A 144,179-nucleotide genomic window follows, 5' to 3' on the forward strand; every position below is an offset into this window, starting at 1 on the left:
CACAATAAATCCAAATGTACATGATAGTGCCTAAACTTTTTTTGTGAAAGTAGTAGCATGATATAATTCTAAGTGAAAGACAAGAAAAAATATCATATACAATTTGATTCTATTTACATAAGATTTTATATATATTTAAATGGACTTTCCCAGGTGGCTCAGCGGTAAAAGAATCTGCTTGCCAAGACAAGAGACTCAGGTTTGATCCCTGGGTTGGGAAGATCCCTTGGTGTAGGAAATGGCAACTCACTCCAGTATTCTTGCCTGGAAAATTCCACGGATGGAGGAGTCTGGGCTACATTAGGAGTGGGCTACAGTCAGTCCATGGGTCACAAAGAGTCGAACATGACTGAGCAACTGAGCCCACACAAGATGGGATTTTAGGCTGTATATTATTCTCTATATTTTCTGTATTATTTGACTTTTTGAAATGACAATATTATTTTTTACAATCATAACAAAATTGTTTTTATGTTCAACTATTAAAAATGACAGGCTAGATGTATAGTGAAAATCTCCATAGATTTGTATTATATATTAAGAACAGATTCATGCTACAAACTACTTATTTGCTGTGAAGACTATTAGGAATTAGTTAGCAAAGTCTGAGATAATAGTTAATGTTCAAATAAACTGACTGTCAAGTATATTTGAATTTCTTTTAGTCTAGTAAGAAGAACAGGCAACTGACTGATTGAACTAAGATTATGAATTTTGGAAACTAGACCTCTGTCCAATGCCAAAGAATCACTTGTTGCTTGAGTTTTAAAAATGGATTATGGTAATCCTTTCTTAAATGGTTATTTAAATGAATTGATATGATAAAGAATACAAAATACCTATCTAATGAGTAGCTCCCCAAAATGATAGCTATTATTCTTAAAAAATGGGTAAGTACTAAGGTAAAATAAGAGTTTGAGAATCAAGCCACATATACTTAATCCATTACTCAATTTGTTCTGCTTAATATGATGAACTGTGTCAAGTACTGGCATAAAAATGTAACATCAAGAGCCTGCTCTTTCTCTAAGGCATGACCAATAAGGTGTTTAATAAGGTGTTACAGATGCTATGACTCAAGTTCCTACAGAGCAGAAAATTTAAACCAGGCTACCTCCCCAGTGAAAGTTCAGCGTATAAAGCCATGTGCTTTCGTGTGCCCCGAGGCTTTTCACTGAAAATATATGTAAAAACACTTCTATTTGGAAGCTGTTCTTTTATTCATTGATTCATTCAACAGTTACATGTACAGCATCTTCCATTTTCATATATTCTTCTTGGAGCTGGGTCTATATAAACAAAGACAAACAAGATTTCTTCTCCTGTAAAGTTTCAATCCAATGAAGGCAGAAAAATAAACTAGGAAAAAAATAAATAGACACAACAAACTCAGTTAATACTAGAAAGAAAATCAAACATAGTGGTATGATGGACTAGGGTAATTTAGCTTAGATGATTGAGAAAGGCTTCTCTGAGCAAGGGGTATCTGACCTGAGACTTGAAAGATGAAGCTTCCATCACGTAGAGAGAAAATATTTGGGAGAAGGGAATTGTAGGTTCAGGAAATGGCTAGTACAAATCTCATGAGGCAGGAGGAATTTTAGCCAGTTTTTTAAACAGGAGTGTTTAAAAACTATGGTTGAAGAAACAGGGGAAGGAGGAGGAAGCTGTGAAGTCAAAGAAGTGATCTCTTCATCACTTGAATATGAGCTTCTCTATGTAGGAGAAAGGGCTTTCCAGGTGGCCCTAGTGGTAAAGAACCTGCCTGCCAACCCAGGAGATATGGGTTTGATCCCTGGGTCAGAGATACCCAGGAGAAGGGAATGGCAATCCACTCCAGTATTCTTGCCTGGAGAATTCCATGAACAAGGAAGCCTGGTGGGCTACAGTCCATAGGGTCCCAAAGAGTTGGACACGACTGAAGAGACTTAGTACGCATGCATGCATGTAGCAGAAAGTTACAGAGAATGCTGATGTCTTGAAATGCAAGGATTTAATTCAATATTCCAGAAGACGAGATCATCGACTCTACCTTACTATGTAAATCATTTATTCAATCAACTAATATTTGACTGTGTGGATCACAATAAACTATGGAAAATTCTTAAAGAGATGGAAATACCAGACCACCTGACCTGCCTCCTGAGAAATCTGTATGCAGGTCAAGAAGCACTAGTTAGAACTGGACATGGAACAACAGACTGGTTCCAAATCGGGAAATGAGTATGTCAAGGCTGTATATTGTCACCCTGCTTATTTAACTTATATGCAGAGTACATTATGAGAAACGCTGGGCTGGATGAAGCATAAGCTGGAATCAAGATTGCCAGGAGAAATATCAATAACCTCAGATACACAGATGACACCACCCTTATGGCAGAAAGTGAAGAAGAACTAAAGAGCCTTTTGATGAAATTGAAAGAGGAGAGTAAAAAAGTTGGCTTAAAACTCAGCATTCAGAAAACTAAGATCATGGCATCTAGTCCCATCACTTTATTGCAAATAGATGGGAAAACAATGGAAACAGTGAGAGACTTTATTTTGGGGGCCTCCAAAATCACTGCAGATGGTGACTGCACCCATCAAATTAAAAGACACTTGCTCCTTGGAAGAAAAGCTATGACCAACCTAGACAGCATATTAAAAAGCAGAGACATTATTTTACCAACAAAGGTCCGTCTAGTCAAGGCTATGGTTTTTCCAGTAGTCACGTACGGATGTGAGAGTTGGTCTATAAAGAAAGCTGAGCACCGAAGAATTGATGCTTTTGAACTGTAGTGTTGGAGAAGACTCTTGAGAGTCCCTTGGACTGCAAGGAGAACCAACCTGTCAATCCTAAAGGAAATGAGTCCTGCATATTCATTGGAAGGATTGGTGCTAAAGCTGAAACTCCAATAATTTGGCCACCTGATGTGAAGAACCAATTCATTGGAAAAGACCCTGATGCTGGGAAAGATTGAAGGTGGGAGGAGAAGGGAACGGCAGAGGATGAGATGGTTGGATGGCATCACTGACACAATGGGAGGTGGTGATGGACAGGGAAGCCTGGCATGATGCAGTCCATGGGGTCGCAAAGAGTCGGACACTACTGAGCAACTGAACTGAACTGAACCAAATACAAAGCCTTCAAGAAATTTAACCCATAGAAAAGCTCAGGTGTATGTACTTTCTGTCAGAAGTTAATGTCTCCTGCAGATAGGGAGGGATCATTTCTTGCTGGGTGAATCTGGAATTTTTATGGTTGGCATTTGAGTGAGGTTAGGAGGGCAGGATTTATACATAAAATACAATGGTGCTGAGGGACCCCAGAAGGCATTCTAGGAAACAACATGGTTAAAAGCATAGAGATTTGTTTAGATAATAATAGCATGCTATTTAAATTCCTCTTATAAAACACCTTGAGTTCTAAAATTCAACAGATCATTGTGAAACCTTAACTTGACATTGTCACATTTGTCTCCCACTTTTCTCTGCAAGAAATTATGTGTGTGTGTCAATAGGAATTCTGTGAGCTACACCACAGGTCTTCTACATGCATTGAGCAGTAAGGAGAGATGAGGTGGAAGGGCCATTCCTCCTGACTTCACTGTATAGTCATGCCGGGTCTTGTAATAAACAGTAAAATTAAACTCATGACTGATTCATGTCAATGTATGGCAAAAACTATTACAATATTGTAAAGTAATTAGCCCCCAACTAAAATAAATAAATTTATTTAAAAAAAAAATAAACAGTAAAATGAAGGAGGAAAGGCCAGAAGGTGACGCTCACCAGCTATGCCGTTCCACAAGGACGGGGTGATCGCCAAGGCTATGAGTCATTTGGGCAGCCCAGTGCCCACCAGGTCTGGTATAGTGATGTGAAGGATGTAAAGCATGTAAAGTGATGTAAAGGAAATGGAAATTGGCTGATTTTTTTGAATTTGTTTAATCTGCTTTCAACTGGTAATATGATTTACGTCAGATGATGTGTTTTTGGATTCAGAAAGGAAGTCATTAGGTTATGAATGTCATCATTTCCTTTTCAGAAAAACTGACCTCACCCATTAGCCCATCTAGGAAGTAGTCTTCCTAAAGTTTATCAACTATCTCCATAATGCCTCCTCGACTACTCACAAATGTTATTTCACAACCTATGCTTCTTCTCTAATATGTCAAGTTGGCAGGGGTTTTATTGCAACATTTCAGGTGGAGTAACATAAGGACAAATAAATAAGGACTTAAATTATTGATCCTACAAAGACAGGTGGGGCTGAAGATGGCTTCCGTAGATAAAATAGTTGACGGTACAACAAGGTCATATTTTTAATAAAGACACTTCAGTTCAGTTGCTCAGTCGTGTCCGACTCTTTGCAACCCCATGAACTGCAGCATGCCAGGCCTCCCTGTCCAACACTAACTCCCGGAGCCCACCCAAACTCATGTCCATTGAGTCAGGGATGCCATCCAACCATCTCATCCTCTGTCATCCTCTTCTCCTCCTGCCCTCAATCTTTCCCAGCATTGGGGTCTTTTCAAATGAGTCAGTTCTTCACATCAGGTGGCCAAAGTATTGGAGTTTCAGCTTCAACATCAGACCTTCCAATGAACACCCAGGACTGATCTCCTTTAGGATGGACTGGTTGGATCTTCTTGCAATACAAAGGACTCTCAAGAGTCTTCTCCAACACCACAGTTCAAAAGCATCAATTCTTTGACGCTCAGCTTTCTTTATAGTCCAACTCTCACATCCATACATGACCACTGGAAAAACAATAGCCTTGACTAGACGGACCTTTGTTGGCCAAGTAATGTCTCTGCATTTTAATATGCTGTCTAGGTTGGTCATAACCTTCCTTCCAAGGAGTAAGCGTCTTTTAATTTCATGGCTGCAATCACCATCTGCGGTGATTTTGGAGCCCCCCAAAATAAAGTCTCTCACTGTTTTCACTGTTTGCCCATCTATTTGCCATGAAGTGATGGGACCAGATGCCATGATCTTAGTTTTCTGAATGTTGAGCTTTAAGCCAACTTTTTCACTCTCCTCTTTCACTTTCATCAAGAGGCTCTTTAGTTCTTCTTCACTTTCTGCCATAAGGGTGGTGTCATCTGCGTATCTGAGGTTATTGATATTTCTCCCGGCAATCTTGATTCTAGCTTGTGCTTCCTCCAGCTCAGGATTTCTCATGATGTATTCTGCATATAAGTTAAATAAGCAGAGTGACAATATACAGCCTCGACATACTCCTTTTCCTATTTGGAACCAGTCTGTTGTGCCATGTCCAGTTCTAACTGTTGCTTCCTGACCTGCATACACTTACGTCTTAAGTAATAACTCTTTCAGATCTACCTATTTCTACAGCTTGAAATCTTCTACCCTCCTGCAATTGTCAGGCACTTGTCATATATTAAACAATTAATACAAATAGGGTTGGTGTTTGGGTAAATTGGACAAGAGAAAGATTTTAAGATTTAATACTAGGGGGCAGTGGTAAAAGGCAGAAATTTCATGAACACTAGTTTCCTAGAATTTCTCCAACTCTGTCATTTGCAGTAATACTTCCACTTATTGATGCAGGCAAAGTTTATTAAGGGTTTATCTGTAACAACCACTGTGCTAGAAGTTAAAGATCCAGTGTGACAAAAAACAGAGAGCCCTTGCATCACTGAATTATAGGAAAGGAAACAACAAGGACAATACAAATGAGAAAACTGCAAAGGATGGAGAAGTAGCAAACCTAGGTTTTGAGTCTCAAAGCTGTCTTCTGGGAAGAAGTACCATGTAGGCTGAGACACAGATGAGCAGGTGTTAGTGGACTGATAGGTAAGAAGGTCACATAGATGTGAAAACAGCTCTTTCAGGAAAGCTGTGGCTGGAACATCAGGATTCGGGTCCCTGGGTAACTAATATAAATTATGTTATGTGCAAATACTCTTTCAATTTTCCCTTTTCTTTTCCTACATAGTACTTAACACTATGTAAACTTCTATATTTATATGATTTTTTAAATGTCTATTATTCCTCTTCTTATTTTGTTATCTCACTTTTTGGCACACAGTAGGCACTCAATATTTTTTTCTTTGGAGTATAATTGCTTTATATTATTGTGTTTCTGCTGTACAACTGTACGTATACACATATCCCTCCAATCTTGAACCTGCCTCCCACCTGCACCATCCTACCCTTCTTGGGCATCACAGAACACCAGGCTGAGGTTCCTGTGTTATACAATGGCTTCCCACCAGCTATCTGTCTTACACATGGTGTGTATATATATCAATGCTACTCTCTCAAGTTGTCCCCAGTCTTTTTTCCCTTCCCCATGTCCACATGTCCATCCTCTACATCTGCATATCTATTCCTGCCATGCACACAGGCTCAAATGTACCATCTTTCTAGATTCCACACATGTGCATTAATAAATGATATTTGTTTTACTGTATTTGATTTACTTCACTCTGTATGACAGAATCTAGGTCCATTCACATTACTACACATGACCCAATTTCCTACCTTTTTCATGGCTGGGTATTATTCCATTGTATGTAGGTATGTACCACATGTTTTCTATCCATTCTTCTGTTGATGGGCATTTAGATTGCTTCTGTGTCCTGGCTATTGTACTCAGTATTTGTTGAATGAACAAATGGCTGAGAGGTGAAGGAAGAATTAACAGAAAAGGTAGCCAGGAGAAAAATTAAACAGGGCTTTCTTGACCAAATTAAGTTCTTAACTTTCTTTCTGGGGTTTCTCTAGTGGCTCAGCTGGTAAAGAATCCACCTGCGATGCAGGAGTTGCAAGAGATGCAGGTTCAATACCTGGGTTGGGAAGTTCCCCTGGAGGAGGGCATGGCAACCCACTGTTAAGTATTCTTACCTGGAGAATTCCATGGACAGAGGAGCCTGGCAGGCTATAGTCCATAGGGTCACAAAAAGTCGGACATGACTGAAGTGACTGAGCAAGAATGGCACCTTCATTCTAAGGAGGAGATAGTAGGAGATAAAGAGCTTTAAGTCACTGTTTGCATTTCAGAAAGATCACTTAGACTACAATGGAAAAAAAGAGATTGGAAAAGAGTAGGCTCAGTCTGTTAGTTACCTGAGCCTACTAAAATTATAATTCTGGGAGTGGACATAAAAGAGAGTTTGGAAGAGAAATTGATAAAGCTTGGTGATTGGTTAGATAAGAATGGGGATTAGAGTGGAGTCCTCCAAGATGACACATAGGTTTCTGATGCTATGTGAATCATGAAGTAAAGCAATATTTTGTCTTTTTCTTTGGTGATGAAGAGAGAAATGAGATTCAGTTTTGAGCATATTAAGTTTAAAATGCCTATAGCATCATCTGTGGAGAAGGCAATGGCACCCCACTCCAGTACTCTTGCCTAGAAAATCCCATGGACGGAGGAGCCTGGTGGGCTGCAGTCCATGGGGTCACTAAGAGTCAGACACGAATGAGTGACTTCACTTCCACTTTTCACTTTCATGCATTGGAGAAGGAAATGGCAACCCAATCCAGTGTTCTTGCCTGGAGAGTCCCAGGGACAGGGGAGCCTGGTGGGCTGCCGTCTATGGGGTCGCACAGAGTTGGACACGACTGAAGCGACTTAGCAGCAGAAGCAGCAGCATCTAAGAAATATTTGAGAAGAGGTTGGATCCCTATCTTTGAAGTTCATATGAGAAATTTTGGTTGGAGATAGACATTTGTGAGTTATCAGAAGATAAATTTGTCTTTTGCTGATGTGGCTAAAAGATTCTTGCAAGACCGGCTTCCCTAGACATTCTCCTAAAGGTCTCTCTTCTAGGCTGACTCCAACCAATCCACACACTGAGAAATAAATCACAGAGGATGCTTTATAACTTTGGGAGAAAATGCATGGTCTTTTTCAGACATTGTAAAGGCCTATATGACAGGAGAGCCAACAAAGTGTCATCTGGACTCCATAGGTTTTTACACTGCAGTTCAAAGGTTACTCTTTTATCTCCTTGCTGAGTAGTGATTCTGTATGACTAGTTTTCTTTGCACCTCTTTGAGTAAGAGACACACACAACAGGAAATCTGTTGGGGCATTGTTATCCTAAAATGCCACAGTGAATTAATCATGTCACTGTATTCACATATGTAATTTCCTTCCACCTGAAACTGAAATTGCTTTTATTTGCTGTTTCTCAATACAGACTTCTCATTTCGTAACTGCTATGACCTGTGTAGCAAAAGACTATGTCTTTGGATGTGTTTTGCTTGCTTGGTTATACCAACAATGTTTAAAAGAGCAGTTGCATAATATCAGGGTGCTACTACCAATAAAATGGCAAAAAAAAGAAAAAAAAAAAGAGCAGTTTAACTTGTAGGTGTTATACTTAGTTACAAGTACCTTAGCATGAAGTATCTTTCATCCTGTCTATTTCTGGCATTTATGTTGAATGCACACCTTCTGCAGGTGTTTGGTTTGTAACCCTTACCCTAATTTTAAGATCAACAACAAAAGCACATACACGGTACAAAGGTAGGCTAGCAAAGGAAAAGATGAGCTGTGTGTGTTGGGTACTCTCTTCCCCCACTGTGTGCATAAGTCTATTTTCTATATTGATGTCTCCGTTCCTTCCCTGCAAATATGACCTAGAGGGGTGGGGTGGGGGCGGAGAGCAGGGAGGCTCAGGAGAGAGGTGATAAATGTATAATTATGGCTGAATTGCCTTGTTGTATGGCAGAAACCAACACAATGTTGTAAAGCAATTTCCCTCCAATTAAAGAATAAATTAAAAAAAAAAAGCACAGCATTAAGTGTTGCATGGTAGATGAGAGGAGACAGGTAGGTTGCCCTAATTTGGTTCCTGGCCCCATCACTTAATAGCTATGGGATCTCTGTTTCCTCATACTTGATAAATTAATTTTCCCTAGGTATAAAACAGGAACAGTGTTAACATCTAGGAACTGTTGTGAGAAGTGAATTCAATACTGAGGTTAACTGCTTATCATAGAAGCACAGATGAGTATGTGATAAATGTTAGTTATTATAAATTTTATTTGTATTATACAGCAAGATATATAATGGTATATTCCAAGTAAAAAATTCTGACTTGCACTACAGATCAGTGGTTTTCAATGGTTTATGAGTCTTCAATACCTGGGAAGGCTTGTGTTTGTAGTAACATACCTGGAAATTGGGCTTCCCTTGAAGCTCAGCAGTAAACAATCTGCTTGCGATGCAGGAGATACAGGAGATGCAGGTTCTTTCCTTGAGTTGGGAAGATCCCCTGGAGGAGGGTATCGCAACCCACTCCAGTATCCTTGCCAGGAGAATCCCATGGACAGAGGAGCCTGGCATACTACAGTCCATGGGGTTGCAAAGAGTTGGACACAACTAAAGTGACTGAGCATGTATGCACCTGGAAATTAATATGCATATTTCAAGAAGTAAGATTCTGAATGTGTATCTACCATCATTCATTAATTTGTAACCTTACCATTATGTGCCATGTCCCCATCATTGTGGAATTTACAGTTTAGCAGACGACATAGACAGCTGAACAATTACAATAAAGTAGCATAAAAGCCAGGAGAGAGGAAGTATAGGGATATGACAGAGATGGATAACGAACCTCAATAAAGTCTCAGAGGATGTTCTCTAAGGAAGAGAAACCTGAGGCCCGAGTAGGCTAGCTAGGCAAAGTTTGCAGGGAATAGAGGCACTCTACATACTTTATAAAGTTAAAAATAAAGAACTTACAAGCAAAAGATTTCACAGCAATGGAAAAACTACCATTTGGAACATAATGAGATCTTCAGATTGCACAGTGAAAATGTTTATTCCTGTATCTTGAAAGGTTTAAGCAATGCCATATATTTTCTTCAGTCTTTCTAGAGAATTTAGTGCAGTGCTGAGTAAATAAAGCTCAATATATATTTGTCAGAAAGTACAGTTCTATGGTTTTGTACTGTTATGGCTCAGGTCTGTCTGGTGAGATTAGTATCCACCCTGATAGCTCAGCTGGTAAATCCGCCTGCAATGCAGGAGATCCTGGTTCAGGGTTGGGAAGATCCACTGGAGAAGAGATAGGCTACCCACTCCAGTATTCTTAGGTTTCCCTGGTGGTTCAGCTAGTAAAGAATCTGCCTGCAATGCAGGAGACATGGGTTCGATCCCTGGGTTGGGAAGATCCTGGGGAGAAGGGAAAGGCTCCAGTACTCTAGCCTTGAGAATTCCATGGACTGTACAGTCCATGGGGTTGCAAAGAGTCAGACATGACTGAGTGACTTTCACTTTAACTTTTCCATTGGGGCCTCGAATTATTAACTGAGTATCTTGACATACTAGAATAGAATTACAAACTGGGGAAGGAAGTGGATTGTATTCTGTTAATCCATCTAATAATAATCCAGTTTATATCTCTATATATGCATACATTATTCTTTCAGAATTCTGTTATATATGAGAAAGTGAAAGTGTTAGTTGCTCAGTTGTGTCTGACTCTTTGCGATTGCATGGACTGTAGCCTGCCAGGCTCCTCCATCCATGGAATTCTCCAGGCAAGAATACTGGAATGTGTTGCCTTACCCTTCTCCAGGAGATCTTCCTAACCCAGGGATGGAACCCAGGTCTCTTGCATTGCAGGCAGATTCTTTACTGTCTGAGCCATCTATGTATGGATAGCTCTGTATTTCTACACACAACTGTGATACAGTGATGCAGCCAAGGCTGTTGCATCACATTTTTTTGCTTGTTGGCCCCTGGTTTTGATTGTACATCCATTGTGTGACAGAGATTAAAGAACTATTGCTATGAACATCTTGGTGGAGTTACTGTTTCAATGTGAAATGACCCTAAATATCCTGACTTCTTTCTTTTAACAGTCGAAACAACACCTTGATTATAAAAGATAATTTTTTGTTTTTAGTTTTCATATATGATGTTATTTGTTGTACAATATCATTAGCCAGAAAACATAGATCTCTTAGTTCCCTTGCAGATATGCCTTTAATGATCTCTTCTTCTCTGAGCTAATGTCATACCTTGTGCTAGACCGTTATTTCTTTACAAAATACATGTGATGTTTATCATCAACTACTTCTAAGAATTCTACAAATGATTAGTGAAACAATGATTTCAAAGCTGTTTATTGTTTTCTGGGGGAAGAGTACCTTGCATGAAATTAGCATTAAATAGAAGAATGCATCCATTTACAAATGAGAAATAATGGTAATCCTTACATTTTGTGTACTCAAACTTTATTTAGAGTCATCAGACTATTTTTATAATATACTCTATCAATAAGGAAAGGATAATGAAACATAAATGTCTCTATATATGTGTGTATGTGTGTTTTGAGGAGAAACTCACTCTAGGGAGAATAATTGGAAAACACAGAGATTCTTGATGCCTTAATTTCAGTAGGGAGTACACACAGGCAAAATGACCCTGATTATAGGATACACAGAATAACCATACATTGTTCAATAATCAAATGAGAAAAAAAGACTCAGAAAGGGAAAGTTATTTTTACGAAGTCACACAAATAGATGGCCAAGAGAACATACTTTTCTCTCCTGCAGATTAAATCAATAAATAATAAGCATGTGCCAAGCATTCTTTTTGAGAAATGTAGGAGTAAAGAACAGTTCCTCAGAAATATACAATTTAGTATGGTTTCCAGCTCTTCATACATTTATATGGTATTAAATGTATTGTGTTAAGCAATTTGAAGAAAGACATGAACTGGGGGGGGGGGTCCTTGTGATAAAAATACATCACTTTGACATATTCAGAGTGATGTGTTTTATATATATGTACATAGTGTGGATCACAATAAACTGTGGAAAATTCTGAAAGAGATGGGAATACCAGACCATCTGACCTGTCTCTTGAGAAACCTGTATGCAGGTCAGGAAGCAACAGTTAGAACTGGACATGGAACAACAGACTGGTTCCAAATAGGAAAAGGAGTACGTCAAGGCTGTATATTGTCACCCTGCTTATTTAACTTACATGCAGATTACATCATGAGAAACGCTGGGCTGGAAGAAACACAAGCTGGAATCAAGATTGCTTGCAGAAATATCAATAACCTCAGATATGCAGATGACACCACCCTTATGGCAGAAAGTGAAGAAGAACTAAAGAGCCTCTTGATGAAAGTGAAAGAGGAGAGTGAAAAAGTTGGCTTAAAGCTCAACGTTCAGAAAACTAAGATCATGGCATCTGGTCCCATCACTTCATGGCAAATAGATGGGGAAACAGTGGAAACAGTGTCAGACTTTATTTTTTTGGGCTCCAAAATCACTGCTGATGGTGACTGCAGCTGTGAAATTAAAAGACGCTTACTCCTTGGAAGGAAGGTTATGGCCAACCTAGATAGCATATTGAAAAGCAGAGACATTACTTTGCCAACAAAAGTCCGTCTAGTCAAGGCTATGGTTTTTCCAGTGGTCATGTATGGATGTGAGAGTTGGACGGTGAAGAAAGCTGAGCACCGCAGAATTGATGCTTTTGAACTGTGGTGTTAGAGAAGACTCTTGAGAGTCCCTTGGACTGCAAGGAGATCCAACCAGTCCATCCTAAAGGAGATCAATCCTGGGTGTTCATTGGAAGGATTGATGTTGAAGCTGAAACTCCAATACTTTGGCCACCTCATGCGAAGAGTTGACTCACTGGAAAAGACCCTAATGCTGGGTAGGATTGGGGGCAGGAGGAGAAGGGGACGACAGAGTATGAGATGGTTGGATGGCATCACTGACTCGATGGACATGGGTTTGGGTAGACTCCGGGAGTTGGTGATGGACGTAGAGGCCTGGCGTGCTGCAATTCATGGGGTTGCAAAGAGTCGGACATGACTGAGCAACTGAACTGAACTGATATATATATATTTATATACACACACATATGTATTCCTGCAGATGATACCACTCTAATGGTAGAAATTGAAGAGAAATTGAAGAGCTTCTTGATGAAGGTGAAAGAGGAGAGTGAAAAAGTTGGCTTAAAACTCAACATTCAGAGAACTAAGATCATGGCATCCGGTCCCATCACTTCATGGGAAATAGGGAAAAAGTGAAAGAAGTGACAGATTTTATTTTCTGGGCTCTAAAATCACTGAGGACAGTGATTGCAGCCATGAAATTAAAAGACACTTATCCTTGGAAGAAAAGCTATGACAAACCTAGACAGTGTATTAAAAGCAGCAATATCACTTTGCAGACAAAGTCTGTATAGTCAAAGCTATGGTGTTTCCAGTAGTCATGTACAGATGTGAGAGCTGGACCATAAAGAAGGCTGAGCACCAAAGAATTAATGCTTTTGGACTGTGGTGCTGGAGAAGACTCTTGTAGAATCCTTTGGACAGCAAGGAGATCAAACCAGTCAATCCTAAAGGGCATAAATTCAGTTTTATACATACGATTAAGTTTTGCCTGGTGGCTCAGCGGTGAAAGAAGCTGCCTGCAATGCAGGACATGCAGGTCTGCAGGTTTGATCCCTCAGTTGAGAAGATCCCCTGGAGAAGGAAATGGCACCCTACTCCAGTATTCTTGCCTGGGAAATCCCATGGACAGAGGAGCTGGAGGGCTACAGTACATGGGGTTGTAAAGAGTTGGCCATGACATCAACTAAACCACCATCACAACATATGATTAAAATGAACATCAGCACAACTTTGTGCAATACACTTAAAGGTTATTAGTTTTCACATATGGATATTCTCCTATGTCCATTCTTTCAGATGGACTTTAGAATAATTTTCTTGAGGGCGAACATTCCTAAAAAAGGATAATATGCATCTGTTGTAATTAGCTGCAATTATTATATTGTTACTGTTTCATTTTAACTACAGAATTCAAATCAAGGTTAATTCTAAGATGTTTCATAGAAACTTGTAATCACAATTTACAATAATTTTAAAACTTCTATTATCTCTAAAATTACTAGAACTATACAAATGCCTATAATCAAATTGCCTCAGTTTTCTCATCTGTACTATAAAACAATGAAATAATTGATTAATTCTGAATCTAGCTGGTGATCAAAATAAAATTGGAGGAACTTCTTTGATGGTCCAATGGTTAAGACTTCACCTTCCAATGAAGCGGGTACAGGTTTGATCCCTGGTCAGCTGGGATCCCACATGCCTTGTGGCCAAAAAACCAAAACGTTAAACAGAAACAGTATTGTAAAAAATTCAATAGAGTCTTTAAAAATGATTCACATCAAAATTAATCTTTAAAATAATACAATTGGAATCTTTTTAAATTTTCTTAATTTTTATCTAATGTCCTTTTTCTGTTTCAGGACTCCATCCAGCATACATTACATTTAATCATCATATTTCCGTAGGCTCCTCTCTTCTATAGTAGTTTCTTAGGTTATTTTTTCCAAGACCTTTACAGTTTTGAGAAATGCCAAGTGTTTTGTAGAATGTCCCTCTATTGGAGGTTACTTCATGATGCTTACTAATGTGTTACTCCTGATTAAACTAGGGTTATAAGCTTTGAAAATAAGACTGAAGATTTTCTAAAATATACATTTCTGTATTTATTTATAATTTTGTGGATCATACACGAGAATTTTCCAAAACCTCTTTAGGATTCAATCACTGCTTAAGTTGTTTTTTCTGTCAGGTGCTATTTGCTCAACAATCAGACACCAATTAAGGATTAAGATCTGAGAATCTATTTTCTTCAGTTTTTGGAAGAATCTTAGCTATATTATTTCTTATTTCCTTTTATAGTTCCTCCTTTCTTTTCTTCTGAAACTCTAGTTACGTGTAAAATTGAGTTACTACAGTCTCCCGGCCCCTTAATGTTGGCATGCATGCTATACGTGTCTGTTTGTCTCTCCTCCACCCTGAATTCCTCAGAACAATCTTCAGATTTACTAATTTCTCTTCACAAATGTGTAGAATTTATTCCTCACAATGAACTTTCAAGATTTCTTTTCCTTTTTCATGTTCAAACTTTTCTTGAGATATTTTTGCCTTATAAATTCAAAATGAATTTATAATTTTGATTTTAAAAGCTTTGTCAAGTAATGCCATAAAATTAATATTATAATATAATGTAATTAATATAATCTACAAAGAATCCATGCTTGGAGCACTGAGGTTTTTGTTTGTTTGCTTTTCTTAACTTTAGAGTTCTTCCTGTGACTTTAGTATACATTTTATCTTGACTGGAGAAGGACAGCTTTTTCCCTTGGTCTGGCGTTTCTTGTCTAAGTTTTCAGGTGCCTGTGATTGCCTTCACCTGGCACTCTTGAACCACCAATCCAGAATCAAGTTTAATAATAGCACTTTAAGGTTCTTGCTCTGGGGAGATATTGGAGGTACAAAATTTATGCAACTAGAGTCAGTGAGCAACTTGATTTGATTCCTAGTTTGGAGTCCTCACACCCGCTTTAGCTATTGTTTTCTACGTAGCCAGGTTTTTAGCCTTTCATTCAGATTCCATCCACATCTGCGGGAGTCCTGGCCTAGCCCTTAATTTCTCTTCCCGTATGGAGTACTGTATTAGTTATCTATTGCTGGATCACACATTACCACAAACTCGGCAGACTGAAACAAGACACATTTATTATCTAACAGTCGTGGGTCAGGAATGTGAGGACTGATTACCTGGGTCTTATGACCAGGGATTCTCAAGGCTACACTCCAGGTGTTAGCCAGGTAGCCTTTTGGCTGGGGAAGAAGACTTTAAAGTGCATTCAAAAGCAACTATACTCCAATTAAAATAATCTAAAATAAATAAATAGGTAAAATCAGTTTCTTTAGACTGTGTTAAAAGGGGGGGGGGGCATTAGGTTGTTTGCAGGATTCATTCCCCCACAGCCATATGACTGAGGACCCTAGCTTCTTGCTGGCTGTTGGCTGGAAGCCACCCTTAGGTCCTTGAAGCTGCTCTCAGTTGTTTGCCACAAGGATTTCCTCCACATGGCTGGTTATTTCATCAAGCTTGCAGGGAGGGTCTCTCCTCTCAAGAAGGACCTTCTACTTCTTTTAAGAGTTTTCCCCTGATACCCTTAAAGTCATACACACAGAGAATAATCTCCCTTTTGATTAATTCAACATCACCAGATTTGGGACCTTAACTACATTTTAAAAATCCCTTTACCTTTGCCATTTATGGGCTTGCCTTGTGGCTCAGCTGATAAAGAATCTGCCCGCAATGCAGGAGACCTGGGTTCAATCCCTGGGTTTGGAAGATCCCCTGGAGAAGGGAAAGGCTACCCACTCCAGTATCCTGGCCGGGAGAATTCCATGGACTGTACAGTCCTTGGGGTCACAAAGAGTTGGACATGACTGAGCAACTTTCACTTTCTTTGCCATATTATAGTGACCAGAAGCAAGTCAAGGTCCCACCCATACACAAAGGGAAAGAATTACAGACAGCATGATGTCAGGAGGTGAGAATCATGGGGTCACCCTGGAGTCTATTTACTACAAGCACCTTCAGCTCCTAAACCACCATTTATGTCCAGTCCCAGACAACACAACTCTTGGCCCCAGCTTGGCTCTCTGCTTTGCATTTCTGTTCTTTCACTAGCTCAGGAAGATGTTTACCTTGTTCCTTACTTCCTCTATGTCTATCAAGTATTTTATCCTTTTATATTCTATCAGGTGTAAGTTTTTGTTTGTAACAGAGAGGTTTTGCAAAAGCATAAACATACAAAGCCAACTTACCGCATCAAAAATGTCTACATTATCAGGGTTAGGACAGGTTTTTGAAACCTTGGTGTGTTTTAATGGTAAGGGAGATAAATACTTATTTAGTTAAATAAATGGCTTGGGGAAGATGGTTTGATGGAGAGGATTATTTTTAGTGTGAAAGGATAGGGAATTAGTCAATACAACTGGGGGCATTTAAAATTTGCCATCACATTTTAAAAACGATTTTAAAAGTAGTCTATATCTGCTTTACAGCAACAACCTCAATTTCTAATTATACCCTGGAAAGACCCACACAATCTTGATATCTTCACACTATAGAAATAGCACTGTCAATGACTAGGTTTTTTCCTACCTGGCTTTGTAAGGGATACTTCATCAGACAATTTATTACACTATGGTTCTTCATGACACAAAAGTAAGGGAAGCAATGAATGAAAAATAAGACAAGAAAAGAGATACTCAGAACAAGATTCCAACCATAAAATAAAATACACACTATAATGGAATGATCTGAACACTAGGGGCAAAGTCCTTAGTGTTTCTTGTTTTTCATTGATACAGAAACCCTCTTTCTTTGCAGACCTTGGGAGAGTTATACTTAGGGTTGACACTTATGAGCAAAAGCATACTTAATAGTTTCACCTGGGAGTTAAAGTCTGACCTGAGAAAGTGACAATTTAAACACCACGATTTTAAGATAACCGTATGAAATAAGGGTCACAAAATATTGCTTATACCAATCTGCCAGGGCAAGTCCCTTATTTCTTTTCTGAAAATAATTTGTTCTTTATGTTAAAAGGCAGAGGATATAATCCTAAAAAAAAAAAAAATGTTGATTCTGGGGTTCTTTAACTCTCTCAATAAATGCAAGTTGACTAGGCAGATAAATCAATGTTTACTTTGGGAAGTTCACAGACCATAGTACCAGGGGGATATATTTTAGACATATTCAGAATGGCTGTAAAAATTAATGCCTGTAAGATGAATGGGGAAGGAAGCTGCTGTGGCACAGGCTTAGCTTTGCTGTCATGTAGTACCACCTGATTCTCTCTTTAAATCTTGGTTGGCATAACTGACAGAGACTCAATACAGGGCTCCATAGGAATACAGAATAGCAAACTTGCCAGTTTTGAAAGGCCAAAGGCCTTAAAAGAGATATTCTGTCTCCATACATTTTTCACAACTAACTTTGAACAACGGAAAAGGCAATGGCACCCCACTCCAGTACTCTTGCCTGGAAAATCCCATGGATGAAGGAGCCTGGTGGGCGGCAGTCCATGGGGTGGTTAGGAGTTGGAGACGACTGAGCGACTTCATTTTCACTTTTCACCTTCATGCACTGGAGAAGGAACTGGCAACCCACTCCAGTGTTCTTGCCTGGAGAATCCCAGGGACGGGGGAGCCTGGTGGGCTGCTGTCTATGGGGTCGCATAGAGTCAGACATGACTGAAGCGACTTAGCAGCAACAGCAGCAACTTTGAACAGAGTTTATCATGAAGTGCTAGAAATTATTTTAAAAGATTTTAACTGACTGGTATAGATTAGAGAGGGCTTCCCTGGTGGCTCAGTAGTAAAGAACCCACCTGCCAATGCAGGAGATGTGGGTTCTATCCCTGGGTCAGGAGGATCCCCTGGAGAAGGCAATGGCAACCCACTCCAGTATTCTTGCCTGGGGAATCCTATGGACACAGTTCATGGGATGAGGAAAGAGTCAGATACAACTGAACGACTAAAACAACAATAAACATAGATGAGAAAGCAAAGTTTTACTGAGGGCATTTTCTAATCATGAAAATAAATATTGCTTTAGAAAGACACAGAATAAACAATAAATAAATAAGGACATAGAGAATAAGTTACATGATGTTTTTCATGTAACCAAAATTACTAAAAGTATAAGCTTTTTTTTTACTTGCCTTTTATATCATATATTCCTTTAGACAATTTAAAGATATATTTTTTTATGAGAATAGAAGTTCTCCATCACTTCCACAGTTCTAGAAATCTCTCTTTGTTCCTCCAATCATTCTTTGTTACAATTTGACCCACAGAGCAGCATTTTTTAAAGAAGCCTATAATGCATAATAAAACAGAAGATGAAAATTGCATGTATTAAGCTTATAAAAAATGAAAAAAATGTACATATTTTAAAAATGGGATATGACACTAAGTAGAGTGTATAGTTAAACCTGAAAGCAGGAAGCAGTTGTTTGCAAGAAAATAAGAGATGATGAGAAAGGAAAAAGGAAAGAGCCAAAAGGAGAAGGTGAAGATGTGATAGTGTGCCTGTTTCTATCATATGGACTCTGCATGATCTTCATTCTGTTTGCCCTCAGGTTTATTGTTTTTACAGCAAGTCAGAGTCGATAGGAAATAGGAATTAAACAAAATAATGGCCACAATTTTAAAGTAGATACACAGAAAATTAAGCCTCTCTCATCACTAGGTATGTTTGTAGTGTGATTGCCTATTAGCAACTGTGCTGGGGTAAAAGAGGAGATGCAGCAAGACAGACTGGGTTTACGTGTTTCTTGAATTCCAAGATTTCCCCAAATGGCCAGGCTGCCTTTATGTACTTCAATACTTTCTCTGACCAAGTCTTAAAACTGCATTATGAGATCGTCTGAGTAGACATAGTGACTCAGGGCATGATCTTTGATTCAGAATTCAGTTCCCAGTTTTGTCAATTTCCCTCTGTGAGCTTGCATGTTTGACATCCCAACGTTCTGCTACTCTACCTTCCACAGGGAAAATGATATTATCTACCTCCAGGATTTTTATGAGGATTACATGAGATCACTCTTGTTAACTTAGCATTGTGCCTGAAATTACACTTTAGAAACTCAAGTAGAAACCATAATAATCATTATTATTATTAATATTATGGAGTGCAGGATCAAATTAGGCCTAAAAAGTTCTTATGTACCTTCGGACTCTCTTGAGTTCCTCAGAGCTCTAAAATAGATAGTCACATTTCTCAGGAACTCAGCAGAGCTCAAGCATCTAATTTGCAAAGTCAGTGATGTTTTCACTCATATGATACCCCACTGTGATATATTCAGATATTTGGGACAATTAGCAAGGAGGTGTTGGAATGTACAGCCATCATATTTCTCCCCATGATTAAACTTAATCCCACTCTTTTATAGTCTATATTATATGGTCTACATTACAAGGACAAATGATATGAAACTGTACCAGTCATAACTAATTAAAATTCCATAGTTCATGGTTAATAATCACCAGGCTAAGCTAGCATCCCTTATAAGTTATTTTTTTGCAATCTCCCAATAAAATCATAAGGACCCAACTGGTTGAAGAATCATGAACATTAAAAAAAAAAATTAACAACTGATATACTGATACACTTGGTCTACTGAAATAATGAGGGAATTTTAATATCATACTTTAGGGCAGCTGGAACTTCCTTACTACAGATGTGCTATTCAACATTCTATAAACTAAAGCTAATGGGCGGAGTTTCATGTGAATCTGGATGGGAACTTGGAAAATGGATGAAACATGAGAAATATGCATTCATCCTTCAAGAGAAGTAGCAAATGCTTTCATCATTTACTTTATCCAGACATTCAGTCAATAATATTAAGTGTTAAATGCCGGTAGATCCTTAAAAAGGAGAGAAAGAGACTCACCAATTTTTTTGAATAATTTCAAGCTCCAAAAATGCAATTCAAGTATTTACACAATGACTGACTTAACATATTTTAAGTTATGGGATGTCCTTTGTGTGCAGAGATATGAGAAACTCAATAATCATTATATAAAGAGTGTGGTAGGCAACAGAGAAAACAAAGAAACAACAAACATGGATATATCCCCATATACTAGAGCAACACATTTTCTTTCCAAAAGTCTGACAAAAATGTCACTTGACGGTCAGTTTACATGACTTTATTAAGCAAAGGACTGTGACACAAATTTTTAAAAATTTTTCATAAAATAAAATTGAGTATTTTTGCTTAATTTCTAGTAATCTTTTTTTAACCAAGAATTTACAAATGCATTATCCAAAAAGTAGCTTGCAACTGCTTGAACGATTACTTAAAGCTTGACAGTTGACACAGCAGAGCTTTTAAAGTAAATGCTTAAATTCTCTTATGTCAGATTGTTATCCGTGTTTACATTTTAGGTTTTTCTACTGATATTAAATGGAAAATGATTATAGAGGTCAGTGATCTCCTTTGGTCAGGTACAAAGGCTGAAAAAATATCCCCTGTGTTTTCACAATATTCCAAATTTCTAATCTGCAAAGAAGGTAAACACATTCTTTTTTGAAATCCACGTTTAGAAGTCTATCAGTGAACATGCTTTAGTAAATGGACTTTGGACCCTGGTACTTAAACATAGAAACATAAATAAAATGCTAATAGCAGTGTGTGTTCGTTTTTTTTTTTTTCCTCCTTTTAATGTTAAGTAATACTATGCACAATAAAACATAATTTCCGTTTTCTTTTCTAAGGGCACAAAGTCCCAACCTATTTCTGAAATTCGGCTTGGAGCAAGCAAAGAACGGCTTGACTTGGCATTTTTTTAAATTCCCGTGTTTGGTGTTTAAACGTATAACGTTTACGTGCAGGAGCGGCATCTTAGCTTCTGCAGCTTACACCCCACATGATTTTTAGCTTTTCTGAAAGCTCTGTCGTATATATACACATTGAATACATAGCCAATCATGCTCAGAGGAAAAGCGAACAACTATTAGATTTTCCCGGTTCCCAGGAAGACAGCACTCTAAGACCCGACTCTTAAAGGTCTTGGCCTCTGACTGGGGAAGAGCGGAGGGAAGGTGAGTTACCACAGCAGGCCTGGGTATGAAAAGCTGCTTCCTGGCTTTCTGGCCTGGACGCCAACTTGGCAAAGATCTGCTGCTGGCAAACACAGATCAGTCAGGATAAAGTCGCCACAGACTCAACCAAACAAAGCATAAATGGCTCTTTTCAGCACGAGTCTGCGAGGAGGGATGTTCCTGAGCCCAGCAACCCAATTCCCTTTCTCCAAGATTACCAAACTCGCGTTTTCTAAACCCTTTCTGACTTACAAGGCAGGTGGCTGATCACCTAAGCACCCCCCGTCCCCCGCTTCCCGCCCCCCGCCCCTTTCCTGCACTTATCTCCTTCACCTCCTAGCCCAAGTTCAACTTTTTAGTGAGTTCGGGAAGAAGGAGGCAGACTAGCAGGCTGGGAAGTTAGGGAAGGCGCGCTCCCACCACACCACGCAGATTCGAGCGGCGCTGGCGTGACGGAAAAAGGCGGGCACGGGGACCAGTCGGGAGGTGGCAGCGAGGGCACAGGGCACGCCTCGCGGGGGGACGGAGGCGTGGCCACGTGCCAGTCCCAGGGTTCCCAGCTCCAGCACCCGAGGACTCCAGCGTCCCAGCCCGCCCGCCGCCCGCCGCGCCGCCCGCGAGCATCCCGGTCCCAGGACTCAGCGTTTCGCTCAGCCCGCGAGCGCGCCTCACCAAGGCGCGTCGGCATCCATGCCCCGGCCGCGGGAGCAGGAGGCGCTCGCAGCCCCAGGAGTGTAATGTGAGGCTGAGCGCGTGGCGGCCCGCGTCGTGCCCTGCGGAGCCAGGCGCGGGAGGTGAGGGGCGCACTCCAGCTCAGCTCGCAGCACGCGGGGCGGGGCGCGGCTGTGGGGGCCCCGCCGCCTGTGGAGAGCCGCGGAGGAGCAGGCGCGCTGCGGACCCGCGGGAGGGCACGGTTAAAGCTTTGCCATCAAGTTCGACTCCAGAAAGTGCGTCCTAAGCTAACACGCTGACTCTGCAGCCTCCCTCACGACCCCAAGCCACCGAAGGCGGCGACACCTGATCCAGCACACAAACACGGGTCCCTTCTGTTCCCGGATACAATTACGCGGCGGAGACACACTCAAACTCACGCGCAGCAGCCAAGAGCCGAGGTAAGCGGAGGGACCACGCGGTTCCAGCGGGCTGAAGGGGGGCGGGTTGGCAAGAGGAGAGGGGCGTTGTTTGATCCCGGAGGTGAGTGTTGGGCGAATGGCTGCAATCCCGGGGTGGGGGTTAGGGATCCGAAAGTGCAGTTGCGGTTGGGCTGAGGGAGTTAAGGGTTGGGGGTGGGTGGGAAGGAAGACCGCGAGCTGGGGCGGAGGGGTGTGGAGATCTTTCCAAGCTGCCCCAATCGCGCCCGTGCGCCATTCCCTCCCATATGGCTCTCGATTGAGGGTCCTCTCGCCTTCGCGCGTGCAGGCTGAGAGGGCATAACCCGGCGCGGATCTGGCCAAGGACTTTGCACTTGACCCTGGAGGGATGGGCACCGCGGAACCCCACGGCCGTAGCCCGCTGCCAGCCAGGGATGGGGGCCCCGGGAGGTGCTTCTTCGGAAACTCTCCAACTCTACTCCGTCCTCTCCTTGAGGGGGAGCTAGACCTGGGTGTGTTGGGGGTAGGGCGTGGCTGGGGGCTGCACGCGCACCGACACAGGGTCCTTTCAGTGCCCGCAAGCCTGTGCGACCCCGGGGAATGGACAGTAGTGGCAGGGTCTCCGCGCGGATGCGGGGACCATATGGAGTGCCCTTGCTTTAGGGAAGCGTGAGCGGTTGAGAGAGGAGTCGAGAGAAAGGACGCGCTGCAGGAAGTAGGGCGCCTTCCATGGACCGGAGGAGCGGCGAGGGGGCCTCGGACATGCGGTTCGGAGTTGTACCGGGCAAACCGCATAAGGGGGCGCAAGATTAAGCCGTGCGACCCGGCAGAAGGACGGTCACGGGTGGCGAGGGGGTTATTCAGGCTGTATGTGGAAATTCACTGGTTTAATTGAGGGTACGTGCCACTCTGCAGCACGTCCTTAAGAAAGGACCACCTCTGTACCTGCACCTCTGGTTCCCAGCACCTAAAAGCAACTCTGAGGGCGAGGAGGGAAGAAAGTGAGAGAACTTCTGAAAGTCTGCAGACTAACTCAGTAGGTTGGGTTGTGTTAACTAGTCATCCTCAAGGGGAAGAGGGCGTTATCACAAGAGTGAGGAGTGGGTAGCATTTTCATTTTCAACTAGGCATGACCCAAGAGTCACCTCTATTATGAGTCAGTGTTAGTGATAGAGGCTGCCTTTTATTTCAGGTGGATTCTATCCAGAAAAGGTAGAAAAAACGCTACTCTAAATCTTCCGTTTTCCTCAGGCTGTCATCTTGTATAATGAGTTTTTCAAGATTAATGACATGAAGATGTGGTAGTTTGGCTAGATGCCCAGTGTGCTGTTGTTTCTATATCTGATAATTTCATGTTCAAAGAAAAACGTCTCCACTCAGAATTGGTGTAATTGGTGTGCTTTATTTCCACTTATTCCCAGAAAAAAAAATGCCACTTAAAGAAAGGAGGGAAAGTGCTTTTTAAATGGCATTTTAATAGTATTAGAAGTAATCCATTTTATTCCCTGGAGATTTTTAAATTAATTGTAGAGTCATGCACATCAATATTGTATAGTGAGGGAATCCGCACTTTGCATTCATTGAATCAGATCATAAATCAGTCTATGTTTTTTTCTGTCTCAGAGAAACTGAGTTTTCTCCTATAGAAACTTATCTCCAGGCAGTTTGAAGTTTGCTTTTGGAATGTCTCTGTTCAACTATTCTAGATAATTCCAGAAAAAAACACTGGAGTATTATTTGTTTTGCCTGCCACCCACAAGGTAAAATTGTGTTTTGTGATTTACTGATATAGGAGTGTTTAAAAACTACAATGAAGCATAGTGCCCTGACATTTAGTAATAGCTTGATAGTATTTTAGTAGCTTGGGTGTAATTGAGTAAAAACTGTACTTGTGACTTTCTCTTGATGATACTACTATAGAGATCAAACTCTTATATCTAAAGTTTCCAGAGCCTTATGCTTATGGTGTTAATGCCTGGTGCACGTATTAGAATAAGTAAACCAATGCAGTAAGTAAAAATACTTATAAGAGAATTTGTCTTTTGTGAAGTCTTTTTTTTGTGTGTAAAGAGTTTGATAGTTCACATTTGATTTAAATTACTTAAAACATTTCATGGTATCTTATAAATAACCATCAGCTTAATTACTATGTAAATATTGATGGCAAAGGAACAAAATAACCACACTCAATTCTTAGACTCCTTTTCAAGGTTACTATGTACCTGTTTATCAGATAATATTGACTTGATGCTGTTTAATTCACATTAAGTTTCCAAAGTACACCGAGAGTAAGACACTTTGGATTATTTTTGCATATGTAATGAAGCCTCATTTATTTGACACCATCTGGGTTGTTGCATATTTACATAAGCACATTTTCTAAATAGCTGACCCCTCACACCATTCATTACTGAAACTTTAAAAATTCAGCCATTAAAACAAGCAATGTCTAAATGTTCCCCTCTTAGTTGGTCCCCAGGATGTAAGCTAAATTTTTTGTTGGATTGTCTTTATGAACATGAATTCATAAAGAATTGAATAGTGCTATTCCTTGAGGTGTATAGAGCTGTTTTTATTTATGGTAAATGGTCTCAGCCTGCACGGTTGAAATACTAGAATGGAGACATAAGTACTATTCTCTTTCTCTTTCTCTCTCTCTCTTTTTTTTTTTGTGATTTTTCTGGGTCCTCTTTCTGTTATCAGCTATCACTTTCTACTGCTGTCATACTGTAAGCGGGCCCTGCTGCTGTGTTATCTGTTGTCTTTTTTTTCCTCCTGAAATGATGTGGGCTATTGCTCTAGTATAAAGCCTGTGTAATTTGTGACAGATACATGCTGTTCTCATCCTTTGTTTCTGGGCTATATAGTGAGCTTAGTTGCTGAGATTCCTAGACTGGTAGCTTCTATATAAGTGGCTTTAAAGTATTTTTTTAATAGAAAATTTGTATATAAGATCTTTAGAAGGGTGTCTTAATTTCAGACATTCAGTCTTCTGGAAGATCTTTGCTTTTCTGAGAAATCAAAGCAACCCTTTAATAAAAGAGTTTACTTTTTTTATGGTGGCCCCAGGTTATCTTTGTGTAAGGATACATCTAGGATGATATTTTACATCCTACTTCCTGCCACTGAAATTGACTAGCTGTTCACAATGTTGACAATATTTCTCTTCTCTGAAAGCCAAGAATAAAAAGTGTGATTTGATAATCCTGGTTCCCATACTTTAAGCTAGGTAAATCATTTCAATACTGTTTTGCATACCCATGTATGGAGGGGCTACATAATCAAATGAATTTGAATAAAGTTGTTTTAGTTAGTCTTGAAAACAGTGGTAATCATATCTTCCTAATCTAAAGCATTTAATAAACGTCCTTCTTTTTTTCAATAAAGACAAGACTTTCAATAAATGCTTATTAAGTACATACTATGCATTGGGCACTCTGGTCTTGTACACTGGGGATATGCAGACCCAAAGACCATGGGAGGACTCTTGGTTTGAGAGAATTAGATAGACAGAAAACAAGTTAGTTTCAATATAGTTTTAATATAGTGCTGTATGTTCTGAGAGTGCTGTGACAGAGATACCCAGAGCCCTGAATAGGCATTTGGATGTGGCCAGTTCTACATGGGGACAGAACACTTGAGAGGCTTCATAGGGAAGGTAACAGCAGAGGTTAACCAGGCAAGGTAATCAGAAGGTAACCAGTTAAGGGCAAGATCATGGAAGACGGTTTGTCATCCTAAGATGCATAGACCATTTTCTCTTCAATGTTGTTTTAAACTAAAGTGTGATGAGAAGACAGCTCTCACAGCTGTCTAGCAGGATTGATCCGAGGTGGGAGACAGGAATAACAAGTCAGATGGTATTGAGGTGATCTTGTTAAGAGGAGTTGAGGACCTTACACCAATATGGTGGCAGTGAGATGAAGAAAAGGGTTTGGTCACACAGATGTTAAGGTGGTAGAATCTCTTGGATTAGATGACTGATCCGATGGTCGGTGGTATGGGAGGACAGGATAGGGGCTTTAAAGGAGAAGCAGGTTGGAGGACCAAGGATGGTAGAGTTCAGTTTTGGAAATGTAGACTAAGAAGTGCTTATAGAAAATCCAGCTGGAAATGAATGTCCAATGGATCATTGCACACAAGTTCTGAGCTGAGAGATCTGGGCTGCATTTGTTGTTGTTCAGTCACTCAGCCATGTCCGACTCTTTGGGACACCATGGACTGTAGCACACCAGGCTTCCCTGTCCTTCACTATCTCCCGGAGCTTGCTCAAACTCATGTCCATTGAGTCAGTGATGCCATGCAACCATCTCATCCTCTGTCGTCCCCTTCTCCTCCAGCCTTCAATCTTTCCCAGGATCAAGGTCTTTTCTAATGAGTCAGTTCTTCTTATCAGGTGGCCAAAGTATTGGAGCTTCAGCTTCAGCATAAGTCCTTCTAGTGAATATTCAGGATTGATTTCCTTTAGGATTGACTGGTTTGATCTCCTTGCAGTCCAAGGGACTCTCAAGAGTCTTCTGGCTGGATAGGTAGGTATGTAAATGAGTGGATGAATGGGTGGACTACTTTAGCCATTTTCAACATACAGGTTGTTGCCCAAAAAAGGAAGTCAATAGATCTTCTAGGGTAGATTCAGAGAGTAAGAGGGAATTAGAGGCCTGGGGAGATCCTAAAATCTAAGAGTTGGTAAAGATATAGGGAGTAGTAAAGAAAGAGAAAATAAAATGCAAGTTGGGAGGAAAATTAAGGGAGAGTTGTTTTTAGCAACTGAAGGAAGGAAGAATTTCAAGATATCAGAAGCTGAGTACTAAGATGGGGGGGGTATTAGACAGTCCTGGTTCTGCCCCTGACTATCTCTGTGACCTTGAATTCAGAGCTTAGTTCCCATTCCTCATTTACATAATGAGGATCAAAGTGTGACTTCCCAGGGCTACTGTGAGGATCAAATGAGGGAAATCAAGCTCAGTGACTGGAAGGTTACTGGTTTGTGTCCAATAAGTGCTAGCTGATTTTATGGAAAGCTCAGTCATGTCGGACTCTTTGTGATCCCATGGACTGTGACCCACCAGATTCCTTTGTCCATGAAATTTTCCAGGCAAGAATACTGGAGAGGGCTGCCATTCCCTTCTCCAGGAAATCTTTCCGACCCAGGAATTGAACCCAGGTCTCCTGCATTGCAGGCAGGTTGTTTACCCGCTGAGCCACTAGGAAAGCCCTTTATGGAAGCAGAACTTAGATTTGGTGATTGAGCGGTTTGTAGATACTATTGCTTTTAGCAGTACTCCTTTTCAGGGTTTAGGGAGGTTGATTAAAAGATCTATTTAAAGGGCCTTCTCTGGTGGCTCAAATGGTAAAGAATCTGCCTGTGATGCCGGAAACCAGGGTTCAGTCCCTGGGTTGAGAGATCCGCTGGAGAAGGGCATGGCAACCCAGTCCAGTATTCGTGCCTGGAGAATCCCCATGGACAGAGGAGCCTGGGGGGCTACCGTACTGGCGTCACAAAGAGTCGGACATGGCTGAGTGAATACTTTTTCACTTTAAGATGGAAACTTGATTATATTTATAACCTTTGGGGAAGAAGCCAGGACAATAGGGGCAATTGAAAATTTTGAAGGGAGAAGAGAGAACTTTGGAACCTGTTCCTGAAGGGGTGTGGTTGGGGTTGGGTCAGGAGCTCTGGAGAGAAGTTAGCATTCTCAGGGAAGGCCATGCTCCCACCAACCTGGAGGGTCCATAGCAACTTTGCTGCTTTTTAAAAGCATCTGGTAATCAAATCATAAACATTTTTAATGTTTTCTTTAAAGTTTCTTGATATTTAAGTGAATTTAAGTGAGTTCTAATTTCTCAGGTAATCCAGTAAGGCCAAAGGTTATTCATTTTAAAAGACTCTGAAAACAAAAACAAACAAACAAAAAAGATAGGTGATATTAAAGGAACAAAATATAATTTAACGTTTGATTCAGATGGCACTTCCATGTCAAACGGTGTCTTAAAAATCAACATTGTGGAAAGCAGGTATTAACCTGTGTAGTAGAGGAAGGGCTGATTCATAGATTTCTTAAAAAATTGAACTGACCATAGTAATATTTTAAAATATCTACTTTTTTCCTTAGGATTTTCTCTGTTTGGATGAAATAGTGCTCTATATTAGAAACATCTGAAATTAGATTTCTATTTTAATATGTATATGGATTTCTTTGCCATGTATTTAGTGGGTATTTTGAAAAAAATATTTACATATATGAACTGGTTTGGGAACCAATCAACAATAACATAGTGCATACTGTTTACTAAGTGGTTGTTAGGCATATTGGTGGTTAATTAATTAATTATTATTCTTTTTTAGTTCAAATTAAGAAGTCTGTTTCCAAACATACTTATCAATATTTACTCCTTATCATTTGTTTATATAGCAATGTAGAATAGTACATAGTTTTGGGGACACCGAATAAATTTTTTTTGAGTAAAATGAAATTAAATGTTCAGTATTTTTAAGTCCATTATGTATGTAGTTTTTAACCTGTGATGACCTTCTTTCCCTGAAATTCTTTACCTACATTTTTATCAGGACCTCTGTGTTTTAGAGTTGAGTTTTGGTCTGTTGTGCTAACTCCCTCTCAGTGTATCGTCCCACTCTTGCAAACCATAGTGGCCTATGCAGGTGATTTTCAAAGACTTCTGAAAGTTCCGTATTGTATATTCACAAACTCAGCTTTGGACTCTATACTGTCCCGTTCAGGACTCCTTTACAGAGATGACAGATGCCACATTGAAATTGACTTAGACGTGAGGTCAGCATTTAGGGGTTCAGAGCCCAGATGAAAATGGAGCTTTTGGGTTTGTGAATGGCAGGGTGTATAGCACAGCCGGATCAGTTCTCAGTCTCTGGCCATAAGTAGTAAAATATTTGGATTAGGTAGAAAGAACATGTAGTTAGGAACATTTCAGAGATACTGTGTATTTTGCTAATAACTCTCTTCTGTTTGTCTGAATTATTAATAATGGAAACAATCACTATATTGGAGGTATAGTTTCCCTTGACTTGATTGAGATAACAGAAATGCAACTAGAGGTATTCCCTTTCACTAAATAAATTTATATTGTAACTGCTTTGGTAAATATTTGCCTGATTTGAGAATAATATGAATACAAACGTGTAAAATCACTTCACACTTTTCAGTTAGATTTTAAAGAAATTTAATACTTGAAACGTTTTCAAAATACCAAGTTATACTTTTTTAGCTGTATATTGGCCATAACTTGTTTTAATAATAACCATGGAGCTGATTTTACTCCACGTGAGGTGTTTTAGCTTAAACAAAATGTTCTCATGGATTAAGAAAAATTTTAAGCAATAGAATCAAGTGTGCAGATATGCGTTGATTTTTATAATATGTTCCTGAAAAGTTATATAAAATTTTTTTATAAATTGAATCATATTTATAGAATTTAAAAATTTCAAAACATTTTAAGGCAGAATTTAAACTCTTAAAATATAGGTGATGGGTATACAGATTTTTTATATTAATCTTTATACCTTTCCATATGTTTGAAATAGTTGACAGTCCAAAAAAATATGGACAATGATTTTAAAGCATATCATATTTAAAATGTACCCATTTAAAACAATCTCAGATTCCCTGATGGTTCAGTGGTAAAGAATCTGCCTGCCAGTGTGGGAGATGCAGGGTTTATGGGTTCGATCCCTGGGTCGGGAAGATCCCCTGGAATAGGAAATACAATCCACTCCAGTATTCTTGCCATGAAAATCCCATGGAGAGAGGAGCCTGGCAGGTTATAGTCTGTGGAGTCGCAAAGAGTCGGACACAACTGAGCGACTAACTCACACACACACACCAAGCAATCTCAAAGTACATCTCTCTCTAAAAAAAATAAATAAATAAATCTCATTCTGATTAATCTGTTTTGCAAACTCAAACTTTCCTAATGGACTTAAGCGAACACACACAATAGCAACAAAACTAGAGGACACCTCTGTACCACACTGTAAATAATGTAGTCATATCCACCATCTTAAACTTGTAAGACAAAGGCTTAATCTGATTCTCAATCTTAACCACATCATAATATCCCTTGTTCAGAAGGGAATGTATAGACAGAATTTTTTTTTTTTTTTTTACTAGCAATAGAGTGAGCCCTTCAGTGATGTTGCCTTCCTGCTTTGAGACAGCTGCCCTGAGACTGGGTGGATGATGGCACAGATCCTTAGCTGTGGCTTCTCCTTCTGAAGGCCATGTGCTTTACATAGCCTTTGCATTTGTGCTGCTGTACCTGTGGTTCATTTGTACTGTCATCCAATTGGGAGAGCTGGACTTAGAAGAAAACTAGTCCGACAGGTTTGCCTGTCTATTTAGAAAGGGGGGTGGGGGTGGGGTGGGTTGGGGGCAGCTGGGGGTGGCAGCGAAATTTGTGCATAAAGTCAAGGGTGAAGCTATTGTAAGGGATATTAATGCTAATCAATGATTGTTTTTTCCTGGTTTTGAAAATACTTCAGTGGCATTTGTGAGAATATATTAATACCTTAATGGAGCTAAAGTGATCAGAAGAGAAACTGGAAGGAGAAGTAGATAAGAAACGGGGAATTAAAGCCAGGTGGAGGATGGGAAAGGAGACTATACTGGAGGGGAAGAAGGAAAAAAAACAGAAGAGAATGAGTGCTTCAGCGGCCTATGTGGGCTTTGTGTGAACCTGGAGCATCGTAGTAGGAAACCATAGTATTGATCTGAGCATGAGTTTAATTAAAACCAATGCCTGTGATCCTCCACATTCAAAAGAAGGAACACTGCTGGCTCAGGGCTGAGGTTTACTAGGAACGTTGGTGGGCAAATGTAGCTACCATCTCGAACACTACCTTTATGTTGTAAAAACTCAGTTCCTTTGAGCCGTAGTAAAATCTTACATTCATACAGCTTTTTTATACCTTGCAAATTGCTTGCTCGTACATTCTATCATTTTATCCGCATTCTGTCCCTGAGCATTGCCTGTCCAGTAGTGTTAGTCACTCAGTCGTGTATGACTCTTTGCGACCCCATGGACTGTAGCCCACCAGGCTCATCTGTCCAGGGAATTTTCCAGGCAAGAATACTGGAGTGGATTGCCATTCCCTTCTCTGGGGGATCCCTACCCAGTGGTTGAACCTGGGTCTCTGGCATTGCAGGCAGATTCTTTACCACTGTGCCATGTGGGGAAGCCTGTCTAGTAGGTCGTCACATCTTCCAAACCATGGACACACAGTGCTCTGAGGCCACCAGGACAGGCTTAATGTTGGAACCCGGTTCCTGGCCCTTCGTTTTCACCTGGGAATGCTGGCTCTCAGAGCTCTCTGTCATCAGGCTCCCTTCTGATCCCCCTTGTCTACTTCCTCCTGTCCCCACAGTTCTGTTGACTGGGTTCCATTTATCTCTCTAGGCGTTTGCTTCAAGATATCCCCTACCTGAACTGCTCTGCTTTTTTCCCTCTGTGCTTGCAAACTGTCATCCTTCATGGTTTTGATACTCAAGTCCCAACTCAGACTGTTGTGTCCCAGTTTGTTTTACTTTTCTTTGACTTTCATTTCTGTATTTGGCTGTGATAATTGAACACTTGGTTATGTTAATTCTCCCTCTGAGAAGAGTATGTGCAGTTAGAGGGTGGACTTTCACTCTTAGTTTCCCCATAAGGCCTTGGACAAACATACTAATCAGAGATAAGATATTTAAACATGGTTGAATGATACCTTCTGTGACTCAGAGCAGGAAAGGAGGTAAATTCCCTAAAATGCTGTGTGTATATTTATACTTTTTTCCTGTTTTTTAATAAAACCACATCATTCAAACTAGAAACATTCTTTTTCTTTGTAAATGAAACGTTCTGTATAGATTGCTGTATCATTTAGTTATGACAGAAAAAAAAAAAGGTTTGGTTTGTAGAAAGATCATATTATAGGTCTTTGAACTCTTTATTATAAAATATATAATGGTTTGGTAGATTTTTTTTTTTTTTTTAATTTACCCGGGGCTTCTAATGGATGGAAGTACATTCACACCTAATTTTAGGGAAGACTAATAAGAGGAAATAATGACATAGATAATTAAGTGTATTTAGCTTTTAATTTGTATTTATATTTGAATATGGACTTCCCTGGTGGCTCAGACAGTAAAGAATCTGTCTGCAATGCAGGAGACCCAGGTTCAATCCTTGGGTCTGGAAGATCCTCTGGAGGTGGAAATGGCAACCCACTCCAGTCTTCTTTCCTGGGAAATCCCATAGACAGAGGAGCCTGGTGGGCTACACTCCATGGGTCACAAAGAGCCAGACGCGACCGAGTCAGACATTTCTGATGTCAAAAAACAGTAGTTGGAGAAAATGATTACACATATTAGGAAACTCTGACTTGAAGCAATCAAATTGTTTCCTCTCTCCCTGACTCCCTGATAAGACCTTTTATATCAATTAACCAGAAGCACAGGCTGAGTTCTTTTCCCTCATACCAAAGTTTTCTGGTTCAAAGTGTCTGCTCTTCCATGTCATTATGGGCAGGGCATTAGGAGTAACAATAGGAATAAGACTAGATCTTAAGAAATCTTCTCAGCAACAACAAAAAAGGAAATTGACAGGTTAAGTAAGACTGTTAATAAGAACTGATGCCTGACTCTGTTATTTGCCAGTTTTAAATAATTCACGTGAGCTTTAAGAAGTAATTTTGTTTTGATCAGTTAGACTTTATCTGAGCATATAGGCTTCCTTTGTGGCTCAGCTGGTAAAGAATCAGCCTGCAATGCGGGAGACCTCGGTTCGATCCCTGGGTTGGGAAGATCCCCTGGAGAAGGGAAAGGCTACCCACTCCAGTATTTTGGGCTGGAGAATTTCATGGACTGTGGTCGCAAAGAGTTGGACACGACTGAGTGACTTTCACTTTCACTGAGCATATGCCTGAGAATAGAATGTACTTTTTGTTCAAATTTCTAAATAATGAAAAACATGCAGAAACAAGGTCCTCTGGCCGTCCTGCATCTTCTTTTTGCTCTCCCACTCTTTCTTTCTGTCCACTTACATTGTCTTCCTTTCTGAAGATGATGTCCCTGCCTTTGTGGTGATCTCAGAAGAGTGATCCCAGTGATCGGCTTACAAATTGTCAGGTAAGGATGTGGATAGAGGTGTGTGTGGAGAGGGGAGGGCAGTGGAGTATGCCTATTTCTAGAGTAGGATCTGGTCATTTTATTCAAATCATCCTGTTTAGCAGTTGCCCAGCCTCTGTATAAGCCCAGATGCTTTATGCTTTCTCATCAGTATTTTTACCAGTAAAGATCACTCAGCTTGCCGTTTTGATACTATGCAAATACAGCCCTATTCCTATATCCCTACTCTGCTCACAAGGGCATTGAAGGGGAGAGACATTTTGAACCAGACATATTGAATTCCAGGAGGTTTGTGAGATGAGCGTCTTTAACAGAGAAGAATTGATCCAACCATTCATTCACAAGCAGCCTATTATGTGTTACATGTCTTCTGCCTTAGAGCCAAAATATACAGTGGTTTTTTAAAATCTAGTATAACATTGAAAGACTCTTTGAAGATTGCTGATTTGCTTTGTGTACCCCAGAATTTAAAAAAAAAGCCTATTATCTGACATGTGGCAGTGGCAACTTCGGAGAGTCTTTTTATGGTACAGGTAAGAGATACAGAATTAGGACCCAGGAAACCTGAGTGCTAGTTCCGACTCTGCCAATGAGTAACTAGGAACTAGCCAAGTGATGCTTGGCAACCACCGCCTGAGACCTTGTTCCTTTCCCTACAAATGAAAGGGTTTGGACTCAGTTATCTTTAGTTTTAAAATTGGGACTTTGATTTATTTTATAAAATATGAAATACATATTTAAAAAACACATTTGACATCATTTCATAACAAATGTATTAAGTACCAATGTTTAAGCATATTTATATTATGTTTGCAAGACTGTTAACAATGGCAGTGATATACAAAAGCCTTCTCTGGCCTTGCTTCATTCTGTTGAACATCAGGTCTAATCCTAGATGCTTATAAGCCACAGAACTACATTTTTACTTGTTAACAAGGGAGTCTCAGAGAATTCATTCTGTCTTTCTGTAGAACCTATCAAAATCTTCCTCTTCTGGGGACTAATACAACTTTGTAGTTTTATCTGATACTCCATAACAAACTTCTCTTTGTGACTTCACTAGCATTTTTTGAGACTACAGTTGGGAAATGTGTTATTTTCTCATTCTGCAGGACTTTCAAGGAATTTAATAGGGAAATATTCAGAGTTATTTTAAATTTGTTTTTTGGTTATATTTGGTCAGACATTTTTTATTTGAAAACATGTTAAAAATATTACATGGGGATTTATCTTTTGACTCTTAATGATGTTAATGTAGATAATGTTTACAATTTACTTAAACTAGTGGTATTAAAGAAAGGATATTATTAATAAGTAGGAGAAAAAAATCCCATGATCTTTTGTGAACCTAGTACATTTCTGAAACTTTAAGATTCTCTAGGTGATGGTGTATTGAAAAGCTATCTTCCCCCACATGTGATTTTGTCCCATTGTGGCAGGAGATGAAAACTTGATCTGAATTTCCTCCATATTGACTGTGGTATTCTGCTAATTAAAATCTCAATGAATGAGAGTTAATGAAAGCCCTAATGAGACATTTTAAAACATGAATCAAACGTCAGTTTTTTTAAGAAAGCAAATACCTATCAGAACTTAAAGCCTCACACAGAACCAGTTGTATGTTATATGAAACTTTTCTCATTTGTTTAAGGATGAGATCAGCGTCAAAACAGAGGGTTTCCTTATTGTTGGCTGAATGTTGAGCACATGATACAGGAGCATGGAGATAACTGTGCCAATCTAGTGCAAAAGAAACCCACGCTGTATCTATGTATATGTGTAAAATTGCAAACTTTTTTCTCTATTATTGATTCTCAAAATGATCTTTGGACCAGTGGAAACATCACCTGAAAATTTGTTAGATGTTCGTCCCAGATCTCTAGAAATAGAAACTGTGGACAGGCCTGTAAGTCTGTTACAAATAGCTCTTCAAATGATTCTGCTGCTTGCTAAAGTTTGAGAACCACTGATCTATGATAATAAATATAACTGTTTCCAATTTTCTCATGTAATGAAAAATTTCTAGTCATTTTAGGGACAAAAGAAAAATCCAATATGAACTTCAAAATGTTTTCCTGCTAATACTTCCTGGCTAGTTTTTATAACCTGAATTCATCTTATTGTATTTTATATACTAACTGGTTATTTAGGAATATTCAAGTACTCTTAGTTCTGCCAACACACACATATACATACACATAGACACACACACACACACGCTCCTCAGTTTATTAAAAGACAACAACAGAAAGTGGGTTGGTGGGAATGTAAACTGATACAGCTGCTATGGAGGACTGTGTGGAGATTCCTTAAAAAAACTAGGAAGAGAGCTACCACATGACACACCAATCCCTCTACTGGGCATATACCCTGAGGAAACCATAACTGAAAAAGACACGTGTACTCCAGTGTTAACTGCAGCACTATTTACAATAGCTAGAACATGGAAGCAACCTAGATGTCCATCGACAGATGAATGGATAAAGAAGTTAGGGAACATATACACGATGGAACATTACTCAGCCATAAAAAGGAACACCTTTGAGTCAGTTCTGATGAGGTGGATGAACCTAGAACCTGTTATACAGAGTGAAGTAAGTCAGAAAGAGAAAAGTATCGTATACTAATGCATATATATGGACTCTGGAAAGACGGTACTTGATGAACCTATTTGCAGGGCAACGATGGAGATGCAGACATAGAGCGCACACTTGTGGACACAGTAGGTGAAAGAGAGGGTGGGACAAATTGAGAGAGTATCACTGAAACATATATATTGCCATATTTAAAATAGATAGCTGGTGGGAATTTGCTATATGATACAGGGAGCTCAAAGCTGGTGCTCTGTGCTAATGTAGAGGGGTGGGATGGGGTGTGAGGTTGCAGGGAGGATCAGGAGGGAGGAGACATGTATATATCCATGACTGACTCATCCTGATACATGACAGAAACCAACACAATATTATAAAGCAATTATTTTCCAATTAAAAATTAATTTAAAAAAAGAAAGTGGGTTGGATTAGTTTACTTTTGTGTATTTTACTGTAACTTTGTGTAAATGTAACCCAGTGGTTCTCAATAGCATAATCCCCTGGGGAGCATTAAAAAGAAAACAAAAAATGCTAAAACCTCATCTCCAGAACGGAGAAGGCAATGGCACCCCATTCCAGTACTCTTGCTTGGAAAATCCCATGGACAGAGGAGCCTCTTGGGCTACAGTCCATGGGGTCGCTAAGAGTCGGACATAACTGAGCGACTTCACTTTCACTTTTCCCTTTCATGCACTGGAGAAGGAAATGGCAACTCACTCCAGTATTCTTGCCTGGAGAATCCCAGGGACGGCGGAGCCTGGTGGGCTGCCATCTATGGGGTCGCACAGAGTTGGACCCGACTGAAGCGACTTAGCAGCAGCAGCGTCTCCAGAAATTCTAATTGATATAGGTTGAGGTGTCAGATTTTCAGGTGTCTCTAGTTTTCATGGGCTCCTCTGTGATTATAATGTGCGTTCACAGTTGAGAGCCACTGGAGGGTAGCCCTGTGTTGGAAGATTGGCTCCCTACCACACATATCAGTTCCTTAAAAAAAAATGTATATTAGGTTGCTAGGTCCTTTCATTGTTTTAAGCAAATTGTCTTTTGTGTGTGATTATAAAATAATTTGTTTTCCAATAGGTTATTGGTGGTGTTGACTTGTTGACTGCGTTACTGATCATGTTTATTTCTCTTCATTCTACTTCTTGGCTTTACTCTACATCCTCGCGTGCTCACAGTGCAGGGCATAATACCTGTAGCATCTTGTGTCACCAGAGATAGATCATCTGGGGCCTCACACCAGACGTGCTGAATCACAATTGCATTTTAACAGGATCCCTATGAAATTTGTCTTCACAGTAAAGATCCTCTAGAACATAAAGTTTAAAGTCAGGGTAAATTGCATTTTTCTTTGTTTTTTCCTCAGCATCCATTGATCTGGTCTTAACTACTTTTATGATTCAAATCATTTCAATCTCATTAAACCTATTCTTAGCCTCATTTTTCAATAAGCTTTAGAATGTAAGCGATTTTCCAGACCATCTAATTTAATATCCTCACTGGCAGGTAAAGGAAATTAAGTGCAGAGAAATTAAATGACATGACCTAAATTACCAAGACTATGGATTTGGGCATCCATAGTTGCTTGCTGTGTGTGTGTGTGTGTGTGTGCACGAGCATTTTTCCTTTAATTGTATGGACATCATGATAGGGTCACTTACAACAATTTTACTGTCGTAATATAAACAACTTGAAATGTGAACTACCTGAAAAGACAATCAGGTTACTCAAATATGACACATATCCAAAACACCAAAATTTTAAATGCATTTATTTAAATTATATATCTAAAGTGACATTGAAATACTTTACTAATAAACTAATATTTCAAGTTATAATTTGTGTAATTTAGTGGTAATGGGAAAGTAGAATATGTGATATTAAACTTAATGAAAATTGAAAGGTACCGCATGTCCTTGTAAATTACTAAAACCATCCATGCGTTCCTGAGAGATTGCAGGCACTTTATCACAAGACATTTAAAATATTTGGGGAGTATTTATTTGTTTATTCTGGGTTCCTCAGGAACAGGGGATGGGCCTTGTTCTTTTTCACATCCCCAGGAGAGTTGAGCTTTATCAGATCTTTAGATTTCAGATCCACACATCCACTGCATCACTTGTGTATCTATTATTGCAGATAAGGATTAAGTGTGAGACCCTTGTCTCTCAATCTGATGGTTGAATTCATCAAAATCCCCAGCTGCTTCTTACAATAGCAGATTTGGGGATTTCTCCCAGACTTCATAATAGCCTGTGTGTTGAAAAGATTGTGGAATCTGCGTTTTTAGTTAGCACTGTAGGTATTTCATTTGGATGCAAACATTTGAAAATCATTTCATTAGGGGATTAAATTTGTGTTTAATATAGTTAAATTTAATTGCCATCATTGAGCATTCAATACATATATTATACTAGGTGCCGAATGCCATGTCTATTGGTATCTGTATTATCCTGTTTTTCTTTTCTATTTTCTTGGTGTTTTTAATCTTACTTTCCCACCTGATGATTTCAGAGAAGGATCCCAGGTGCATCTGGGCCAGCTATCACTGATAAGCGAACAGCATTGAGTTTCTCATTACAGCTTCACCACCTGTACTATAGATGTCTGGAAAGAGATAACTGCAGGTACTGGTAGTGTAGAAAAGTGGTAAGTGCAGCTAGCTTGGAGTGCTGTAACAGCAACAAGAACAATAAAGGACCACAAAAAAATTCCTTATAACTTCTCCTTCAAGAGGAGGTTTTCCCTGTACCCCTTGTGGTGCTCATCAGAGTCCCAAGGGCAGAACTGATTTTTTTGAATGGTATTGCTAATGTTTTATTTCCTTGAGTAGTTTGCATTTCTGTAGTTGAGCTGTGCATATCCAGACAAATCACTTCATTTCAGTTCAGGGTGGTGTCATCTGCATATCTGAGGTTATTGATATTTCTCCTGGCAATCTTCATTCCAGCTTGTGCTTCCTTCAGCCCAGCATCTGTCATGATGTTCTCTGCATATAAGTTAAGGAAGCAGGGTGACAATATACAGCCTTGACATACTCCTTTTCCTGTTTGGAACCAGTCTGTAATAGATGGTCATAATTGACTTCAGAACACAAGATATTGTTTACATATGAGAGAAATGTTTAAACCTGGGCTGTTTAACAACTCTATAGCAATAAAGCTGAGTATTCCCCCAGTTTGTCCACAGTCACAGTATGTTTTTTCAGCTTCACTTTCTTCCTGTCTTCGAATGGTGGGATAAAAGTGGATTAAAAATGAATATGAAGCTCTTCAATATACTAGGTAATTTCTTGTCTTAGTCTTATTCTCCTCATCTGTAAATGGGAACAACTATTTTTGTTCTTATCTCAGTATAAAATGAGATAACGCTCATAAAGCCTGTGATGCAAAGAAGGTACATAGTACACAGTACAACTCTGTTTATGAGCTGCTATTTACTGAGAGTTTTATGTTAACATGTAGGTTTCAAGCTGTGGCATGACCAGCTCCTTCTGGTTTGCCCAGGACATTCCCAGTTTTAGCGCTGGAAGTCCCACATCCTGGAAATGCCCTCAGTTCTGGGGTGGGTGGTCACCCTACTGCTGGAAACAGCCTATGAATAACAGTGACTTCAGAAAGGTATCAGGAGTTTCCTCGTGGATAATGGTTACAATGGGCAGAATAGACAGGGCTGATCCTCTGGTGGCACAGAGCTAAGTGTCTATGTTCTAACACGTTTCCTGGTTTCTGCTTCTGTCCTGTGGTCCAGGATGTTAATCATTACCAAGTCCTCATTCCATCGGGCAGAAAGACCAAAAGTGAAATTGCACTTAGCACTCTGCTTCTATCCCATCCTGTTTACCAGAACTAACTTTTGTGGCTAAAGTAGTTCCGAGAGAGGCTGGGAAATGGCTTTAGTCTTTTTGGCTATGAGCCAAGCTAAAGTAGAGGGTCCATTACTAGAAACAGATATGCCACGGCTGTCTCTTACATGCCTATTTATGGAATCCAGTTTCCTTTCATATTGTGACTATTTAATCAATGGTCATTTTCTTGGCCATTTACAACATTGCTGTGAATGTGTAGGAAGTTAACAAATAACATGAAAAAAGACCCCTGGACTTAAGGAAAAGCTGTAATGAAATCTATTTTTTGACTTGATAACTTTTTCCAATTGCAGTACCCATTAGCCCAGAAATTCTCTTCATAATTGAAGTGGGTAGCTAACTCCGGTGCCTCGGGCAAAGCTTTTGATTTAGAATTTTGTTCAGAAATAAGGCAATAAATATAATTACAAGTTCATTCATTTCAGATTAAAGGACAAAAAAGAGTCCATTGGTGGAGGTGTATATGGTCCAACTATGTATCCTGGTTCAGAATCACAATCACAGTCATTCATTTAATAAATCTTTATTGAGTGCCACATGGTCAGGCCATAGGAATAAAATAAAATTCTACTACAATTTCTACCCTTTTGGAACTTAAATTATGCTACAGGAAAATAGATTTTTAAAATAAATTTTCATTTATTTAAAAGCACTACTAATGATCCCCAATTAGTTTTTACTTTGCTGGATTTATTTTTCTTATTTTTGTTTTACTGGATGGCATTTTCCGTGGCTTAACTTGTAGAAGGTGCTTAGAAGAGAGATTAAATTACTCAACAGTATTTCATATAGTACCAAGGTCAACCTGTGGTGGCAGTCATGATTGATATATTTTATCTTCTTATTGCCATCCACATAATACTCAATGCCAAGGAAACTTAAAAGCACGAAGAAATTCTGCTATGTAGCTTGCTAGACTATATGATCTGCTTTGAGGACTAAATCACTCACTTTGTTTTTCTAAATAGCCCAGTTCACCGCATACAGACATGATCTTAAATTTCCCATTAGCCCTTGTTTTTCCTTTATCACTAAAATATTTTGATTAATTTTTGTTTAGAATGTTAGACTATGAATTGCTGAGCTGCTGGGATGATAGGCTGTCAAAACCTGAGTTCTAGTTTTGTTTTATGTGTTTTTCATATTTTTTCCTATATAGTTCATCCTCATGTATGTTTAGTTCAGAGTTATTAATGCTGCTAAGTCACTTCAGTCGTGTCCGACTCTGTGCGACCCCATAGACGGCAGCCCACCAGGCTCCGCCGTCCCTGGGATTCTCCAGGCAAGAATACTGGAGTGGGTTGCCATTTCCTTCTCCAGTGGATGAAAGGGAAAAGTGAAAGTGAAGTCGCTCAGCCGTGTCCGACTCTTAGCGACCCCATGGACTGTAGCCTACCAGGCTCCTCCGTCCATGGGATTTTCCAGGCAAGAGTACCGGAGTGGGGTGCCATTGCCTTCTCCAGAATTATTAATGCTCCGACTTCAAACAGAAAAAACAAACAGAGAAATGATTCTTTCAAGTGGTGGTCAAAAGTGATGCACCCTCCTTTTGTCTTTTTAAATAAGTAGATGGAAATAGAAAGGTTACTGGAGGTCTAGCATGGTGTTACGCTCTGATATTTGAGAAAATGGGAGCAATATGGATTCATAAAGTCTATTGCTTATCTTTTAAAATCTTAGTGGTATGATGGGGTGTTCTTGTGTTAAATTTCTGCCTTTGTTAACTATTGTTGCTTGCGAGCAGGAACAAAAGATAGCTATCAATAATTAATTTTTTCTGGTGCTCTTAAGGGCTTTACAAACATTTATGGGGTCTTGTAGGGATCACTTTTGCAAATGAGTGTTTTGTAGAGGCAACATATAGGAGAATTCCATGGGCAGAGGAGCCTGATGGGCCGTAGTCCATGGGGTCACAAAGAGTTGGACACAACTCAGCGACTAACATACACACACACACACAGAGGTACACCCAGATATTCTTGTTGTTTTGCCCAAATTAATTCATACTTAAATGTTGAATGGTTTTCATATGGTCAGAGGTGGGCACACTTATTCAGACTAGCACTGTTTCTTATCTTGAATACGGCCCTAGAAGTAATTTTTATAAAAAAATTTTATATAAAGAAGGAGGGGTGGACTGATAGGCAACAAGAAATTTGTTTTGTTGTGTTCAGTCGCTGAGTCATGTCCAACTCTTTGTGACCCCATGGACTGTGGCACACCAGACCCCTCTTCTTCACTATCTCCAAGAGTTTGCTCAAACTCATGTCCATTGGGGCTTCCCTCATGGCTCAGATGGTAAAGAATTTGCCTGCAGTGCGGGAGACCTGGGTTCCATCCCTGGGTTGAGGACTGAGAATTTGTTTAAAGACTTTGAATTTGGGATTTTCATCAGTATCCTGGCAGTGCGGTACAGTCAAGTAATAGTTGCATCTCAAGCCAAGAGAGAATTTGGAGCAAGTAGGGCCTCAGTAGTATCTCATGTAAGAGAGAAGTCTAGTCAGATAAGTACTGGGGGAAAAAAAAGGTATTTCAGTGACTATTAGGGGATATTTTGGCTTCCCTGGTGGTACAGTGATAAAAGAATCCATCTGCCAATCCAGGAGACGTGGGAGATGAGGTTTCTATCCTTGGTTCGGGAAGATTCCCTGGAGGAGGAAATGGCAACCCACTCCAGTATTCTTGCTTGAAAAATTTTGCAGACAGAGGAGCCCGGCAGACTACAGTCCATGGAGTCACAAAGAACTGGACACAGCTGAGCAACTGAGTACACATATAGGAGATATTTAGTGCCCTGGACAATGAGTGTTCAGAGTTGTGCTGGAGTCAGTGGCAGACTGTAATCATTTGGGAAATGAGTGAGGTCCAATAAATAGAGACTGATGTGTTAAGACACTTGACTCCAAGGGAAAAATGAGAGTAAGACATGCTCAAGTGGCATGTACATTGAATGAGTGTGTTATAAATATTATGTATTTTTGGTAGAAACCTTCAGAAGTCTGGAAATATATAACTAGGAAAGTAAGACAAAGCCACTCAATCTGACAATCCAAGTTTACTACTAAGAGTTTTGATATTTACTTTGTTGTTACTATAATCATTTTGAAAGTGAAAGTAAAAGTGGTTGTTGCTCAGTTGTGTCCGATTCTTTCTGACCCCATGGACCTCATTGCCCACTGAGCTCTTCTGTCCATGGAATTCTCCAGGCAAGAATACTGGAGTAGGTTACCATTCTCTTCTCCAGGGGATCTTCCTGACCCAGGAATCGAACCCAGGTCTCCTGCACTGCAGGCAGATCCTTTACTTTCTGAGTCACCAGGGAAGCCCTATAATCATTTTATGTATACATATATATGTGTATGTCTGCATATGTGTGCGCTCAGTCGTGTCCAACTCCTTGTGACTCCATGGACTGTAGCCTGCCAGGATTCTCTGTTCATGGGATTTCCCAGGCAAGGATACTGGAATGGGTTGCCACTTCCTATTCCAGGGGATCTTCCCAACCCAGGGATCGAACCCATGTCTCTTACATCTCCTGCATTAGCAGACAGATTCTTCACCACTGCAACACCTGGAAAGTCCATATATATATATACATAAATTTTGTGTATATATAAAATTGTATTTCTTGCTTTCTTATAAGCATTTTCTCAAATTAAAATTGTTTTTAACAGCATGGTTTTTGATGGTGCTCAAGTTTTCAATAGTAAAATTTGCTGTACTTTTTGAAATTAATTTATTTTTAATTGAAGGATACTTGCTTTACAAAATTGTGATGGTTTCTGCCGTAAATAAACATGAATCAGCCATAGGTATACATATGTGTCCTCCCTCTTGAATCTCCCTCCTACCTCCCACCCCATGCCATCACTCTATAAAATGTACTATACTTTGATCAGTCCTATACTGCTGGCTTCTTAGTGGTTTCTGGCTGTTAGCTATCAGAAGTGAATGCAGAGAATATCTTTGTAGATACGTGTTGGCAATTCTGATTTAGGATCACTTCATAAATGTCAAATAATGTGCCAGTGCTTTTTGGGAACATTTGGGCCTATTTACATTTTTACATGGCGCTAGTATTACAGGACTGGAAAAGGTCAGTTTTCATTCCAATCCCAAAGAAAGGCAATGGAAAAGAATGCTCAAACTACTGCACAGTTGCACTCATCTCACACACTAGTAAAGTAATGCTCAAAATTCTCCAAGCCAGGCTTCAACAGTACGTGAACCATGAATTTCCAGATGTTCAAGCTGGTTTTAGAAAAGAAAGAGGAACCAGAGGTCAAGTTGCCTACATCTGTTGGATCACTGAAAAAGCAAGAGAGCTCCAGAAAAATATCTACTTCTGCTTTATTGACTATGCCAAAGCCTTTGACTGTGTGGAACACAATAAACTGTGGAAAATTCTTAAAGAGATGGGAGTACCAGATCACCTGACCTGCCTCTTGAGAAATCTGTATATAGGTCAGGAAGCAACAGCTAGAACTGGACCTGGAACAACAGACTGGTTCCAAATAGGAAAAGGAGTACGTCAAGGCCGAATATTGTCACCCTGCTTATTTAACTTATATGTATAGTTCATCATGAGAAACGCTGGGCTGGAAGAAGCACAAACTGGAATCAAGATTTCTGGGAGAAATATCAATAACCTCAGATATGCAGATGATACCACCCTCATGGCAGAAAGCGAAGAAGAACTAAAGAGCCTCTTGATGAAAGTGGAAGAAGAGAGTGAAAAAGTTGGCTTAAAACTCAACATTCAGAAAACTAAGATCATGGCATTTGGTCCCATCAGTTCAGTCGCTCAGTCGTGTCCGACTCTTTGCGACCCCATGAACTGCAGCACGCCAGGCCTCTCTGTCCATCACCAACTCCCAGAGTCTACCCAAACCCATGTCCATCGAGTTGGTGATGCCATCCAACCATCTCATCCTCTGTCGTCCCCTTCTCCCGCCCCCAATCCTACCCAGCATAAGGGTCTTTTCCAATGAGTCAACCCTTCGCATGAGGTGCCCAAAGTATTGGAGTTTCAGCTTCAACATCAGATCTTTCAATGAACACCCAGAATTGATCTCTTTTAGGATGGATTGATTGGATCTCCTTGCAGGCCAAGGGACTCTCAAGAGTCTTCTCCAACACCACAGTTCAAAAGCATCAATTCTGCGGTGCTCAGCTTTCTTAACCGTCCAACTCTCACATCCATACATGACCACTGGAAAAACCATAGCCTTGACTAGACGTACTTTTGTTGGCAAAGTAATGTCTCCGCTTTTAAATATGCTATCTAGGTTGGCCATAACCTTCCTTCCAAGGAGTAAGTGTCTTTTAATTTCATGGCTGCAATCACCATCAGCAGTGATTTTGGAGCCCAAAGAAATAAAGTCTGACACTGTTTCCATCACTTCATGGCAAATAGATGGGGAATCAGTGGAAACAGTGACAGACTTTATTTTTCTGAGCTCCAAATTCACTGCAGATGGTGACTGCAGTCATGAAATTAAAAGACGCTTGCTCCTTGGAAGAAAAGCTATGACAAACCTAGACAGCATATTGAAAAGCAGAGACATTACTTTGCCAACAAAGGTCCGTCTAGTCAAGGCTCTGTTTTTTCCAGTAGTCATGTATGGATGTGAGAGTTGGAATATAAAGAAAGCTGAGCACCAAAGAATTGATGCTTTTGAACTGTGATGTTGGAGAAGACTCTTGAGAGTCCATTGGACTGCAAGGATATCCAACCAGTCCACCCTAAAGGAAATCAGTCCTGAATATTCATTGGAAGGACTGATGCTAAAGCTGGAACTCCAATACTTTGGTCACCTGATTCAAAGAACTGACTCATTTGAAAAGACCTTGATGCTGGGAAAGATTGAAGACAGGAGGAGAAGGGGACGATAGAGGATGAGATGGTTGGATGGCATCACCAACTCAATGAACATGAGTTTGAGTAAACTCTGGGAGTTGGTGATGGACAGGGAGGCCTGGTGTGCTGCAGTCTACGGGGTCGCAAAGAGTAGGACACACCTGAGCGACTGAACTGAACTGAGTAGTAAGGAATCTGCCTGACAATGCAGGAGACATGGGTTTAGTCCCTGGGTTGAGAAGATCCCCTGGAGAAGGAAATGGCAACCCACTCCAGTATTCTTTCCTGGGAAATTCCATGGACAGAGGAGCCTGGCTGGCTACAGTTCATAAGATCGCAAAGAGTTGATCGCTACTGATGCGACTGAGCATGAAGCACATTTTTGCCAACTGCCTTTAACTACTTTGTACCTTTGCAGGGACTGAGCCTTATCATTAAAAATGACATCCTTGCTAATTTCATGAAGGAAAGAAATCTCATTTTTTCAGTCATTCAGCAAGTTTTGAGCTCCTTAAGACTAAGTGGGAGGTTGAGTCCAGACTGCACGTGGCCGGGTGGCGTCTAGTGCCTGGTGCTGCCTCTGGGGTACACGGTGAGGAGCCCTCTGCCACCACCACACACCAACATTAGGAGGGCTTTACCCTTAGTCATCAGTTCTAACCCCTCTTTGGGCAGATGATCCACTCTTTCTGGAGAACTGGTCTTCATTTTTACTTTGGGGGGTAAATGCAACAGCCCCTGCTTTTCCCCAAGAGCGCTTCCCCTTCATCTCTTGCTCTGCCCCCTGCTCTTGCTCCTGGAGTGTCCTCTTAAGCTTTCAGCCACCTGGAAGCAATTTTCATCTCTACTGCAGCCTCCTCTGTGTGTTTTGGGCCACGACTTCTTTCATTCTTCTGTATCCCTCAATAAGCATTTGTCAGATTACTGACACAAACAGTGTCCAAACTCCGTTCCACTGTTGACTGTCATCTTGCCCACACCTCACTTCTTCATGTCCGTTCTCAGAGATTTGGGGTATTTATTCCCTTTAATAGACTTTACTGTAATTCCAAAGAAGTTTTAGGAAGAAAGCAATCATACCATATGTAGCCTTTTCAGATAGGCTTCTTTCATTTAGTAAATATATGTTTTAATTTCCTCCTTCTCTTTTCATGTCTTGATAGCTCATTTCTTTTTAGTGCTGAATAATATTCCATCATAGCGATGTACCACAGTTTTCTAATTTATTCACCTAGCTTTAGGTGGTGTACTTGGTTACTCCCAAGTTTTGGCAATTATAAATAAAGCTGTTATAAACATTCATGTGCAGATTTTTGTGCAGACATCTGTTTTCATCTTTTTTCTGTAAATGCCAAGGAGCACAATTGCTGGGTCACATGGTAAGAGTATGTTTAGTTTATCAGAAACCACCGATTTGTTTTCCAAAGTGTCTGTACTATTTTGCATCTCCACCAGCAATGTGACAGTTCCTGTTGTTCCATACCCTCTCCGACATTTGGTGTGGTCAGTGTTCTGGATATTGACCACTTTAATAGATGTGTAGTGGTATCATTGTTTTTTTTATTGCAGTATAGTTGCTTTATTTTTTTAATAGTTTTATTTATTTATTTATTTTTGGCCATGCTGGGTTTTCATTGCTGCATGGACTTCTCTCTAGTTGTGGCGAGTGGCACTGCCCTCTAGCATCGTGTGCGGGCTTCTTACTGGGATCGCCTCTCTTGTTGGGGAGCACAGGCTGTTAGGGCTTCAGTTGCTGTGGCTCCCAGGCTCCGGAGCACGGGCTCAATAGTTGTGACACAAGGCCTTAGTGGATCTGATCTTCTCGAACCAGGGTTGACCCCACGTCTCCTGCATTGGCAGGCAGATTCTTTACCACTGAGTCACCAAGGAAGTCCTTGTTATTGTTTTAGTTTGCATTGCCCTCATGACATATGATGTGGAGCATCTTCTCATATGTTCACTTCATATCTGTATTTTCTTTGGTGAGATGTCTATTAAGATCTTTAGCCCCTTTTAAATCAGGTTGTTTGTTTTTTTATTGTTGAGATTTGAGTTCCTTCCTTACATATCTTGGTAGCAATCCTTTTTTATATGTATATTTTGCAAATGTTTCTTCCAGTCTGTTGCTTATCTTTTAATTCTCTCGACATTATGTCTCTCAGAGAAGAAAATTTTAATATTAATGAAGTCCACCTTTTCAATTGAGACATTTTGATATTTCTGGACTAGCAAGGATCATACCATTTACTGGTAGTTGTGTTAGTCATTCTGTTATCCATGATGGTGATATTTAAGTGCTGTTGTAACCCTTCATAATTAAATTTGTATTTTAATAGTGAATAACACACTTGTGCAAATGATGCTTCTTTGTTGGTAATCAGTTCTTTTTCATGAAGACATGATGACCTAGTAGACATTATTTTTAGAAGATATTTTATCATATTAATATTGGCATTTCTGAATAGTTTTATAATTTACATGTACAGAATCTATGTACTTTTTCTAACCTCATTTTGTTATACGACAGCCACTGGTGGCTGAGATGGTCAAATATCTGCCTGCAGTGCAGGAGACCCAGGTGCAATTTCTGGGTGAGAAAGATCCCCTGGAGAAGGAAATGGCTAACCACTCGAGTATTCTTGACTGGGAAATCCCATGGCCAGAGGAGCCTGCTGGGCTACAATCCATGAGGTTGCAAAGAGTCGGATATGACTAAGTGACTAACACACATACACATGCAGTACAGGACTAGTTTAGAAGTTCCTCAGCCACACTGATCACATTGGAATTGCTCACTAGAGGCTACTATATTGGATGGTAAGGAGATAGGACATTTTCATCATCACAAGTAGTTCTGTTGGACAGCGTGGTTCTAGAACATAAGCAGTTGTGATTAAACAGTCGTTTTGTGTGATTTCTTTTTACTTTGCAGTAATTACTAAAATACTAAAAGAAAAAAATAAGAAATGCAGTGAAAGCATTTGTTTCCCTACTGTTATCTTTTGTTTTTTAGTGATTTATGTTAAAGTAACAGTTATAACTACAGCTGAAGGAGCTGAGTATGCTCACCATCTGCTCAGCTAAATGTGAAATACAGTTGGCAGAGCAGTTGCCTAACATTGGTCCAAGATGCTGTTGGTTTTCTTGGACATGCCAGTAGTAACAGGCACTATTACTCACAGCAGTGGGGAGTTCAGCCGAAATAACTTTCCTGCATAGATCTCATTCTTAGAATTAATAACTTGTCTATTTAAAATTCCTAATTTTTTTCCTCCTTGGCAAGGGCAGAAGGCTGAGCTTCACTGGTGGCTCAGTTGGTAAAGAATCTACCTGCAATGCAGGAGAACCGGGTTTGATCCCTGGGTTGGGAAAAGAAGCTGGAGAAGGAAATGGCAACCCACTCCAGTATTCTTGCCTGGGAAAGCCCGTGGAGAGAGGAGCCTGATGGGCTATAGTCCATGGGTCACAAGAGTTGGACGCGACTTAGTGACTAAACCACCACCACCATTGGCAGAAGGCTACACCACAAAGACACGTTTGGAGAGACAGCACAGGAGGATAAAGGCCTGGAACGTTTGCTCCAAGATTGGCTACTTAATTTTCTTCTTTCATTGACATTGTAATTATAGAATAAATGTCATTGCTATAGAAACAGCAGTTGCTCCAAATTATTTTTTTAAAGGCCTCACATTAATTTAGGCACCATTTAACATAGGCTTTCGTATGTTTATAACACATATTACTTCAGTTTACTGTTATAGTAATGATAACTTAATGATATAGTATCATTTGGAATTGGTTTGAAAAGCATCTGGAAATATATTTTATAGTTTAATCTTGGTATTGGAAGAATCTATCATTTGCCTGCTATTGATTTCTTCTTTTTTTTTAGGTTTCTTGCAGTGTTTGAATGTTGAGAAGGTATAGTTGTTTAAACTGTGTTTAGATGGCAGGAATTTGTACAAGCAGGATGGTTAATACATGATGGGTAAACACATATTGATTTGATGATTGCATATAAATGTATTTTGAGTTGTTCTTTGAAGTAGAAAAGTCCAGTTCTCATGGGTAATTATTGTTTAGATCTTTCCCTATTTGGAGGCTAATTTAGAATCTAGGTGTAAATTATATTGGGTAGGTAGGGCAAGTTTCCATATTCAGTGGCCCACATAGGTATTTCTTAAAAAATGGTAGGTGACTCTAACTATTGTATATACTTTGTTAAAGCAAAAAAGTAGAAGAGACATTAGCCATCCTGTGTACTTGTCCTTTGCACCTGAGTTACAACACAGGAAGTATAGTCAAGGACATAGTCACTCATCAGCCATCTCTTTCACAAGTATTTACTGAGATCCAGTTAACCCTCTTGAACTTTTGTATTAAAGGTTTCTCTTTTAGATAATGCCCTGAAATGAGTCAGCAAATTGATATAAATTACATAAACAGAATTGGCCAGGATACTTAAGGGTATTTAGATAAAGGAGAAAGTCACATTAAAGGTCATTTTTTTCTCCTGTGTAAAAACATATTTTCTATAGAATTGCTACTTGTAAGAATGATTTTCTGATACATAATCTTTCTTTGGTATGCTTTAGTCATAATTGGGGAATGTTACTGCTGTGATAAAATGATTTAAAAAGAGACATACATGCTGATATACCCCCAAATAAGAAGCCTGATAAACAAATGTTTCATAGATGGCTTATAGCTCTTATTCAAAGAAGAGGGATCTTTTTTCAAATTCAATCTTACAGGTTTCATTTCAAATTAAAAAAAAAAAAATGAGTTCTCTATTGTTGTTCCAAAGCTGATACATTTTTAATCTATTTCAGTTTATGCCAGTCTTACTGTCAATTCTATATTTTAAGAGACACCTTTCAGAAATGAAGAGATAGAACATATACTGGGATAATTTTTTAAAGCCATCCTTAGGCAAAGTACTAGATCATCAGATCCTGTGAAAAAGCATCTTTGGAATGGTTTTGAATGGTGAGGATTGCAGTCTGTTTTAAGTAGTTTTCTGGTTGTCATTTCAGCTATGAAGTCTTACACTCCGTATTTCATGCTCCTGTGGAGTGCTGTGGGGATAGCCAAGGCTGCCAAAATCATCATCGTGCCGCCAATTATGTTTGAAAGCCATATGTACATTTTCAAGACACTAGCCTCGGCCTTGCACGAGAGAGGCCACCACACAGTGTTCCTCCTCTCTGAAGGCAGAGACATCGCGCCATCTAATCACTACAGCCTCCAGCGCTACCCAGGGATCTTTAACAGTACCACCTCGGATGCTTTCCTGCAGTCCAAAATGCGGAATATTTTCTCTGGGAGATTGACAGCAATCGAACTGTTTGACATACTGGATCACTATACTAAGAACTGTGACATGATGGTTGGCAACCATGCCCTGATTCAGGGTCTAAAAAAGGAGAAGTTTGACCTGCTGCTGGTGGACCCTAATGACATGTGTGGATTTGTGATAGCTCATCTCTTGGGGGTGAAATATGCTGTATTTTCAACTGGCCTTTGGTATCCTGCTGAAGTGGGTGCTCCTGCCCCCTTGGCTTACGTCCCAGAGTTTAACTCACTCCTCACAGACCACATGAACCTGCTGCAAAGGATGAAAAATACCGGCGTTTACCTCATTTCCAGAATAGGGATCAGCTTTCTGGTTCTTCCCAAATATGAAAGGATCATGCAGAAGTACAACCTGCTGCCAGAGAAGTCCATGTATGACTTGGTTCACGGGTCCAGCTTGTGGATGCTGTGTACAGACGTAGCACTGGAGTTCCCGAGACCCACCCTGCCTAATGTTGTTTATGTAGGAGGAATCCTAACCAAACCGGCCAGCCCACTACCAGAAGTAAGGTTTGCTGAACTCCTTGGTAATCTTTTCTTAATATAAATGTCAGTTTGTCTGTTTGGATTTTTAGAAGAAAGAGGATTGGGTATTGTTGGATAATAGATGCTATTCTAAAAAGTTGTTAAGACACAGAGCCTGCCAAGGTCCTTTTATTTGTCTGTGCCCACTCCTATGGAATGCATTCCTGCTTTGAATGAGCATTTCTATAACACCAAGAGGCCACTGTGCCATATGGTCAGTAGACTGTCTGAGAAGTAGATTTTTGATTAAGTTATAACTCTGAGAGGAATGGAGTTAGATAGTTCGTTTTAATGAGTATAAGTGATTTCACTTTTAATTAAACACAGAGCTCCTGCTGATCTCCCCCAGAAAGCACAAACTCAAGTCTCCGCATCCAGGTTAGGTCCTGTGAACTCAAATAAGTAGAACAATGTTAGTAGTGGTTCTTCTTTCAGCAGTCATGACCGCTAAAAAGTTTATGTCCAACAATAAAAATGAAATAGTAACTTCCATCAGACTAGGATGCTGATTTTAAGTTAGTAAAACTATTTAAAGAAATCATGCCTCACTGTGATTTCATGTCAAAGATGGAATTAATTACATTTTAACAAAACCTGTTTACTCTCCGAGTCAAACCTAATTTCTTCTTTCTGGCTGAGCTGTCAGCAAATATACTTGTGTTCTATTCTTCATCCTAGTTTGGCTTTTTTTTTTTTTTCTCAATTAGATATCTCAAAACCTGTAGGAGCCATATTGCATGTCTGTTGTTTTAGGGGAATTTCCAACCTCAGGTTGACTCTGGATTTAAACTCAACCTCTGATGGCATTTATCAGAAGTGTAGGGCCTGTTCTATATTTTTCTCTACAGCAGCCGTTTCTACTCTTAAAATTCTTAAAGTAGCCACTCACAACAACAGTCAAAGTGTTCATTTCTAACTCTGGTCACTACATTTAAAGAAATCCGCCAGAGTCTTGATGAAGAGTCAGTCTAGATTTTCTCCCATAGGTATCACATAAGTACAATCTCTGGGCAGAATTTTCTCATGGGGAAATAAGGTGATTGAAATATATAGCCTGTAGATTTCTCTCACACCTCCATTAGAAACATATTTAATAAATAACACTTTGATATATTTCATGTAACATGAAGAAATAGAACTTGCCAGATCTTTGACCCATAAACCCTAGATTGCCACTGGTGAAGACTAGGAGAGAGAGAGCAGTTGTTCTTTCTGATGCCATCTGTAAAGGATAAAGGTTAATCTCAGGCTGTGTCAGCCCTTATCAAGCCCACTTTGAAATTTCAATTAGTCTCTTTCAGAGTCACTGTGTGATGTATTACCCCCTTCCTAAAAGTATCTAAAATCAAACTTCAGAAATAGCTTCTAAAAGTCCCGGAAGCAAGTTTATCTCTACCTGAACTGAGTCATTCCTAATGTCAGGCATATCAGCCCTGCTCCCTTCAAGTCTTCATCTTTTCCCAACCAGAGCACTGCCATTTTGCCTGTTCCTTTGAATTTTTGTTTGAATACTGTCTCCCCTCTTTATACGGAAGAAGGAATTAGTGACGTTCATTTTTCCCGTATTGTAGCAACTTGAACTATAAGTACAAAACACTACTGGATGCTTAGTAAAATAGCCTTGGTCCTTATGGTTTCATTACAGTAGTCCTTCCTTTTGTGTAGCTCAGTTATCCTCGATCAGCCATAGTATGAAAATATTAATTGGAAAATTCCATGAATCAACAAATTTGTGAGTTTTAAATTGTACATTGTTTTGAGTAGTAAAGTATGATATCCTATATGGTCCAGCTCGGTCCTGGCCCGTGCTTCCCTGAATCCCCATCCATCCATGTGGTCTGCTTCTGACCTCCAGCCAACGACATCATCATGGCTCTGTGATCTAGCGTCACCTGGAGCAGATGATCCGCCTGCTGTAGCCCAACTCTATATCGTAATGCCTATGTCATTCACCTTACTCCATCTGATCATGTCTCATTTCATGTCATCACAAGAAGGGAGAGTAGAGCCCAATAAGATATTGAGAGAAACCACATTCACATAATGTCTATTGCAGTGTATTGTAATCTATTTTATTTTTAGTTATTATTGTTGATTTGTGCCTGATTTGTAAATTAAACTTCATCATAGGTATGTATGTGTAGGAAAGAGCGTGGTATATATAGGGTTCAGTATTATTCAAGATTTCAAGCATCCACTGGGGGTCTTGGAACATATACCATGTGGATAAACTGGGTTACTGTATACTTTGTTTTACTTTAAAAGCAGCTTTTGTGTGGTTTTTGGAACTCCCTATAATGTTATCACCCAGGATGTTTTCTGAGTTTCCATAATTTCTAGTTTGGCACTGGTTTGACCTACTTTGTGGGCTTCCCTGTCCTTTTTTTTCCTCTCTGGACATTTTGTAATTATTCTTTTGAATATGTGCTCTTTATTTACAATTATTGCTTTGGCTCTGACAGTTAGGTGTCACACTCAGAAGTATACACGTCTGGCCTGAGTATATGTTGTGTATGTGAACCTAGATAAGTATATTGTGTGTGTGTGTGCTCAGTCGTGTCTGAGTGACACATAGTCTGGTGACTATGGCCCACCAGACTCCTCTACTGCTGGGGTTCTCCAGGCAAGAATATTGGAGTGGGTTGCCATTTCCTCCTCCAGGGGATCTTTCCAACACAGGGATCGAACCTGCATCTCTTGTGTCTTCTGCATTCAGGCAGATTCTTTATCCACTGAACCATCAGGGATAAGTATATTATTATCACTGAAAATCTGTGAGGTTATAAAGTGTGAAGGGCCATTTTCACTTCAGTGTTCCATTTACAAAGTTCTTCAATAGGGAGAATTTTGAAGAATGGTGGGTCTTATCCGTTCATATATTCCCTACCCTAGTGAGGTTTTATATGCTTTGGAACGCGTGCATTTCTATTGAGATTTCTCTAGTAGATTTGTTTGATACAATAAACTGTACCTCAGCATTCTAAAAGTTAGTGAGTTTCTCAAATGCCTGTATTATTTACAGGTCATAGTTGTGACAGTAAGATAATAGAGCCCAGCAAGTGGCCTCTTAGAACACATGATTCACTAACAACAGCTTAATTGTTAACCGCGTTGGTGTCTCACACTGGCAATGGATTAAGTTTTCCAGATGTCTAGAAATGATTTGACAGTGAGATTTCTTTTCATAGCCTGGGATAAAAAGGTAGAGAAAAATATCTAAAAGACATTTTTCCGAAGCTTTCACAATGTTTGAACCTAAAGAAACTCTAGAGAGCATCTAGTTCAGCTCCACTTTTCCACCTCAAAATACAGGAAATGACCCATTCATTTGTCACATAGGAGATTAAAAGAATTTGAGTGTCTCATCCAGGCCGCACAGTTTGTGGCACAGCCAGGTGAAACATAGATTGTTTTGCTATGAATTAGATATTTTGTCAAGATGCCTGCATCTCTCATTACTTATTTTACTCATTTATACATTTATAGCATATTCAAGGAACTTCCCTGTAGCTCATACCGTAAAGAATCTGTTTGCAGTGCAGGAGACCTGGGTTCAGTCTGTGGGTCAGGAAGTTCCTTTGGAGAAGGGAATGGCAACCCACTCTGGTATTCTTGCCTGGAGAAGCCCATGGACAGAGGAGCCTGGTGGGCTACAGTCCTCGGGCTCGCAAAGAGTTGGACACGACTGAGTGACTAAGCACAACATATTCAAAACTATGCAGAGACAGTTTCACTAATCTTTATTTGATAGCTCAAAGATAGTGAGGACTGTATATATTAGTCAAATTACGCCATTTGTACCCTTCCTTGGAGAAAGAAATGGCAACTCACTCCAGTATTCTTGCCTAGGAAAACCAATGGACAGAGGAGCCTGGCAGGCTACACAGTCCATGGATTGCAAAGACTCGCACCTGACTGAGAGACTAACACTTGTGTTTCAGAGATTTAATGATAGAAATCAGCCAGAATCCAGATCCTTTTGATTGCATCATGTTGTATTGGTGTAGAGTGAAGAAATTGTTTGCACTGATAATAGAATGATTTATAAATGCATATACCTGACTCATCGTACTATTTACTACCAACTGCCTACAACAGGAGTAATGACCTTTAGAGGAAGAGGTTTAGATTGGACCATATCCATATTGTGGCTTCTATCATTACAGTGTGGTAGAGAACATAGGAACAATTTGTTTTTTTAAAGGTTTACTTCCTCCAGGAAGGAAGTCTGTAAATAGTTCCCCGTTTGACTAGATCCTTCAAGTATTAAATGTGGATGAAATAAATAATAACATCTAATAGGGGGTGACTATAGCTTTTAGTAGTTTGACTAGGAGATAATAACAATAATATTAGCAAAGAATAGTACATTTACTTAGGGAGTCTTTTGATTATTAAAATTCACATTTGAGGTGATAATTTTTAGATGATTTCCCACTGGCGGAAAGTGGTCTAGCCCTGCTAAGCGGCTAATCTCTGCCACTTTTCAGCTTCTACAGGCCTGAACTATCATTGCACCTAACAGAGTGTATCTTAATTATTGTTTTTTTACATGGTTTTCTCCCCTACTCAGGTGTGGATGCCTTAAAGGGTGGACAACAAGGTGGATAACCTTTGTACCCTGAGTGCCTGGAAAATGGTAGTCATTCAATAACTGTTTGAAATTAAACGAAATGCATCAAATAGAAATAGTTGTCAAAAAATAGGTGATTCAGTTAGCATAACAATATTGTTAATATTATAACCATTATTTGTTTATTTCAAATTTATGATCAGATACCATTGCAGCTGGACTGCAGAGGAGCTTTATTGCCAGGCTAGGGGTATGAAAGGCATTTTCATTGCACCATTTGTACAGACATTTTTTAAATTAGGGAAACAGTCCTGGGAAGAGATACAGATAAGATAAAAAGATGAACAGAGATAAGAAAGAGCCAGAGACCAAGGACAGGGTCATGAGATACTCACTGTTGTTCATTTTGTCATTTGCCAGAACTCCCTCACAGAGAAAGGTTTGGGGTGGGGGGAGACATTGTGCAACAGATTCATTAGATTAACCCACTTGTGAGTAGATCAGGTTATGAGAAGAAGAATAAAACTGAGGAGCAAAACAGTGGCTTTTTATATGTAGTCTTTATTGAGTCACCTAGAAGCCTTTCCTTATTATTACATATGGAACTGGAAAGCTGACTTCCCCAAGAGTGAATGAATGTCTAGGCTGAGTTATGGGACCACAGTCACTGGGGCTAACAGACTGATCCAGGGTTGCAGCAAATATGGAAAATCATGGTGATGGACAGGGAAGCCTGGTGTGCTGAAGTCCACGGGTCGCAAAGAGTCAGACACGACTGAGCAACTGAACTGAACTGAAGGCTATTTAAATAGTATGTTGCATATAAATTATTTCTTGAAATATAAAGCTAGAGATAGGATTATAACTATTGTATTATATTGATTCAATTGTCCTCTTTTAAGTAAATATAATTTAATCAATATATATGTGTTTTATTGTTGGTTCTTAATTTTGGATACCATCACTTACAAATAATTTTTTAGGATGCCTTTATTCATGTGCTATATTGGTAGCTATGCAGGGATCGGAAGATTGAGAACTATAACATTTGGAAGAGATGGATGATTTAATTTCAACTACTAATTCTTAGCTGAAAGATTCACCACAACATGATAGTTGGGTGTAAATAATAGATTCCCTATGGGAATTCATAGGCTTCCTAGGTGGCTCAGTGGTAAAGAATTTACCTTCCAAATACTGGAGATGCAGAAGACACAGCTTCAGTCTCTGCGTTGGGGAGATCCCCTGGAGGAGAAAATGGCAACCCGCCTCCAGTATCCTTGCCTGGAAAAAATCCCATGAACAGAGGAGTCTGGTGGGTTATAGTCCATAGGTTCGCAAAAGAGTTGGACATGACTGAGTGAAAAAGCATTCAGCACCACCATGGTAATTCATTAATGTAAAATGTTGCAGATATTTCTTGCAGAAGTTTTGTAAGTGGATCATATATATTTTTTTTTTAATAAATTTATTTATTTTAGTTGGGGGCTAATTACTTTACAATATTGTAATAGTTTTTGCCATACATTGACATGAATCAGCCATGGGTTTACATGTGTTCCCCTTCCTGGATCATATATTTTGTCTTTATTTTGTAGTGAGAAACCAGATTACCTGACTAAGTGAATCTATCCAGGAAGTAAATTGGGCAGTGTGGCAACTATCAACAAGTACTCTTTAGTTCACTGATACGGTGGTTTTCTAAGCAGCACTGTAGTTTTGAATAGCTTATCAGTTGCTTCTGTAAGCATTATAGGCTTGCAAGAGTTTCCTGATACTTTTAAAGACCCAAGTATAATTGAAAGTGCAGTCTGACATAATTTTTAACATCTTTCTTCCTCTGCTATTAGGTATTTAAGCTTTAAGATGCCCAGCAGAGTTGTTCATTTAGATGTTAAACAGTGGCAATATCAAGGAAAATATTTTTTAACTGATCATTTTTACAAATGGTAATTCTCACAATTAAATAGTTGCACCAGTTTTTAGAATAATATTTTTCACAAATACTCTCATCCCAAGCCAAACATTTCTAGTTTGGAAATGAAAATCGCTACTGTCCATGAGTTTGTCAGATCTATTCCTGCGTGTAGATTTTGACAGAAAGGACCGAGTGAGCCTGAGCTTCTGAGGAAGTGGTGGCTTTGGAGACAAGCTACCTATTTCATAGTTTTGTTTATGGAATTTTTTATGCCAAAATGTCCAGGGGCTGTGGCAAAGTAGCCGGATGGAAAAACATGGGCTTTTTCAGCCAAATGGCCCTGGCCTTTAATCTTGGCCTTAATAAGACTTGGAGAGGGAGGGTGTCAGCCTCCTTAAAGTGAGGATGTGCTTACTTAAGAGGGTTTCAAGGAATGAGAGCCATGACAATGCCTGGTGGGGATAGTTCTTGTTCTTATTATTGTTCCAATAACTCTCATTACTGAAGGTGAGCGCCAGTTACTAAATCGCTCTCACCTGCTGTCTTCCACCTGGCAAACAGAAGAATGGTTTCAGAGGTGGAGGAAGTGTCTGTGGCATCACCCCTACTCATTTCAGGGGTTGGCATCTTGGGGATGTTTATTTCCCTTTCCTTCATCCTCTTTCTCACTGAAGTAGAAGGAAAATAGCAAGTGAACTATATGGGAATTAGACATCTGAGTCTTAAGAAATGAGCAGAAGCTGACAGTATGTCCTGTTAAGGGAGTGCCCTCCTGGTACTTCCAGATGCTGGCTTCTTTAAGCTCAGAGATTGTATCTGTGGTTTTTCAGTCCTTTAAATGGAGGAGCAGTGACTCCAGCCCCTGTTCTGCTGGCTCCATCCTTGTTCCTTCTCCTCCTCTGTGCTTCTCATTCCTGTCGGACCTAAGGAGATGCTCCAAACAAATAAATACCTGCCTCCTAACCAGAGGTTCTACCCAGACTCTCCTCCACACTCTGACCCTGCTGCACTAGATTATTAGATTAGATAACCCTGTACCGGTGGCTCAGATGGTAGAGAATCTGCCTGCGATTCAGGAGACCCAGGTGCGATCCCCGGTTTGGGAAGATCCCCTGGAGAAGGGAATGGCTACCTACTCCTGTATTCTTGCCCTGGGAAATTCCATGGAGGAACCTGGCAGGCTACAGTCCATGGGGTCACAAAAAGTCGGACATAACCTTCAAAAAAAAAAGTTTGAAATTTTATTCTAAGATCTGAGGTGCAGATTCTGCAGTCAACTTCAGTGTTCATCCTCGCTTCTTCCTAGATCTCTATAAGCTGCCCAAGTTGTCTCTTGTGTCTGATTCCTTCACTCTCCATAGTGTTGTTTATATCAGAACCCCATTACATTCTTGTTAAAACATGGATTGTAGGGCCAGCTAGGAGGCCTGAGATGGGCCTTACTCATTTGTAACAAGTTCCTAGGTCATGGTGAGGCTGCTGTTGCTGGTCTAAGGACTAACCACACTATGGGAACCACTGACCTAGATTCCGATGGTCTGCACGAATTATACATTTTAATTACAGCATGTAATGTATTTTGTCTGAGAATAATTTTTTCCTCATCGTTATAGAGTCTCTTCTCTTCTAGAAGATTACTTTCAGTATAAGTTGTACCACCATACATGTGTATACATATCTAGATTTCAAGGACTAGGAGAGCCATGGATTCCATTGTATATCTGGAGAACCCATTACCTTGTCATTTTGTTTTGTGAAATTATGATGATGCTGTTATGTATCATCCCTTGCTCTAGGAAGCAGATCTAAATAGATCATCCATGTGCAACCATGTTAATAGTAGGTAAGGTCTTCAGAACTAATATCCTTTAACTCTTCTCCCTATTTCCTTCATCTCCACCACTTTTTTTTTTATAACACTCTAAAAATATTGTATCATACAGCATTGGATCAAAGCAGGCTGTGATTTTAAAGTCATATTACATAAATGCCTTTTTATAAAATTCTAAGGAGTCATGTGCTAAGATATTTTAGCTTTTATGTGCAATCTTTTGTCCAAAATCTAGTAACAAGCAGAGTGTTATTTACTATATAGCATTCTGTAAATGCTCACTACCCATCAAACATTTTTTGTATTTATAATATGTCAATATATCTCTTATAAATACAACAAAATGAGAGTTTGGTATTTAGAGTCAGTCTTTATATTAGCTTGCTTATTCAGAAAATACAGCTGACCATTGACAACACAGGGGTTGGGATGTTGACCCTCTGTGCCCTCAAAATCCACGTGTAATTTATAGTAGTATCTGTGTACACAGTTCCTCTTTATTTAAAGTTGCTCATTTGTGGATTCAACTGACCATGGATCATGTACTATGGTAGTATTTAATATTGAAAAAAATCAGTGTGTAAGTGGATCCATGTAGTTCAAATCCATGTTGTTCAAGGGATATCTGTATTTTTTACACTGTGACAACCACTTTTATCTTTTTACATTGAAGGCATCTCTCTTATAAATCAGCAAACCCTGAGCATGCACATAAGCCAAAACTGGTCCCTGCCTGATAAACCCAGTGTTGTCCTGGGCCAAGAGTGGCTTTATAATGGGTATTTTTGTAGCAAGCAAACAGGACAGATAGCCAAAGAGAGATAGGCATTGAAGTAGTGGGGTGTACTTTTTCAGGTACTTCTTAACCCAGAATATATTCTTATTCCACTGAAATCGTAGAGTCTAGAAAACTCCTCCTCACAGTGCGGATGAAGCGTCATTTCACAGAGCACGGGGAAAAGTGTGGCAAGGGCACTCACAGTGCCTATACTCAGTGGTAGGAACTGGGCACCAAAGTAAAAATGATAAAACTCTATAGACCAGAACCCTATGTGTTGGTACTGGAAGGCCTGTTCTTTAAACCCTGATAATGAAGCAGTTGCAGCCCAGAGACCTTCTGCACAATGAAAAAGCAGCTGTGCTGCTAGCTGCACAGTACATGGACCAGAATGGGATATGCATTCCTCCACCATTGTCTTTTGGCTTTCTGTCAAGGTATATTTTTGTAAAGCAGCATTTATCACTGTTACAGGAATCACTGTTAGTAGGAGAGTCAAGATTTCTGATTCTATCAATATAAATGCAGTCAGTTAATTAGCCTTTTAACAGAGCATTTGTTTTAGAAAGTGCTGTGTGAGAGAGAAAGAGGCATGAGACAGACAAAGCATGTCTGCTTTTTTCCTAAAAAGGTTTGTCCACCTGAAAGAGAAGAGTGCCTATTAAAATGGTCATTTTCTTAGATTATTTCATACGGATGACTTTTGTCAGAGTGGCTTTTGGAAGAGTTATGGTGTTCAAACGCAAGAGGGGAAAACTTAATGTCATGAATATTTTCCCTCAATGTGCTTCTCTCTTTTTCCCCCTAGATATATGATACAGTAAGAATAAACCTGGCAAAGTAAGCTGACCTGATTTTATACTTCTTTGAATATAGTAACTACTTAATAATTGTCAGTTGCTTTGAATTGCTTTATGCTCAATTAGATCTAGAGAAAATCAGCTGCATATATCTCTAAGAAAATCACTAGGTTCTGAAAAACTGAAGACCTTTCAGAAAGAATAATGGAAGAAACTCTCTGAGAACAGAGTTCCCAGTTTAGTCATCATTTATATCCCACCCACTTGCATACCTAGTTCTGCTGCTGCTGCTGCTGCAAAGTCGCTTCAGTCGTGTCCAACTCTGTGCGACCCCATAGACGGCAGCCCACCAGGCTTCCCTGTCCCTGGGATTCTCCAGGCAAGAACACTGGAGCGGGTTGCCATTTCCTTCTCCAATGCATGAAAGTGAAAAGTGAAAATGAAGTCACTCAGTTGTGTCTGACTCTTAGTGACCCCATGGACTGTAGCCTACCAGGCTCCTTCGTCCATGGGATTTTCCAGGCAAGAGTACTGGAGTGGGGTGCTATTGCCTTCTCCAACCTAGTTCTGCAGCACTTTACAAAGCATAGGACCTTATTCATATATTTTGAATTAATATAATTTCAAGTTGTAAAAGCTGGTGCATTTGCCCAGGTTATTTAACAAAACTGGGATAAAATGTTTTTAAATGGTAAATTACCAGAGCTTTTATCAGTAAAAAGCAGCTCAAATGGCTTGATAAATATTATTAAAATCCTGAGGCTAATAATTAATTTCTCTGCCTACTGTTGTCATCCCAGTGTGAAGAACAGTTAAACCAGCTTAAGGTTTTTTTTTTTTTCAATGGAAAGTCCATTGAGAACTTCTTGTGTGTGGCAGGGCAAACGTTTTGCAAAACACAAAGGGATGGCCACTCATAAAAAGGATAGATAGCTCTTTAGTTATATATTCAGTGCATGTTTATTGAGTGCCTAGTGTGTGCCTGGCACCAGGTTAGCAATGTTCAGTGCAAATCATAGTTTCTTCGTTTGTGCTTGTTGTTCAGTCGCTAAGTCGTGTCCAGCTCTTTGCAACCCATGGACTGCAACACACCAGGCTTCCCTGTCCTTCACTGTCTCCCTGAGTTAGCTCAAACTCAGATCCATTGAATCAGTGATGCCATCCAGCCATCTCATCCTCTGTGACGCCCTTCTCCTCCTGCCCTCCATATTTCCCAGCATCAGAATCTCTTCCAATGAGTTGGCCCCTTGCATCAGGTGGCCAATGTGTTGAAGCATTTTCAGCCTCAGTCCTTCCAATGAATATTCAGGGTTGATTTCCTTTAGGATTGACTGCATTGATCTTGATATCCAAGGGACTCTCAAGAGTTTTCTCCAGCACCAGAGTTCAAAGGCATCTATTCTTTGGCACTTAGCCTTCTTTATGTTCCAGTTCTCAAATCTGTACATGACTATGGGAAAACTATAGCTTTGACTATATGGACTTTTGTTGGCAAAGTGATGTCACTGCTTTTTAATACATTGTCTAGGTTTGTCATACTTTTCTTCCAAGCAGCAAGTGTCTTTTAATTTCATGCTTGTGGTCACCATCCATAGTGGTTTTGGAGGACAAAAAAATAAAATCTGCCACTGTTTCCATTTTATTCCCCATCTATTTGGCATGAAGTGACTGTACTGAATGCTATGAATTTAGTTTTTTGAATGTTGAGTTTTAAGCCAACTTTTTCCACTCTCCTCTTTTACCTTCATCAAGCGCTGCTTATAGTCTAAGGGGAGAAATGACTAGTAAAGATGTAGATGGGTAATAAGATGCACAGTTTTGATGCTGAACTACCAGCAAGAAAACCAATGGGGTGCAATGAGAACAGGGGGTCTTCTCAGGTGACTGGGTAGGGTCTCAGGAGAAGGTGGAGCCACAGGGAGGAAAGCTTTCCCGGCAGGGGACCCACCTGTCCCCAGGTAGGGAGACCCTTGTGCTTTGAAAGATCAGTGAGGCTGAAGTGCTTTCCCGGCAGGGAACCCACCTGTCCCCAGGTAGGGAGACCCTTGTGCTTTGAAAGATCAGTGAGGCTGAAGTGCTGAAGGCCTGAGGCTTGGGCAGGTGGTTCAGCTGGGTTTGGAGAGGTGCGCAAAGGGCCTGTCACTACAAGGGGTATAGAAATCCAGACTACTCAGATAACACTGAGTAGTCAGTGTTAGCCGCTCAGTTGTTTCTGACTCTTTGCAACCCCATGGACTGTAGGGTCCTCGATCCATGGGATTCTCCAGGCAAGAATACTGGAGTGGGTTGCCATGCTGTCCTCCAGGGGATCTTCCCGACCCAGAGATCAAACCTGGGTCTCCTGCATTGGCAGGAGGATTCTTTACCATCTTAGCCAGTGGATTTCACCAAATGAGTTAAAACCTGATTGGGTTTGCATTTAGAAAGACTCCCTCTGGTTGCTTTGTGAAGATAGTATTATAGAAGAGAAAGAGAGAAGCCAGGAGGACCAACTGAGTGCATGTTGCTGTAGCTCAGGAAGGAGGTGGGTTGATGAATGCGGATGTGGTGAGAGAGAGATGATTCTAAGTGCACTGGGAGGTAGAATTAACCAAGGTCCAATTTGGGGAGTGGGAACACTTTAAAACAGCCAGGTTTCCTTCTTAAATAACCAGTAGGTGGCATTTGCTGGATGGAAAGACTAGGGAATGAACAGATTTTTGAGGGAAAACACATTGTTCAGTTTGGGACATACTCATTTGAGAAACCTGTGGATTTCTGAACACGGATTTGACGGGAAAGGCCAGACTTGCTATTCAAATGTGGGAATTATCTTCAAGAAGACTCTACCGAAGTGGTGGGAAAAAAGGAGATACTAACAGAGAGGTGTAGAAAGAGAAGAGGACTTAGGTTTCAGTCCCTGGGCCTCTACCATGTAGAGGCTGGTTAAAGGAAGAGGAACCTCCAAGAACTCTGAGAATTCGTCACCTGAGATGTGAAGCATAACCAGGAAAAAGTCGTGTTTTAGGATCCAAGGAATGGGTGTTTCTGGAAGGGAAGTCTATCAGTTATCATTGCTACCAAATCAGGTGTTCCCATGTATTAGTTGGAGGCATATACATGTGGTCGTATACATCACTGGACAGCTTTAGTTGTTGCTAAGTAGGTAATTGCTTAATCAATATACAAGAACCTACGCTCTCTTTGGGGCTTCCCTGGTGGTTCAGTAGTAAAGAATCCGCCTGCCAATACAGGAGATGTGGGTTCAGTCCCTGGGTCGGGAAGATCCTCTGGAGAAGGAAATGACAACCCACTCTAGTATCCTTGCCTGGGAAATCCCATGAACAGAGGAGCCTGGTGGGCTACAGTCCATGGGGTCACAAAGAGTCGGACACAACTTAGTGACTAAATGACAACAATAACAAGTAGATAATAGCAGCAAAGTACTTTTTGTGCTCGTCTTTAACAATCAGCCTCACATCTGCTACATCAGTCCACTGGTACAGTTGAAAGGGCACCCCTTGGAATCAGACGGATACATACAGCTGACCCTCGAACAACAGGAGTTTGAACTGGGTGGCTCCACTTATGGTCCGATATGGAGGAATCAGAATTGCAGAGAGCTAGCTATAAATTATACTGGTCTTACTGACAGCGGGAATGTTTGCCACCCCTAGCCTCCGGGTCAGAGGTCAGCTGAATATTCAGCGTCCAGCTAGGTCCTGGGGAGATCACTTTCTCATTGTGGGCTCCCCTTCCTTTATCACCAAGCTGCGGGTGGGTGAGTGCATGAGAGCTGAACTGGTCTTTAAAGTTTTCTTCCACTTCAGTGATGGTGGGAAATAGAACATTTTGAGCACCATACCTACATTGAAATCCAGACTTATATTCCTAAAACATTTTTATTTTTGGTGCAATTAATGTTGACAGAATCAAAGTCAAGCAGACCTCTCTGTAGGTGTATTTTAAGTCTTGGTTCATTAAAGTGGAGGCTTGCCGAAGATGGACGAGGCATAGGTACAGAGAGGATTGAATTTACAATTTACATATGGTGAACCTTTGATTTTCTGGTAAATCACAAAGAATAGTTATTAAGAGAAATAATTTTTGTGTTTTTCAACACTGATTAAATTTTTAAAATTAAAAAACTGATAAAATTCAAGTCATCATTTGGTTTTATTTTGTATAATACATAAAATGCATTTTACCCTTGGGAATATAATTGAATTACCACATTTATTGAAGGATACTTCCCCGAACTGAAATCTTAAAGAGAATTTTAAAATGCCTCAAACCATGCACATAAATTTGTTTTTTTCTTGCTTCAAAGATTATATTAAACTTTTAGCTTTTTTATGATAATTTCTGAATGGATTTTGTAAAATATTATTCTCACAGGCAAAAATTGAAATGATAGGAAAATGCTGAAGGCCTTTGCAACTTGATTTCATTTTGGTAAAGTTCATACTTAGTTGAATATTGTGTAGAGTAATAAAATGAGGGAATTTGGCCATTTTGCTGCCAAAACTTAGATGCATGAAAACTTGGGTTAGTTATACGTAGACATACATATAAGATTAATAATAAGTTATCTGAGGCACTAAACACAAACTTATTTTCTGTTAAAAATGCCTCACCAAATCAGTTTTTTTTTTTACAACTTATTTCAGTTGATTTTTTAAAAGTAACTTACTTCATGACTGACTTCAAATGAAGCTTATTTAATGGATCTTTACAGATTAAAAGGGTAGAAATTTATGCTGACATGTAGTTTGGATCACTTTTCTATTATAGAAAAGTCTCCATTGTTTTAAACTCTTTTAGAGAAGTGTTAGATGTTATGAGGACTAAAGTTGGGTAAAGATAAAAGGGGAAGTTATTTATCTACTAGTTTATTATGTACAACTTATTTTTAGTTGAATGCCTAAAAGTTCATTTTTTTATCAAAAAATATATGGGCTTCCTATAATAATTTTTGAATATAGATAGTTTATCCCCCTAGGCTTGCTTAGGAATAAAATATTTTTTTAAACTATGAAGATTTAATGGAAATCATATATAGTATGTTATTTATGGGTTAAACAAAACCAGCTACCTAGCCTAGGCTTATTTTTTTTTCTAGTCCAAATAGCTTTTTAACAAAGATGAAAAATATTACATAGCTAATAGCTTTATGTACATGTTGTACATAATCAGTGCCTTTATTGATAACTTTACTTCTTTCAGCTGAATAGGGCCTCAAAAGTTTTATATTCAGTATTTGAGTACTTTTGTTTTTCTCTTTAAAAAGTCAGTATTAGGCACTACTGGTTACTACCAGCTGAAGCCTCACACAGCTGTGTGTTTAGCATTTAATCATGCCAAGAATTGCTAATTAGAACATCACACTGGACAAAGCGAACCCAGTGGAGTTGAGACAATACCATTTTTGTTTGTGAAACACAAATAAATGATCTTTACGCGCAGTAGTCTTTTCATTAATAAGCATTTGTACCGAGTATGGAAAGTAGGTGATCTTTAGCAAAATGTTTTAACCCGCTGGGAATGCTTTATCAACATCACCCTTTCACAGTACTCTGTAATCTCTGTAAAATATGGCCAGCCTTAGTCAGGACTGTCAAGCTTACATGTGGCTTTTCGACTCCTCTTTCAGTTCTTCACTTTCCTTACTTTGTTCCCTTTCAGCAGCACCCCCTCCCAGCCTGACATCCACCTCGCACTAAGGACACAGACCTTCTCCTGCGCTCGCTTTGCTCGCTGCCTCTAACTTGAATCTCACTGCAGCCCCTGCAGTCAGCCTTACTCAGGCTCAGGTTGCCCAGTGCTCCCAAGTCCCTTCTCCTTTTCTTTTGTTAAAACCACCTTGTTTCCAGACTTTAGGTGCAGTTAGTTAGCTGTAGTGTAGAGGAGGACTAATTTATTCAGTGCTGTGTTAATGGCTGATAGCAATTTAACGTATTACCTTTCTAGGAGTAGTGAATATTTTATACTGAAATCGAAAGTCTAGTGGCAGTAAGCCATACATGAGAAAAATCAATGTCAGCAGCATAATTAGTTCGCTTAGGAAAAGGGGAAGATAATGGTTCTGGAAAACGAGAGGGTGCACTCTGGGTGTCCCTAATACCAGTTCTTATTACCCATTCCCATGGGTGATTATACTCTCAAAGGGTCTAACTTATCCTGGCAATGCAGCAATTTTAGCTTTCTATGGCATCAGATCTCACAGTCCTTATGAATTAAGAGGTAATAGCAATGTTGTGGGGTCTGACATGGTGCTTATATAATGGATGCTTAACACTCTTGTAGATTCCACGGATTAAATAAGCCAGACAAACAATATGTGGAGAAGTTAAGATGTGCAGAAAATATTTAAATGCATTGAAAATGTTTAAATGGCATAGATCTTGTTGAAAAACACTTCCTGGTTTACAGTTATGCATTTGGGAAGGTACTGAAGTAGTGATTGTCTGAAGTTCAACAAATACCAACTTCGTAGTTTTTTGTGGTTGTTTGCTTTGAGCTGGTGTAGACTAGCGCTGCTCCAGTAATTCACATTATTAAACCTATGTCCTTGTAATAACAGAAGACTTCTGGGACTCGAGAGACTGAAGTGTCCCATGTCTGCCACTTACTAACTTTGTCATCTAGGGGCTTGTCACCCAAACTTGCCAGTTGCACTTATCTTGTTTGTAAAAGGAGGGGGATAATAATGTTTTTGTCTGTATCAAAAAATGTTCATTGAAGATCTGTTGAAATGGTGTTTGTTTTCTATAAATGACAGAGTATTATATAAGAGTAAAAGATGATTGAGATATTATGTAGGAACTATACATTATGAATTAAAAAAAAAACATATATTAAGATGAGCTGCATTTTTCAGAGAACATTTAGTAGAGACCCAAAGATCAGAGTTTTAGTGCCATTTCTCCTACCAACTTCAGTAACAAACAGGCTTTTTTCTGGCAGTATTGCTTATCTGGATGAAAACCAGGAGCTAAAATCTCAGTCAAAAAGACATTTGGGAAGCCACAATAAATGCCAAAATGTCCAGGAACTAAAATTCATGTACTTGACTCACAGTGGATACCTTTAGACCTTCTTCCATCACAGTGAATTCATTCTAATTATATACCTTTGAAACAACTTAGTTATTTTATTTCTAAGACTCTGGAAGATTGAAAAAGCAAATAAGTTTTTCGTGTTGGCATGCTGAAAATCATGAAAAATAACAATTAAATAATATGATGGAAAAAGGATACCCTTCCGGAATAACTAGAAGAAGAATATAAATAACTCCAAGAGCATAGCCCTCTTGGGCAATATATTTAGTGTTGCAGACCCAGGACATCACTCTGTTATAGTGACACAAAAACATAATTGAGCTCATAAGTTTCTGTATAATCAAAGAATAAGTGTGCCTAGCACCTTTTATGAGTCCATCCATCAACAATATGCTTTAGCTATCATGTAAATGAAAATACTCGGAAAGATGCAAATTCACAACAGGCTTCAGATAGTTTGTATTTTAATTTAGGTTAAGGGATCCAGAACTGCTTCATCAAGATAGGCGCAGTGTATTCATTTGCGAGGGCTTCCCAGGTGGCACAATGGTAAAGAACCTGCCTGCAATGCAGGAGGTGAAGAGATGTGGGTTCGATCCCTGGGTCCGGAAGATCCCCTGGAGGAGGGGATGGCAACCCCCTCCAGTATTCTTGCTTGGAGAATCCCATGGACAGAGGAGCCTGAAGGGCTACAGTCCAGTAGGGCCTCACAGAGTCAAACACAACTAAAGCAACTTAGGAAGCACATTCATTTGCAAAATGAAGAGCTTGGGCTAAACTAATCTTTAAAATTACAGGTTAAAATATGTAGCTTCATGTATCTCTTCTATCTGAATAATACTGTGCATTTAAAACAGCCACATTTCTTGAAATCAATTTTTCCACAGAATATATCTGATAAAGACATAGGATGACATGCAGTACTTGCTTTATTCATGTAAAACCACTAAAAAAGCATTTATCTTTAAGATCTTAGCACTTAGAAATTAAGTTATAAATATTCATTTATTTAACAAATATACATGCAGCACTTTCTTAAATCCAGAGACCTTGTCAGCTCGTGGGAATAGAAGATTCAGCAAAGTGAGCTTGTGCCCTTAGGGCCCTTACGTGCCATGGGAAGACAGATACTAAACTTCTAATCACCTTAAATGACATTTGGAAGTGCTATGATGGAAAACATGGGTAGGGACCCAAAGAGTGTGGCATTAGAACCTAGGAATTGCAGATAGTGTCCATTAAGAGCTTTTTAATTGGAAGCCCCAGATAGCCCACTGCCCTTTTTCTAGATACTTGGAAATGCCAAGGATAGCCCGCTGTCATTTTTCTAGATCTGTGTTATGGAAATACTTACAGGATAAGACCACTGACTTTTAATAAGACCCTCTGGGAACCCAGAACTAAGGCTTTTTCTAAGGAGTAGCAAATCTGGGGGCATTCATTCCTCCTTCCCTCCCTCCCTCCTTCCTTCTGTCCCTCTTTTCCTTCCTCTGCCATTCTTCCCATAGTAATTTATTGAAGGTCACCATGTGTGAGGCACATTTTAAAACTCATCTCATTTGGCAGGGAGCAAGGACCTCCTTCTGCCACCACTGTGGCTGACGTTTTAGGTCATTCTGATCTTTGGTTTGTGCTGAGTGTTCTCTAATAATTGGAAAGTTATTCCCTCCCACTAGCTGCTTGTTTGTCATTTTTCAATTTCACTAAGCTTTAAAGGTTGGCTGTCACCAGCACAGCTATGCTTGGGTCTAGCTACCATTCTTAGACATCTCTCATTGCAGAAGATCTTCCTAAATGTCCATCCCAAGCTCACCCAGGGTTTCTAGGGCTCATAGACTTTCCTAATCTGATGGGCATCTCGGCTGAGAGCATTCTTCATCCCTATAAAAGAGAATGCCCAGTCCTTCATACCTATGCACTTTGTTTGTTCACCCACTTATTGAGCAATATTTGTTGAGCTCCTACCTTGTGCAGGATACTCCATTAGATGCTAAGGATTCAGAGTAAAACAACGTGGTCCCTAAATCTCCAAAGGGTCTTACATGTAATGTCTCAGTTTTATTGCCCATTGGGATTTCCATGCTGGTGCCACTTGTGAAAGAAAACCCTAAGTGGAAGTAAAGGACAGCAGTCTCTTGCTCTCTGCCACCTTCTGTATCAGTTCCATTCACTTATATCATGATTCATCAGTTCTGTCTGCAGATATTTATTGAGAGTTAGATGCTATTCTAAATGTTATAGTCAGGTAGTGTGTGAACCATGGCCTGCGTTAAAGGAAACTGGAAGAAGCTGATTCCCAAACCTGACCTGCTGGGCATTCTGATGTCCTGGCTTTCATGTTGAACGAGGACTTTCATATCCCTGTCATGCCGAGGTGTACAGCCAGAAAGTAGTGCCAGGAAAGGCTGCCTGCCTCCTGTTAATATGGGATGAAGAACGTGTGCCCTGTAGTCTTTACCATCTCTTTGCTTTGCCTTATTTTTAAAATTTTATTTTCCCTCGACTTTCCCCATAAGATCCAAGTACCCTTCCTTTTGGAAACCATCTTGATAGAACCTGATGTAAGGAGCCCACCAGTACTGGAATGGACATGGACTTTAAGGCTAGGCAGATCTATGTTTTAATCACGGATTCCCTATTACTAGCCTTAGCTTATTGGGCAGGTTATTTCATTTCTCTGAACCTCAACTTTTTTATCCATGAAATAGGAAGAATAATTCCATTGTAAAAATAAACATGATAAGTTGTAAATACCTGGCTCATGTAGACTTATTTTTCCTTGGCTGCCTAGCATTGTCTTCAGAGCTGGTGGGAAGGAAAGGGGATCACAGGTAAGCACTGAGCTGGAAGAGAGGTGACAGGTGCTTTACTGGATGATGAAGCACATGGTTGACTATGCTTTCGTGTGGCATTTCCTGCACTTTGGTTTTCACTGTTTTGATCTCATAGATTGATCATTTTCATGTAAAGAGATATTAGAAAATTTTCTGAGAGTTTTCCTTAGATGAGAAACTTTCCTCAGGTTTCTACTCTGTAACATTCTTCAGGATGAATACATTTATAGTCACTTACTCCAGTAGCTGCTAGCTGCCATCCAAAATAAATTAGAAAATATTTTTCAAAATACTTTTAAAGTTAAAGTGATTATTTATTATATAAATATATTTATCTATATGATATCTTAGAGTCATATATTTCTTGATTATATTTAATTCAAAGATATATTTTAAAAAATGTCACCAAAAGAACAGGATATTCTTACCTTAAAAATGAAGCTCTGATTTTTCTGGCACTTTAATCATTGTTGTCAATCTTAGAGTGATTTCTGCGGAGAAATTCTGGTAAATGTTTGACTGTCACTGTGTTCAAACACGACAGGCAAAATTCTAAATTTAAAAGCTAAGTTAATAGCCTTTGAGAGAGCTAAGGATGAAGTTTGAACTAAAAATTTGCAATGAATCATTGTCAACTGATAATTAGTTACTAAAAAAGGAACCACAAAACCCCACTGTTAGTGGGATTATATTCATAGGTAATAATGTTTCTTTAAAATACAGCATCATTTTTAGTTTATTCCTTCCCTTCTGACCATGTAAGAAATCTTTCCCTCTTTGTTCAGTCTCACTTTATTTCTATTGCTGTAAACAAACTTAAATTTGGATTATATTAAATTTTGTTCTGGTGACTGTTCTCCATGACCCAGTCATGGACTTCAATTCATATGAGTGATGAGAAAGCTATGTCCTATCTAAAATATTTGGTAGAGAAAATTTTAATAATATGATGTTAGTTAAAAAGAAGAAAAAAAGAATATTTGGTGTGTACAAACCTCAATGGATATTGTTGTTGTGGCTGTTTAGTCACTAAATTGTGTCTGACTCTTTGTGACCCCGTGCCTGCAAGGCTCCTCTGTCCATGGGATTCTCCATGCAAGAATACTGGAGTGGGTTGCCATTCCCCTAACCAGGTATAGGACCCAAGTCTACTCACTGGCAAGCAGATTCTTTACCACTGAACCGCCAGGAAAGCCCCCAGTGGAGGTTAGTTATAGCTTTATTCATATGTTCAGTTCCTAAGTCTTGTCTGACTCTTTGTGATCTTATGGACTGCAGCATACCAGCCTTCCGTGTCCTTCACTATCTCCCAGAGTTTGCACACACTCATGTCCATTGAGTCAATGATGCCACCCAACCATCTCACTGTGTGTTGCCCCCTTCTCCTGCCCTCAGTCTTTCCCAGTATCAAAGTCTTTCCTAATGAGTCAGCTCTTCACATCAGGTGGCCAGATTATTGAATCTTCAGCTTCAGTATCAGTCCTTCCAATGAATATTCAGGGTTGATTTCCTTTAGGATTGACTGATTTGATCTCCTTGCTGTCTATTTATATGTTTGGTGTTACAATGAGAGTAAGACCTCAGGTGTTTTTACAGTATTTACTGATTTATAAAATGAGAGATTAATCACTGAAGTAAATTGATAGAAAATGAGAGAGGAGGATGGAGAAAAAAAATTACTGCCTTATTTAAAGACAATTTTAAAGAGCAGTTTTAGGTTCACAGCAAAATTGTGAATTTGCATAAACCCCTTGCTCTCTCATTATCAACATCCCCCACAAGAGTAGCACGTTTGTATCAACTAATGAACCTTGTGTCACCTCGATATGTCATAATGACACACAGTCCACAATTTACATTAGGGTTTACTCTTGGTGTTGCACATTCTGTGGGTTTTGAAAAATGTATAATGAAGTGTATTCATCACTGTAGTGTTATACAAAATAGTTTCACTGCCCTAAAATTCTATGCATTCCACCTAGTCACCCCACCCCACCATGTCCTAGCAATCACTGATCATTTTTTGCTATCTCTATCATTTTGCCTTTTCCAGAATGGCATATAGTTGGAATCATGTAATATGTAGCCTTTTCAAATTGGCTTCTTTCACTTGAGAATATTTATTTAATATTCTTTTATGTCTTTTCATGACTTGACAGCTAATTTCTTTTTTAATGCTGAGTAATATTCCATTGTCTGGACGTACCACCATTTGTTTATCCACTTACCTACTGAAAGACAGCTTGTTTGATTCCAAGTTTGGAAATTATGATTAAGCTGCTATAAATGCTTATATGCAGATTTTTGTGTGGTTATCAGTTTTCAGCTCTTTTAGATAAATACCAAGAAGTTCAGTTGCTGGATCATATAATGGAAATATTTTAAGTTTTATAAGAAACTGCCAAGCTGTCTTCCGAAGTAGCTGTACCATTTTGCATTCTCACCAGAAATGAACATGAGTTCCTTTTGTTCCAAATCCTTGTCCAGATTTGGTATTGTCAGTGTCTGGCTTTTGGTAAGGTTTTCCCTGGTGGCTCAGATGGTAAAGAATCTGCCTGCAATGTGGCAGACCTGGGTTCAACCCCTGGGCTGGGAAGATCCCCTGGAGGAGGCTTGTGATAAGCATGTAGTGGTATTTCATAGTTTGATTTGTATTTCTTCGATAGTGTAATGTGGAGCATCTTTTCATACGCTTCTTTGCCATCTGTATATCTTCTTTAGTAGGGTATCTGTTCAGGTCTTTGTCGCATTTTAAAATAACATTGTTCATTGTATTACTGAGCTTTAAGAATTCTTTGCATATTTTGGATAACAGTTCATTATCAGATGTGTCTTTTCCTTTTCTCTTAGCTGAAGCTTGTCTTCTCATTCTCTTGAAATTGTTTTTCATAGAACTGTAAGATTTTAATTTTAAACAGAGTCCAGCTTATCAGTTCTTTCTTTCATGGATCGTATCTTTGTTGTTGTATCTAAAAAGTCATCAATATACCAAAAGATTGTCTAGGTTTTCTAGGTTTTCTCTTATATTATCATCTAGGAGTTTTTTTTTTTAATTTATTTCTGTGCTTTACATTTATGCTTGTGATCCATTTTTTAACTAATTCGTGCCAATGGTGTAAGGTCTGCATCTAGGTTCATCTTTTTGCATGTGGATATACAGCTGCTCCAGCACCATTTGTTAAAGAGAATGTCTTTGCTCCATTTACTGCCTTTGCTCCTCTGTCAAAGGGCAGTTTGTGCATCTATTTTTGGGTTGTCTGTTCTATCACATTGACCTATTGGTCTATTCTTTTGCCAATACGATACTATCTTGATTACTATAGCTTTTAAAATAAGTCTTGGGAACTTACTTTAGTAAACTCCAGTAACTGGGAAACCAGTTTTCCAATTTTGTTCCTCTTCTTAATATTACTAATATGTTGGCTATTCTGGGTCTTTTACCAGAATAAAGACCAGGTGGCACCAGTGGTAAAGAATCCGCCTGCAAAGCAGGAGACCTGGTTTCGATCTCTGGATTGGGAAGATGCCCTAGAGACGGAAATGGCAACCTACTCCAGTATTCTTGCCTGGAAATATCCCATGGACAGAGGAGCCTGGCGGGCTACAGTCCATGAAGTTGCAAAGAGTCAGACACGACTTAGCAACTAAACAGCAACAACGGCAGCATAAACTTTAGAATCAGTTTGTTGCTGTCCACAAGAGAACTTGCTGGAATTTTGATTGGATTTCACTGAATCTAGATTAAGTTGGGAATAGCTAACATTTTGAAAATATTGAGTCTATCTGTCTGTGAACATGCAGTATTGCTCTATTTCTTTAGTTTTTTATTTCATTCATCAGAAGTGCACACTTTTTCTTATTTAGATCTTGTATATATTTTGTTAAATTTATACCAAAAATTTTTTTGAGATGCTAGTTTAAAAATATTGTGTTTTTAATTTCAAATTCCACTTGTTCATTGCTGGTATATGGGAAGGTGATTGACTTTTGTGTATTAACCTTGTATCCTGAAACCTTGATATAGTTTCTTATTAGTTCTAAGGAGTTTTTATTTTATTGTTGTTACTGACTCTTGGATTTTCTAATCATAATGTCATCTATGAACAAAGACAGTTTTATTTCTTCCTTCCCAATCAATATGATTATTTCCTTTTCTTGTCTTAGCATTTCATTCCCATACAGTGTGGAAAGGGAGAAGTGAGAGGAGACATCCTTGTCTTGCTCCTGACCTTAGTTTGAAAGCTTCTAGTTTCTTTCCATTAAGTATGATATTAACTGTATGGGGTTTTATAGCTATTCTTTTTCAAGTTGAGAAGGTACTTCTCTGTTTCTCTATTTACTTTTCTATTCCTAATTTTATCATGAATGGGTGTTAGATTTTATCAATTATCTTTTACTGTGTATATTGATATCCTCATTGTGATTTTTTTGTTATTTTAGCCTGTTGATGTGATGGATTATTTTATTTCCTAATCTTGAACCAGCCTTGCATACCTGGAATTTTATTAGATTTTTGGAACCTAAAATAGATGCAGTTAAACTTGAAGAAATTATAGGGTCTCAGTTTCTCCATTGCCTAAATCATTCTTTTCATCTTCATTTGCATTTGACAGTAAAAGGAAAAACTTGTAGTCATTTTCCATCCGTCTGTGCACTGAAAGATATTACAACATGACTAATAATTTAAAAAGTGAATTTGAAATGTTATCAGATTAAATTTAATAGTTTTTCAGTATATGATAATTTCTATTAAAGGGAAATAAACATCAATAAGAGGAGGAAATGGACTCATTATGTCTTATAAGGTAGTCTATATGAGGGTTACTGCTGCCTTTACACTGAGTAGTAGTCAGTTGTTAACATGACCCCATGGTTTTAAATAGAATTGTGAGATCAGGTTCACTGATGACTGGCATAATATTCATGAACTTTTTCAAAACTTACTTTAACTCTTTTGGAATTTTTTAAGCCATTTGTATCTTTGAGATATTGGGACTTTTCAGCCGGCACGTATGAAGGGGAAACTGTCTACCTTAGAGTTAGGTTTTGCAATTTAAATAGGGCAATAGAGTAAGTAAAGCACATTATTTAATGCCATAGTAAGGAAAATATTCTGTTATATTTTTAGTTAGAATTGTATTGATGTGTTCTTTTCAATATGAGATTCTTTAATTAAACCTCTTCTTTTTACCAACTTATTAGACTATGAATATTTTGCTTCCTGAATCCACTCCTCTATTTTCAGTTGAATGAGCAGCTGTAGTGACTCACCCAGTATGGACAGCTGAATAAACTAACACTCAACAAGTCAGTAAATAAAACATCATTTTATTTATTTCTCTTTTCTTTTTCTCAAAGCTACTTTAGTTTGTAAGCAACAGAATCTAAGCTTGCTGTTTGACTTTCTGTTGATATAAGAGGAAAATGTATTTATTTAAAAAAAGATAAAACTTATGCTGTTTTAAAGTCCCACAAAAAGATAACTTATAGAAAAAAATTAATAGAATGAAATTCTCTAAAGTCACTATTTTCCCCCTTGCATTTAGATAAATTATTTTTAATGAAAAATATAGTGCTTTTCTTTTGTATGTTACATGTGGGCCTCTGAGATAAGATGTGATCTCTGATAAGCATCATGTTTTAATCAGAATAAAATTAGAAACACCTAGCCCTTTAAAGGGTTATTTTTCCTCCAAAATGGAAAATCAGTTTGAAGTGGGGGTGCTTAAAAGGAAAACAAAGAAGCTTCGGTTTCATTCTTACTCTTTTAATGGTGTTTTGGTTTGTAAAATTTTGGCTTAAGGTCCAAGGTAAAAACTGTGAAATGGCAGGACCCAGTACTTAAGATGCACAGTCACATTCCCTCTGACTCTTTGGTTTAAACATTAAGTTGTAAAAACAGTTCTGGATGCAAAATGATGGCAGTGACATTGAAAGCAGCTTCTAGGCCATTAAGCACTTGTGTTCCGGAGGATGGAAACAAATACTGTAAACGTTAAGTTTAAATTTTAATAGTTACACAGTATTGGTGGGTGATAAAGCACCTAAGTAAGGTACGTGACACCTAACTACAGTTGATACAATTAGATGGGAAAATTCTTGGGGGCAAAAGAAAGTCCTAAGCCATATCATAACAGGTAAAAGTAGTTTTGTGTTTTGTGGTATTCCATTTGGTACTGATAAAAAGGTACTTGTAGGGCTTAGAAAAAAATGTTATCAGATTTTCCTGAGTGAGGTTAATATTACCTGACCTTTAAATAGTTTCTTTGTGACATTATTGTAGAATAATGCACCATTTCAGAAACAAATCAATCATTCAAATTTATTTCCTTCTGACAGCTCAGTGTTTGGCATACACACAGTAGGTCCTCAGTGAATCTCCGTTGGATGTGTGAATGCATTTGTAACTTTTATGTTAGTTGTTTAGATGAAAACAACTAGTTGTTGAGATTTAATACATAATGCATACGGGCTTTCCTGGTGGCTCAGATGGTAAAGAATCTGCCTGCAATGTAGGAGACTCAGGATCAATCCCTGGGTCAGGAAGATCCCCTGGAGAAAGGAATGGCAACCCACTCCAGTATTCTTGCTGGAGAAGTCTATGGACAGAGGAGCCTGGTGGGGTACAGTCCATGAGGTCACAAAGAGTTGGAAATGATTGAGCAACTAACACATATTTACATATTAATATTGCTAATGTGGTTATTAGCTCATTAAAGTCATGATCAGCTTCTACTATAACTAAGTATTTATAAAACACCCACTATATACAAGGCTCTGGACAAGGAAGAGGCAACCAACTCCAGTATTCTTGCCTGGGAAATCCCATGGACAGAGGAGCCTAGTGGGCTATAGGTCATGGGGTCACAAAGAGTCAGACTTGACTGAGCAACTAAGCAGAATACACATGGCTCAGAGATACAGGCTTCCTAACCATCTTTAAGAATTGAAAGTGAAAAAGGAGACTTTGTGGGAGGAATTCAGATTGTATAGAGGAAAAAAACTTAAGGAGCAATTAAATTAAATTTAATGAGCAGTTAACAAGTCTGTGAATTGGTCAAAATTACTGGAAAACCATTGCAGAATTTCTTGAATGGGAATAAACATCAAGAATTTCACTACGAAGTTTCCTTGAAAATAATACCAGTGGATGTCACTTGGTGTGGGCTTACTATGAAGAGGCATGGTGCTGAGTGATTTACAGGCACCATTTCATCCTCATGCTTATTACAGGACAGAACTGTGGGAGACACATGAAAACAAGCAGAGAGCCCAGGTCATGCAGAGTATAACGTTCTTACTTATGATTCAGTTTTGTCAATTCAGTGTCTCTGGTTTGCCAATTGGGGAAGTTTTGTACCATGAAAAATCTAAAATATAATGAATTTAACTATTCTTCCAAAGTCCTTTGCCTATTCTATACCTGGGCATTTAGAACACAACATTTCTTGGTTTGATTCCCTTTATTTATCTTCATTATGTAAGACAGGATATGAAAAGGAAGGGTACACACTTCATATCTGTGGTGAGGAAAGAGGATGGTGTCATGAACATGAATGCTTAGTAGCATCACTTACACGTATCTTCAGGCACACAGATAACCTGTTTTGTATTCTTTATACTTTTCAGTCAAATCAAATCCAAGGTAATACTTGGGCTGTATGTAACAGTTTTGGGGAAAGGTCTTCTTTTAACCTTTCCATTATGACACAAGAATGAGATTTGACATATGCGTGCTTTTAGCCCAATTTTTTCATGTATTTAGTCCAATTTTGTCAGGAAGTTCAGTTCACTTCAGTCCCTAAGTTGTGTCTGACTCTTTGCGACCCCATGGACTTCAGCACACCAGGCTTCCCTGTCCATCAGCAACTCCTAGAGTTCACTCAGACTCATGTCCATTGAGTCGGTGATGCCATCCAACCATCTGATCCTCTGTCATCCTCTTCTCCTGCCTTCAGTCTTTCCCAGCATCAGGGTCTTTTCCAATGAGTCGGTTCTTCACATCAGGTGGCCAAAGTATTGGAGCTTCAGCTTCAACATCAGTCCTTCCAATGAATATTCATGACTCATTTCATTTAGGATGGACTGGTTGGATCTCCTTGCAGACCAAGGGACTCTCAAGAGTCTTCTCCAACACCACAATTCAAAAGCATTAATTCTTCTGCGCTCAGCTTTCTTTATAGTTCAACTCTCACACCCATACATGGCTACTGGAAAAACCATGGCCTTGACTAGGAGGACCTTTCCTGGCAAAGTAATGTCTCTGCTTTTTAATATGCTGTCAAGGTTGGTCATAGCGTTTCTTCCAGGGAGCAAGCATCTTAATTTCATGGCTGCAGTCACCATCTGCAGTGATTTTGGAGGCCAAGAAAGTAAAGTCTGTCACAGTTTCCATTGTTTCCCCATCTAATTGCCATGAAGTGATGGGACCAGATGCCATGATCTTAGTTTTTGAATGTTGAGTTTTAAGCCAGCTTTTTCACTCTTCTCTTCCACTTTCATCAAGAGGCTCTTTAATTCTTCCCTTTCTGCCATACTGATGGTGTCATCTGCATATCTGAGGTTATTTATATTTCTCCTTGCAATCTTGATTCCAGCTTGTACTTCATCAGGCCCGGCATTTTACATGATGTACTCTGCATATAAGTTAAATAAGCGGGGTGACAATATACAGCCTTGACATACTCCTTTCCCAATTTGGAACCAGTCTGTTGTTCCCTGTCTGGTTCTAACTGTTGCTTCTTGACTTACATACAGTTTTCTTAGGAGGCAGGTAAGGTGCTCTGATATTCCTATCTCTTTAAGAATTTTCCACCGTTAGTGGTGATCCACACAGTCAAAGGCTTTGGCATAGTCAATAAAGCAGAAGTAGATGTTTTTCTGGAACTCGCTTGCTTTTACTGTGATCCAACAGATGTTGGTAATTTGATCTCTGGTTCCTCTGGCTTTTCTAAATCCAGCTTGAACATCTGCAAGTTCTTGGTTCACATATGTTGGATCCTCGCTTGTAGAATTTTGAGCATTACTTGACTAGCATGTGAGATGAGTGGAGTTGTGTGGTAGTTTGAACATTCTTTGGAATTGCCTTTCTTATGAAGAAGAAGCAGTTGGCGCATTTTAAAAAGCTTCATTGACTGTGCTTCAGGTGGATTAATACATATGCACTAAAGCCAAAAAAAATTTAAAGGAAAAAATAATTAAAAGTGAAAAATAAGAAACAGTGTTTACCAGTAGCAAAATGAAAGTTTTTTTTTTTTTTTTTATTTCCTGTTTTTCACTACCTTCCAGTGTACTGCAAAAGGGAAGATAAAATGCAGTGTTGGAGGACATAGTACAGCATTGTATCTTTTCATGGAGCAAGTAAAAAAATTCTTTATGGATTACCTGAATTAATACCTTTGATTTACATAACATTATTCTTCTGAGGAATTTAAAATAGTCTTTGCATTGTCTCATAGAATAAATGGCCATACTACAATTTTATAATAGAGAGCACTGGAACCTATGGCTGGAACTCAGGTCCAGCTTGCTTCTGATTTTCTGGCATTGGTTTATGTCTTTCTTCAGTTTCTTCAGGTGTAAAATGGCTTAGTAGGACAACATGAGTTTTAGCTGTTCAGACTTCATGATGCTGGCATGATGTTTGATTTTCAGGTGCAACTCCTGTTCACTGTGATACTAGAGATGGATAATATAGTATAGGTAGAGCATTCTAGTTTTTTTTTTTTTTTAATATAATTTCCCTATAAATACAGATATTTTTGATATGCTTTGAAAACTTCTCTGAGCTAAATTCAAAACTAGATAGGAAAAAAAAGTTTTCAACAAGAAAAGCTTTATTACAATATAGCTTATTCTTTCAAAGTTAATAGTGTAAAGTCCAATATTCATTTGAGTCTGTAAGCTTGGTTTGGTTATAAAAATAATCCATCACATTATAATCACATCTAATACATTTCACTAATTGTGTCTTTAAGGCTTAATAGAGTTATTTTTTTTTCCCAAAAGCACTCAAACAACCCAAATGATCCAGAAATTAGCATTCTGTAATAATTTGTACTGCAGTATTTCTCAAACCTGTGCCGCAGTCATGAGTTTGTGCACCTGGATGATGCTGGGAAAGCATATGCAGTCAGCCATAAGCATGGACATTTATTTGAAGTCTCTTATTTTGCATTCTTTTTCATAATTACATTACTTAAGAATTATATTTTAATTATGTTTATAGTTTAATGCAAAAGCAGAAAATAAATAGACCAATGGAAGTTTATTTTTGTGTCACAAAAAGGAATCTCTAGGATGGCAACTTTGAGAGGTCAACAGGGATCCAGCCCTCATTCTACCAACCTGGAGTGCAGCTCTGGTCCTCATGGTCAAGATGGCTGCTATATTCAGGCCATTGGCAGACCCATTACTTCCACATACATCTCATTGTTCAGAACATTGGCTGCTCACCTGTTCCTGCTCAGCTTCAGCTAAGGCTGAAAAGTGTCCTCTTTACTTGGGCTACAATATGCCCAGCTAAAAGCTGGGAACTGTTACTAAGAAGTTGAGGAAATAGGTGTTGCTAGGCAACTAGCAGTCTCTCCTACAATCTTTTACCTTCATTTGTTTTATTATTAAAAAAAAATACTTTAATATTATTTGTGATTAAAAGTAACATTCCAGGATGTTGTATTTATTTCATGGCTTTATGATGTGTGTATTCCTTCCTACATCTGGGTGTTTCCTCACTTTGAGAAGTACAGATTTATATGTGAGTATTTAAATTCAGTAAACACCAGCTTAAAGTGATACGTGAACTGTTAATTAAAAGCAGCGGTGTTTTGGACCAGTGGGTCGTGAGTTTGGTTGTTGTTTTCTTTTTTTTTTAACCTCACTGGGTTGGCATGCAGAGATCTTTCCCAGGCTGAGCTGGAGATTGCATTTGCCCTGAGGACCTGATGTGCTTAGGGACCACTGGTTCCTCTTCTCCCAGGGGCTGAATTCTTCACTGTGATCCAGCTATGTGGTCATATTAGTTACCTTTGGAGTTGTATTATTTCCAAATGACTGGCAGTTGGCCAGCCTTGGAATCCTTTTTCTTATCACCTTATCTACATCTTCTCCTGGAGTAGATTGTAATATTACAAATGACAATTGTTGGTAATATCCCCACATTCACATTTCTCTTATGTATGAGCTACTTTTTTCTTAAGGATGATATGCTTTGAAGCTGTCTGTATACAGCTACTACTTACAATTAAAGTTAATTCATCCTTTTTTTTCCCTAAGTTTGTTGTAATTTTTTAAAATTAATTTATCTATTTTAATTGGAGGCTAATTACTTTACAATATTGTAGTGGTTTTTGCCATACATTGACATGAATCAGCCATGGGTGTACAAAATTAATATATGTATATTCTTATTTTTTGTCATACTTAGTCTAATATTATGACTATGATTTCCAATTCCATGAAAATAGTTTCTTTCTTGGTGTTTTTGTTTGGGTTTTTTTGTTTTGTGACTTTTGGTTGTTGGTTTTTCGTCTATTTTGAGGGTTATTCAGTTTGTCAGAATCAACTGTCAGGTAACAGGAATCCAGGATAAACTCATCATAATATGATTTGATTGATCCTGGGAAAATCTGACCTCTGCTTTACTAAGCATTTCTTCTGTACTTCTGTTCTCAGTTTGCCCAATCTTAAACTTAGATGAGATCGTTGAGATCTCTGCCAGGAATCTTCCTTGAAGCTGTTAATTTGGAGGAAAAAGTTGTTTATCCCTTTTTCATTCTAGTAGATAATCATCATACAAGTTTTCTTTTGGAGTCACATAGTGAACTAAATCATGTATATCAGGAAAAGATGTGAACAATTTGCCTTAAAAGATTTGGCAAGTCTTTATTCTTTCCATTTTTTCTCAATTGAGAATGCTAGAAGAACCTGCGTCTAAGAGAAGTATTTCTTAACCCCTTTTCTTTAGCTATGTTTTTCTAAGATAAAAGTATCACATCTTTTAATTTTATGTAAAATTTAAGACAGTTCCAAAATCATAAAGAAGAACTGGCTGATTTTCCATATATATGTCATTTCTGCTCTCTTGCTGAAATGCTGTTATGGTTTTCCTTCATGTCCCCTCTCTAACAAACATATTTCAGATTCATAAACTGTTTAAGATACTTACTTTTAAGATATACAGAGAGATGATTCTTTTTTACACAGATACAGCAAGTCTGTAAGTCACTGATGCCCCAGAGTAGGAGTAGAGAAGGTAAATTTGTTGTCCCAAAATTCCCACTGGAAAATGTTATCCATCACAGCTAGGTTCTTTTGGTATCTCCCAACAGTCTTTTACATTAATTATTGATCTATAATATCGTTGAAGTATTGAAGTCAACTTCAATTATCCTAAATTACCACCTATAACACTAGCATTTTGTGAAAATCAGTGGATTTCAGAAAAAGATTTCTAAACGAACCTTAAGAATAAACCTATTTATAAGCTGATGGATGTTTGCATTAAAAGCAGAGACATTACTTTGCCAACAAAAGTCTGTCTAGTCAAGGCTATGGTTTTTCCAGTGATCATGTATGGATGTGAGAGTTGGACGGTGAAGAAAGCTGAGCACTGCAGAATTGATGCTTTTGAACTGTGGTGTTGGAGAAGACTCTTGAGAGTCCCTTGGACTGCAAGGAGATCCAATCAATCCATCCTAAAGGAGATCAATCCTGGGTGTTCATTGGAAGGACTGATGTTGAAGCTGAAACTCCAATACTTTGGCCACCTCATGCGAAGAGTTGACTCATTGGAAAAGACCCTAATGCTGGGTAGGATTGGGGGCAAGAGGAGAAGGGGGCGACAGAGGATGAGATGGTTGGATGGCATCACCCACTCGATGAACATGGGTTTCGGTAGACTCTGGGAGTTGGTGATGGACAGAGAGGCCTGGTGTGCTGCGATTCATGGGGTCGCAAAGAGTCGGACACAACTGAGTGACTGAACTGAACTGAACTGCTTTAGCAAAACAGTAATGAAAATATAACGTAATTCATCAGATAGATATATATTCAATGTTTATTGAGTTTAGATGAGTTATGAGAAATATACTATTTTGGGTGCTTTAATATTCAAGCAATTTATAGTCTGCTAAAGGATATGACATATATATAGACAAATAATTTTATAACAAGTTCAGATGTGGATGGTACCATACCAGAGAGATAAAGCACTATCAAAGAAGAGAAATAAAGAATAAATTCTTAAACTTGGCAAGATCAAAGATTGATGTAGAAGGTGACATTTGTTCTGACCCTTAAGGTATGCTGAATTTGGATAAATGAATGTACCCTGATGCAGCAAGAGCAGAAAACCCAGTTACCAGTGTGGGCAGGGTGGAAGAGGCTAAGAGAATGTGGAATGATCTGATGTGGTTTAATGTTAGAAGTGAGAAACAGATTGGTCTTGCATTGCCAATGACAATTTTAAGATTTTTCTTATGGGTAAAATTAAGAGCAAGTGAGAACTTGAGCCCTGAATGGAGAGTACTTGTATAAGACTTTTAAAATATACTGGTTCCAGTTGAGCAGAAAATTTTGGGGAGAGTCCAGGCATTAGGATAAAAAGAAAATTGGTGAGAAAGGGAATTTGGAGTTGCTTGTTCAGAGATTTCCGCTGCAGGCTTCTCTAGAAGCCCAGTAGATAACTGTATCAGTAGAAGGAACTCATGACATTGGTGAATTGGACAAACAGATCAATCCAAGCTTGTGTTCCACAGAATTGACCTGAGGGAGTGCTTCTGTCACAGCAGTGCCTGGAGGGAGACTGAGAGGCAGAGCAACCCCACTCAACTTTCTCTTGATTTTCCTCCTTTGGTGTAGCCTTTGCTGGGCCCAGCCAGGATTTTCATCTTATTCTGATCTTCCTGTTCTCTATCCAAGCAGAGAGTGAGATTTATTTTGTAAATTGTCTTTATGTAGGGTAGTACATGGAAGTACGTGTAAGCTTACACAGTCTAGCAGGCACTGTTACCATGGCTTTGCATGCTTTTGCCCCAGGTAGAAATGTTTTTCCTGGGATGACTCACCTCCTCATCTGAGGATCAACGCACTGTTGCCCAGGCCCTTCTGGGTCATTGGCTTTGTTGCACAGGGGGAGATGCACTTCCTGACGCGTTATAGAAATAGATTATCTACAGGGGGAGAGAGATGGAGGGAAAGAAGTGGGTCAGTTTTTAGTGTTCTAGTCTGTATAGTCTCTTACCCTAAGCTGACAGCAAAAGTAAACCAAAAACTTCTGCCTTCTTTCTGGCCGTGTGCAGCATTTATGGTCAGCATGGAAGGACACAGGAGTTAATGGAAATATCCACTAGGTACCACTTGCAGCTTATTGCATATGTTGGTCTTTGTCTAGCTTCTTATTTATTTCTTTAAGCATTTGGGAGGAGCTGACTCCAGTGCACTCCGATACTGTCGTTGACCTGGAAGGATCTAATTGAATGATTTATGCTGAAAGTGAAATGAACTAGACTGGTTTTAGCTAGTTTTTGCATTTACTGTTCTTTTATTAGGTATATAATCTAGAATCTAATATCAGTATTATAATAGCAGAAAAAGAGAGATTATTTTTTCTTTTATTTAGGAAGGGATTCTTTAGTTTCCAAGGAGTTTTTTTTAACATAGTATTTTATTGAACTATCAATGTATTTCCAATTGATTTTGAAACTGTTCAGTGCAGTTCAGTTGCTCAGTTGTGTCCGACTCTTTGCTTCCCCATGGACTGCAGCACACCAGGCTTCCCTGTCCATCACCAACTCCCGGAGTTTACTCAAACTCATGTCCATTGAGTTGGTGATGCCATCCAACCATCTGTCATCCCCTTCTCCTCCCACCTTCAATCTTTCCCAGCATCATGGTCTTTTCAGATGAGTCAGTTTTTCACATCAGATGGTCAAAGTATTGGAGTTTAAGCTTCAACATCAGTCCTTCCAATGAATATTCAGGACTGATTTCCTTTAGGATGGATTGATTGGATCTCCTTGCAATCCAATGGACTCTCAAGAGTCTTCTCCAACACCACAGTTCAAAAGCATCAATTCTTTGGTGCTCAGCTTTCTTTATATTCCAACTTTCACATCCATACATGACTACTGGAAAAAACAGAGCCTTGACTAGACGGACTTTGTTGGCAAAGTAATGTCTCTGCTTTTCAATATGCTGTCTAGGTTTGTCATAGCTTTTCTTCCAAGGAGCAAGCGTCTTTTAATTTCATGACTGCAGTCACCATCTGCAGTGAATTTGGAGCTCAGAAAAATAAAGTCTGTCACTGTTTCCTCTGATTTCCCATCTATTTGCCATGAAGTGATGGGACCAAATGCCATGATCTTAGTTTTCTGAATGTTGAGTTTTAAGCCAACTTTTTCACTCTCTTCTTCCACTTTCATCAAGAGGCTCTTTAGTTCTTCTTCACTTTCTGCCATGAGGGTGGTATCATCTGCATATCTGAGGTTATTGATATTTCTTCTGGCAATCTTGATTCCAGCTTGTGCTTCATCCAGCCCAGCGTTTCTCATGATGTACTCTACATATAAGTTAAATAAGCAGGGTGACAATATACAGCCTTGATGTGCTCCTTTTCCTATTTGGAACCAGTCTGTTGTTCCATGTCCAGTTCTAACTGTTCTTCCTGACCTATATACAGATTTCTCAAGAGGCAGGTCAGGTGGTCTGATATTCCCGTCTCTTTAAGAATTTTCCACAGTTTGTTGTGATAGACACAGTCAAAGGCTTTGGTATAGTCAATAAAGCAGAAATAGATGTTTTTCTGGAACTCTCTTGTTCCAGAACAATCTGGCAATTTGATGTTGGCAATTTGATTTCTGGTTCCTCTGCCTTTTCTAAATCCAGCTTGAACATCTGGAAGTTCACAGTCACATACTGTTGAAGCCTGGCTTGGAGTATTTTGAACATTATTTTGCTAGCTTGTGAGATGAGTGCAATTGTATGGTAGTTTGAGCATTCTTTGGCATTGCCTTCTTTTGGGATTGGAATGAAAACCAATGTTTTCCAGTCCTGTGGCCACTGCTGAGTTTTCCAAATTTGCTGGCATATTGAGTGTAGCACTTTGATGACATCATCTTTCAGGATTTGAAATAGCTCAACTGGAATTCCATCACCTCCACTAGCTTTGTTCCTAGTGATGCTTCTTAAGGCCCACTTGACCTCACATTCCAGGATGTCTGCTCTAGGTGAGTGATCACCCCATAGTGATTATCTGAGTTGTGAAGATCTTTTTTGTATAGTTCTTCTTTGTATTTTTGCCACCTCTTCTTTTTATTTTCTGCTTCTGTTAGTTCCATACCATTTCTGTCCTTTATTGTGCCCATCTTTGCATGAAATATTCCCTGGGTATCTCTAATTTTCTTGAAGAGATCTCTAGTCTTTCCCATCCTACTGAAACTGTTAGCATACAGCTTTTCATTGCTTGTTGCCACACTCTTCCATTGGAAAGTAAACTCTAAAATGAAGAGAAAACTGACTTATAATTTATGGAAATTTAATGTAAAAGAATGTTTTGAAATTATTCCTTGAGTCTCCATTTCCCCCACATGGAGGGAAGACATGGGGCAAAGGCGTATTCATGTAATGAATGAATACTGTCATGTAACGATAGTGAATGAAATCCATGAGTCTGCCCTGGACTGTGATGTTCTGGGCAGAGAACCATATCTTGCTCTTTTGTATTCTTGGCCCCTGTTACTTGGAGCATAGAAAGTGATCAGTAACAGTTTAACTGTTATCGAATTATTGATGGCGTGAATATGCCTGCAGATTTGTTAAGGGCATTCCACTCAGTCCCTTGTCAGTATCAATACACATCAGAAGGGAATGTGGCTGTAAGAATTATTTTGGAAAAATACAAGGTAAATGTATTTTTCTTGGTTGAACTATTGATGAGTACCACAGGTCCATGGCTCAGAATCAGGTTCTTTTGTTATTATTGGGCCTCACCTTTATTCATTATCTTTTTCTTAGAAATCATTTGAGATGGGTTGATAATCACAGACTTGGCATTCAGTGATGGACGGTTAATTCCTATTCTCCCAGTCTTTTCTGAGAAAAAAAGTTCTATGCCAGGAACTTCATCTCTTAGCCCTGTTTTTAGAATCTACCTGTGACTCTTGAGAAGCTAACCAAATGAAGATCCGTTGAGACGTTCCAGTTACTGGAGGTATAAGGACAACCTTAGTGACAGTTAAACAACCATTCATTTGGCCCACAGAACCTATAGATGAGGAATTCAGGTAGGACATAGTGGGAAGGGCTTTCTAGTGCTTCCATTTTCTGCGGCCTCAGCTGGACAACTTGAAAACTAGAAGCTGGAATCATAGTAGGTACAATCACATGTTTGGCTGTTGGTACTGGTGAGTGGCTGAGACCCTACTTGAGGCTGTTAGTGAGAACACCTACTTGTGGCCTCTCCATGTGGTGGGAATTTATTATAGAATGGTGATTGGGTATCAAGGTTGCATGTTCCAAGAGAGAAGCAGGTGGCATCTGTATCCTTTTTTTGACCTTCTACTATATCAGATGATCAGGAGAGTCACAAGCTTTCCCAAGTTCAAGGGGTGTGGATATAGCCCCATTGTGATGGGGATTAGTGAGGTTCAGAAAGCAGGTGGGCTTCCAAGTTATCACAATGGTAAAGAATCTGCCTGCCAATGCAGGAGACCCAAGAGACATGGGTTCAATCCCTAGGTCGGGAAGATCCCCTGGAGTAGGAAATGGCAACCCACTCCAGTATTCTTGCCTGGGAAATCCCATGGATAAAGGAGACTGACAGCTTACAGTCCATGGGGTCGCAAAGAGCTGGACACAACTAAAGCAAGCTAGCATGCATGCACGTGTTGATCAGATACTGAAATTGATGGAGGGAAGTTTACATTTAAAAGTGACTAGATTATCTAGAATTTTTGATTTGTATTTTCCAGTGAGGCAGTTACAGGTTTGTTAATACTTTGGAGAGCAGTTAGGATTTATAATAAAATTGACTGTAAAAGGAATAAAATTGCCCCATCCTTCTCTTGCACAAGTAAATAACGAATACTCAGCTTCTAGGTAACCTTTTCCCATTTCTTTGTGCTATATGCTATTTCACTTTTCTCTTGCCTTGAATTTTGATCAATTTTATCTTAATTCAGATATATAACAAAGACGTACTTGTCAGTGAGCCACCATGTCTATTTCTTCATGGTCCTAAGCTATATTTTGTGATAGCACAGGGAATTATACAGATATCTCATTCAGGAGTTCCTCAATGGAAAATCATTCTAAGAAAAATAAAAATAGATAGGGACTCCCTTTCTCAAACTTCCTTATTTTGTTTTATGTCGTCTCCTTTTAGTCCAGGTGCTAGTTTTGCTCCACAGGATGTCATTGTTTTTTCCTTCCTTATCAGCTCTGAATTCAGTGAGTTAGAGGTAAGTCCAGTTGCTTCTCAGCTTGAAGAGGGTCTGGAGAGCCTAGCAGGGACCTCCAGAGAATTAAAGCCAGCAGGTTAAGGAGGACTCATTCTGGAGTCGGAGTAATGGTTATTCCATGTCTTTGACTTGCTTTGGGATCCTCCCTAAAGGAACCAGATTGACTATAGGGCCCAACTGCCCTCTTGTGGGGTTCCCTGGGTGGGGTGCTGTGGATTCTCTGCCTCCTGCTTACTGAACTCGGGGACCACATTCTGACTCGTGCTCTGGGCAGAAATGTAACTAATTTCTTCTGTCAGGTATTCGAGATCCAGAATCTCTTTTTCTCACTTCTCTAAAGAGGCCACTGGTCACCAGTTGTCCATAATGCTGATGTGTTTCCCCTGAGGTAGTCAAGTGCTCTCCAAAGCTGTATCTGCAGCCCAGTTTCTTTCCCCAATTTTCTGTTTCCTTCTGCTTTCTAGATAGCTCCACATGTATATCACACAGACATCTCAGATTCATTATTTTCAGATAAAAACTCTTCTTCTTCCCCCTCGCCCCCAGATCTGCCTCTCCTTATGGGTTACTTCTCTTGGTGGATTGTAAAGTTATTCCAAGCCAGAAACTTGAAAATCATGCCAGCCCCACATTCTCCCAACCCCTCACTGAGTCTTTGCTTCTAATAAATACCCGCCTGCACCCACTCCTTCCTCTCCTCAGCCTTAGACCCCCACCTTGTCCCCTCCCTGTCTCCTCACCATTGTCTCCCATCTCCTCTGAAATGTCCTGGGATAATCTTCTCCTATATGAATCTCACTTCACAATAGCCATTTCCCTTTCTGCCTTCACACTGGAGGCTTCCCTGATGGCTCAGTTGGGAAGAATCTGCCTGTAATGCGGGAGACCCCGGTTTGATTCGTGGATTGGGAAGATCTGCTGGAGAAGGAATAGGCTGCCCACTCCAGTATTCTTGGTCTTCACACTAGACATGAATTTTGCCTCCTTCCTTATGTCTTTGTGGCATCAGTCAGTTCAGTTTAGTCACTCAGTCGTGTCCGAATCTTCGCAACACCATGGTCTGCAGCACACTAGGCCTCCCTGTCCGTCATCAACTCCCAGAGCTTACTCAAACTCATGTCCATTGAGTCGGTGATGCTATCCAACCACCGCATCCTCTGTCATCCCCTTCTCCTCCCGCCTTCAACCTTTCCCAGCATCAGGGTCTTTTCCAATGAGTCAGTTCTTTGCATCAGGTGGCCAAAGGATTGGAGTTTCAGCTTCAGCATCAGTCCTCCCAATGAATACCCAGGACTGATCTCCTTTATGATGGACTGGTTGGATCTCCTTGCAGTCCAAGGGACTCTCAAGTGTCCTTTTCAACACCACGTTTCAAAAGCATTAATTCTTCTGTGCTCAGCTTTCTTTATACTCCCAGCTCTCACATCCATACATGACATTTTCACTCCTCTTTTACTTTCATCAAGAGGCTCTTTAGTTATTCTTCATTTTCTGCCATAAGGGTGGTGTCATCTGCATATCTGAAGTTATTGATATTTCTCCGGCAATCTTGATTCCAGCTTGTGCTTCTTCCAGCCCAGCGTTTCTCATGATGTACTCTGCATATAAGTTAAATAAGTTGGGTGACAATATACAGCCTTGACGTACTCCTTTTCCTATTTGGAACCAGTCTGTTGTTCCATGTCCAGGTCTAACTGTTGCTTCCTGACCTGCATACAGGTTTCTCAAAAGGCAGGTAAGGTGGTCTGGTATTCCCATGTCTTTAAGAGTGTTCCACAGCTTATTGTGATCCACACAGTCACATGTGTGGATGTGTCACTATGACTTTGGCAGTCAATAAAGCAGAAATAGATATTTTTTTGGAACTCTCTCGCTTTTTTGATGATCCAGTGGATGTTGGCAATTTGATCTCTGGTTCCTCTGCCTTTTCTAAAACCAGCTTGAACATCTGGAAGTTCACAGTTCACGTATTGCCGAAGTCTGGCTTGGAGAATTTTGAGCATTACTTTACTAGCGTGTGAGATGAGTGCCCTGGGTCTCTCTAATTTTCTTGAAGAGACCTCTAGTCTTTCCCACTCTATTGTTTTCCTCTATTTCTTTGCATTGATCACTTAGGAAGGCTTTCTTATCTCTCCTTGCTATTGTTTGGAACTCTGAACTCAAATGGGTATATCTTTCCTTTTCTCCTTTGCTTTTCACTTCTCTTCTTTTCACGGCTATTTGTAAGGCCTCCTCAGAGAACCATTTTGCCTTTTTGTATTTCTTTTTCTTGAGGATGGTCATGATCCCTGCCTCCTGTACAATGTCACAAACTTCTGTCCGTAGTTCTTCAGGCACTCTGTCTATCGAATCTAATCCCTTGAATCTATTTGCCACTTCCACTGTATAATCGTAAGGGATTTGATTTAGGTCATACCTGAATGGTCTAGTGGTTTTCCCTACTTTCTTCAATTTAAGTCTGATTTTGGCAATAAGGAGTTCATGATCTTTGTGGCATAGCATTATGATTATCACAAAGAAAGTTTCACTTTGTTTTTCCAAGAAGAAAAGAAAGCAGACAAGTACACTGGCTGGCAAGCCCACCTTTATTTTCTCGAGGCAGGATATGTAGTTAGACTTGATTTTAAAATACCCGACATTCTGTTAGCTCAAATTCTAGGGGAGGGACAGTGTTACTGAATGAAAAAAATAAAGCTATTTATTGTTTATCCTTTGAAGGTTTTAGGTTACTATTGGCTTTCTTGATTTATTCAAATTCATAAGAAGTGAGCACCTACTATGTCTCACAACCCAGGAAGACAGAAAATCCTGTGCCTGAACTCACACACTACAAGGTGTGTGCTGTGTCTCCTGGGAGATAGCACATCTCACAGAAGAGATAACACTGAGTCACTTCAGTCATGTCTGACCCTTTGTGACCCCATGGACTGTAGCCCACAGACTCCTCTGTCCGTGGGATTCTCCAGGCTGGAATACTGCAGTGGGTTGCCACGGCCTCCTCCAGGGAATCTTCCCAACCCAAGGGTCGAACCCAGGTTTCCTATGTCTCCTGCATTGGCAGGTGGATTCTTTACCACTAGTGCCGCCTGGGAAGGCTGTCCTTTGTCATGACTTTGACAAGTAACCGTGGGCTGAGGAGGAAATGGCAAGCACCCCGGGGCAGGCTGTATCTGAGGAGTGAAGAGTAGATGAGCTGTGGAAACCCGATGGAGGTGAGGGTAGAAAGTTAGGTTATGGCCATGTTGTTAAGAATGTAAACTCTCCAGATAGGAATTTTTGGTCATAAATTTATTCTTTGATATGTCTCAAATATCTGGAAGAATGCCAGGTATGGTACACAGCAGGTACTCAATAATATTTCCTGAATCCATGAATGGACTCTGAAACCCTCCTCACTTGCTGGGACACTATTTAGTAAACAAGTATTTGATAGCCTTGCACCCCATCCCTTTTTTTCAGCAGAAATGTCAATATTTAGTTGACAGCAGATTGTTTTGGAAAGAATGTTCCAGGATCACAGATCTGAACACTACACTCACATGTGCAAGGAGAAGTGTCTCCTCTTGCTGCATCTTGATCCCCCTCCCCACATCCCCATCCTCCTTGTCTGTTACAGATCTGCATGTTCAGATCTCTCTCATTCCCCCCAAACCTCTGCATTCTTAATTTCCTTTGGTAACATAAGAAAGATTTAGATGTCATTTTTGGGGGGCTGATTTTTTTTTTTTTTGAGTGAGATTTTCATCTTTTTACATTCAGTAAAAAGTATATCCAGTACTTTCCATAGTGCCTGAGTCCCTTGACATAATTGCATCCTTGGGACATCCTGACTGTGTGCAGTTTCTTGAAGGTCTTAAGAACCTTGAAAATTTAACTCTCTTCACAGTCAAAGCAGGGTTTCAAGTTTTGCTTACTTCTTCTCATTGTAACTGTAATGGCAAAAATTTTAAAGCCTTATGAGAACGAAAAAAGATACTGCAGAATCTCAGTGGAAATAAATACACCCTTCTAGGTACCTATTTCATTCTCCTGGATGTTCACTGTGTTAATTAAGGCATCTTCTGAGAGTTTTTTTTTTTTTAAATAGAACCATCACCTTGACATTGGTCACTGACATCGGTCATTCTTCAGGTTAGTTGTGACATAACCCCTTCGGATCACCTTAGAAATCATTTGAATATTCTGAAAAACTGACAACTAGATATAAAACATTTTTGTGTTATTTCTTGTTTATGTATTTGTTTTAATCAGCTTTATTCTGAAGAATAAAAAACATGACAAAGAGAGTAATATAATTGAGAGAAAATATGTTTGTGCAAATGACTTTTTTTCTTCCTTTTCTCAGTGTGGCTAATCATTTCAGTCCATCATCTGTATATTGTTTTTCAGACTTCCTGCTCTGGGAAAATGACATTGTAATTTTTATGTGACAAAGCACTTTTATATATTTGATCTCATCTTTACAACATCCCTATGAAGTATTATCGGAATTTCTGGAGAAGAGAGAGCTGGGTCTCAGAGAAAATAGGCACTTGATGGAGATACACAGCAAACCATGGAATTGGAGGTTTAAACCAAATCCTTTCCCAATTAACTCAGTGACAGCAATGGTTGGTGCATTTCCAGTTTGAATGCTATCTTCTGTATTCTCAGTGGTATTTTTTTGTTATTCTTTGTTTACTGCATCTTGGTTAACTGTCTTAGCAGTAGTCACAGATCATGTTTGATGTCCCATGGTATTTCTAAAACATTTTATATCAGAAATGTTCAATATTATCTTATCTGTACTGGATTTTGCAGAATGAATATTTCAATTCTGTGCAGCCCACCTGACCAAATCGGAACATTCTTTGTATCAGGCCCTTTAAAATGGGAAAAGAGAGCTATTGATACTGGTGTTGGGAACAAGAACAGAGGTCCCAACACCCACCCCCCTCCTCTCCCGTCACCGTCTCTGTGTGGGATCCTCTCACAGTCCAGGCATTCTTTGCCTCAGAATGGATGGGGCTGACAAAGGATGCAGTGTTTCTGGTATCTCCACTGAGTTGGCCCCCTCTCAAGGCTCCTGTTTTGTGGGGAGAAGGGAGTAGGTTTGGGTCATAGGCTGCCGTCAGGACAGATCTGGTCCTAACCTCGGCAGCCCCATCTGTCCCCAGGCTCGAAACTGTGAAAGACTTCTCTGGGGAGGAGGGGGGTCTCTCCACATCCTGCGTCCTTACAATGAACCCCAGACAGGATAGAGGTGGGCCTGCACCATCCACCTTTTCATTGGATAGTCTTCCGTTGATTCTGAAGTGACTGTCCTTTAGAGATCTACTTTTACATTCTGAAACTGGGGTGTGTTTTACATACGTACAATTAAGAGGTAGTTTCTCGTTGTTTTTGGATAGGGGGCCTGACTGTATAAAAAAAAGGAGTCACTCAATGATTGTCTTCTCTATAAGTCTCAGAATCTCCTTTCTGCTCCTTCTTTTAGTGTTCCATTGTTCCACTGTTTTCCATTTCTCGACATTCACCATGTCACGATATTACTTAAAATTACTGGAATTTTTACACTTCGGGAGCATTTGCTGCCTCAGTGTAACTCTGGTACTTCTCTTGTACATCCTGTTTCACACCCATCTGCGGTCTCACAGGGCCAGGCTGTATACCTGCCCATCCTGACCAGCGCTCCACCAAGGGAAGTGGGGAGGGGGAGGACAATATACTTTGTGTTGCCTTATTCTTCTGACAACGAAATCAAGGCATGTGGTGTATAATTACTCTAGGGAAAAGAATCTGGCCATACCAGAAAACACATCATGTGTAGCAGTCAGTTCAGTTCAGTCGCTCAGTCGTGTCCAACTCTTTGCGACCCCATGAACTGCAGCACGCCAGGCCTCTCTCTCCATCACCAACTCCCGGAGTCTACCCATACCCAAATCCATGTTCATCGAGTCGGTGATGCCATCCAACCATCTCATCCTCTGTTGTCCCCTTCTCCTCCCACACCCAATCCTACCCAGCATTAGGGTCTTTTCCAATGAGTCAACCCTTCGCATGAGGTGCCCGAAGTATTGGAGTTTCAGCTTCAACATCAGACCTTCCAATGAACACCCAGGATTGATCTCTTTTAGGATGGATTGATTGGATCTCCTTGCAGGCCAAGGGACTCTCAAGAGTCTTCTCCAACACCACAGTTCAAAAGCATCAATTCTGCGGCGCTCAGCTTTCTTCACCGTCCAACTCTCACATCCATACATGACCACTGGAAAAACCATAGCCTTGACTAGATGGACTTTTGTTGGCAAAGTAATGTCTCTGCTTTTAAATATGCTATCTAGGTTGGCCATAACCTTCCTTCCAAGGAGTAAGCGTCTTTTAATTTCATGGCTGCAGTCACCATCAGCAGTGATTCTGGAACCCCCAAAAATAAAGTCTGACACTGTTTCCACTGTTTCCCCATCTATTTCCCACGGAGTGATGGGACCAGATGCCATGATCTTAGTTTTCTGAACTTAGTTTTCTGAACTACTGTGTAGCAGTAATGGTCTTTTATTAAAAAAAAGCAAATATGTAAATATATAGCACTTGAATATGATAAATATATTATCCATATTTCCCTATTATGCTACCCTTTTCCACAAAGAGTTTAAGACACCTTCCCTATTTAATGCTACAGGAAGATAAAATGATTATTCTTATTGTAAGGTTGTCTTTTCAAAAGCTAATATATTGTATATTATAATTATAGCAAAATAAAAGTATGTATCTAAATTGGTTAAATTGCATAGAAATGTAATTATTCATGGTAATATAGCTGGAGAAGGAAATGGCAACCCACTCCAGTATTTTTGCCTAGAGCATCCCATGGACAGAGGAGCCTGGCAGGCTACAGTCTATGAGGTTGCAAGAGTTGGACACAACTTAGCGACTGAACCACCACGTGGTAATATAGTGAGACCTGTGACTGTTGTTGCTTTTTTCTGCTCAGTATTTGACCTAGTACTGTGAGGGTTTTGCTTTTACTTACATTGTAGAAATCACAGAATTCTTCCCTTGGACAATAAGCAGGAAAAACCATAGAGATAGGCTGTGGGTTTGGGCCTGTGATGATGGCAGAGAGTCCGGGAAACTTTGCAGAGCCCAGACATCCGTGCTCTGTTCCTGCTCTGCCATCTAGTGGAGCAACGTACATGCAGTGCTGGTCGTATGTTTGCTAAGCCGCTTCAGTCACGCCCAACTTTCTGTGACTCTACGGACCTTAGCCCGTCAGGCTCCTCCGTCCATGGGTTCTCCAGGCAAGAATACTGGAGTGGGTTGCCATTTCTTCCTCCAGGGGATCTTCCTGACCCAAGGATCAAACCCGAGTCTCCTACATCTCCTGCATTGGCAGGGGGATTCTTTACCACTAGTGCCACCTGGGAAGCCGCAGTGCTGTTCAATTAAGTATAAAGGACTGAATGCATTTCTAAACTCATATGATGTATGAAATGACGTGTTTATGCTGTACATATATGCACAAATATCAATAACATACATAAGAAAAATGGTACTGCTAATAAATGGTGAAAGTGAAAGTTGCTCAGTCGTGTCTGACTCTTTGAGACCCCATGGACTCCATGTGACAGTCCATGGAATTCTCCAGGCCAGAATACTGGAGTGAGTAGCCTTTCTCTTCTCCAGGGGATCTTCCCAACCCAAGGATCGAACCCAGGTCTCCTACATTGCACGTGGATTCTTTACCAGCTGAGCCACAAGGGAATCCCAAGAATACTGGAGTGGGTAGCCTATCCCTTCTCCAGCAGATCTTCCTGACCCAGGAATCAAACTGGGGTCTCCTGCATTGCATGTGTTGATGTGTTAAAAAAGCAAAGTCCTTAAATGGAAAGTAGTGAGAAATTTAGCAGTGCAAATATTAAAATGTTTTGTACCAGTAAGTACAACTCTTTGACACAGGCACAGAAATGGATGGATAGGTCAGTGGAACATAATAGAATTTAGAGAGAATTCTCTGGCAATCCAGTGGTTAGGACTTTGCACTCTCATTGCCGAGGGCATGGGTTCAATCCCTGATCAGGGAACTAAGATCCCACAAGCAATGAGACATGGCCAAAAAAAAAAAAAAATAGAATTTAGAAATTTACTGAGAGGGTGACATTTCAAATAAATGAGAACAAGATGAAATACCTAGGAGTGTTGAAAAGGCTGGATATTTGCTTTAAATGGATCCCAGTCTCATTCTTTCCTCAAAAAAAGAAAAAAAATTTCTAGATGACGAAAGGTTAAAAATTAAAGAAACAATATAAAATTACTAAAATGAAGTATAACTGTTTAAAATATAATCTTAAAGTGGGAAAAGTTTGCTAAATACTTTGACAATAAAACTCAGAGACCACTTAGGAAAAGACATTTATCCTTCTGGCAAAAAAAAATAAATAAAATAGTTGACAGAAAATTATAAAGCAACTATACTTAAAGGGAAATGCTGCATTCAGTTCTAAAGTTAAAGTGAATCAGGTGATACTGCATGACAGCATCTGATAGAGTATTATACAGACTACTGGAGAAAAGAGATGAAAGCCATTTGAATTTGTGTTTCTCTGATTATCCATCTGAGGCTAAACAGCTTTCTATGTTATGCTGCCTGCATTTCTTCTGTGAAATAGGTGTTTTCTCAAGTTGTTTGGCATGGGGCTGTTCCTCATTTTTTAAGTTTTTTTTTAACTTTTTATTCTGTTTTGAAGTATAGCCAATTAGCAAAGTTGTGATAGTTTCAGGTGTACAGCAGAGGGACTCAGCCATACATAGACATGTGTCCATTTGCCCCCCAGACTCCCTCCTCTCAGGCTGCCGCCTGACACGGGCAGAGCTCCCTGTGCTGCGCAGTAGGTTCTTGTGGCTTATCCATTTCCTCATTATTTTGTTCGACATATTAATTCTTTATTTTTTGTGTTACAAATACTCTGCATCTACTTATGGTTCTGTTGCTTTTTATTGATAAAATGTCTTCCATTCTCTAGACGATTTTTATTGTTCTGTGGTCGTATCTGTCCGTCTTTTCTTTATGACTTCTGGGGTATGTGACTGGCTCAGGAAGGTCTTCCCCACCCAAATACAATAAAATTATCTTTGGGTTTTTTTTTCAAGTACTTCATCTATTTTCACTTAGTTTAACTTTTGAATCCTTCTCTGATTTGTGTTAGTGGAAGGATCTAGCTCACTCTTTTTTCTGAACCCGTGGCTGGAGGCCTCATTTCTGTACTGATAAAGATGCTGACTCCCTATCCGCAGGGCAGTCTGTCTTATCTGCCACCTCATGGCTCTCTCTTCTCCTAATACTGAAGACATGCATTGTGATGCTTCTAGATTCTAGAGTGCATTTTAATATCTTGAAGGGTAAACTCTTGTTTTTTCAAAAGTTTTTTGGCCTTTCTTATACATTTTCTTTTCTAGATAAATTGTAGGCTCAGATTTTTAAGTTCTGTAACAATCCTTTTGGAATGTAGGCTGAGAATGCATTGAACTAAATTTTATAAAAAATCAGCATCTTAATAACATTGATGTTTCCTTCCCAGCCCATGTTACATCTCTCCATTTGAATAGATTTTCTTTTTTGTCCTTCAGTAAAGTTTTCTTGTTTTCTTTCTGTGGATCTCGTATATTTCATTAATAAGTTCACTTTAACTCTTAAATGTGTATTATTTTTGTTGATATCTTGAGGGTTTTTTTTTTTAGTCCAATTTTTTAAGTTAGTGTTTGCCACAGGGCAAGGGTATTCTAAAGTATCTATAATTTTAATAATGGTATTAATTATATTTATTATGAAGGGTGGAGAGGGTTTTGTGAAGAACTGTTATTAAAACAATTTACACTTTATAACCAATGAGGTCTTAAATTCTAGAAAATACAATATGTGTACATGAGTTGAGATGCTGCCTGGCCTCCTAGCTCTTTGGCAATCTAAGCACACTTTTCAGTGAAGTTTCAGTTCCAGAGTCTTCGCCATGAGTTGAGCAAATTCTAGACCCCCTCGGCGTCTAGCTCCTGCAGTATTATCTGAGGGTCACTGAGTCAGTCAAACCCCAAACCCAGCCGCTTCTGTGTACTTGTAAGACATCAGTCACACCAAACCTTTTCTGAATTTATGCGGCAGATTGGAGATCTTGGGGAGGGGTTCCACCCCTCGTGGCCAGGTGGACCCTCCCCATCCCTCTCTCTACTCCAATCTCTCACTCTCCTCTTCTGCCTCCAGCTCAGGACAGAGAGTTGGGAAACCACCTTGGGCCTAGGTTCCCACATTAAGCCAAGTGCAGTGCATGTACGTGCTAAATCGCTTCAGTTGGGTCTGACTCTTTGCAATCCCATGGACTATAGCCTGCCAGCCTCCTCTGTCCATGGGATTCTCCAGGCAAGAATACTGGAGTGGGTTACCATGCCCTCCTCCAAGGGATCTTCCTGACCCAGGGATTGAACCTGTGTCTCTTATGTTTCCTGTTTGATGAGAGTGTTCTATACCACTAATGCCACCTGAAAATTGCAAGCCAAGTGCAGTATTACCTTCTAAAAATGCTGAGTATTTCCCCTGGAGGGAGTGAACCATAATGAATAAAAGTTTTTCTAGTTCCTTACATACCAATAAAGACAATATACTTGAATATATTCTTCTTATGGCTAATGACTATGATAGGAAAAGCTGGAAAATAGGTTTATTATTTCATTGTGTATCAAGCAAAACAGAACAAACAACTGAAGAAGTATCTGTAATTTTATGTGTATCCATAGAGTCAGCTGAAACTTAAAGACGTTCTAAGTCCTTGGGAGACAAAAATTAAATAATGTTATTCCCATCAGTTTAGTCGCTCAGTTGTGTCCAACTCTTTGCAACTCCATGGACTGCAGCATGCCCAGGCTTCCCTGTCCATCACGAACTCCTGGAGATTGTTCAAACTCGTGTGCATTGAGTCAGTGATGCCATCCCACCATCTCATCCTCTTCGTCCCCTTCTCTTCCTGCCCTCAATCTTTCCTAGCATCAGGGTCTTTTCCAATGAGTCAACTCTTCGCATGAGGTGGCCAAAGTATTGGAGTCAGCTTCAGCATCAGTCCTTCCAATGAATATTCAGGACTCATTTCCTTTAGGATTGACAGGGTGGATCTCCTTGCTGTCCAAGGGACTCTCAAGAGTCTTCTCCAATGCCACAGTTCAAAAGCATCAATTCTTTGGTGCTCAGCTTTCTTTATAGTCCAACTCTCACATCCATACGTGACTGCTGGAAAAACCTGGATGGACTAGACAGCAAAGTAATGTCTCTGCTTTTTAATATGCTGTCTAGGTTGGGCACAGCTTTTATTTCAAGGAGCAAACGTCTTTTAATTTCATGGCTGCAGTCACCATCTGCAGTGATTTTGGAGACGCCCAAAATAAAGTCTCTCACTGTTTCCATTGTTTCCCCATCTATTTGCCATGAAGTGATGAGACTGGATGCCATGATCTTAGTTTTCTGAATGTTGAGTTTTAAGCCAACTTTTTCACTCTCCTCTTCCACTTTCATCAAGAGGTTCTTTAGTTCCTCTTTGCTTTCTGCCATAAGGGTGGTGTCATCTGTGTATCTGAGGTTATTGACATTTGTCCTTGCAATCTTGATTCCAGCTTGTGCTTCATCCAGTTTGGCATTTTACATGATGTACTCTGCATTTAAGTTAAATAAGCAGGGTGACAACATACAGGCTTGACATACTCCTTTCCCAATCTGGACCCAGTCTGTTGTTCCATATCAAGTTCTAACTATTGCTTCTTTACCTGCATACAGATTTCTCAGGAGACAGGTAAGGTGTTCTGGTAGTCCTACCTCTTTAAGAATTTTCCACAGTTGGTTGTGATTCACACAGTCAAAGGCTTTGGCGTAGTCAATAAGTAGCTATTTTTCTGTAACTCTCTTGCTTTTTCTGTGATTTAACAGATATTGGCAATTTGATCTCTGGTTCCTCTGGCTTTTCTAAATCCAGCTTGAACATCTGGAAGTTCATGGTTCATGTACTGTTGAAGCCTGGCTTGGTGAATTTTGAGCATTACTTTGCTAGTGTGTGAGATAAGTGAATTCCATGGACAGAGGAGCCTGGTGGGCTACAGTCCATGGGGTCACATAAGTCGGACACGACTGAGTGACTAACACTTCACTTCACTTGAATATTCTTTGGCATTGCCTTTCTTTGGGATTGGAATGAAAACTGACCTTTTCCAGTCCTGTGGCCACTGCTGAGTTTTCCAAATTTGCTGGCATATTGAGTGGAGCACTTTCACAGCATCGTCTTTTAGGATTTGAAATAGCTCAACTGGAATTCCACCACCTCCACTAGCTTTGTTCATAGTTATCACACCATTGTGGTTATCTGGGTCATGAAGATCTTTTTTCTATAGTTCTTCTGTGTATTCTTGCCACCTCTTCTTAATATGTTCTGCTTCTATTGGTTCCATGCCATTTCTGTCCTTTACTGTGCCCATCTTTGCATGAAATGTTCCCTGGGTATCTCTAATTTTCTTGAAGAGATCTCTAGTCTTCCCCATTCTATTTTTTTCCTCTTTTTTTTCCCATTGTTTTTCCTATAAGGTTTAGTATTTTTGAATGTAAACATTTTGTAAATAGCATTGGCCCTGAAATTTTTGGCTTTAGAGAATTGGATAGTTGGTGATAAATTATTTGAAGACAAACCATAGGGAGAAAACACCACGTGTATTCAGATCATTCTATTGTGCTTTGTTTATATTTGTTCTAAGTACACCTGGCTTAAGACTGTATATAAAGTGAAAATTCTGAATCAGTTGGTCATATTTCTTACTTTGAATCTTCAAATTTTACTGTTAAATTTTAGCACATGTGATATTCTTGATAAATGTGGTAGCATATAAGTTAAAACCTTTAATCTACAGTTGATATAACGTTTCTTTTATATATTCATTGATAAGTAGAGTTTCCTGGAAAATGAGGTATTTTGATAAGATTTTCTTCCCTCCCAAATAATGATAGCCTATTTTACTCACTCAGTGGCTGGAAGGATGTACTTCCTTTCCATCTTCATTCTTGGTCATATAATGACACTATTCACTAATTCATTTGGAGCATAAAATGTAGTCTCCTCTTCCCTGCTAAGAAAAAGTGTAATAGAGCCAGTTAACACAGATCTCTTTAAGTGAGAGGCGGGAAAGAAAGCAGAGAAAATCAAGACATAAAAAGGCCTAACATTCCATATAAATACTTTGTATTGAGCTACATGGTGATACCATTGTGATGGTACTTCATACTGTACTTCTTACCTCTCAGCTGCAACTCAGATTATGCCAGAAAGTGGTGTGTCATGAAAGAGCACAGATGACACAGTCATCTCAATAACTTCTTCATCCTGAACCAGAGACCTCCCAGGTCTGCAAGACGTAACGGAGACAGCTCACTCTGCCTGTTGTGACTACAACATGGGACTGTCCCCCGTTTCCATGGCTGTAATATGGCATAGGGATTGCCAGTGGACAGTATATTTGTTTTCCTTACAGTGGGATTATGTGTGCTTCAAAGCACTGTGGCTATATCAGTTTTCATATGGGAAACTGAAGCTCAGTGACTTTCACAAAAGACTTAGTCAGAGGGATGAATTACCCTAAACGCAAGCTGGTGCCTACAGGATAAAATGCTGCCAGGGTAGTATTCCTTAAAGCAAATTGCTTCCATCTTTAGCACAAATCAGTGATACTGGCAGAAGGGTGTTGATGTGTCTTCCTGTGAAATGAGTAATTCCTGCAGTTTGACAGTTCTCTTATTTAATATCAGATTTGATATGGCCCCGTATCTATTAGGTGTAGATGGACATGTTTGAGAATTTAGTGTTTTTCCACTAAATTTCCACTAATTTCCCTCCAACGAGGGAAAGCTTCTGCTCAGAGATTTCCAGAACCCTGGGGTGCCTCTCTATACAGTACTTATGATTTCTGTTCTGTGTGAGTGGAAGTTGAAATAGAGAAACAGTAAAACTTGTTAGGCCTATGGTTCTGTGGCACTATCAGCTAATTCCTTCTCTTCCTCAGTCATACAATACAGTACACTTTTCAGAAATGAAAATTATCAAGCTTAGACCAAGATAAAATCAGCCTCAGTTCAGATCAGTTCAGTTCAGTCACTCAGTCGTGTCTGACTCTTTGCGACCCCATGGACTGCACCATGCCAGGCTTCCCTGTCTGTCACCAACTCCTGGAGCTTGCTCAAGCTCATGTCCATTGAGTCGGTGATGCCATGCAACCATCTCATCCTCTATCATCCCCTTCTCCTCCTGCCTTCAATATTTCCCAGCATCAGGGTCTTTTCCAATGAGTCAGATCTTTGCATCAGGTAGCCCAGAGTATTGGAGCTTCTCCCTGGGTGGGTGTGGTGGTGGTAGTTTTTATTTTTGTCATATGTCTAATCTTTTAGGTATATCTTCATACAGATTTATCTCTAGCCATGTTTTAAACATAAGTTTCAATTTTTTTTACTTCTGTCTGAGATCTTAGGCCATTAATTACTGATATTTTGTTCTTACTTATTAATCTTACCAAATTAACTATCTGTCCTCCTTATTTTAGTTAGCATCAGCAGGTGAAATATTTGAAAGAAAAGCATTTAAAGGAAAATATTATGTCCTCTTCAGGTTCTAGTTGTTTAAGAAGATTATCTGAATGCTTTTTAAAAACAGAGCTGTGATGATACTGATTATAAACTATATTACTCCTTCATAAAATTAACTGCCATGTTTTGAATTGCAGGATCTCCAAAGGTGGGTAAATGGTGCTAATGAACATGGTTTTGTCCTGGTATCTTTTGGAGCTGGCGTCAAGTATCTGTCAGAAGACATTGCTACTAAACTGGCCGGAGCTCTGGGGAGGTTGCCCCAAAAAGTGATTTGGAGGTAAAGTAATAATATAGATTGTCTCTTCACCACTGATTTTCCATATCCTCTTGCTTAGTCTGCAGGTCTAAATAACCACAACACATTGATACCCTGGCAACATTAGCAGGATGCCCTGACTTTTCATCTTGTTTCTTAGTGTGTTGAAATCTAGGGAGTCATTTTTATAATACTCTGTGATGGATAGAGACATCTAGTCTATAGCATAAAAAGAAGATACAGTGCATACTGATGTGTCCTTGGGATGTGTATTTTTATGTTACCCTCAGTTAGTTGTTGTTGAGTCGCTCAGTCATGGCCGACCCTTTGCGACCCATGGACCCTTCTGTTATTTATTATCATTTAAAAATGTATAATTGCGTGCATTTCTATGTGTGTGTGGGTTAGTTGCTCAGTTGTGTCCAACTCTTTGCACCCCCATGGACTGTAGCCCACAAGGCTCCCCTGTCCATGGGATTGTCCAGACAAGAATAATGGAGTGGGTTGCCATTCTCTTCAAAGGATCTTCCCGACCCAGGGATCGAACCCAGGTCTCCTGCATTGCAGGCAGATTCTTTACTGTCTGAGCCACCAGCGAAGCCATTTCTATATATTCCTTTAAACCAGTGTTGGGATGAGATTAAAAACTGATAGATGAATGATTAAATAGGTAAAATATTTCATGGAACCTTTTGGGCTCCCACTTTGTTTATAAATGCTTTCAATCCCTTTTATCCAAGAGACCAGGCCTTTAAAAATACAGTGACTTGCCAGTTAGTGCTGGTCAAAACAGACCCCACTTCTTTTGGGAGGCATTGCCAACACATGTCTGTCTGTGGAATTTCTTTTTTTTTTTTTTGAATTATTTACCTATTTTTATTTTTGGTTTTGCTGGGTCTTCATTGCTGCCCTCAGGCATTCTCTAGTTGCGGTGAGCAGGGGCAACTCTTTGTTGTGGTGTTCGGGCTTCTCATTGTGGGGGCTTCTGTTTTTGGGGCACGCCCATGGGCTCTAGGGCACACAGGCTTCTTGGGCTCAGTACATGTGGTTCCCAGGCTCTAGAGCATAGGCTCAGCAGTTGTGGCCAACGGGCTTAGTTGCTCCGTGGCATGTGGAGTCTTCCCGGACCAGGAATTGAACCCATGTCCCTGACATTGGCAAGCGGATTCTTAATCCACTGTACAACAGGAGAAGTCCGGTCTCTGGAATTTCTAACTCAGTATCTAAACTTGGCCCTGAGCACTTATTTAGTGCTTATTTATTCAGTACCTGCCCCCACCGTTGAGTGTTAGGGATACAGAGGTGAACAAGGTTAGCCCCACAGTGTCAAGCCACTACAAGTATGCTGTAAGGAGTATGGTTTTCTCCCTTATACAAACTGTGGGAGAATTAGTTCCCACTTCTTCTGGTGTGGCTCGGATGGGAAAGAATCTGTCTGCAATGTGGGAGACCTGGGTTCAGTCCCTGGATCAGGAAGATCCCCTGGAGAAGGGCATGGCAATCCACTCCACTATTCTTGCTTGGAGAATCCCATGGACAGAAGCTACAACCTATGGGGTTAGAAAGAGTTGATACGACTGAGGGGCTAACACTTTTCATTTTCTCCCGGCTAAGCTATGAAGTGGATGTTGGGTTTCCTGTGTTAGGCTTAACCCAGAAAGTGCCCCTTCTGTTAATTATTTGGGCCAGTTTGTATCTGCTCATTGCAGGCTCTTGCCATTCTCTCAGTTGATGAGACTTTATGGTTTGTGTTTCAAAGACCAAGGCAGGAAACAGCCTGAATCTTTTACCCCACGGTACCATCTCTGGGGCTCAGCTAGAGAAGAGTACTCCCTACTTTCTTCTAGTTCTCGAGCCTTTCCTCAGGTTCTGGGTGTCCAGATGGGAAGTAGTGAGTGCCCAGTGGTGGCCCTCCCTGCCTTCCTGTTTCACCTTATGGATACTGGTAGAAAGTTGACCTTCTAGCAGAGGTTCATGTGGTTGCTGTTTTCCCCAGCTCTGTGAGAATTGCTGAAGGAACATGGATCTCAATATAATCCAGAATGTTTCGTATTTGTCCCTCATCAATGCAAATGTGAAGAAGTAACTAAAATTTTTGTTGTTATTGAAGCATGGCTTCTCTGTTAAGAATATCAATAGAAGATCATGTAACATTTATTTTAAACCTAAAAGTTTAACCAGGCAGTTCATACCAAGAGTCAAGTTTGATTCTTTGAAAGATTCATTGTCTGGTGTACATTTCAGGTTTTCTGGAACCAAACCAAAGAATCTGGGAAACAACACCAGGCTCATAGAATGGTTACCACAAAATGACCTGCTTGGTAAGTCAGTGACCCATGGGTGCTTACTTGACTTTTTGACTTTAATTGTGTAAATGTGAATTTTACACTTGAGTGGCTTATACAGTATATGTATAAGTATATGTGTGGTTTATAATATAATCATTATATTATCTTGTGTGCTAAGTCCTAAATTTTGGACCAACAAGACAGATCTTCAGTTATTAGCAAATCATTTTAAAGTGTAATCATTTAGGCCTATAAATTAAAATGGTTAGACCAGTCACAATTTTTGATTTTCTGAAAAATATACTTAACACTACATAAACTAGTAGGAGTAAAGCTATGCCTAGTTAGACTGATCAGCTAAAAGCAGTCAAATTAAAAACAGTGAAAATTTAGGTTTTTAGGACCAACAAGACAGATCTTCAGTTATTAGCAAATCATTTTAAAGTGTAATCATTTAGGCCTATAAATTAAAATGGTTAGACCAGTCACAATTTTTGATTTTCTGAAAAATATACTTAACACTACATAAACTAGTAGGAGTAAAGCTATGCCTAGTTAGACTGATCAGCTAAAAGCAGTCAAATTAAAAACAGTGAAAATTTAGGTTTGTATTATAGTCTTACTATAGCTGTATCTAAGAAACCAGAGAAAGGTGAAGTTTCTCATTTGTTTGAAACCACAGTCAAGCAGAAAGCCAAAAAACAGTTAGTTTCTTTCAACTTTATTTGAATTTTCTGACTAAATTTACCCCGAAATCCCTGGGCAATTTTGAACACTTTATTTCTTTTGATTTATTTATTTATTGGGGTTCTGATCCTCAACTCAAAATTGAAATGCCAATTATATGCATATCTCAAGATTTGAATCTAAACAATTTAATTCTCTTTGATAAACAGAGATTGTAAAATGTAAGTTGCTTTATTCATTAAATCTCTAGGAAAACATAATGCCATGTTATCCTTTAAGATATTGCTTCCTAAGGAAATTATAAAAATGTTATTGATTTTGGCAACATCAACTCATTTGTTTGTTCAATAGTACTAATCTTAACAGATTATGTGAAAGTAGGCGAAAGTTATATTCTTAAAAATAGACTTTAGAAGCTAAATGGACCCTCTAAAACCCTGCAAATTGATTTTGTAACTATAAAACAGTAAATATAAATAATTCATTTTCATCTAGTTTATTATAAATATTATTCTATAAATTATAAAAATGATGGGAAAAAAAGACAATTTACCTTTTTTGATATTTGCATTTTTTTTCTGTTTCTTATCTTTACTATTATGATGTCAGATGCCGTAGAAAGTAGGAAGGGAGCAGGAAATTTAAATATCTCCATATCTTGACCCTCAGCCATCTCACTGCAACAGCAAACATTGCTATCTGGGATCATCGGAATTGGCCTAATGCCATTTTTTCTCTGAGGCTATACAGCAAGGTGTAGCTACACCCAGAGGGCCTCCCAAGTTCGCATCTCCCCCAGGTTCCTCAGAATCTCAGCTGTCCGCCTTTACTGAGATTAGCATCCTTTTCAACTCCGGCCATGACCTCTGTGTATCCTCTGTTGGTTTCTAACTATGTTCAGAAGATCCCTCCAGGAACAGAAGCAGGAACCAAATTAGCGTCCCCTCCTCTCTCACCACATTCCCCTTGCTCTCCACACACCAATTCTCTTTACTTTTTCACAGGTGGCCTTGCTGGTGGTCGGGTTTCATTCAAAGAAAAAGAGTTCTACTGATGAAAAGAAAGTTTGAAATCCACTGCGAGGGCAGATTCCTTAGTTGGGCTGAGTTGAGAAGCCCCTTGTGGGTCAGGGCAAGAGACACTGAGTGATCAGCCTGCTAAATGTTGGGCATGGAGAGTCCTAGAGTCCCACTGAAACCTAGGTTTATCGTGACGTGTTTTATCTCCATGACAACCAGATGTTACATGATGTCCTATCTCTTAGAACTAATTTTTGTATTTATCTATCCCTGCTTGTTTTTATCGGAGAAGGCAATGGCACCCCACTCCAGTACTCTTGCCTGGAAAATCCCATGGACGGAGGAGCCTGGTAGGCTACAGTCCACGGGGTCGCTAAGAGTCGGACACGACTGAGAGACTTCACTTTCACTTTTCCCTTTCATGCACTGGAGAAGGAAATGGCAACCCACTCCAGTATTCTTGCCTGGAGAATCCCAGGGACGGGGGAGCCTGGTGGGCTGCCGTCTATGGGGTCGCACAGAGTTGGACACGACTGAAGCGACTTAGCAGCAGCAGCAGCAGCTTGTTTTTATTCCTAAAATGTAGAACTGGACCCTAAGATTGAGAAGCGCAGATGCTGCAGACATGACTTGAATGTTGTGAATACTGAGCACTGTGCAATGTTCCTCCTTGGGTAAGCACAGAAACGTTTCTTGGACATCTAGAATCCAGCCTCACATTTTTATATATATATTTTTTTACAGAGTGTATTTGACTTTAATATAGATAAATGTTTGAGTAGCCAGAAGTGGGTGTCTGCGCTTAGTAGAATGTGGTTATACTCTGGTATTTTTGGTCATTCCTTGCATTCATTGACCTCTTATTAATTACTAGCTATTTGAATGCAGTTGGTGTTTGTGTTTTGGGAGAAGATCTTGTAATATACTTCTTAAAACTATGAATGTTAACTACTTAAAATGGCTTTTAATTGATATATACAAATCTGATAATTTTGCTTATAATAAACATTGTAATTGGCGCAGAATAGGAATCAGTGAAACTGTGTCTTTAAAAATCTTATATCTGAAATGCATGTTTATTATAGTGTCAACTTTTAAGAAATTTCTGGAAAACATCTTCCTAGAATAATAGACAATATTCTAAGTGGTTTTCTTTTTTAATCCTTCTTTAGGGCATTCCAATATTAAAGCCTTCCTGAGCCATGGTGGTTTGAATAGTATTTTTGAAACTATGTATCATGGTGTACCTGTGGTGGGAATCCCACTTTTTGGAGACCATTATGATACTATGATCCGGGTACAGGCAAAAGGCATGGGGATACTGCTAGAATGGAAGACAGTGACTGAAGGAGAGCTGTATGAAGCACTAGTGAAAGTTATCAATAATCCCAGGTAAGGTTTCAACTAATATTAAAGCAGGTGAACTATATTTACCACAGCATATTGGCAATAGCTGATAATTGCCAGTAGGTCATCAATAAACTAAATATAGAAATATCCTTTAGATTCCTGTGTGTAATGTCATTTGAAAAATAAAAATAGCAATCATTTGGCCAGCTCTGTACGACCTCGAATAATATTCCACCAAAGTTTGCCAAACTGGGGCAGAAACTACCATGGGAACCTTTGGGTCCCTAGAGTTTGTCAATTTTTGTGTCCTTTTTTCCGTTATAGAGATGAGGCACTTAAAACTCAGAGAGCTTAAGTAATACACCCCTAGTTATACAGCTTTGGAGTAAGAACTTGAACCAAGACTGTCTGATTTCAAAACAGGTACTCTTGATACTGCTGGGTGCTGGGTTTCCCTAGCACTGGGCGTCAATGAAATGCCAAGGTATATTTACTCAGGTGAATGACTTGGTCAGAATCTTTTATCTTGTTTTGTTTCTTAAGTTCTTGATGTGTCTTGAGTTAACCCAGTTCACAACTGAGCCTCAAATGGTAAAGAGTTGGCCTGCATAGTTTTAAAACAAAGCATAGGTTTTCCCATTTTTATGTGACATTTAATTGATCCTGCATTTCAAGTGGCATTAATGTCTGGAAGAGTGTGAGCTTTTCCTCTTTATACCCAGGATATATAGCATAACACTGGATTAAGAAACATTGCCATATTCTAAGAAACAATGAACAATAAAGAAAAACTCTTGCATGTAAAATAATGTTTCTTTTATGTAAAAGACTGGATTCAAGTGCCCTGGGGTTCTTTATGCTGCCATATGTCAGCTCAGAGGCAGCCTTTATGCACTGACCCCTTAGAGGATCCAGGGTCTTGGTTGTAATTCTTGGCACTTGGAGCAATGTTTGATCATCCAAGGTGTCGGAATATGGGACCCCTTCGTCTGTGTTCTATAGCTTTTCTTTTAAAACTGTGCTCAGAACCTCAGTTGTGTCCAACTCTTTGCCACCCCATGGACTTAGCCCACCCAGCTCCTCTGTCCGTGGTATTCTTCAGGCAAGAATACTGGAGTGGCTTGCCATTTCCTTCTCCAGGGGATCTTCCCGACCCAGGGATGGAACCCACATCTCTTGCATCTACCTGCTTTAGCAGGCATATTCCTTACCACTAGCACCATCTGGGAAGCCCTTTAAAAGTATCAGTTCAATTCAGTCGCTCAGTCGTGTCCAACTCTATGCGACCCCATGGACTGCAGCATACCAGGCTTGCCTGTCCATCACCAACTGCCGGAGCTTGCTCAAACTCATGATCATCGAGTTGGTGATGCCATCCAACCATCTCATCCTCTGTCGTCCCCTTCTCCTCCTGCCTTCAGTTTTGCCCAGCATCAGAGTCTTTTCCAATGAGTCAGTTCTTTGCATCAGGTGGCCAAAGTATTGGAGCACATCAAGTATAAAAGTATAGTGTTTTTCAAAATGTGATGTTCTTATGGAAAATGACATGTGTGTCTTGCTTCCACTCCATAGCTACCGTCAGAGGGCTCAGAAGCTTTCAGAAATCCACAAGGATCAACCTGGTCACCCCGTCAACCGGACTATCTATTGGATCGATTACATTCTCCGTCACGATGGAGCCCATCACCTACGTGCCGCTGTCCATCAGATCTCTTTCTGTCAGTATTTTTTACTGGATATTGTCTTTGTGCTTTTGCTTGGTGCTGCCTTGTTTTACTTCCTCTTGTCATGGGTGACAAAATTTATCTACAGAAGAATCAAAAGTCTGTGGTCGAGCAATAAGCATAGCACAGTGAATGGACATTACCATAATGGAATCCTCAATGGCAAGTATAAAAGAAATGGCCACATTAAACATGAAAAGAAGGTGAAATGAGCCAACAGCCCACCTGATAGTAACAAATCTATTCAGTCATTGAGTTTTTATTGCTACAAGTTAGTCTAACAACTACTAAATTTAAAACATCAGTAAATAATTCTAACACTCCCTTATCTGATCTTATTAATGAAATTCTGTGGAATTAAGATGGCTGTGAAAAGCACAAACCTAAAATGCAAAAATGTGTTTTATTCGAATACTGATACAGATAGTTTTGGCACTGAACCTTTTAGAAGCCTTAATCATTTAAATCAATTAAGTGACTGTGTCAGACTTTAGTTTTAAGTCTTGACATATGTGTGCCCCAGATGAGGAATGGTTTATTTTCTCTCAGAAAGGTTTGTCTGTGTGTGTATGTGTGTATTTCTGTGTGTGTGTATGTTTCCTAATTGAGAGGCTTTTAGCCAGCTGCTTGTTACATTTGTTGACGGTACAATGCATCTAAGAATGAAATAGAAAGACAGTTAGGATCCAAATGTTTCTCTTCTAGAATTTAATATATGGGAACTCAGAGACACTACGGGAAAGAACAATTTTTTCCTTAAAAGTGAATGCAGAGGAAGAAAATGCAAAAGATAAATGGCACCTGTTTTTGTACTTTGGGGTTTTAAAATTTCTTTTCTTTTTTTTTTAATGACTGTGGATTCTTCTGGGGGGAACAACATACAATTAAGTAAATGTATAAATTGGTTGTCATAGTTTATTTTTATTTCCCCCCTACCAATAATTTTCCTCTGGGAGAATTTTATAGTTTTTTTCTATTTCATTTCAATGAATAACATTATCTTAACTATATAATTCAGACAAAGCAACAAAGCTCTAATTTTTGTTCAAAGCACTGAAGACTACTGCTTATATAGCATCTTTAAACAGGGCCGTTGTTTGATGACTTTTCTATAATGTAATTTTTGAATGTTCAGATGTGATATTTCCAAAGTTTTAACTAAAAAACCACCTTATTCATCCCCTTTTGGTGTCTGGGCCACACAATCTGTTATATAGGTGCCAACATTTAATTCTTTTCATTGGAACATTTGCCTTTCTCCATATTGGTACCTGCTTTGTCTGAGAGGTTTGAGATCTGGTTACCAAATCAAACTTTCCATGACATACAGAAGTGACAAAGAAATTGTACCACTTGTTTGTGAAAATGAGTTCCCACTTCCTCGTCATTCCATTCACCTCACTTCTATCTGCTCTGGCTCTTCAATACGTTGTGGCTGATGTGGGACAGTGACAGTATTCATTTGAGAATGGGGTGCAAGTCACAGACATCATAAAATCAGGACCTCCCCACTGAACCATACACTCGCTGGCATCTAGGAGTTCATTCCATGTCATTCTGTTTACTTAGCATTTGCACTACACATGTTGAGTGTATGCTTTATTTATTTGTAGTTTGAAATCTTATGTCTGACAGCTGAAAGTAGAAAACTACAGCATTTACCTAATGACTTTCACTAACATGGGAAGAGTTGTGAAAATTCTAGAATGCTGTAAATCCTTGTCATACACTATGACATACAACTTCATCACACTCCCACCAGGAGCCACTCTCCTGTACTTAGAAATAATGTCACAAGTAGTTTTCTGATGTACAATGCAGGCAAATATATTGCTCTCTGAATACTTGAAGAAATGGTATTACACATATAAGCCTATTAGTTATACCTTTTCACAATCTTGTAATATTGCCATTAAAGGGAAAGAAAAACACAGGCAATGAGTGGTGGGATGGCAACAGGACTTAGAGTGTATGACTGAGTTGATTTTGCTTTTTTGGAATTGGATGAAGTTGACAGTAGGCATTCACTGGATGATTAAGCATAAGTTAATCTCCACTGTGGTAAGAACTTAAACAATAAACATGATTTAAAAATAGAGAAATGTTGTTGGAATAAAATTTTTATTTAGATTTTATTTCACAATATTATGTATATCCATTATAAACATGTTTCTGAGACAGGTCTCCCAACTTTTATATGTGTATATGAGTGTGAAAACAGTGTGTTACATGTGAGAATGTTTTTTTTTTATTATTATTAAACAGAGGGATTTACCTTACAAATACATCAACATGGATCCTAAAATTATCCCATAATTAAGAATGTTAAGTGTAGGTATTCACTCATCATTGTTGTTGTTGTTTTTTATTTAGTAAGCTTATTGTTAGCCAGTTTTGGTAAATAGAGTGATTTTAAATTTTCCACACTTGGGCTAGATTCTCTAATAAAGTAAAGTTTTCATGAAGGTATTTATTCATTTATTTTTTTAAAAAACCTCTGCAAGTGTTTCTATAACTGGTCATCATCTTGTCAAATGCAAATGAGAATTAAGACGTAAATCATTTTTCCTCTAGAGCCATAAGTTTCAATATCCCTACACATAGACCTAGAAGCAAAGTTTGGATGTCCAGTATTGGAGGGAAGCAATGTTTGGGTTAAAGCAGTGGTTTATGATTAAGATTGAAGAAAGCTGGAGATTCTTTCTTGAGGATGTAGACACTCTGTATTACAATCTGGGGACATTCTCAGATTCCTAAGTACAACGTTGGTATTTTCTGGTAAAGTTTCCACTCATGTTTATCAACTTAGATTTGAGAGTATTGTCCTTGAAAGAGTCACCTGTGAACCTCTCCTACCCAACCACATATTTACCACCTCCCCCTCTCCATATTGTGATATGCAACACCCTTCTCCAGCTGTACTGAAATCCACCACACTGGATCCTCTGGGGACTCCAATTAAAAAAAAAACCCTCTTCATGTGATCTGGTTCCTGTCCCTGCCGTCCTGCCCTGCTAGGAACCAGTAGTGGTGAGGTGCTGCTGAGACAAGACGAACCTCTTGGTTTTTTCCCCACCCATACCCTGTTTCTGCCAAAACCATGAGAACATTTATGCCCAGATGAGCTGCTTCAGTGCCCTACTCCCAGCTTTGCCTTGTTATTAGATACACATGCCTGTGTGCTTAGTCGCTAAGTTGTGTCCAACTCTTTGCCACCCCATGGACTGTAGCTCACCAGGCTCCTCTGTCCGTGGGCTTCTGAGGCAAGAATACTGGAGCAGGTTGACATTCCCTCCTCCAGGGGATCTTCCTGACCCACAGATTAAACCCGGCTCTCTTGCGTCTTGTCTCCTGTTTTCACCATCCAGCCACCTGGAAGCCCAGTAATTAAGTATATTAGACATTATAATTAAACATTCTGGAACATAAAACTTGCAATGAAATTAACATGAAAAAAGTTCAGCTTGTTGTTGTAAAAATTTTGTGGACCATTTTATTTATGAACGGTAAGTACCTCCTCTGAAATACACAACTGTAGTGAATTGAAAGATTATTTATCCACCAGAACTTAGCAGCTGCCATGAAAGGGTAGGGGTAGAAATTGTTTGATATTCCGTGATTGCTACCTTGTTCCAGACTAAGCTGGATACCAGGGGAATTTACAGATGATAAGGACAGTCTCTCCTTCAAGGAGCTTGTGATCTATTGGGAGACACGGACATATAAGTAACCATAAAGTACTGGCAGCTATAGTCAATATATGCTCAGGGTTCTGTGGGGACACACAGAGGGCAAGAGTATGTGTTAAAAAAGCTTTTGTGTGCAGCAGAGAGTTCACTCACTACTGGCTTGTCTTCTCAAACAGTGTGTCCATGAACTGCCTCATCAGGAACGTCCTCATGAATTTATTTAGTTTTTGAATCATGTATTGGACTCAAGCTCTAATTGTCTGAGGGTCCTAATTTTGAAAGGTTACCCCAGCATTTACTAATTTTAACTTTTTAATTTATTTGTATGATAATGGTTACCTCACGGGCTTATCTTGAATACATATCACACACACACACACACACACACACACACACACACGTTCTGTTATGCCCACTATACTAAATGTTTAAAACACTGTGTGATTAAAGCATTTAGCAGAAAGGCCAGCACAGAATGGGCCCTCGAATCCACAGTGTTAGTCATGGATATACTGAATAGCCCTGGAAAAGGACATGGCAACCCAGTCCAGTATTCTTGCCTAGAGAATTCCATGGACAGAGGAGCCTGGTGGGCTACAGTCCATGCAGTCACAAAGAGGTGGACATGACCGAGCAACTCACAAATACACACACACACACATACTGAATAGACCAACTTCTTTCACATTGTGCCTTCAGCTTTTGAAAGTTATTGTTTAAGAAAATATGTTTTATTCATTCATCCACCAACTATTTATTAAAAGGCTTCTGTTCACCCGTTGGTATTTCAGATGTGCATTTGGCCATCACAGTTACATCGTGTCCTGTCTCTTCATAGCTCAACTCTGCACCAGATTCCAAAGTGCCACTGAAATGGAATGACTCCACTTTGACAAGGTTTAAACATGAGAAACCAAATTGAAGTGACAAAACAATTTCAAGTCATTTGTGTTATTATTGAAAGTGTTATTTTTCATTCTAGTTTCTACTTCAGCTGGTTTGTAAATATAAAATCACATTATAGAATGCTTATTTGCAACAAGACTATGCCCCGACCAGTAACGCCGAAGAAGCTGAAGTTGAACAGTTCTATGAAGACCTAGGAGACCTTCTAGAACTAACACCCAAAAAAGATGTCCTTTTCATTATAGGGGACTGGAATGCAAAAGTAGGAAGTCAAGAAACACCTGGTGTAACAGGCAAATTTGGCCTTGGAGTACAGAATGAAGCAGGGCAAAGGCTAATAGAGTTTTGCCAAGAGAACGCACTGGTAACAGCAAACACCCTCTTCCAACAACACAAGAGAAGACTCTACACGTGGACATCACCAGCTGGTCAACACTGAAATCAGATTGATTATATCCTTGCAGCCAAAGATGGAGAAGCTCTATACAGTCAGGAAAAACAAGACCAGGAGCAGACTGTGGCTCAGATCATGAACTGCTTATTGCCAAATTCAGACTTAAATTGAAGAAAGTAGGGAAAACCACTAGTCCATTCAGGTAAGACCTAGATCAAATCCCTTATGAGTATGCAGTAGAAGTGACAAATAGATTTAAGGGACTAGATCTGATAGACAGAGTGCCTGATGAACTATGGACAGAGGTTCGTGACATTGTACAGGAGACAGGGATCAAGACAATCCCCATGGAAAAGAAATGCAAAAAAGCAAAATGGCTGTCTGAGGAGGCCTTACAGATAGCTGGGAAGAGAAGAGAAGAGAAGCGAAAAGCCAAGGAGAAAAGGAAAGATATTCTCATCTGAATGCAGAGTTCCAAAGAATAGCAAGGAGAGATAAGAAAGTCTTCCTCAGTGATCAGTGCAAATAAATAGAGAAAAACAACAGATTGGGAAAGACTAGAGATCTCTTCAAGAAAATTAGAGATACCAAAGGAACATTTCATGCAAAGATAGGCTCGATAAAGGACAGAAATGGTATGGACCTAACAGAAGCAGAAGATATTAAGAAGAGGTGGCAAGAATACACAGAAGAACTGTACAAAAAAGATCTTCATGACCCAGATAATCACGATGGTGTGATCACTCACCTAGAGCCAGACATCCTGGAATGTGAAGTCAAGTGGGCCTTAGAAAGCATCACTACGAACAAAGCTAGTGGAGGTGATGGAATTCCAGTTGAGCTATTTCAAATCCTGAAAGATGATGCTGTGAAAGTGCTGCACTTGATATGCCAGCAAATTTGGAAAACTCAGCAGTGGCCACAGGACTGGAAGAGGTCAGTTTTCGTTCCAATCCCAAAGAAAGGCAATGCCAAAGAATGCTCAAACTACCGCACAATTGCACTCATCTCACATGCTAGTAAAGTAATGCTCAAAATTCTCCAAGCCAGGCTTCAGCAATACGTGAACCGTGAACTTCCAGATGTTCAAGCTGGTTTTAGGAAAGGCAGAGGAACCAGAGATCAAATTGCCAATATCCGCTGGATCATCGAAAAAGCAAGAGAGTTCCAGAAAAACATCTATTTCTGCTTTATTGACTATGCCAAAGCCTTTGACTGTGTGGATCAAAATAAACTGTGGACAATTCGGAAAGAGATGGGAATACCAGACCATCTGACCTGTCTCTTGAGAAACTTGTATGCAGGTCAGGAAGCACCAGTTAGAGCTGGACATGGAACAACAGACTGGTTCCAAATAGGAAAAGGAGTACGTCAAGGCTGTATATTGTCACCCTGCTTATTTAACTTATATGCAGAGTACATCATGAGAAACACTGGGCTGGAAGAAACACAAGCTGGAATCAAGATTGCCGGGAGAAATATCAATAACCTCAGATATGCAGATGACACCACCCTTATGGCAGAAAGAGAAGAAGAACTAAAGAGCCTCTTTATGAAAGTAAAAGAGGAGAGTGAAAAAGTTGGCTTAAAGCTCAACGTTCAGAAAACTAAGATCATGGCATCTGGTCCCATCACTTCATGGGAAATAGATGGGGAAACAGTGTCAGACTTTATTTTTGGGGGCTCTAAAATCACTGCTGATGGTGATTGCAGCCATGAAATTAAAAGACGCTTACTCCTTGGAAGGAGGGTTATTGCCAACCTAGATAGCATATTGAAAAGCAGAGACATTACTTTGCCAACAAAAGTCCGTCTAGTGAAGGCTATGGTTTTTCCAGTGGTCATGTATGGATGTGAGAGTTGCACGGTGAAGAAAGCTGAGCGCTGCAGAATTGATGCTTTTGAACTGTGGTGTTGGAGAAGACTCTTGAGAGTCCCTTGGACTGCAAGGAGATCCAATCAATCCATCCTAAAGGAGATCAATCCTGGGTGTTCATTGGAAGGACTGATGTTGAAGCTGAAACTCCAATACTTTGGCCACCTCATGCAAAGAGTTGACTCATTGGAAAAGACCCTAATGCTGGGTAGGATTGGGGGCAAGAGGAGAAGGGAATGACAGAGGATGAGATGGTTGGATGGCATCACCAACTCGATGGACATGGATTTGGGTAGACTCCGGGAGTTGGTGATGGACAGAGAGGCCTGGCGTGCTGCAATTCATGGGGTCGCAAAGAGTCGGACACGACTGAGCGACTGAACTGAACTGATTATCAAAAACAATTTGAAACAAAGCTTTTAAATCTTATATGACAAACTTTAGGAATTACATGAATTTTTTTAAAGACCTTCTTTCTTACTTCTGAGAGAGCATAATTTTTAGGCAACTATTTTTCCCAACAAAAGGTCTCACATATTTATTACTAAGCCAAAGCACTAATGTGTGTGCATGTGTGTTAGTTGCTCAGTTGTGTCCGACTCTTTGAAACCCCATGGACTGTAGCCCACTAGGCTTCTCTGTTCATGGAATTCTCCAGGCAAGAACACTGGAGTGGGTTGCTTTTTTCCTCCTCCAGGGGATCTTCCTGACCCAGGGATCGAACCTGTGTCTCCTGGTCTCCTGCATTGCATGCAGATTCTTTACTGACTGAGCCTCTAAGAGAGCCCCCAATTATAGTGTAAATATACTCTAAGAAGTCTAGCACCAACATTAAATATTTCAGGTATTACAAAACATTTTCATGTATTACATAATAAAATCTGAAGTCCTCACAGAATTTTATGCAACTAAAAATATTTTATTGCTATTTTAGTTTCTATCTACAATTAGTTACTACTCTTTCAGTAACATATTTTGTGCACTAAGTGATCATTTCTTATTACAAAGGCAGAATTACCTTGAATTCAGTATAATATCTACACTTTTAAATGGTAATTTCTACCAAGCCATATTAGTCCTAATATTAAGATCAATTTTCCATTCAGGGCAGAAGCAAAACACAACATAACAGAAAATAGTTACTTATTGAGATCCTAGATAAAAGCAATTTTGCTATTGAAGGATATATTACTCTTAACACAGTGCTGAATTAGAATGTAAATTACTAATATTTTAGAAAGGAAGAAATTCATGTATTTATGCTAATTTTGCTTTAGTCACCCTCATGGGACTGTATCTGAAGTCCATGAGTATTTCTTTTGGCAGAAAATGGTGACTTTGGATATAAACATATTAGGTAAATTGAATGTAACATCCAAATTTCAGGTTAATGAAGATGTGTGGTGTTATATTTCTGGGTGATGTCTATACAATTTTTTTCTCAAATCGAACGAGCTGGTAGTTAGAGACCAGGCATTAAGAAAAGCCCAAGGGTATGATATAAAAATCATCAATTCTGCTTCCAATTCTGATTCTGCCCTCTGGACATAATAAGTTTACCTTATAAATAAGAAGGTGGTTCTAGATGCTTAAATATGCCACTGTGAACAACTGGTTAAAGCTTGGTCAATAGAAAAAAGGCAAATACAAACGCCTGTATACATGGAAAAATATGTAAGACTCTGTGCATGTGTGTAGTTAACATTTAAATTATACTAAACAATTCTTTAGATTATATAAAAATGAGCTCAAACTAATAATTCTTCATCTGTTTTTTTAAAGAAAGGCAGTATTTTAAACAAATTTTATTTTAAAAAAGAAAAATTTCTTTGAAACTGAATGATAGTCAAAAGAAGTAGTGCATTTTAACATCTAAGTCAGATGTACCTCTGTAAAACTTATGGCTAAAATATTGCAAAAAATAGGATGAAATAGTTATAAAATAAAATCAAGCTACTGCTCTGAATATAGTCTTCTTTCTGGAACTTCCATCTTCTTATTTATTCTAGAATAAATATATTTTGAGATTTAGAAATTTAAACTAGATCCTAGTTATAACGTTTTCTCTTACAATGAATTCAATGGACACAGACAATTTTTCATTTGGGATCTCAAGGAGATGAGGACAAGAAAGAGGTTTAATCATGTACCTCTGAATCCATTTCATAGATCCAGGAGAATGGATAAGTTAGCTTTGCCGTTTGTGAAAGCATAATTAACTTTTGAGTGGAGTGTATTGGTTTCCAGTTACAGATTTCATACTACATATTATACAATCTGCCTCCTTCCCTTTCCTGCTTCCATGCCTTCAGTTTCCTTTCTTGGGCTGACTGCTGTTCAATGTTTTGCCTTAGCAGTTCCCAGTTTATGGTACATAGACTGTGCTTATGTGTATAGTAATGTCTTTGTTTTTGGACAGAGTATGGAAGTCCAATTGGAAGTTCAAGCATTCCACATTACTGAAGGCCAAATTGACAAAATGTTCAACTGTGTTAAAAAATATTTTGCATGCACTAGCTGAATGTCCTTTAGGATGTAGTTTCCATCAAAAATGATGAATGTACAGCTGGTGCTTCATCTTAGTTTGGGGAGGAATTGGAGGAAGGCTGCACTGAGCAGGGGACAGCCGGGGGCCCTGTGAACTGGTTTGGGGCATAGATTATTGATCTTTTAAACTGTCAAGCCATGTATTCCCTTTTTCACCTCCTACTTGGTAATCAAAATTTTAATACAACTGGTTTGTACAAATAGAGACCTGACCTTTCTCCAGTGAGAGCCTGCCTCATTTCATTACTGGAACTTCTAAAAGGATCTTGTGCACCAGGATGCATTTTATCTCTGATTCTCTAACTCTCAGTTATTTAGCATCACTCGTGCCCCTGATATTAACAGAAGATGCTGAAACTACAGCCAGCTGTCAGGTTAGAGACAGAAAAAGACCCAGGCCGGATAGTGTGTAGTGAAGTCGCTCAGTCGTGTCCGACTCTTTGCGACCCCATGGACTATAGCCTACCAGGCTCCTCCATCCATGGGATTCTCCAGGCAAGAGTACTGGAGTGGGTTGCCATTTCCTTCTCCAGGCGATCTTCCCAACTCAGGGATTGAACCAAGGTTTCCTGCATTGTAGGCAGACGCAGCGTGTTCATCTTCCCTGGAGCAATAGACAAAAAGGTATGAAAGTGAAGCAAGGATGAGCTGGGAAGGAGGCAGCATCCTCAGATCCAAATCCACCTCAGAATGGCTCTCATGCTTTGGGTGAATGCTTCCTCCAACCATGCAATTTGTATTTTGGAATGCTAGCATATCCTTTTTGTTTGTTTTTTCCTTCGCAAAAACGAAGCTGGGAAGGGGCAAAATCAAGCAAAGATCTTTAAAGTCTTGAATATAGGACCCAGGAAAGTCAAGGGGATTTGGCCAATAATGCAGGACTTTTCAGTATCCAGGCATCTACAGCCGTGCAGGTCCTGTTATTTCATAGATGTTTCCACGTGCAGCAGATGTGATCCTTGAGAGTGGGGTGACGGCAATGGGAGTCAGCTCCTGTGTGTCCATGCCGAGATAGGGAGGTGCAAAGCCTCTCTCTGCTGGTTATTATTTTCTCAAATGAGGAAAATGACAGCAATTTAATAATTTATTATTTTCCAGTTTTGAAAGTGGGCTTCTCAGGTGGCACACACAGTGGTAAAGAATCCACGACGCAAGAGATGTGGGTTGGATCCCTGGGTTGGGCAGATCTCCCAGAGGAGAAAAGTGCAGCCCATTCCAATATTCTTGCCTGGAGGATCTCGTAGACAGAGAAGCCTGGTGGGCCACAATCCATGCGGTTGCATAGATTTGAACACAATTGAGCAACTGAGCACACACACACAGTTTAAAAGTAAATAGGTTAAGTTCAGCATTTGATTAGATGGAATTTTGTTTCATGGCCAAGTATGTTGTATTAATCTCCCAGCTTCAGATGTCAGCTCTAACATGTCTTCAAAAGAATTAATACCTCAAAAAGTCTCCTTTTTTCACATCAGAATTTCCTCCATTTAATTGATCAAATACTTCTTTTCCATAGCCATCTGTATCTCCTTCTACTGTTGCTCATATCACTGATTAAGAAACTACCCCTAGATATTAACTGCGTTTTTAAATTCCTTACACCACAGAGTCTGTGAAAACTAAATAGAAAAAAAGCAGATGAGGGAAGTCATCTAATTTTAAAAAGTGTTTTAGATTCTGTAGTATTTCATATGTAGTAACATGTTGCCTTAACACTTTATTCTATAAAATGAATAGTGGCCTTCTAGTTTTGTTTTTACCTCATCACTGTATACTACTCAGCTTTAAGCTTTAGTCTAAGAGTGTCATTCTAAAATCCTTTAAGCAAGTACAGAGGACGACATTACTATGCTTTTCCTTCACTTCCAGAAGATATAAACCCTATACTCACGCAATTAGATTGAATGATTTGTTACATTATCACTGCGTTTGGCATGGGATGCCATGTTTATTTGTTAATTCCAAGGTTTTCCTATAATCTTTGCTTTTGGATTCAACTGTAAACTGAAAATTTTAAGTTGCAGGTTGCTTAGTTTGGGGCTGTAATACACAACGCTGTTCAAGGCTACCTGTCCCTGGGCCTTCATCTATGTCCCAGCCCTTGAAGCCCCTTTACCAATCAGTCCAAATTCTCTTATTAGTTCAACGTAGGAGAACACCTTGTTATCAGCATTAAATAGCTCCAATTGCTCTTGTTCTGGTGTTTCTTCTCCTAGTAGACTCTCTATTTCATTGTAAGTCAAAAATCCATTGGCTTCGTGGTCAGCGCCATAGAAAAAGACTTGAAGATCTATGGAGATGAAAGATTTCATATATTCGAACTCAGATTTTGGTGTTAACTCAAACATCTACCTCCCCTCAGAACAGTGCTTTATCCTCTTTGAGCTGGTGTTTCTGTTCCCTAGATATATCTATGTCAGTTTTACCCCTCACCTGGGCTTTTGCTGTATATCTTTTTAACAAGTCAGTTGTTCTTTACATCCCTTTTAACACCAGCTTATCGCTTCTCTTCATTCTGCTGAAATATCTGTTCATTTACATTAATGCTTCCCTTCTAATATCTGTGTTCTCATACTGTTTTATAATTAAACCATAAACCTCAATATTTTTATAGTTTTCTATTTGCCTCATTCATTAATATAAGCATCTTAATAAAATATTCTGCTTCATGTATACTAGAACATTTGATATATCTATTAGACCTTTACTAAAGCTGTTATGAAAACACATCCATCTGACTACATTGTAATTATCATTTTATCCAAAATCCTTGACTTATTTGCTTATATTCACTTTCTGCCTCCTATTTTTTCTAACACTTCTTAACGTTACATCACAGGTAGCCTACTTTTTTTGTTATCAATTCTGACCATACTGACATCTCTAATGCTAAGTTGGATGTAATCTATAGCATTTACTTTAATTTACACATAGTCAAAGGTTGTATCTTCATGTACAACACCACAAAATAACATTCCTTTGTCAGTATTCTTATTATCCTCTGCATCTCACTGCTCTAAGTACTGCCTTTATTAAAACACAATCAAACATTGTTTTCTGTGTTTCTAAAGTGCCAGGCACTGTATGTGCCCCTGGGAATAGACGGATGAAGGAGCCACAGTCCCTGACTCGAAGGAGACAAAGCCCATAAGCAAGCGGCTGCAGTCAGCAGTGGGATATATATTGTGATGTACACATGGAAAATGTGCTGCTGAGGCACAGAGAAGGGTGAGGGAATGTTCCACCTAGGCTTGTTTTAGTTGAATTATAAAGAATGAATAGACATTCAAGAGGCAGGGAAGTAAGCAGAGATAATTTTTGGAAGGCATGATTCTATGGTGGATCATGAGTTATGGAGGAGTGTGGCACAAAAGAAGCTACAAGTACTTTGTTCTAACAGAAGGATATGTGGTGAAGAAGGGAGGCGTGTGTGTGTGTGTGTGTGTGTGTGTGTGCTCAGTGGTGTCCGACTCTGTGTGACCCCATGGACTTTAGCCTGCCAGGCTCCTCTGTCTATGGGGTTCTCCAGGCAAGAATTCTGGGATGGGTAGCCGTTCTCTTCTCCAGGGCATCTTCCCACCCCAGGGATCAAACCTCTGTCTCTTGCATTGGCAGGTGGATTTTTTACCACTGACCCACCTGGGAAGCTCTGAAGAAGGGAGGACCACTATACTAAGGAAAATGATTTTCTGACAACACTCTTCCCTTTGGATCTTTAGTTAATCACTCTCAAATATAGTCTGCATTGCGTTAGCTAGGCAGCAACTTCCCCCAGAAGCCTCTGTCTGTGCCTGAGTGCTGAATACTTGGTTTTATGGCACAGTTTCACCACTGTTGTTGCCAAGTTTCTTGTATTAGATACTTAACTTGACATAAGGTCAAGGTCATTCTGTTTCCCAGGTGGCGCTAGTGATAAAGAACCCCTCTGCCAATGCAGGAGACTTGGGTTCAATTCCTGGGTCAGGAAGATCACCTGAAGGAGGTCATGGCAACCCACTGCTGGAGAATCCCATGGACAGAGGAGCCTGTTGGGCTATAGTCCATAGGGTCGCACAGAGTCAGACACAACCGAAACAGCTTAGCATGCAAGCATGCAAAGGCCATCCTATTATGCTAAATTAGAGAAGACCAAACTCTAACACTCCTAAGTTTACCTGTGTAGTTAGGCAATCTGCAAAATAGTTGTAATAAGTCCAGCTTCTTAACTAGTTTGAAGGAAAAGAAATGGGAATTTTTTTCATCTTAAAATAGGAAAGAATATGTTCTGGTAATGAAAGCCTTCAGCAAAAGTAACAGTTTATAAATTGTGTTTTACTTGACTTGGTAAAGAAAAATAAATGCCTAGGAATATTGACTGACAGAGTGCTAGAGAATGACAGCAACAGAGTAAGCATTATGATTATCTAGGCAATTCATGGGTTAAATGTGATTGTGGAGATTATGACATAATGTCCATGAGAACAAAAGAGAAATTGCTATAGCCACAACACTAAAATACAAGAAATATAACAACTGAATGTTATATATTACAATTTTTAGAGCTTTTAAATCTAGCCATGCGTATTATCCAAATAGCACTTGGATTTTTTCCTACAGCTTTGGGCTTTGTTTTAGCAGTTGCTACTGTTTTTATCAGTCTCCATTTCACCAAAGCTGGTATTCCAAACACCAAACTCAGGTCCCAGAATCAGATCAGCTGCGGCTTCTAAAGCTTCCTAAAAGTGTGGAAGGGAAGGATGGTAAACCCCACTCCAGGACAGTTGAAGGAGCCACGTGTGGGCAATGAGGCAGTCATGGCATCTGACTCAATTCAATAGTTAGGTCTCTTCTCAGACTCAATAACTTTTATCTACCAATGGATGAAGATAGTTAAACTATAAGATTAATAAAGGTTTCAGAAAAATTTTAAGAAGCATCTGCATGTATCTTCTAATTCTTCTTGCATGCATGCTCTGTCGCTTCAGTCATGTTAGACTCTTTGAGACCCCATGGACTGTAGCCTACCAGGCTCCTCCATCCATGGGATTTTCCAGGCAAGAGTACTGGAGTGGGTTGCCATTTCCTTCTCCAGGAGACCTTCCCCACTCAGCTATTGAACCCGGGTCTCCTGCATTGTAGGCAGAGGCTTTACCATCTGAGCCACCAGGGAGGTCCTCTGGCTCCTCTATCCATGGGAATTCTCTAGGCAAGAATACTGGAGTGGGTTTCTGTGCCCTCCTTCAGAAGATCTTCCTGACCCAGGGATCGAACCCACATCTCTAGCGTCTCCTGCACTGGCAGGTGGGTGGGTTCTGTACCACCAGTGCCACCTGGGAAGCCCAGTTCTTCTTACTCAAGTTTGATCAGCTTGTTCTAACTCAACAAGCCTTTTTTAGCCTTGAAGTGGCAAAAAGCGACACTCCTCCTCAGGGAGGAAGGGGAACTAAACTTTTTTTCTTGATCTTGACTCATTTTTGGGAAGAAAGTGTGAAAAAGAGCCTGGGGAAGCCAGCAGTCTTAAGTTTTCTTTCTACAGAGGCTGATAGTGGTAGAATCTTTTAGTAGATTTAAAAATCCAAGGATAAGTATTGATATTTTGAATTATGTTTAGTTCTATATTAAGTCCAAGGATGCATTTATATAAAGGTTAAAAAAATAGGATTTAGCGGTCTGATATATTGCCAAAACTGAGTATTTAAGATAATAGAACTTCCTGAACAACAGGAAGTGGGCTGGGAAAACTGAGATTGGCTTCATGCCTGTGCATGAGAAGTAATTTAAATGTCAACTCACAGAGAACTTTAGTTACATCCTTGACTGCTTCTCCCACTAGAAGTTTCATTGAAGTGCTTTTGACTCAGAGGGAACCAAAAGTTCCTTCTTTCCACATCATGTCAATGATTTCTTCTGAAAATAAAGTAAAAAATACTAACTACTGTATGCAAATCATTAATTTTAACCAAACAAAAAGTATCACTGATTTTATTTTACACTCATTATTTTAAATCATTCCTAGAGGATGTTTTATCTTGGGTCATTGCTGTATGCTTAGGAGAACAGCTACTTGGCCAAGATTTATTGAAGGTTATGCATTAATACGGGCTTCCCTGGTGGCTCAGTGGTAAAGAATCCATCTGCCAAGCAGGAGATGTGGGTTCGATCCCTGAGGCGGGAAGATCTCCTGTAGAAGGAAATGGCAACCCTCTCCAGTATTCTTGCCTGGGAAATTCCATGGAAAGAGGAGCCTGGAAAATGGTCCTTGGAGTTGCAAAAGAGTCAGACATGGCTTAGCCACTAAACAATAACAACAACATGCCTTAGTATAAATTTCTGTTTAAGAAGTTTGGATTAATAGTCTTTAAGGCTTTTTCAGATATTGTGCAGACCATCTAACAAAAGGATGTCATATTTGCTTGGTGTTGTCAAAGCCACTGACCATTTCTTCCCTTCCCCTTCAGTTATCACCTCCAGCCAAATCTGGGCTTTTTATCATGGAAATGAAATATTGTTGCTGAGCCATGAAAGACACCAGGATTCTTGGCCTCCGGAGGAGAGGAATTCAATCTGGGGCCAGTGACAAGTCTTGATTGCTCAAAGCTTTTGTGTAATAAATTTTTATTAAAGTATAAAAGAGATAGACAAAGCTTCTGACATAGACATCAGAAGGGGACAGAAAGAGTGCCCCCCTGCTAGTCTTTAGCCAGATGGAATGTTTTATGTCTGTTAGAAAGCTATTAATCAGATAAGAGAGACACCTCAAGGCTGAGGGAGTTTCACCAGCCCCCTCTCCCACAATATGCATTTTTGAGATAGGATAGCATGAGGTGTGTCATCCGACAGCCTTAAAACAATTGATACGAATACTGGTTTGTTGAACTATTATCAGCCCAAGGTTTGAAAAAAGAAACAAAGTCAGTCTTTGGTTGAACCATTTTGAAGAAAGACAAATTCCAAAGGAAACACACAGTTTCATTAACATAGCTTAAGAAAAACATTTCTGTAAGAGAAACGCATTGGTTAGCTCAAGGTTTGAGAAAAGTTAAGTTCAGGTGGAACCAGGTGTCATCGTAACACAGAATTTTAAGAGAAACCTCCTTTTGTAAAGAGAAAGAAAAAAGTCTGACACTTGTAGTTTGTTTCCTCCTGCTGCTTAAGGAAGAGATAAAAAATGTCTGAAACTTGCAGCCTATTTCCTCTGTTTGGAGACCCCTGGCCTTCCTGCCTATTACCCTCTCAGAAACTCTCCACTTATGAAATATTCTACTCTAGTACCTCACTTTCTGACTTAGCTTCCTGTTATTCCACTACCCATTTTACTATACTTTATTGGTATCCAGTTCCATAACTGTTCCTTTTTTTTTTTCTCTCAATTTAAAAGTTTCTTCCTGGAGTATTTTCTTTGATAATAAGTCTGGGACTTTGATCCCTAACTTAAAACTCCTATCGTCTATACTGGCAGACTTTCGCCTTTACCTTCCTGCTGCATCCATGTAGCAGAGTCCAATCCTGTATCAACCCAACCACTGGTGTTCCCCCTCCCTATACCTGGACTGGTAAGCAATATGGGCAAAAGTCAAATAGCCACATAGGTTGATGCTACTAAAAAAGCAGGCTCTTCATTTTAGTTGGGCTGTCAGTGATAGCTACTCATCATTCTATGTTCCTTTTCAACTCCCTGGGTCTCTATAGTTATTTCAAACTTTCATCGTTTTCCCTTTAAGCCTTTTAGCTTTCTAATTTACCCCCATTGGTTCTGGTGGATGGTCTAGCTTTTACTTCACTGAAAAAAAATGTTGTTCATAATCCACTGATCCTTCACATCCTGCCATTTCTCCTAACTCATTGCACCCGTGTCTTCCTTTTTTTTTTTCTTTTCTATAGTTTCAATGAAAAATATAAAAACCTAACAAAACAAATAATAACAAAATTCACACACATTTTCTCTTAGTGTCTAAATTTAATTTCATTATCTAGACTTCACTTAGGAATTCTTCGGTTTTGTCACGGCATAAATATATGCAAATGAAAATATCTAGGAGACATTTGAATATACAGATCTGGAACTCAGGAAAGAAAGCATGGCTGGAGAGAGATACCTAGGATTCAGCAGCAAACAACAATTGAATTAAATTGTGGCAGAAGAAAAGTCCCTAGCACGTAGAATGCACTCAATATCAGCTGTTTCTTGTTCCTATTTCCCTAATCACTTGCTCTTCCTTATTGCCTCTCTTATTGACAATTATTTACATTGCCATTAAATAAATCACCGAAGCCACGAACTCTGGATCATTTTGGACTTCTTCCTCACTTACTACTTCCTTCCTGTAAAAAACTCTTGCTAATTCTACGTCCCTAGTATATATTGGGTCTTAACTCTTTCACGACAGTCTTACCTCAGAGGGTTATCTCTTCCTTGGCTTATTGCCACAGCCCCCTCAATTGTTCTTCCTGCTTCTGGATTTCTTTCTTCATGAACTCTGCTCCTTCTACTTAAAGAATAATCTGTCTAAACATGTACATCTGGTCACACTACTTGTTATTACTCAAAGTCTTTCAATAGCTCCAAGTCTTTCAATAGCTCCCTATTTATAATAAGATAAAACCTAGACTGGAACATTAGACCTTTCATTATTTGGTGTTTGACACCATTCCCAAACTTATCTCTTGCCACTTATTATACCATCTCATCAGTCAGTTGGAACTACTGGTAATTTCTGCTACATTATACTCTCTCTAGTAAACATAAGGGCTTCCCTAGTGGCTCAGAGGTTAAAGCGTCTGCCTGCGTGTGAGACCCGGGTTCAATCCCTGGGTCGGGAAGATCCCCTGTAGAAGGAAATGGCAACCCACTCCAGTACTCTTGCCTAGAGAATCCCATGGAGGGAGGAAATATAACTGTTAGTATCTCTTTCTCTTCATTCCAGTTCTGTCCTCACCCCTTCCTTGACTAACACTTACCTCTTCAAATCTCAGCTCAGATAATATCTCTTCGATCAATTTTCAACTCAATTTGAGTTATGCCCCTTTCCCTCAACTTCTCTTCTGATTTTCTGAATTTATAACTGCTCATCGTAATTGTTCACGTGTCCGTTTCTCCACCACAGACACTGTGTTAGAGACTTTGATGCCTGTATTCCCAGCACACAGCACACACCTGAGACCTGGGAAGCACACTTAAAGTGTACATTGAGTGAATGAAAGAGCATTCTGATTCTTTTTTTTGTCCTACTGCTTCCATATCAGTATGTTAGCAAACAGGATAAGAACTTAGGATGGGAGTTGCTGCTGCTACTGCTGCTAAGTTGCTTCAGTCATGTCCGACTCTGTGCGACCCCATAGACAGCAGCCCACCAGGCTCCCCCGTCCCTGGGATTCTCCAGGCAAGAATACTGGAGTGGGTTGCCATTTCCTTCTCCAATGCATGAAAGTGAAAAGTGAAAGTGAAGTCGCTCAGTCCTGTCCGACTCTTAGCGACCCCATGGACTGCAGCCTACCAGGCTCCTCCGTCCGTGGGATTTTCCAGGCAAGAGTACTGGAGTGGGGTGCCATTGCCTTCTCCGTAGGATGGGAGTAGGGCTGAATTTATGTATGATGAGACAAAATAATTGTTATAACCTTGTTACACTGTGACTCAAGTAAGACCCCCTTCCTAGCTGTGTTGTACCACTAATCACAATATTTTCCTTTCCCCTTCTGAGCTTTGAGTTCCTTCATCACAAGAACTACTTCTGTCTCCTTCATGGATGTACAGTTTGTGTCTGGCACACCACAGTTTCTCAACAGAGGTTGTGGGATTAACTAATTAATCAATTCCCTTCAGGAGGAAGTTTAGGGGAAGAGTGGAAGGCTTTGTTTCTTTCTTGAGTCCACATCCTTCTTGATCTTGTAAAGATAGCCTTATTTTTGACAGTTTTGGTAGTATTTGCCTTTCTTTCTCATTGCCCTGTTTAACTTATAGATGTTACAAATTAAGACCCAAACACACTGACTTTCCATGCTTAGCGGAAAACATGAAATCAACATATTGTGTTTACCATGATTTTATACATTGTATGTATAATTATGTGTTGTAGTATGTGGTATATGAGTTATATCTCAATAAATACGTTGTTTTAAAAAATCATGCAAATATATTATTTTAACCCAAGTGGAAAGCTTAAAATAATAATTTCAGCCATGTCAAACATAGGCAACCTACAGGCATTTTAAGTTCTTTAATCATCATTTCCCCTACGTTGGAAGGCTTTATCTTTTCATGAATTAATATTAACAGGTTACTCATAAATATCCAGAAAATATAGAATTCATCAGAAGTTTTTATACTTGGACAAATTTCATTCATAGTCTTACTGTGGCTTCGTTTTATGCTTTTAAAATTTGGATAATAGCCACTAATCATTTAAATTCATATAATTTTTGCTTTTATTTTATAGAATAAACTATACAAAATAGCACTGTGGGACAAAATGAAGAAATTATACTTGTCATCCATAGCCCTAGAGTTACTTTAGAGATAAATACACAAAAATATGGGCTTCCCAGGTGACTTAGTGGTAAAGAATCTGCCTGCCAAGCAGGAGACACAGGAGAGGTGGGATCGATCCCTCGGCTGGGAAGATCCTTTGCTGGAGGAAATGGGCGCCCATCCCAGGATTCTTGCCTGGGAAATTCCCTGGATAGAGGAGCCTGGCAGGCTACAGAGCACAGGGTCACAAAGGGTCGGACATGACTGAGCATAACACAGCAGCAGCATACAAAAATATATTGAATGTTTTGGCAAAAGAAATAGCATATGTACATATAACTAAAACCTTGACATTTAATGTTTATAGGATAGATGTTACAAAAACTAAGGCTAGTGGTTTGGAGACAAACTACTTCTTACTTGTTGAATCTTTCCCAGGTGATAGGCATGGACACTCAGCTTTACATCAAATTGTAAGACTTACCTGTAAGAGTCCTTATGAATGAAATGGTTATCTTGGGTTTCTCATTCAATATTTCAGAATCCACTACATCTTTAGGATCTTGTGACGCTGGTTCTGGAACAGCTTTTTTAAAGAGAACAAAACAGTCAGGGACCTTGGTCTAAGAAATGTGAGAAAATGAATAGTTACATACTTGGTGTAGAATATCTAGGCAGATGAAATGTGGGTCTAAATGATCACTCTATAATCATCTCACCGAGTGATTCAGAACAGAGTGTTTAGTTCCACACTCCAGGTATAAGCACAATGAAAAGCCTATGTGTTCTCATAGGTTAATATTTCATTTCCTTCTCCCCTCTTGGCTTAGTGCTTGTCTGTGTGTTATTCAGGCTCCTCAGCAGGATAATCCACTTCTTTGTTTTTTCAAAGACACATTTATTGAGCGCCCACTCTGTGCTAGGCACAGGACTCTGTGTGTGGATACCAGGTTGAATAAGACATTGTCTTTCGCACAAAGATTCTACTGTCTAATGATATTTGACAGCGAGAGGTTTTTCAAAGTGTGATGTTGTAGAAAGTGCCCAGGTTGAGAATTGTAGCATAATTAGTATTCTCAAATGTAGTTTCAACCAACCCTCTTAACAAATAGCCATGGTGACCGTGACAGACAGAAAAAGAATGACTCCAGGTAGCTCAAGAAATGGCAGGCAGCAGCTGCCGTTCAAGAATTGTAAGAGAAATTTTGACTAAAAATGAACCACCAGATGGCATGATTTGAAAGATTCCACTCTGCAGTGGAAGTGGAAGATCCCCAGGAGTTTGGGAGGTCCTAGAGAATAGGACGGAGAAGGCAATGGCACCCCACTCCAGTACTCTTGCCTGGAAAATCCCATGGACGGAGGAACCTGGTAGGCTACAGTCCATGGGGTCGCTAAGAGTCGGGCATGACTGAGCGACTTCACTTTCACTTTTCCCTTTCGTGCACTGGAGAAGGAAATGGCAACCCACTCCAGTATTCTTGCCTGGAGAATCCCAGGGACAGGGGAGCCTGGTGGGCTGCCGTCTATGGGGTCGCACAGAGTCGGACACGACTGAAGTGACTTAGCAGAGAATAGGAGGGCTTCCCAGGCAGCTCTAGTGGTAAAGAACTCACCTGCACTGCAGGAGACATAAGAGACCTGGATTCAATCCCTGGGTTGGGAAGATCCTCTGGAGAAGGAAATGGCAACCCACTCTAGTATGCTTGCCTGGAGAATCCCATGGACGGAGGAGCCTGGAGGGCTACAGTCTATGGGGTTACGATGAGTCAGACAGGACTGAAATGACTTAGCATGAACGCACAGAGAATAGGAAAGGACAACTTGCTTCAATTCACTTTGTGAATGAACGTATATGAGTCCATATAAATGCTCATAACATGAGTTGAAACCCCTTTTCAAACACAACACTACTTCAGCACTGGACTTGATGAGCATGATAGCTTCAAATGTATCCTACAAGCAAAGTGGAAGTCCTCCTACTCAGAGAGAGGGGCAGGGTGTGAAGACAGTATGAATTTTCACTTTAGTCCAGCAAAGGCTCATTGCTGGATATGACACACAAGGTTAATCACTGCACCAGGCTTCCAGAGGTGGATCTTCATCAAACACTCCTGGACAAAACCAATCCCCTCGACTTAACTCACCTGGGAAAACTCATTTCCCTGCACCACACCTACCCCAGAACAGCTGAATGTTGCCAGAGGAACTGCAGTGCCTGGTCAGTCTCTCACCAGACTCATGGCCCCAATCTTAACAGAGCTGTCAACGCTGCCCACCCTTCTCCATACTCTTTCTTAGTAGACTTACTACTTAAATATTCTCCCTTATTAATCCTTCTACAGTCCCTCCTCTTCCTCGGGTTTAGATAATGATTTCACAACATACTTCTTTCAGGAAATAGAAATAGTCATGACCTTGCTCCTGTACTCTGCACCAAATCTACCAGCCTTCTTTGCTTCTTTATTTGCATTCTTTTTGCCTTAATTTGTTAAAATGCATGATGCCTCAGTTCCCATCAGAAGTCAGCTCCTCTCTGTTTGCAGTATGGAGCCCTTTCTGATTCTGTGAGATTTTACTGCAGTAATTACTCATCACCTTTCCATGCATTAATTTCTCTCCATGTATATCCCCAGCAGAATAAAAATACTTCTTGGCATCTCCTATCCAAAAAAAAAAAAAAGAGAGAGAGAGATCTTAACACTGTGTTTCCCTGTGATTAAGTTATGTCTTCACTTTCCCTTTAATTGCAAAACTTCTCACAGAGTTTCCCCCATTCTTTATATTATCCACTTTCGCTGGACTTCCTCCCTCATCATTCTATTAAAACTGTTTTTTTTCGAGACCTCCGATGACCTCCATCTCATTAAACTCAAGGATCATTTTTCATCTTTGTCTTATTTCAAATTCAGCCTTTCAGAATATTTGACATAATTCCCTCTGCCTTGGAATGATTTACTTTCTTAATTTTTCTGCCTCTGTTTCCTCTTCTTTAAAGGAGAACATAGAATCTGTGTTTAACCTGTGTCATATGGTTGTTTTGGGGGTTAACAGGAACAGAATTTAGGATGGTAACTGACGTAGTATTTTGAAATAAATGATAGCTATTAGTGTTTCCTAAGATGTGCTACCCTGTTTCCTCTCCTGTTTCAATGACCATTTCTAGGCTTGATTTCTGGCTACCCCTCTGCTGTCAGACTTCTAAAATGTTGGCACTCCCCAGAACTGGAGTTCTGGGCCTCTATTTCTATCAGAACTTCTCCCTATGTGAACACACAGAGGATCATGCCTCTGATTGTCATACATACGTTGATATCCCAAATGTATATCTTCTGTTCTTACCTGTCCCTACAGTTTCCAACTTAACTGTCTACTTGGCATCTTCACTTTTAAGTCTAACAGCACTTCAAATTTAAAATGTCAAAACCATAATTTTTAGTTTCCCCCTGTGATTTTCCCATTTTATGTATAGGGCTAATACTTGCCCAGTTACCTAAACACCCTGATGACTATAGTTTTCACATATGCCAATCAAACAATGAGGTCCTATTGCTGTACCACTGGAACTTTTTCTAAAACCTTTCATTTCTCTCCACCACAATCATGACCTCTAGCCTATTGCGTGAAGTTCCTAAAAGGTCTCTCACTTTCCATTCTTGGATTTCTAATATGTAGTTTCTACTCAAAAACCAGAGTCCTCTTTAAGAAAATACTCATTCTGTCATGTCACTCCCCTGTTGAAACCCTCTGGCTTCCCAAAGGTCTCACTGGGGCCTGCCTGATTCTCCTGTTCGCACCATGACCTGTGCTTTCAACCAGCTAGACTATACTTTCCGCTCTCACCGAACTTCAACCTTACTGGGCTTTCTGTACTTCTCAATGTTTCTCACTCCTCTTCTAAGGATTGCACTGCTGTTCCCTCCCTGAAAGGACCCCCTCCTTCAGATTCTTCATCCGATGCCCTTTCTTATCATGTAGACCTCTGTCCAAACACCTTCTGCTCAGAAAGCACTTACACAGTCACTCTTTCTTACTTTTTCATAACATAATTTTTCACACATCATTACCTAAAATTGCCTTATTTATGCATTTCTTTTTTCCTTGTGTATGCTTGCTGCTGCTGCTGCTAACTCACTTCAGTCGTGTTCGACTCTGTGCGACCCCATAGACGGCAGCCCACCAGGCTCCGCCGTCCTTGGGATTCTCCAGGCAAGAATACTGGAGTGGGTTGCCATTTCCTTCTCCAGTGCACGAACGGGAAAAGTGAAAGTGAAGTCGCTCAGTCATGTCCGACTCTTAGTGACCCCACGGACTGTAGCCTACCAGGCTCCTCCATCCATGGGATTTTCCAGGCAAGAGTACTGGAGTGGGGTGCCATTGCCTTCTCCGTGTGTATGCTTACTTCTCTCAATAAGAATGCAAACTCTACAAGAGCATGGATATTCTCCAATGCTAAGTCCTCAGTGAGCAGAGCAATGCCTGGCATCTAGTACTTGTTAAATAAATAGTGTTGAATAAGTGAAGATTCAAGAGGAGATATTTCTAATAAAATGTGGGAACAATCAAGAATAAGTCATATAGTCTCTCTGTTGGTATAGGTGTCCTTTCTTTAAATACAAGTAAAGAATACATCTCCTAAAGCATAACAGTTCAGTTCAGTTCAGTCGCTCAGTCGTGTCCGACTCTTTGCGACCCCATGAACCGCAGCACCCCAGGCCTCCCTGTCCGTCACCAACTCCCGGAGTTCACCCAAACCCATGTCCATTGAGTCGGGGATGCCATCCAACCATCTCATCCTCTGTTGTCCCCTTCTCCTCCTGCCTTCAATCTTTCCCAGCATCAGGGTCTTTTCAAATGAGTCAGTTCTTCGCATCAGGTGGCCAAAGTATTAGATTTTCAGCTTCCACATCAGTCCTTCCAATGATCATCCAGGACTGATCTCCTTTAGGATGGTATGGCTGGATCTCCTTGCAGTCCAACGGACTCTCAAGAGTCTTCTCCAACACCACAGTTCAAAAGCATCAGTTCTTCTATGCTCAGCTTTCTTTATAGTCCAACATCCATACATGACTACTGGAAATTACCTCCAAACTCTACCCCTGGTCAGCACGGACTTGAGTACCAAAAATATTGGGTTACAAAGAAGACAGAATACCATACTAAAGTTTCAAAGAAAAGTCTGGTGAATACAGTGACTCAATATCTCAGTCAGTTTATCTTAGGCTCCTGTGACAATTTGGACAATATCCTAATTTTCTCCATTCATGAGTAGATTATAATCTCTGCCTTTTTGCAAGTGTAAATTGCATAAATAAACTACTTCCCATGTAAAATGCTTTGCCAATACATTACTGCCTTCAATATTACACATGGTGTTTGAAATTTTTTTTTTAATGGAAGCAGGGATAGGTATGGGAAAATCCAAAATTTCTCTTCTCATAATTATTACCATGTATCGTTTATGCATTTGTTCATTCCTTCAACAAATACATACAGAATGCCTAACGTGTGCCAGGAAATATGTCAGAGGATAAGCTATGAGTTACTGAACATATGCTATGCTCACCCTTTTCTGAATATTGTGCTAAAGCAAAATTATCAATATAACCAATGATCAACATACCATAAATATAATAATTTTGAGTAGACATTACATAAGAGAGTCCTATTGTATAAAATTTCTTTTCTTTTTCTTGAAAGGATTGAGTTGGTAATGTATATAAATTTAAATATTCCAGCCTGGTGATATTCAATGCATTCTCCATAACATAGAGATTGTCTTGAAGTTGGGAAAACTGCAAAAAACACTATCAGTGTCCTAGAAAGCAAATTATAATTAGTGAGTGTTTAAAGGAAGATAAACAGTTTCAATTATATTAAATTATGCCATAAAAAAAGAGATGCTGCAAAGGACATCTAAGGAAAGCATTTAATCACCCAAAGGTGGTTTCTGATAGTACATTAAAAAGAAAAAATTCTATATTTAAAATAACATTCATTATTTAAATTATATTGTTATCAATTTTTCCTTCATTTCTTTAGGTTTAAAAGTCTGCCCATCGAGTGAAACTTACCTTTCTCACTGTAAATGAAGAATAGAGATGATTAGATTGAATTTTTCAAATAAAATTGTGCAGGTGTCATGGAAGTTTGCTCTGTGAAGGAATTTACCATAAAATCATATGAAGCAAATAATTCCCTATTACTTCTTGTGGAAATAAATCCAGTAAATGAAAAGATTGATTCATATTTTATAAGGAAATTAAGCATGTAAAATTAATTGCAAGATTTTCATCTTGGGCTCATTATAATGTTCATAATGATATGAACAGTTTCAGTTTCAAATAGTCTTGTAATTCCTCACATTAATAAGGTCTCTCATGGGTGAGAGAGGCCAACTTATGTTATTTTCTAAAGAAAGCTGGAGAGAAAATATACATGGACATGTGTATTCATATATATTTATTATGATTATGTTGACATACATATATTTACTATAAAATAACTGTCAAGTTGACAACACCTATTGGCTGGGTCTCTGAAAAAATTTGAAATGATAAACAGTGACTATTGTATTAATATGTACTTGAATTATTTTGCGTCTCGTGTAGAAACACATTATTTAAGTAGTTTTCTGATTGTGCTGAGAAATAGAACAAACGTTTTTGTGACATAGCTGTAATGCAAGAGCTAAATGCTGGGTAGGTACTATTATAATAAACAAACCTTTGGTGACATCTAGTGGTTAAATGTAGAATTATCTATTCTTTTTTTTTTTCTCACAGGATGCTGATAATCAAATACAATCTTAAGAGATAGTGAAATTTAGAGATTGGAAAAAAATGGAGAAATTTAGTAAACTAATTTTCCTCATAAAAGTAACTTAAAACTGGATAATAGCAAAGAGGAAAGTATAAAAGAGTAAAAGAAACTTTTACTAGATTTTTTACCTTTTATTGTGAGAAATTTATGTAGAGAATAACATTTAAAACAATTTGTTCACCAGTTTATATTATAAATAAATAAATGTATATATGTGTATATATATATATATATATATATATATATTCCTGCAATTATGTTTTCCTGATGTAGATATGTTCCAATTCTGAGTAGAATTACCACACCTACTTACTCTGGGCAAATTCCAAAAATGTGGATTTCTAAAAGAAATCAGATGGAACCAGTGTATTTATTTTCTATTTTCCTTAATCTACTAGTATTCACCATATTTATTATCATTATATTTTAGGATGATGGGGTAGAGATGTCCTTATAATTGGTCAACAAATTTTGTTGACCTGGGTTTATAATTTATGTTATTTAAGCAAAAGAACTTGCCAAACAATGAAGTCTTAGATTTTCACTTAGGGCACAAAATGATTAATATTTTTAACAAATGAACTCACTTAGAGCTTGAGTCGAGATGTCCAAGTGGCAAAAAACACAGTGTGAGTATTCAGCTGTATATCAACTAACACAAATTGGGGCAAATCAGTTACTATCTTTAAGCTTCAACTTATTTTCATAATGAACATATTGGATAGACAAACTCCAAGCTCCCTTGAATCCCAATCTTACTTAATTTTTATATGACAATCTATATGCTTCATTTGGGCTTCCCTGGTAGCTCAGCTGGGAAGAATCTGCCTTCAATGCAGGAGACCCGGGTTAGATCCCTGGGCTGGGAAGATCCCCTGGAGGAGGGCATGGCCAACCACTCCAGTATTCTTACCTGGAGAATCCCATGGACAGAGGAGCCTGGTGGGCTAATCTATGGGGTTGCAAAGAGTCTGACACAACTGAGCAACTAAGCACAGCACATATGCTTTATCTACTCTTTGGAACAAAATTCTACCAAAGAGTAGGAAAAAAAAAAAATTCATAGTCATTCTTCTGAAGGCTGCATCTAAAAAAAAACCTCACAGTCATTCTTCTGAAGGCTGCCTCTACATATTACAAGTGGAATTGGAGTTTTCGTTAATTACCCAGTTAATTTAATTACTTTAGGCATTTAAGGCCAAACTCAATTTTTCATAGCTTCATTTACCTACATTAATGTGTCTATATTGATTAAATTAAATGTTTAGTCTGCACTTTACTGTGTTGATTTAGCTCTGTGAACTGACAGAGAAATAATGAGACAGTATATAATAGTGTAAACTACTATAGCTTCTCAGCAGAAAGACATGTTTCTTTACACTAGGTAAGCTCCACTGCATTAATCATACTCTAAATGAACAAGGAAATATTTGAAATATTTGGTCAGAATTTTAGGACCAGTAATTTTTGTTTTATTAATTAATTAGAAAACATGTGGCTGACTGCCTACTATTTGCCAAGGGCATTACGTTTAGGGAGACCATGGAGAACAGCAGACCCAAGTCTTCACGGAGTGGCCAGTCTGGCTGAGAAAACTGTTATTGACAGAATTTAGAACTAAAAATGGAGCTGTGCAAAATCCTATGGGACTTTGTACTATTGAGACCTTAATTGTGACAGGAAATTTAAGATGCATATTAAAAAGTTATATTTTATCCTTTATTCCTAGATGCCTCTAAAACAAAGATTTATCAGGTATTTTAGTCTATCTTTTTTTTTTTTTTTTTTGGAACCGGAAGTGAGAGCTTTACTCAATTTCAGACTTTTAAAGACATTGTGGGGTATGATCAGTTGCCATGTGAGTCACAAGATTACTTTTTTAATAGCTGAGGCAATTCAAAGTCACTGTAACAATGCTATTTTCACTGCTTTGTTCTGACCTTGAGGTGAGTGGGAGGAAGTGCCTACAGCTGGTTCATCAGGACTTTTACAGGCTTGTGAGAGGAGTTTGTTAATGTCTGCCTATCCGGAACATCCAGGCTAAAGAAACCAAAGCCCTTGCCTTTGTTTTGGAGTATTTTTGTAGTATTTAATTTTCCTCTGGTTTGGCATCATGTATGATTCTTGAGCTCTTGTCTTTTCCATAAATGGCAGCATTTGTTTCTTTTTGTCCTCTTCCAAAAAAATCTATAGATTGTAAAGCTGCACCCTGGCATTTCTGGTTATGGGAGTCAGATCCCACAACTATAATTGAGACCCTAGTAAACATCGAGTTATGTAGTTCCCACAACATGATTTTAAATGTGAAGAAATTGAAGCTGATAAACATTAATTTGGAAAGATATATGCACTCTCATGTTCACTGCAGCACTATTTGCAATACCCAAGACATAGAAATAACCTAAATATCTACTGATGGATGAATGAATGAATGGATAAGGAAAATTCTCAATCTCCAAATGAGAATGTCCTTGTTTCCGAGTATTCTTTTCTGTCTTCATTAAAGGATTTATAACTTTTTTTTCAGCATAATCATGATAGTGTATGAATAATTTTTCTGTTTCTTTTTTCACTTGACATCGCAAAATATACATGTTTCCAAATAGTTAAGGATTATATTTACATTTGTAGTCCTATATAATAGTCCATCAGAAGATATGTCATGGTTTAATCCTCGTGTATATGTATATATATATACATAATTTTTTGCTTTATATGTCCTTTCTATTGCTTTCTATTAAGAAAAGGATTTCAGGAATATCTCTGTTTGTTATTTTTATGTATTTGCTTATTTTATTATAATAGAGCCCAAGAAACTGAAATTAAACTGATAATGAATAAGAATATTTAATTGCTCTTGGTAGGCAATGTTAAACTGCTTTCCAAAAAATCCGTCAATAGTTTACAGTATCATTAGTGCTTGTTTTCCTACCATGCATCATTATTAAGAGTTAAAATTGTTTTTCCTTCTTTTGCTCATTTGCTCAGTGAAAATTCTGTCTCAGTTTGATTTTAATTTTCTTTTTTTCACTAAAAAAGATATTTGTGTACATTTTCTTGTCTATCTATAAGTATTTAATTGTTTCTTTAGGTTTTCCATAAGTTTTCATATTTTTTGACAAATATATATCCTACTATATTCTTTCCTTTAATGTTTGTAGATAATAGGTTAATTTTTCCTCTAATCTCTTCTCTTTTTTGAGTTCTTCCCTTGTTTTCATGGGCTTCCCTTGTGACTCAGCTGGTAAAGAATCTGCCTGCAATGAGGGAGACCTGGGTTCAATCCCTGGGTTGGGAAGATCCCCTGGAGCAGGGAAAGTCTTACCCACTCCAGTATTCTGGCCTAGAGAATTCCATGGACTGTATAGTCAGACATGACTGAGCGACTTTCACTCACTTGTTTTCAGACTTAAGAAGTCATGTTTGTCACTCTAGAGTGTTGATAAATATTTAGCTCTAATTTCTATTAATTGTATATTGTTTTATTTTGAGCATTTTAGTTTTTAATCAAGATAAATTAGTTCTAGTGTTTAATGTGAGATACTTGCCTGAACTGATTTTCTTCTCAGTTGATAAACAATAATTCTTGCCCTTATTATTATATGCTTTTCTCACTCTGATTTGGTCATTTTTTTGTCACATGAAAGTCTTTATCAGCACCAATGTCTGTGTCTTGTTCAAGGTGTCAAGACATCTATTTTCTGTCTTGTTCAGGTTTTATCCTGTTACATGCCTTGTCCATCACCGACCTTGATGAATATTCATTGAATGATGGTTACAATTTTTACTGTGAGGTCTGCTGATAAGCAAACTGGCACTTGGATTTTCTGACATCAAACCTAAGCGTTTTTTACATTTTATTCCTTTGCTCATCTCAATGCAATTTTGTTCAGATGTCTTTTTTTTTTTCAAAAATTAATTAATTTATTTTAGTTGGAGGCTAATTTACAATATTGTAGTGGTTTTTGCCATACATTGATATGAATGCGTGAGACAAGTGCTCAGGGCTGGTGCAATGGGATGACCCAGAGGGATGGGATGGGGAGGGAGGTAGGACGGGGGTTCAGGATGGGGAACACATGTGAACCCATGGCTGATTCATATCAAATGTCTTCTAAATATGTTTGATCTCAGATATTTCATGTGAGGACTTCTGAAAACGCAGTTTCACTGTTTTGTTACAGCATTTTTTCTCAAGAAAAGATGCATGCCTTACTATTTGTGAATCACTTAACATTTGATCAATTAGCGAGACACTGACTCAGAAACGAAGAAAAAATTTCAACAAAATGGCATGAACAGATGACAAATCTGGGAAAGAAAGCCTCCATTTTTTCTGTTTAGCCTATTAACCCTATTTTCTTGGCTGGAATAAAAATGACTTCAAAGATGCTCTTATGCTATTGCATGACATTATGCTGTGCAGTTTATGGATGAATACAAGCTAGATGTTCAGTGAAGGAACTCTGCTGCTGCCTTAAACCCAAGAGAACAATGCAAGGATAACTGACTTGATATCCTGTATGATATTCTAAGCATAAAATATTTGCAGTCCTAGTCTGAAGTATACATTTGAAAAGCAAAGCAGAAAAGACATGTGAATATAAACTCTCTTATTAATACTATTCCTATCATTAAGCATAGTATATCTGAAAACATTCCCAGGACATAAGTAGTGATTTATTTGTTTGGGGAGGTAGGCATGGAAATTCTCCTCCTTCTCACTAAACAATCTCATTTGAGTTCTTCATGTTCAGTAAATTCTCAGCACTGGGGAATACATTTTCCTTCCTATAACTCAATGTGGTTTGCATTAGTCCTTAATAAATATATTATGATATGCTATATACCTCCATTTGCAGTTTCAGAAATCATTGTGTAGCTTCCTGCCAACCACCTCTGAAATGAACAAATAGGCTATTGCACTCAAGGTGAGTAACTGTGTATCTTTTAAAATTGAATTATTAGCCTTTTAAAAAATTAATCATCCTCACTTGCACACCAACCTCGACAGAGTACTGACCTCCTCTAAGCATTTTTGAAGGTTATTCAAAGTGGTGGTGACATTTTCAAGTCGTATTTCGAAGGCATTCATTTACGAACCTATAGGATTCTGTAGCTGCTAAAAGAGAAGCCTCACAAAAGCAGTACACCAGGCAGAAACAGTGAGATCATTAGTTGGATTGCAGGTAAAATTACTTGAAGCTGTTTAATTTTTGTATTTCTCCATAAAAGATTAATTTCTTTTAGCAGGGTAAAGGTGTCAGTGATATTTTAGGGGTGCAATACTGACATCCAATGGAGAGACAAATCGAACCTTGTTCATTTCCTTTGACGAGACAGAAAAGAGTTGTTTATTCTAATAAATTGATCACATTCAGTAATATATTAGGTTTCAGCTCATGCAAGTTTGTATATGTATATTATCCCTTTAAAACAGT

The 144,179-nt window shown here is 39.3% G+C and overlaps 1 protein-coding gene across 9 annotated transcripts; it reads left to right on the forward strand.

The window, feature by feature from the left end:
• The first annotated feature begins 21,457 nt into the window (after positions 1–21,457).
• On the forward strand, positions 21,458–114,525 carry UGT8 (UDP glycosyltransferase 8). 9 transcript variants are annotated; one of them, XM_081485333.1, is made up of 7 exons: positions 21,458–22,553; positions 33,605–33,670; positions 51,026–51,849; positions 104,871–105,013; positions 107,237–107,313; positions 110,159–110,378; positions 111,909–114,525. In XM_081485333.1, exons 3-7 carry the CDS (start codon positions 51,028–51,030, stop codon positions 112,270–112,272), a joined length of 1,626 nt encoding a protein of 541 aa, XP_081341459.1. In that variant the 5' UTR covers positions 21,458–22,553; positions 33,605–33,670; positions 51,026–51,027; the 3' UTR covers positions 112,273–114,525. The 9 variants fall into 9 exon arrangements, with proteins under 9 accessions (XP_081341459.1, XP_081341449.1, XP_081341513.1 ...); XM_081485377.1 differs by having other exon boundaries at positions 22,551–22,635; XM_081485344.1 differs by lacking the exon at positions 21,458–22,553 and adding an exon at positions 23,330–23,429.
• Positions 114,526–144,179: the final 29,654 nt, after the last annotated feature.

This window comes from Giraffa tippelskirchi, chromosome 1, assembly GCF_054371585.1.
Source record: "Giraffa tippelskirchi isolate mGirTip1 chromosome 1, T2T-mGirTip1v1.2.pri, whole genome shotgun sequence".
Taxonomy (NCBI): domain Eukaryota; kingdom Metazoa; phylum Chordata; class Mammalia; order Artiodactyla; family Giraffidae; genus Giraffa; species Giraffa tippelskirchi.

What these genes read in the sequence shown, in the direction of transcription:
- UGT8 (XM_081485312.1), top strand. Translation starts at nt 23,402, where the DNA reads ATGTGGAAATTCACTGGTTTAATTGAGG. An exon ending in CCCCAAAAAGTGATTTGGAG is followed by an intron (nt 105,014 to 107,236) that starts GTAAAGTAATAA and finishes TGTACATTTCAG; the next exon opens with GTTTTCTGGAACCAAACCAA. An exon ending in AAAGTTATCAATAATCCCAG is followed by an intron (nt 110,379 to 111,908) that starts GTAAGGTTTCAA and finishes TCCACTCCATAG; the next exon opens with CTACCGTCAGAGGGCTCAGA.